This window comes from Pygocentrus nattereri, chromosome 17 (genome assembly GCF_015220715.1).
Source record: "Pygocentrus nattereri isolate fPygNat1 chromosome 17, fPygNat1.pri, whole genome shotgun sequence".
NCBI lineage: Eukaryota > Metazoa > Chordata > Actinopteri > Characiformes > Serrasalmidae > Pygocentrus > Pygocentrus nattereri.
Window position 1 is genome coordinate 33,539,333 of NC_051227.1, and position 110,576 is coordinate 33,649,908.

General features: G+C 39.9%; 2 protein-coding genes across 4 annotated transcripts; both read left to right on the forward strand.

Moving 5' to 3' along the window:
- Window positions 1–25,513: 25,513 nt before the first annotated feature.
- plekhg2 (pleckstrin homology domain containing, family G (with RhoGef domain) member 2) lies at window positions 25,514–81,062 on the forward strand. Of its 2 annotated transcripts, XM_017694804.2 has the most exons (20): window positions 25,514–26,141; window positions 40,128–40,205; window positions 45,599–45,993; window positions 55,066–55,166; window positions 63,617–63,683; window positions 66,429–66,475; window positions 67,671–67,821; window positions 68,095–68,226; window positions 68,327–68,509; window positions 68,646–68,738; window positions 69,331–69,417; window positions 69,563–69,596; window positions 69,785–69,877; window positions 71,803–71,901; window positions 72,020–72,058; window positions 73,052–73,062; window positions 73,191–73,436; window positions 75,146–76,649; window positions 76,752–77,889; window positions 78,094–81,062. In XM_017694804.2, the coding sequence occupies exons 2-20, from the start codon at window positions 40,157–40,159 to the stop codon at window positions 79,970–79,972; spliced, it is 6,348 nt and encodes a 2,115-aa protein (XP_017550293.1). In that variant the 5' UTR covers window positions 25,514–26,141; window positions 40,128–40,156; the 3' UTR covers window positions 79,973–81,062. The 2 variants fall into 2 exon arrangements, with proteins under 2 accessions (XP_017550293.1, XP_017550294.1); XM_017694805.2 differs by lacking the exons at window positions 25,514–26,141; window positions 40,128–40,205 and adding an exon at window positions 43,166–43,414.
- An 11,723-nt stretch (window positions 81,063–92,785) lies between these two features.
- il15l (interleukin 15, like) lies at window positions 92,786–104,766 on the forward strand. Of its 2 annotated transcripts, none has more exons than XM_017694803.2 (5): window positions 92,786–93,021; window positions 93,285–93,598; window positions 95,943–95,990; window positions 96,614–96,727; window positions 103,298–104,766. In XM_017694803.2, exons 2-5 carry the CDS (start codon window positions 93,437–93,439, stop codon window positions 103,433–103,435), a joined length of 462 nt encoding a protein of 153 aa, XP_017550292.1. In that variant the 5' UTR covers window positions 92,786–93,021; window positions 93,285–93,436; the 3' UTR covers window positions 103,436–104,766. The 2 variants fall into 2 exon arrangements, with proteins under 2 accessions (XP_017550292.1, XP_017550291.1); XM_017694802.2 differs by having other exon boundaries at window positions 92,787–93,021; window positions 96,611–96,727; window positions 103,298–104,765.
- Window positions 104,767–110,576: the final 5,810 nt, after the last annotated feature.

Below are 110,576 nucleotides of genomic sequence, written 5' to 3' on the forward strand. Positions count from 1 at the left end.
CCTAACAAAGCTTCTCAGTTGTTTGCATTTTGTCCTGCTGTTTTAATGGTCAGTGGACAGTGTCACCAAACCATTAGTCCCCTTAAAGTGATTTTAGCTGCTCTCTCTCTCTTTTTAAGCAAAAACAGTCATGAGTGCAGACAAGACTATGATGCATAAACCACTAAATGGATGAAGCCCTTTAACACCTAGTAAAACTAGGCATGTTTAGGGACCGGCTAACCGGTCATCCACAGGCGGCCTTCAAAGTATCCCACAGTTATGGCGCAGTAACTGCACCAGTTTTAAAGCTGCCTGATTTATAATCATGTCTTTCGTCCTGGAGGTACTTTTCAAAGTAAAGATGTGTGTGAGCGAGCTTGACACGGTGAACTGCTCGGAGCGCTGCGTTTCTGCCTTTGTCTCTGCAAGCTGAGCCTGCTGAAATTAGGTCATAAAGACCAAACGATTAGCTCATTTCCCAGTCATGTCCAGCCAGCCCCTCCACTCACACAACGCCGAGAGGCTGAGGAAACCCCGAAACAAAGAGCCAGTGAGAACATTTGCACTGGGCATTGTGCTTTTGTAGCCTACACTCCTAAAAATGAAGGTGCCAAAAAAGGGCTTTTTGGAGTGATCAAGGAGACCAAGGAACAGCCTTTTGTTGGATGGTTCTTTAAAGAAGTGCGTTTGTAAATGAGATCCTTTTCAGAAATAACTTTTTTTTAAGTATAAAGAAGCTCCACTTGATGTAAAGATTCTATATGAAAGGTTTCCCCCACACCATTAAAGTCAGAGTAAATCAGATTTTTTCCTCCACACTGTGACTTATTTTGTTTTTGCTTAATGACAGGTGGGGGTGATGGGAGGGGTAGTGGAAACATGATATCATTGGTTAATATGTTAGTGCACAGTGATGTCATCACAACTCAGAAGAGGTTTTAGAGGTGGGTAAAAGATACTGAATTTTGAAAAAGATTATGTGAAAACAAGAATTTAGTCTTTTAAATGACATGAATTCCACTCAGTGACCAAGGACATGAACTAGCCTGATAAAAGAAAATATGAATCTTCATTGTCATGTTGACTTTAAAGGTGCCAAAAAGAATTTTTTGGAGAGATGCCATAGAAGAACTGTTTGGCCCTCTGAAGAAACTTTTGAGTGGTTTTAACTGAGTTTTAAATAACTATCCAGTGAAAGGTTCTTTAGGGAACCACACTTGGTCGCCCAGTGGCATGGGGGGCTCAATCCTGGTCCTGGACATCTAACATAATGGAGAGTTCCAATCCAGCACACCTGGCTCTAATGACCCTTTCTTACCTGGATCAGATGTGTTAGATTAGAGTTGGTGCTACACTCTACAGGGTGGTAGATCTCCAGGACCAGGACTGGGAACCCTTGATCTATAGATATATGAATTTGGCATCTACAATTGGAATCTGCCAAAATTGTAATTGGCAGTTTTTTTTTGCTCAAATCACAAAATCAGCAGTTGGCTGATGTGTTTTTATTTTGGCTGATCGGTGTTGCAAATGTATAAATAAGGTAAGTCAGGTAAATGCATTTAGACTGTATTTGGGCACTGATGTTACACCCTCCACTAAAACATTGCATGCACTCAGTAATCCAATCATAATCAGATTTCTGTAGTTAACTGATTACTGGAATGGTCATGTAAACATCATACTCCAGTTTCTTAGATTGAAATAAAGTCTAGAACTAGGATGAAGAAATCAGATGAAGAGAGCTGGATTTTAGCTCAGTAATCAGATTTCTCAGTGCATGCTCTTACTCAGATTTCTTTCAGATTTCTCAGTCTGTGCATGTGCGAGAACAGGACTAGAAGTAAGCAAGCAGAGTTGCCACGAGATGGCAACCAAACACTTTTGGAGCAACGCTAAAAATACATGCTTGACAATATGAAGGATTGAATTATTCTTCATCGTCTAGATGATGTATGTATATATTTTCAGGCAGAGTAATGCGATGTTTAAAAAAAGCTGCATGAAGTTTTAGTTTTACATTACGTTTATGTCACATTTCTTCTGTGAGCTTGTTGTTGGTTGTAAAGCTGAAGTCTGATTACTTGCCGCCTGACTCATGTAGACCCTGTTTCCTGTTGTCTGATCATTCAAGTGCGTGTAAACATGTTGAACGGATTACTGACAATATCTGATTTTCTGCAGTTATTAGATTATTAAGTGCATATAAACATGTAAAAAATCTGACATCTGCCAATGTATTAGAATCGGACATAAAGATTCATGATCAGTGATAAACACTTTTTGGCACCTTTACTTTTAAGTGTATAGTTTTAGTTTTCAGGCATTTGCTAAAAGTAGCTTTCACCGAGGTTATAGGGAGACGTCTAGTCACAGAAAGAGAAGTGGAGTTAATGTAGTTTAATGAAAGGCAGGCTTGATTATGGAGTGACTCTGAGCCCTCAAAAGCAAAAATCCTCCTGAAGCTGTTCCTGCTGTGTCAGATGAGAGATGTGACAGAAGTTTATCCAAGAGCGCACTGCTAGTGTTCAGACCATGAAAGCACAGCGTTAGAAACAGGCTCAGTGTTTACAGAGTGGTTAAAGTCCTCCTCTACAGACTCCCACAGACTGCTGGGACTTTTCCGTTTGTGTGTGGGTGTGTGGGTGTGTGTGTGTGTGCTGCGTTTACCCTGACCCTGCTAACCTTAGTGTGTTGTCAGTGCCCGTGGTCATCTGGTTTCTATCCTGCATAAGTGTAAGTGTGATTGTTTAGCATGACACCCGGCTCCTGTCCCACCCCTCTCACAGCTGCCTGCTTAAGCTGCACAGATACTCCGCATTCCAAATACATGAGTGTGCAATGCCCCCCTTCCACACACGCATATTTATGTGTGCAAGAGAACCTAAAATTGGCTTTTTGTGAATATCCAGAATTGATTAAATACTAGCATAAGAGTTTAATGTGTATGACAGAGAGTGCGTAGAACCAAAGTTCTAGAAATTACTTCCATTTCGACATATTTTTTTGTGTATATGACATATTTTTATTTAATATAAAGAAACATTGTTGGCTCATTGGGTCTATGTGGCTATGTGTTGAGCTGCTAGTGAGCAATGAGACCTGAAAGCGGCAGAGTGAGAACCCTCTGCTGTGAAAACAATTCCCACCTCTCCAAAGACAGCTCAGCTGAGATAAATCAGCTTTCTTGATATAAAAAACTACCACAATATAAACAGTATTTTAACACATACCAAGATTGCTTCCAGTTTTGTAAATCAAACACAGTTTAAAAACGCAGGGACCTTTTGCAAAAAAGGTGGAAATTGCATTTTACAGCTACTGTTAAAGGGGGTTAATGGGATACCCGAGCATTTTTCTTCTTGATACCTGTCCTTTGTTGGGAGTGTAGTGGTGAACACCTCTGCCTTCTACACTGTAGACTGGGGTTCAATCCCCACCTGGGCAAACACCCTACACTATACCAATAAGAGTCCTTGGGCAAGACTCCTAACACCACCTTGGCCTCCCTATGTAAAATGGTCAAATTGTAAGTCGCTCTAGATAAGAGCGTCAGCCAAATGCCATAAATGTAAATGTCCTACATCCAAACGTTCAGTCAGTCCTTCAATTCAAACACAAAGACGCAACTGCTCATTGCCTGTGTTTATGTGTATTTCAATGAGCACACAGGGTGCCAACATTAATAACCATGGTAATTGTTGTACAATATACATAATGTTATTGGGCTCCCCTGGTCAAATTACATTCTTTGTTAATTCTTTTAATGAAAATAAGTTAACACACCCTTTACAGAGAACACACTTCTTCACATTGTCATACACAATTACTGTTAATTTGCTAAATTTAATAGATTGGAGGCAAAAAAACCCAAAAAACATAAAAAAGTTATTGCACATTTCATGCTCTAGGTTTTCTTATTATTACAGCAAATATACACTCACTGAGTACTTTATAGAGAAACATCTGGTTTCTACACTCATTGTCTATTTTATCAGCTCCACTTACAATATGGGAACACTTTGTAGTTCTACAATTACAGACTGTAGTCCATCTGTTTCTCTGCATACTTTATCACAAATGTGTTATCCTGTTCAACATGGTTCAAAACAGCCACATAGAGGTACTATTTGGGTGGTCGATCATTCTCAGCATTGCAGCGACACTGATGTTTTGGTGGTGTGCTAGTGTGTGTTGTGCTGGTCTGAGTGGATCAGACACAGCAGTGCTGCTGGAGTTGTTAACACTGTGTTCACTCCCTGTGTTGGTCCACCTTGTGGAGGTAAAGTCAGACATGAAAGCACATCTATTGCTGCACAGTTTGTGTTGGTCATCCTCTAATCCTTCATCAGTGATCACAGGACGCTGTTGGCTGGATATTTTTGTTTGGTGGACTATTCTCAGTCCAGCAGTGACACTGAGGTGTTTAAAACCTCCAGCAGCACTGCTGTGTCGGATCCACTCAGACCAGCACAACACACACTAACACACCACCACCACCACATCAGTGTCACTGCAATGCTGAGAATAACTTTCGTGCATGATTGTGTAGAAGATTAGGCTGAAAAACTATTCATTTAACCGTCAAGTCAAGTCAATAAGAACTTTGTTATTTATTTATCTGGACAGCACATGTGACCAAAACATAGACTAGACATACTATAATTAATCAGTGCAGTAATATAGTTACAATACAATATTGACTAGTATAGTGCTGTGGTGTTCCAGCTCCAGCAAATGTATCCCCGTTTTTGTTATTTGAACACAGAATAATTAACATTATATGAAAATCTCATAATGAATGCACCAATAGAAATGCCTAAAATGATTTATGTAGAATAAAACCTCTTTACATTAACTTACATTAAAAGTTAAGGGTGCGTTTTTCCTTCTCCTGTTCCTATTTTGGAGAGGCATTTTTTTCCTTTGGACAGCAATGATATGTTGCTCCTCAGTAGATATCAGTCTTCCTTTCATAGATAATATCTGCGTTGTGTTGAGCAGTGCATGTTTGTCTTCCTCTGAGGTGTCGTTCGCCACAGAGGTCTCCTGTCAGCCCTCTTAGCCCTCTCCCCCTGCAGCCCTGCAAACCTCTCAGCCCCTTCAGCACCTCTTTAACACAACAGACAGCGTGCAGACCACAGATCCGGAGCAGACTCATGAACATTAACCCCTCAAACTCTGCAGAATTAAGTTATAGGTTAATCTTGTGGCTCATTTCCCAGTATGTGGTATGAATTATTCACTAACTACTACAAAATATGTGAAGTATATAGTTATGAGAGTGAAGAACAGAAGTCTGGAGTCACTGAAAGGTCCCTTGGGGTTTAAAGGCCCATACTGAAAACAAAGCTTCCTTGATTCTTGTAATATAATAATTTGATGTAGCATGTAAACATTGTTAAAGTGACACTCCAGCCAAAAAAAAAAAATTATCTATTGTTACGCCTGTTGTAAACAGGCCTACACACCTCTTATGGCTGTGCTGCAGTAATTTCTAAAGAGAGAATTCCTGTTTAAAGACTAGGACACACCTTTCTGTTGAGATGAAAGTGCAAGTAAATTTAGAAAGACTATAAGCACTTTGGGCTCACTTTTTGGGAGCAGGTTGCTTGAATTGTATTTCGGTGGCTCGCTTATTTTTCCACAGAGTTACTCTGTTTACACAGAATGACGCTTGACAACTAAATGATGTTAGTGTTGTATAATTAATGCTAGCTAACAGATGTATTTCTTAGCCTCTACAACAGTGGCTAGCAGTCAAGATTTGTAGAGTGCTGTAGGGATTCCCTATGGTTAGGTGATGTATTTATGTAATGCATGAAAAGAGCTGCACAGCACTAAGAATGTTACATAACCCAAGAACTAACATACTAATTGTTTATTTTTGACCAAATGCCCCTTCATGTTTCAAAGTGTACGACTCAATGCTAAGCAGATACAGTTCGTATATGTAAAACAGCCTGTTTTGAATGAACTGTTTTTGTGATATCACAAGCACGAATGCATTTTATATATAAACATCTATTAAGCCTACAGTAGTTTAGACCCTGTCCATTTACACTGAAGTTATAAGGAGTGTTTCAGCTTAAACAAAACATAGCAGTAGAGGTCATTTGCATATATCAGTCTTAAAAGCACAGACACTAAAACAGCCTGATTAATTCTAAGGAATAAAGGAGAATGATTAAATGAAATGGAACTATGTTTGGTAAATAAACTCACATCAACATTATAAGTGGACCTGAAGGAAATAAAATATGAGATATAACAAAGTATATAGACCCTTTAAAGGAGAGCTGAAAATGGAGAGTCTCACACGCAGAGGAGAAAAGTGATAAGGTGAAAAGATTAGGTGAAAGGTGATAAGAAATGAGGGGGATGTAAAAGAGGGGAAAGAGGAGAGAATGTGCAGGGGGTGAGGGGCAGATGGAGGCACGTTCCTCTCAGGCTGAGGATGATGTCATGGCTCTGTCTGTGTGGAGCGTGGGGTGGGCGTGGCCCAAGTGGTGCTGAGGGGGGTGATGGCGGAAGGGGGACTGTAATTCGAGTGACCTCTGTCTAAAATTGAAAGCAGTTGTGAATCCTCTGGAGGGCAAAGCTTTGCAATCCAGACTCCGCTCTCAGTTCCCACGACACCAACCGACCTCCTTCTTCCCTCTTTCCTGACTCGTAGCCCCTTCTTTTTCTTCTTCGTTCCGTTCTTACATCGTCAGTCTCTGTGCCTATAAATGGGAAGTCTGGTGGCATTTCTGAAGGACGATTTGTGCTGAAAAAGGCAAGAAAGGAGAGAGGACGATGACAGGGTCAGAGTGTCCATAATAAACAAGCAATCTCCAGCCCAAAAAAAAATGCTCTAAAATGGAAAAATAGCTCAGATAAAAGAAGATTGCTAAGGCGGTTAATCTCCATTCCCAGCTTCGTCACCCCCCATCCAACTGCCTAAGACTCTCCACCATCATTACATCAACTGACTACCTTCTCCATATCTCAGAGACAAAGGCTTTTCTTTTGGGCCTAATTGAAATAGATTCAGAAGCAATAATGTTTTAAAGGTTAGCAAGGGAAGTGATTTATACAGCTTAAATCTTATAAGGAAAATCTGAATCAGGGGGAGAACAATCAGACTGTTGTTTTCTGATCTATCTGGCCATTTGCCTAATTTGTAGTTCTGGCTTGGCTTGCCTAAGCCAGTGGTTCAAATCGGGCTTATGTTTGAAGGGCCCACAAGCTTAATTTTTCAGCCATTTTTTACACTGAGGTCCACTTGAGAGTTTAGTTTGGTTTTATGTACCAAAAACAGTCATAATTAATGTTTACAAGACCATTTTCCAACTTCTAGACTTGTAACAATTGTAATATAAATCCAGAATAAACACTGCGTACTAGTTGTTAGTTATTTAGTGTGGAGTGTTCATATATATTAATATATGTTTGTAACAATAGGCCAACACCTGGGCAAGATGACACATGTGCCAACAAGCCCCACCTGTTTGCATGAAATCTTCCCTACCTATGGCAACATATATTATAGTAACACCAGGTGCAATTTGCACAATAAGATTTTTACTTTTGTTTTTGCTGCATAGAACTTATTTTTTAGATGTCTGTATACATTTTTCCCTATTCATTTCATTTTTAAAACTTCTTTCATTTTCATGTTACTGTTCAGAAATACTTTTTGTACAAGGTACAAAGTCAAAAGATATTATGTGTGTAAATTTGAAGTGGGTATAATGTGCTGGACCTGTATTAAATAGCCAAAACAAAAAGTCTGAATATGTCTTTCCACTCACTGTAACAGTATGTCACATACAATGTCAAGCAAGTTTACCTAAAGGTGAATTAGACTATTTTTTTACATATTAATGCCTGAATCCATAATTTAGGCATTAATCGAACTCATTTGGAGTGGTTTGATGTAACATAGTTCATTGTTCAGACTCTTAATATATCTTAATATCTATATAATGCTGCACTTATATATTATATTTTATTGTATTGCACTGTGTTTTGTAGTTTACTTTATTGTTGAATGCACTGTGTATTGTAGTTTACTGTATTGTATTGTATTGTACAGCACAGAGTTCTGTGTTCAACTCTGTTCTTTTGTCTCTCGGTATCTACACTGACTTTTGTTTATAGCAGTATCTGAGCTCAGGACTGTCTTTTTCTCTAACCTATTGGTAACTAGCAAAGATACTTTCTCTAGAAAGCACTTCTTGTAAGAGCTTTGTCTTTCTAGGGTAAGAGCGTCTGCTAAATGCTGTAAATGTAAATGATATCTTTATTAATGATGTTAACCTGGAGCCTCAATGTCTACACAAATTTTATTTACTATCCAAAAGCTACATGAGTGTTCTGAGTTTTTTATATGGAATGTTAATAAGTGTAAAAGAACGATAAATCGGAGAAAAAAAACCAAAAGTTTTCTTTGGGTACTATTTTGCCTCATAACACCCTGCATGCACCTGTCCACCAAAATGATCTCAAGCATAAAGCAACTTTTTTTGTAATAACTTTCTGTTTGGGAACTTGAAGCATTTAACTTTTCAGACATCTGGTTCCTATCACTGCCACTGTGAGCAATTCTGACTCAGTAAGTTTCTATAGAACTGAGTCACATGAGACTACTCTGAATAACCAATTACATCTTAATGATGTATGCAGAAATGAAAAAAAGGTAGAATTCACATTTAACAACTTATGGTTGGAGGCAGCTGTATGGTGATTTAAACATGCAGTTGAATTAGCTTCCATTAAGTTAACTACATTAGTCTTGTAGCTCCAGTGGAAAACTAAAGAAGAAATCTTTGCTCACCAAACTTGCTTGGCTGGTCGACTACATTTGCAGTAAGGGGGAAAATCTGTTATTACTTTATCACTTTAACTGGAGAATTTTGGTATGAGAACCAATGTGCACGCACATATGCAAACAAAGAGTTGGTGAAGTCCCTGTTGCTGTCTTGGATGACATTTGGATGTTGGTGTAAAATGGACTGTGTTCTGAACACTTGCAGAACAGCTGTGATGTGCTCAGGCCTGGGATGTTTTAATGTGCCTATTGTAAAATTTGGAGCCCAGGACTTCAGCCAGGTGAAATGTGGGTGGTAACCTTTAGGACAGCCAAGCATGTGTGTGGCAGACTTTATGAGTTATTAATTGCATTTATGGTACACTAAGCATTATGGGATGGTGCCCATTCTCAAATGCCTCTTCATTGAAGGGAGAGGCTGCTCTGTGATGTCAGATAGAAAGGAAGCTGTTTAAGGTCATCACTCCCTTTCTCTCTCTCTCTCTCTCTCTCTCTCTCTCTCTCTCTCTCTCTGCTTCCCTCCTCCTGCGTCTTTGTCACCCTTGAAACAAATAACACCCATTGTATTTTTGCAAGATAGAATCAGAAGGAAAGAATGTTTGGTGCCGATTCAAAAATGTAAATAGCATTTGGAAATGGACAAAAAAGAACTTCGACGTCAACTGAGCGAAAGAATGGAGTCATGTTTTTCCATTTCTCATTCTTAAGTGGACTGTGAATTGATTTGTTACATAACAGCAAACTGAGCTCAGATAAGGGCCATTAGCCCTGATCTGTAGTTGGGATATGGTGACGGGCGGTTCGCGCCACTCTTTCATGCTGAGCTGAAGGGCGCTCTGTAATTTCCCAGCACTGATTATAAGCTCTGCTGTGCATTTCTCCCTCAAGCGTTCCCCATGGTCACCTTTGACTGAGGGCCTCTTCGCTTTTCTGTGCTTTCAGGCTGTACTTCTTCAACAGGTTGTTTTTGGTATAGTACAGTGAAAAAGTCAGAAACTGCCCTTTGTTAAAACTGTCAGTACAAGTTCTGCATTTTTCCAGTGACAAACCGTCACTGTGAATATTAGAGTTAGGCCTTCAATTCAAGCCATGAATAAAAATAATTAAATAATAACAATACATTCTATTTTTATAGTGCTTTTTCAAAGCTCAATGTCGTTTTACAGAGCATCAAAAATCTGGCCGTTCAAAATGCCAACTATGAAATAGAAGAATATCATAAAGGAAAACAAACAAGAGGGTGGATGGAAAAGAAAATACAGTGCAACAGAGATGTACAGTATTGTTAATGATGGCAAATAGGACAAAGCAAGAAAAACATGGTTATGTTCACAGGAGATCATGAAGAAAAGCAAAATAAGACAGTTAAGGGCAAGGACAGTAAAAATATCAAAGGAAGTAAAAGTCTTGGTCAAAACATGAGGGACTGGTATGAACATTTTTGGCTGTTCTGGATTAAGCACATATGCTTGAAGCTTCTAAAAGACATTGCATGTTTTACTTGAAGCTTGTGACAGACATATTAGCATATATTTTAGCTTGTAGCAGTTTCGCAGTGACTCAGCAGAGAGGCTTGGTGTAGAACCGCTACTGCTGTTTTCTGGCAACCCATTTATTAGGCTGCTATTCGCATTCACTGTCAATGAAGTCTGTGACTTCCAGAAGGCCAAGAGTGACATCACAAAATTGGCCTTCTGGAAATCAAAACAAGATCGGTTGATTCCTCTGTTTCCTTCTCTTTAGCTCCTGATGTCCTAAGTAATAGGAGAATTCGCTTAGGTATATCTACTTAGATACCGCAGAGTAAACCTGATTGGTCAATTCTCAGCTGGACGGTTCAGTAATTTAACTTTTCTAGACTTACAAATGAAACATGTGTAGTACTGTAATACTTGCAGAGTTGGTTGCTTTTTCACCTTTTCACAATCCAGTTAAACCCAAACTGATTCAATGATTTTGAGGTCTGGATTCTAGGGTGACCAGTCCATTGTTCTGAGTACACAAGCAGCTTCTTTGTTTCTTTGCTTCTTTGTTTTTTAACAAGTATACATCCTTTCAGACCCATAGCATTGAGCAGTCTTCCCAGAGTGGAAGGATGGACAAAACACCTGTGGATTTTTTTTAGATCTGAAGCAAGAGTGGAGCTTGATTTTCTCAAAGGTCGAAAGCTTTCAGTACTGTTTATCTGATGGTGACGTTTTTGTATGATTGTTAGGAGTCTCATTTTATCTTTATCTTTTAATCATTTTTTTAACTTCAGGTTTGGAAACTCCAGCTTTGACTGTCCCTCTCTGTTACGCAAGAGGATTATCTTAGATCTTCTCAGAGGTATCTACTGAGAAATGAATAACTTGTAATTAATGGCTAATTTGATTGTAAATCTGGTCTCAGACTTTTGCACAGTACTGTTGATTGTGTGAGTAGCAGACTGATGGTTTATGGTGAACAGCTGTGGTGTGAATCAATTACATCCCTACAGACCCTACGCCCTAAAGACGCACTAATCATCTAGACAGTCATTTGTACTATTATTTTGTTTGGAAGTCTTGCACAAGCGAGTGTGACATAGAGAACACAGCACATGTCCCAGCAGGAATGCTTTTGGTTGGAGTTTAATCGTTCCTGCACTTATTACCATGTTTGGTGATTGCATCCCTATTGGGGCATATCAGTGAGATTTGCCATTGGTCAGGATCCAGCAAGTAAATACAAATTTCTGCTGAATAGGTCTGATGCTTTATACAGTTTAACATCATAGTGACCCATGACATGTACTGTATTGACATAATTCAGTTCACTTCAGTGTAAGAACAGTTCAGCAATTCCACTTCCCCCAGATGTGGTTGATCAGCAGAGGCGTGTTTGGTGTACAAATTCTGCTTCTGTAGTTTAACACTAGACCTGTGAGGTGAGCATTGCTTACAAACAGTAGAAGTTAACAGACACCCAAATCTTGATGTGGCTTAGTCACATCATGACTTACTGTCAGCCATAAAAATTAACAAAACTTCAATTTGTAGATGAAGTTTAAGGGCAGCTGTTTTAGATAACAAGTAATGTGGTGAATTCTCACTTTGCTTCAGTTGCCCACATGTCAAACAGGCCTACAAACACTTGAATAAGTTCACAAGTTTCCACTGATTCTATTGATAAACAAATATATATACAATTTAAGATTAACGGTTATTTATCTATGCAAGTCTTGTTCAATTTCATAGTTCAAAGTAAGTTATGCTTCATGCTAAAATTGTCTACAAAACCTCATTGGAGACCTGGATGCAGTTAAGAAGACTTTTTGAGGATGTATTTATGGAAAAGATTTGGGTGACTATTGACTTCTATTGTTTGTTAGCAACATTAGCCTCATAGCTTCAACGTCAAACTAAAGAAGCAAAATCTGGGCACTAAACACGCCTTGCCTGATTGACTACATCTGTGTTAAGTGCGAAACTGTAAATTTAATCCTTTGCTGGACCATTCCTTGAAATCTAGTGGAATGAACGTACTGTTAATCAAGCCCTTAATGATTAATGGAACTTGAAATAATGTTGTGCACCACACTAAATATTTACTCTCAGAAATAGACTTGCATGACATACCAGGGATTATTTTTAGCGAGAAAAGAAGCAATAGGCCTGTGTACTTTCTCACTTACTCATTATGCCTGCCAGGAAGTGGGGTGATGAAGCCTCTGAGAATGTCTGAATTTTTAACATGCCCGTGGACCACACTGAGCCGGGCCTACTGTGTTTGATTAGTGGCTAGAATTAACTTTATAATTCTCCTATACTCCGAGTGCGAATTGTCAAATGCGTGCATGAGAGAGATAGAGAGAAAGTTTAGAAGCAACATGTTATTCATTATGATGTTTGCCCTTTTTCGCAGTAATGATTTGGAGCCAAGTGAAGAGAAAGAAGATCTGCGTGTTGGAGAAAAGTGATCTTAGGGTTTAAGAAAACTTCACATTCCTACTGGATTATGCCAACTTGACCCAATAAACAAAGACTTCTCCAAACAAACAACTTAAAACAGTCGTCTGCTCTTTTAACTCCATCTTCACTGCTCTTAACATCGTTCCTCCTCTCTTCCTGTGTCCTTTTCCCCTTTTTCCACTGCCAGTCTGAGAATCTGACATCATACTCTGAGCATCCTTGCCACAGCATATTCCAGACATGGAGTCATGCAATAACTTACTTCTTATACAGGACCTGTCTTTTCACTCCATCATGGAAACATTTCCACTGGGGGCATATCTACTGCCTTTGGCATGAATGAGTTGTGTTGCTGAAACTAACAATTATTTTTAGAATCAAATTATCTGTTGACTCTGATTAATGGACTAATCAAACCATCATGCTCATCACACTGAGATCATTCAATTTTCCATCTCTTTGACAAGCAATGTCTCCTTTTATGGTGCAAAGACAATAGAAGCCATTGTGCTGCCAACTACATGCTGGGGTGTGTTGCAATCTGTGTGCATAATATGATCATTACAAAACATTATGGAGCCTTTTTTGTTTTTATGTAAATAACTTTCCTTTTTCCCCAAATCGTCATAGTCAAGGACTAATCTACTTTCACATGTTGGTTACACTTTATTTTGAGTTGTCCTTTTTAGATGTAATAAACACTGAATGGACTCCCAGTAATATGTCAAAAACATATTTTAGGATTAGGTTTTGGTTTGAGGTTACGGTTAAAGTTAGGATCAGGGCCAGGGTTAAGTTTAGGTTTTGGCTAAACTAGGGTAAAGTTGGGTTTGCGTAATGGAAGTAACGTATTACCAATGCATCTACTTAATGTAAGTAATGCATCAACAGTACATCTACAAGACATTTACTTCAGTGTTGCTCAGATGCTTCACTACTGCTATTTCAATGATATGTTGTTCATGTGTCATTATAGGAACCTGTTAAGAGTTTATTAATCATCTACAAAGCACCACACAAGTGTTGCTGAGATGTTATAATAAGAGGAGCAGACAGTTGCCTGGTTGAAATATGAATGGGATAGCCCATAACACTCAGCATAGTAGCAGTATTACTGAAATTCCTGCCCTTCAATTTTGTCAGATTTTACCAGCAATTTCAAATCTGTTTTTGAAATGTTAATTTGGGTCTCAGAATCAGGTTTATAGGTCTCTCCCATGTCTTGTATGGCTGGAAATAACTACCAAATGGCCGTTGATTGAGAAACTTTACATAACATGGACAAAAATCCCAATCCAGGTAATGAGAAATTGTAGAGCAATTTTTTTTCTCAAAATACCTAAATTTACATATTTCTTTAGTGGTGAACTGTGACTATCAGAGCTTGGCCTTCAGTTTGGGCCATAAATGACAGAACTAACCTCTATGATTATGCTAATTTCTGGTAGTGGCCATATGGGTTTCTAGTATGATTTTCACACTAAATTAAAGTTAACTAACATTAACATTTTTGGGCCATTCTAGATTGAACATAGACATTTGAAGCTTATTATACTATCTGTGTTTTATTTGAAGCTTGTAGCAGACATATGTCTTAATAAATATTTACTTTGTAGCAGCTCCTTCAGTAGAGCCCTGGCATAGAGCTACTGCTGTTTTAGATGTATGTCTGACTGAAGCATTGTTCAGGTTCCCTCTTGTACTCACACTCAGTGATATACAGGACTTCAAGAAGACCTAGAGTGATGTATTGGTCCTAACTATTGGAATTCAAAACCGGATTGGTTGATTCTACTGCCAGTTCTTAATTATGTTAGTGGTTAATCTGACAGATTAGGCCTTCAGTTCAGCTCCTGAAGTCCTAATCAATGGAAGAGCTAGCTTGGTTGTATCTACTCAGATAACACAGAGGAAAAAATATCCTGATTGGGCAATTTTACATTGGGTGGTTCAAGAATTTAAAACTTTTGCTCCCAACTCAAATTAAGTAATGAAATGAGTGTAACAACAATGCTTGCAGGGTTTAAATACAGCAAGCATGATGACTGTATAAAATATAAATTAACTAAATATATTTAATTACTTCATAGAAATTATTATTCCTTCTTGGAAGGCGTAGTAGGCTCCCACTGTATTTATTTTGTTTGCCTGTGGATAGTTTGTTTTTTGCTGTATAATTGAGTTATGTTTAGTATTGTAGCAAACTCATTGTTGTTTCAAAAAGCTAAACTCAGAGCTTTGGCCTTGAATGAACCCAGTTTGACACTCTTGGCTCTGAACAAAGATCAGTGCAACTTCTCTTTAGGTATTATTATCAATGTTTTATAGAGATTGTCCAGCCTAGTGACAGTTACCAGAAAAACTGTTTTTTTTGTGGTTGAAGCATGCTTAGGTCAATTTTTCCCTTAATGACTTGGTGAACAGTCTAAGAGAAGTCTCTCTGAGAGGTTTGGATGGATTAGAGCACCAGAAGGCAAATGGACCTTAAAAATGTCCCCATTTTCATATAGAAATCAGTGATCCCACACTTGTCCACAACTGTCCTTACAAAGCAGCCGCTTAAAATTGTTTTGGTGCTGATTAGAAGTAATCAGCAAAACTCTGTTCTCTGTTGAATATACATTCCATCTTTTCCTGGAAATCAGGATGCTCCTTTTCAACAACTAGTGTTCAAAGTGAACCACTGTAACACTGCATGACCACTGCCGTGCTTAAATGGTGCGCATTTGTCAGCCCTTTTCTTCTCCATAACGACTCAAATATTCCAAGCATCCGTTTACAAGGAAAGAAATTGAGTGCACTCAAACAAAGTTACTGCCACCAGCTGTGGCAACACATCCCAAGCTGCACAGCACCACCCTAATTCTCAGCTACCACAGCAACAGGTGGAGGGCTAGGCACTGGATTTCATGGAGCCTTTGGGCTCCACTGGGATCGCTGGCAAAACCACAGACAGCAATACTCTCACATCCAATCGCATCCAACCCACGGATGCACAGAGACAGGAAGCAAACTTTCTGTTTACTTTCTCAAAGGCTCCAGTCGTTTCCTGCTGGTCATTTGGTCACTGAACGCAAAAGCTCAGGGTTCAATGCATTGCTGTACGCCTTCCCGTCACGTATCTCTCACTTTGAGCAGTCCTTTACACTGCTCGAAAATAAACCAGCTCTTCCTTTTTTCTGAAGATTACAGGACGATAACATTAAACACATGGATTTCCATCTAAAAATGTAGAGATTATTATTTTCAGAGAAATGTTCAGAGCTGCGGTTTGAAAGTCAAGGGCCACATCCTCCATGTCCTGTTCAACTGAACAGATAATGATCAAGGGTGTCAGGGTCAAATGAGGTGTGAAAGGGCATGGAAACACTGAATTATACTTTGTCTGGTTTCGAGATCGAACAGTAATGTGCGAGTTGTGTATTAGGGTATTTACATTTTACTTAGAAGCAAGATAAAATCATACAAGAAAATTTCCACTCACATATGCACTTAATGTTTTAGCATGTGTTGCAATTTTTAGCTTATATTGTATTGAACTACAGCTATCGTTCAAAAGTTTGGAATTACTTTTCATACTTATTTTTTTATGTTTATATACAATAACAACTTACACAATGCAGATTTAAACATGATCTAAACAAGAAAACAAAAGGTACTTTTAGACTTTTAAAGGTACTTTTATCATTTTCAATATTTCAAGTATTTTGGCAACAGCAAGAAATTATTAAGGACAATAATATATTGTAATGATCTATCTATAGGATTTTTGGTCATCATCTTCAGGATTTGATTTTTAGGCATTATAGATAGTGATTTTATTATAACTTTTTACAGTCATTTTGGAATCTTCTACAGCTCTGTATCATTGATCATTCTGGAAGTTACACAGGACTTATTGATTGGCATACATTTACAGTAGAGTACTGTTCAAAAATCTTAGTCATTAAGTCAACCATGTATCTGGGCAGTAATTGTGTTTTTGCCTATAAAATATGATAGAACATGAGAATATATGCAAACAAATATTAATAGAGTGGAAAGTAACAAGCAGTGGAAAGTAATTGATTTCCTAAGATCTAGTTTGATAAGATTTGGTCCTTAACTTTTCCTTGACGCCCCCAGCTATCACGACTTTACTAAACCAGGTATTGGATGATAACTATAAATAAGAATGCGCTGCCTTGAAGAGAAGCTTGGAAATGGGCACACAAACCCACAAACATAACATTATAATTTCATGTCAGACATAAAATGACTACTCGTTGTATTAATATCATTTTTGAAAAAATATTAATGTATTCTGAGCAAATAAACACTTACTGCCCAGATAAAAAAACTTTCTTTAATATAATTTTCTGTGCCTAAAACCTTTGTACAGAGCTATATGTGCCACCATACTGGTTTTATATTATCGAAAATATCTATTCCCAACTTTTGAACAGTAGAATATGTATGTGACCATAATTTAATGCCTGCTGTTAATTTTAATAGATTGATCTAACTTCCTTCAACATTAGACCAAGTGGGCAATTTTGTAGGAATTTTATTGTCCCCACAAATAATATATCCAGAATGGTGTTGGACTCTTTTGATGTTTTTAATGGCATGGAATGTGGTTTTGAAATGCATTAGTTATGTCTCCAAAAGGCCATGCGAGCGGCCACCATGGAGACTTGTGGAACGTATGCGCTCTCCTAAAAAGGGACTTGTTATTAATGTTGCAGTTTGTTAGTTTAAAGCTATATGAATGTGCTTACTGTGTTATTCTGTGTCAGGGGTCTGGGTGTTTTATGTTGGGGTTGGTTACCATGAGAGTGAATCCTGTGGCTAGTGGAGACCTCTCACATGGGTTCAGTGCCTTTCTGCCCTGGTGTTTAATAAAGAGCACTTTTTGTGGTGGAAATCATGGCCTCCCCTGTGTCCTACAGTATACTGTTGCTACAGTATCACCCTATCTAATTTCTTTGCTCTCACATCGATCTTAACGACAGACTCAAATCCTGACATTACTTTATTTAATTGGAAGGATCTTAAAATTATTGTGATGCATTTGGGTACCTTGCAATGGCTTTGGCAAAGGAAATGTTTGGACTAATCAATGGGGAACCCTCAGGGTTTTCTAGGCCTTCAGAGAAGCCCAAGGATTTCGGTGAACTGAAGGCCTACTTCTAATAGCCACAGTTTGCCACTGGTTTTAACCCTTCATACTATTGCCTGTTCTTGCAAGAGAATAAACATCTACCAGAACACCTCCATTATCCCGGTTAGTAGTCTTGTGTCTGAATCTCTGTATACAATCTCTGTATGTTGGCATGACAAAATTGCAAAATACTGTGATTATAATGACGATAATTATGGGTGCAATGGATCTGCTGTTACTTAACATCAGTTGCCTTTGAGAATGTAATTAGGAAGCAGACATAACATTTACAGAATAATGACAAAAAAATGATTGTTCTCATGTAAAAGTGCTCGCTGCTGTATTCAGATCATTTCTGGCCCTTGTTCAGTGTCGACTAATGTGTGCTTGCACAGCTGCATTATTGCATCACCTCTCATCCACCAACAAACATGAGAGAGCCAAATTATATAGGTGCAAGGTCTGACACTGTGGTTCTCAAGCTTCAAAATATGCGCTTGACAACAAGGTCCCAACCTCCTGCAGAGGCTTGTAATTGGTCTCTACCAACGGGGGCCCCTCTACAGCTCTGCGTGTGTATTACCTCCCTCCCACTGTGTATATGAATCATAGGCCATTCCAGCAAGCATTCAGCTTCACACGGACAGTCCCATTATTCTCACAGTGACTCATATTTAAAGGTGATTTAAGCTTTTAACTCATCCAATGTTGCTGCTTTGACTGCATCACTGTTGGCCACATTCAGTCTGGTTCACATTTTGGACAGAAGCAACCGACTGATTAGTCATGTCTTCACCCATTTGTTCAAACTACAGCAAAGAGCCAGGGGTTGGGTGGGCCGGTAACGGTAACTTTCTGGAAGCAAACATGAGGTAACTGGTGCCAGTTCCTGCTGATCTGATGGAGTTTTAAGCTGTTTAACAGCTCCAGGTTGGAGCCAGTAACCAGGCTGCTGTAATTAGAGTAAATAAAAGTTCCTAGACGGTTCTGGTGCGGATGTTTGGTTGTAGGAAAACCCTTAATTGGTATAGAACCATTACCCCTATGTAAAGGTTCTTAAAACATTAACCCCTTTTTAACAGTAGCCATAAAATGCTATTCCTGCCTGTTTTGGAGGAGGTCCATCAGTTGACCTATGCATGATGCACTAACATTGATGGAACATATTTCATTGGAAATATGAAGTAGAAGTTACAAAACCATAAACTGTTTTCAGAGCAAGAGGTTCCCATCCCTCCCATTACACCCCTCAGTGCTCACTAGCAGCTCACCACAGGGTCTCAATATGTCCTTGTTTAAAAAAAAATTTTTTTTTAAAGAGCCAACTCCTGTTGGTTGAGGCATGATTGAGCTTTCAGTATTGGTTCTTCTATGGCGTTGCTTCAAAGAACCTTTTAGCACCTCCTTTTTTAAGAGTAAAGCCTTGTGCCTGCTCCTTATGCTCTCCACACCGGCCTCTTCATGTGCTCATGGAACTGGGACCAAACTCCTCTTGGTATATCTAGGTCACCGGGATGTGTGTGGCTTGGGTTGAGAGCACAGCTTAATCTATGGGCTTTCTCCAGCAGAGTTCTTTCAGCTGTGGTGCACGCCAAGCGTTTTTCTCCCCTCTATGATGGGTGTAGTGGTTTTGCAGCAGTGCAGCTTGAGCACAGAACAGGCTACGCTGAAAGCAACAGTTCACTCCTCCAATGTACATTTGGGTCTTTTTGTATTTCGGTGATGATTGGTTCTGGGAGAGCAAGAATTGAATGCCTGTCCAAGAATGCAGAAGGGAGGCATGGAAAAACCTTCAGGAAGCCCCCCCAGCTCTCTATCTCTCCTCTCCTCCAAAATCTATTCACCAGCCACCCTAAGCACTGTTTAGGCCATCATCTGAGTGGAGGAAGCCATCATACAACTACTGTTTGGCTTTCATCCTTTGACTTGTGCTGAAATGCAGAATTTCTTTAAAATGAATGCAGTTTGGAGCGGCTCTTTTGGAAAGGCTCCTGAGTGCACACTTTACAAATCACTGTAAAGTTCAGGTTCCCGTTTTAGAGTTCTCTGGCACATAACATGCATAGGAGTTTCCTTCAGAGTTACCTTCAGATACAACATAACATCGAATGCCTACAGGGACTTGTAACCTTTATGGGTCCCAATATATAACACTGGTAGAGGACGTGTGCTCAAGCTATGAACTCAAAATAATGGAAATTAATAAAAATAAGCATGATACTTGTCGGCCAGGCTAATAAAATAAAAGTATTGAAAAATATAATAACAATGTTGATGTGGAGCCACAGACTGGGGCAGATCATTTTTGGACTAAAAGCACACTTTAGCAGTGGGAATTTTTAGGAAGCTCTTTAGAAACAGTGGTCTCTTCACACTATATGAGATTCCCTGACCCTGGAGATCATGAAGAGCTGTGTTTTTGTGCAAAAACTGTTGACCTAAAGCTGGAAGTGAGCATTCTTCACATTGTACCCCCACCCCCACACCCTGTGGAAGAGCATAACCTTCCTGACTGCAGAGCTCCTAAAGGCCGCCTATTTGTTTGCTTAGAAGTTAAATGTGTGCTTGGAATGTCTCTTGTCCCTTCTCCATTTACTCTTCATTCTCCTAAATATTCCTGTCTGCAGATCTTTCTAGACTACTGGTGAGTATAAATAATTTTACCAGATATTTTGCTCTGTTTGGCCTGATTCTCCTTTAAAGGTTGTATAGATAGAGTCTACTGACATAAACATTATCTGAACAGTGGAAATTTGATGTGAACAATCTGCACTATGTCCCTGCTTGTCATGTGCTTCTTCTGAAATGAAAGTATGAATTGGGAGATGCACTAACAGCCTCTTCTGAGAAGGCTTTACACAAGATGTTGGAATGTTGCTGTGAGGATTTTATTGCATTCAGCCATGAGTGCGTTAGTAATGCCAGGTACTGACATTGGATGGTTAGTTCTGAATTAATGAATTAACACCACACCAACTTATCCTAAAGGTGTTGGATGAAGCTCCCTCACTCCAGAGAATGCAATTCCATTGCTCCACAGATCAATGCTGAGGGCTTTCTAATCCCTCTAGCTGACACTTGGCATTGAGCATGGTGAATTAGATGCACATGAGATTGCTCCAGAGGATACCATTCTGTTGGCATTGCTTTTTTAATAATAATTTCACAAGCTGAACATGCACCTTTGATTTCCTGTGCTATCAATAAGTACACCTAAAAGTAGCCAAGTTCACTAATTACAATTTAATGGGATCATGAATTGGGGTAATCTAATTACCTTGATTTCTCAGGTGTGTCTGATCAGTCCTGACTCAGACAGGAAATGTATGGACCAATTATGGGAATAACCAAATAGCAATTGATAGAGACATGATGCATAAGTAAGTCATCATACATAGATCATGGTTTATGTGTAATTGGTTTCTCACTGCTGTCAATTCATTTTTATGAAAGTAAAAACCAGTCCTCTTAGGTAAAAGGCCTCATGGAGATGTTCACCACACTACAGCTTTTGACTTGTTTTCATTAGTCATAGTAATAGCCATGAAGTTCCTCCCAGAGTTGTCTTATTCCCAAAAGCACACAACCAGCAGCAGAAAAGGAGTTAACTTGTGCAGGAAGTTCAAGGAGTCTGAGGGTACATGGGACACATAAATATTTCCCTTTCTCCAACTCGGATCACATCACAAAATTGCTGGCTATTGATGTGACTGTGATTCTGAGAATTCCAGATGATCCCGGAAGTGGTGCCAATCAACCAGCTCCTACTGCATCAGATCTTATTCCAAAGAAGTCATGCAGTGACATGCCACGTGACGCTGACAGTTATGCTGCTCATACGGAAGTTGTCTAGGGTTTTTTTCTTGATTCTAAGTAACTGATAAGTCACCTGCGATTCATAAAACCATGGAGGCCTTCTTAATTAGAGCTTTATTTAATTCTGCCTGACCGCTACAGGCAACGTGATGCACAGTGTGTGAGGAATTCCAAATGCATTGTAACAGACTCACTGAGAGTGAAACCGGGGTAAAACCTGATCGTACTACATGAACTGGGAGAACACACAGGGTGACCAAGTAGATGCTGTGAAACACTTTTTAGCCAGGACATAAATATATTTTGGGTAGAGCAACAAAACATTGATCCTTGCTGGTTGCTACATGGGCTTGTGAGCCCTAGAGATGTGTCAATAGAGGGTGGCGTTCTTGTCACTGAAGCAAATTAGTGATAACTAATTAAGAAAATACACTGATCAGGCAAAACATTATGACCACCTCTTTGTTTCTACACTCATTGTCCATTTTATCAGCTCCACTTACTATATAGGTGCACTTTGTAGTTCTACAATTACAGACTGTAGTCCATACTTTATTAGTCCCCTTTTACCCTGTTCTTCATTGGTCAAGACCCCCATGGACCCTCACAGAGCAGGTACTATTTGGTTGGTGGATCATTCTCAGCACTGCAGTAACGCTGACAGGGTCGTAGAGTGTTAGTGTGTGTTGTGCTGGTACGAATGGATCAGACACGGCAGTGCTGCTGGAGTTTTTAAACATTGTGTCCACTCACTGTCCACTCTATTAGACACTCCTACCTTGTCAGCCCACCTCATAGATGTAAAGTCAGAGACGATAGCTCATCTGCTGCTGCACACTGTTGGCTGGATATTTTTGGTAGGTGAACTATTCTCAGTCCAGCAGTGACAATGAAGTGTTTAAAAACTCAGAGTGGTACTGCACAGCAACACACACTAACACATCACCACCATGTCAGTGTTAATGCAGTGCTGAGAATGATCCACCAGCCAAATAGCACCTGCTCTGTGAGGGTCCATGGGGGTCTTGACCAATGAAGAACAGGGAAAAAGGGGGCTAAAAAAAGTATGCAGAGAAACAGACGGACTACAGTCTGTAATTCTAAAACTACAAAGTGCACCTATAGAGTAAGTGAAGCTGATAAAATGGGCAATGAGGGTAAAAACAGGGAGGTGGTCATAATATTATGCCAGATAGGTGTAAAATGGGATTGGTGGTCAGACTCTCTAACATGTTCAAATGACTACTTGTCTGCAGCATCAATTGCCTCACCGCCAAGGATAGACATTTCAGGATAATCCTACAGGTCTCAAAGAGAAAGGCCTAGATCTATCTGATTTGATGATGGTTATACACCAGAAAAGCTAAATGTTTGCCACCGTCTTTGGCAAAGTATACCATTGCATGAAAGAGTTGCCAGGGTAACTCTTGTAGTTTATAGCAAAAAGCACAGTTCCTGAAGCAAATGAGAAAGCGGACACCCCAGTGTAAGTCACCAGAGTGAAGGGACTCATCTGTGCATACTACTAGTCTCTCCAGGCTACAAGAACTTTGTTCCAGGCCAAAATGGAACACTACACTCTCAGAAATAAAGGTATGAACCTATCACTGAGGCAGTACCCCTCTTGTCACTGGGGTGGTACCCTCAAGGGTATATTTCAGTACCTTTAGTCAGGGAACATAATTGCACCGTAATCCACTGAAATGATGTTGTATTAACTTCACTCACCCCATCTTGTCTCCAGACTTTTTATTTTATTGTTCTGTTTTAAAACATTAGGCTATGAAAAGTTACAAATATGTACTTTTCACCTGGAAAAAACGCATGTAAGGTAAACAATTGGAGCTTAAAACCACTGTTGTACCTTTGAGGGAAGATTTACACTGTTTGTACCTTGATGAACGAAAAATGTACCTGTACAGAAACTTTTATTTCTAACAGTGTATGGTGACTAACGTTCATGCTATTGTGTCTCTGTATACAAAAAGGAGGGCTTGTTTCTTCACATAAACTTTGTAGACGGGAATAGCAAACTCAGAGACCACTGAAGTCTGGCTGAATAATGGCTAGACATAGAGACTACAGGGCAGGGTTATATGATTTGTGGAAAATAGTTACTTGTGCTTTTTCTGACAAGTATTTTGATTGTGACTTAATTTCTATAAATTAATATCCAGGCCTGTTGTTTTGGCCAAGAAGACCAGCACATCCTTTTTGTAGCATGCCAGACAGGTCAGGTAATTGTAGCTGTGTTGTACACTTACACTTATAGGTGTAGATGCTTCGGATTCGTCTATCTCACCTACAGGCAGTTCACAGGCTCCATGTATTCAGGTAATTTCCCCACTTAAAACGTGTAGACTACACATTAAAGGCAGCTGTTGCAATCTAGAAATGACCCGTTTTCAAATTGTAATATCAATATAAAAACAATAGATCTTTCAGTCCTACTATAGGGTGGTGAGCCCTGGTCATTTAAGGGGTTAACAGTGCCTATAATGTAGCCATAACAGAAGGTAAATCAGAGACAGCATTGTCTGAATACATGGAGCTATGCAGCAAAATACAGATCAGAGGCAGACAGCTTACAGAAAACTCAGATAAAAAGCCATCTTGCTGAGTAAGTATTCTTGGAGATCTTTCATCAAGTGTATTATCCACAGGAGAGTTGGAGCACAACTCAATTTAGTGCACATGCGATAATAAATTATCCACCTTACATGCCAAGAAGAAGGAGGAGGACTTCGTAGCCTGCTTAATAGGCTCTATTCCAGCATGAGTTGTTATGGCATGCCATAAGTGATTTCTACAAAGGCAGAAAGGTCATATTTAGGTTCTAAAAGCATCAGGACACTGTGCATTGACCTGAATTGAACTTGGTGTGTGGGAATCAAACAAGTAGTAGGTAGGAAAGTAGGCTCTGTATAGAAGTAGTCAGAAAACAATGTGTGGCTCGACATGACAGCTACTGAAGAGATATGGCTAGAACTGACCTGACCTGGTTGTTTTTCACATGCCTTTTCTGCTAGTGTATATAAAAGAGCACATCTTATGGCAGACATAATGGGCTCTCCTGCGTCCCCTTCTACACTGATGATGCCACATAATTCACTGAAGTGACTCTTTCTGACTTGTTCATCAGTGTTCCAGGAGTATGTGAACCATAGCAGCGTCAAACTAACTTATTCTGCACAATACAGCTTAAAATCATACGCCACCACTGATTACCCTGGTAGAAAAACACCATAGACCAGCATAGATGGTCACCAGCAAAACTGGCGTACACTCTCAGAAAATAAGGTACGATACTGTCACTGGGGCAGTACCCTTCCTGTCACTGTGGTGGTACCCTCAGGGGTACATCTCAGTACCTTTAGTCATGGAACATAACCGTACCATAACCCACTGAAATGATATTTTCTAAGATGTATTGACTCAACACACCCCGTCTCATCGCCAGGCTTTTTATTAAATGGTTCTGTTTTTAAAAATAAGTTTATAAAAAGATAGAAATGTCAACTTTTCCACTGGGAAATACTTATTTAAGGTACACAAATGGACCTTAAAACCACTGTTGTGCCTTTGAGGGAACGTTTACACTGTTTGTGCCTTGATGAACGAATCATGTAGCTTTATTTCTAACAGTGTATGTTGTGTTTTAGATGCTGGCACGCTGGTCACTCAGCGTAGTCGACCGGTATCAGACCTTCATAACTTATTATGCAAGCCATCAGAGAAGATCGAATCCGCGAAGCTGAATCGGTTCAGTCCGGTTGACTCAAAAGATTCGTTTGAAAAGAAAGACTCGTTCGTGAACGGCACGCCGCTCGAGCATCCACGGTGCTGCTCACCGCCTGAGGAGGAATGAAACAGAGCTGCTCCAAAGTCTGTCCAGAAGTGGTCAGTTAGTAGTTCTCTCGGACTCGTTTCGGACGTTGTATGTGGAAAAACTCTGACTTGACTTGTTACTCAGAGACAAACTGGGCGCCCAAATGAGAAAAAAGAGTGTTTTATTGATTAAACCGGGTCTTTTATTGAGCAATACTCTGTGTTTACTCACACGAAGGACGTCTGGAGAGTTTGGCGTTTGTTTCCTTGTCCTGAGCAGCTGAGAGTCTGTCAGCGAGCCTGTGAGTGACGTGTGGCCGTTAGTCGTGTGAGTGTGTCTGTGGCTCTGAGTCACTGCGGAGCGGAGCGGTGATGTTCGTGTGGAGACCGGCAGCCCTCACTGCGGGACCCTGAGCGCCAGGACCAGCGGCTGAACTCCGAGCAGCATCGCATGTACGTGGGGCTAGACGCCCCCAACGCTTCACTCTCTTCGGCGCAGATGTGACAGACTAATGCGAAGCTGGGAAAATTACTCGGTCGACAGACGAAGCAGACTTCTTCGAGCACGGTTGGAAACGGAGTGACTTCAGCACCTTTGATGACTCCAGTTCGCACACCTGTGAAGGTAAGTCTGGACTTTGGAACCAGGACAGATTATGGCCCTCTAAATAAAGCTGATGAAACCTTTTATACAGTCATATCAATGGGCTGTATACGCTCATTGTTGCAGTTGCCCAAGTCAGAGTCCTTTTTGTCTTAGAAATGTCACAGTTAAAGCTGCTGAATAGCGATGGCAGTACCGGAGAACCGTTTCAGCGACGGTAAGAACTTACGCGTTTTCTCCATTCATAGCACACAAGCAGCGAACCAGCAGCGTGTAGAGGTGAAAGTCTCTTTGTGTGCACAGTAAGTGAAGTACATCTTGGCATTGCGTGTCCTGTCAGCAAGCAGACTGTTCAGTTTACTCACTTGACTGAGTATTTCATGGTCTCACAAACTATAAAGCTCTATTTAATAAGATATATTGACCTGCATGTTATTGGTTTCTGTTCTGGCACACAAAAGTCTCCAAATTTGAAAGGGATTACTGTGGATTCAGGTATTATGGGACACCAGATGATATAGGATATGCATGTCAACACACTCTGAATGCCATTTTTTTATTCGCCTTCCCACCATAAGTGACTTTTTTAACTGAATTCGGCAGTTTGCAGTGTCTCCATTTGCTCCGTTAGGAAGAACACTAATGAGCATCAGCTGAAATTCGAGCAAACCAGAGTTTCTTAAAGTGTCCCCCATCACCTGATGGCCCCTAATAACTGAATCCCCTCTATATGCGTGCATTCTCCAGTCTGTGGACCGGCACATTCTTCTCGGTGTGATTTATTACCCTGCTCTTAGCTCAGAGAGCTGTAAGACATTTCATTTGTGGAGTTGGGGAGGGTTGGGGAAAGCTCTCAGCATCAGATGTTCTGTTAGATAAACGGAAAGCGTGTGCTTAGTACTGGTTTTCTCTACAGCCTTTCAGAGCCGCCACCCCCCCTCCCTCCCGTTTTCTTGCTCAACCAACATTATTTTCTTTAGCAACTGGAATGCCGAGTATTCAGGGTGGACAAATAAAACATGGCAATGGGTCCCGTCTGGTCTCCATTCAATCGCTCGTTACTCCAGCCTGGAGTGCGTAGTGTTATTAGCTGTCATGTTAGGGATGTCAATCATTAAAACCTGAGCAAGAGTCTGCATCTGTAAACACAATAGGCCTGTGATTTAAACCATGCCCCATACCACTGAGATGAGAGGTTCTGAGTGATTATGGAGCAGTTAAGCTGAATGGGCCATTTGTCAAAAGACTTTATCCATGTTCCTCTTATAATTTAGCTAACAGTTGGTGTTTTACGCACTTGCACTATAGCTTAGCTACACATGGTGAGTGTTGATGCATGTGGCAGGCCTGCCTAGTGCTATTTGCTGGAAGAGCAGCCAGCTCCTGTTTATTTTCTGTGTAAACATGCTGTGGACCTGCTGGACACATGCATGTAGACCTTGGCTAAAACATGACAGTGCCGGATTCTGGCCCAGCGTTCACGCAAATATCTCTGTCGTAGCAAAACAATGCGCCTGATCTCTGCAAACCTGGAATTATTCCTACCTAAAAGAGCTTTCTGTCTTTTTCCTAGCTACATGATTATTTTGAACATTGTTGCATATCACAGAGAAAACATATGTCTTGAATATCAGCCTCGGGGGTTTTTCTGGGGAAAGGGCATTGTTTAGGCACTCAGAGACTATCACAGAGAAGAATGGGGCTCGGAATTGGTCATGCAATCTGAACTGAGAGACAGGAAGTTGGACCAACCCTCCCTCTGAGTGTTTGGAGTGTTGAATGTGAAGCTTACATGCTAAGCTCTGTTTCCTTTGAAAACCAGCTTCCCTCTCACCACTGCAGTAGGGAAAGTGATGCTCTGCTTCTTACTTTTCCTTCATTTTCAGAGAGCGATCCCATCTCCTGAGCATGCATAGGGAATAACCCCAATCCCCATTTCCTTTGCTGAACCCCAGCTAAAGGAATGCGGCCTGATGAGCTTCCCAGTTGCCTGCATAGGCTCTGTCAGCATGAACCCAGACTGTAGTGCGTCTACAGAGCATCCTATATTACTTTTATCTGGGGGGTAATGATCTGTTCCACAATGTAGAATAATATGTGGTTCAGAGGAGACTCTTTACAGCCCGGGAGTATGTACACTGTATACAGTGACTTGTATTTGCTCTATTTAAGGGTTTGGTAAACAACAATGTTTTGTTTCCAAAATAATGTCTCTTATGTGACAAGCAATACTAGCAAGCTCTGACAACAATTGACCCATCTGTGCTTTATCTACAGCTACATTCTTTCATAGTAACTGTTGTAAAGTTGGACAAACTTAACACAGCATTGACAAAAATCCCATTCAGCCCATAAATTCAGATTTTAAATAAGGCGCCGTTTAAAATTCTAGACTAACAGTCTGGGCTGTGTTGCTGTATCTAATCGATGCTACACAGACTGAAAATGACAATGAATTTGCCACCATGCTAACACTTGATTACATGATATACAAATGCACCTGAGATGTCCTAAACATGTGATCCTTCACACACACACACACACACACACACACACACACACACACACACACACACACACACACACACACACACACACACACAATATAAGTATGTAGCTACTTTAGAGAAAGTAAAATAAGCAGTTACAAATGTTGCCACATTACAGTAATTTAACAGTTGCAGCCCATTTATTAAGCTTGTTGCAATTTAAGCATAAAAACTCAACATGTACCTTAGAGAAAGGCTTAATTTTGTGAATGCTTTCACAATACCTTCATTCATGCTTCATCTCTGTACATATAGTTTTGTAATGCCCCATAAACTAGAGTAACACAATATTCCCCTAGTAGAGCTCTAGATGATATCAAATAGATCAATGATGTGTGGATCTGGCCGATGTCCAGGTCAGTATATAAATGAAGACAGTTTAGTGCAGCCTCAGCCTGTTCCCTCCTGACTTTGACCTCTGTGAGGCCTCTTGTTTCAACCTCAGCACAGACCTCTAGCAATTAGAACCTGCCTTTTATGCCCGTCTCCTTTGTGCAGCGGCATTTCTGACCCCATAATACACAGTCAGCCTGTGGAAGAGAGAGAAGTTGGTTTCAGAAGTTGGAAGGGGGGGTGAGAGAGAGAGAGAGAGAGAGAGAGAGAGCTTTCATTTACTCAGTGTTCAAGTTTTTCTTTCTTATTTGCATTAGGAATTAGTTTACAGATACATCAGCCTTGAGAAGGAAAGAAGAAGCAATCACATACAATCCCAAAAGGCCATCAATCTACACTGCTCAAAAAAATAAAGGGAACACTCAAATAACACATCCTAGATCTGAATTAATGAAATGTTCTCATTGAATATTTTGTTCTGTACAAAGTTGAATGTGCTGACAACAAAATCACACAAAAATCATCAATGGAAATCAAATTTATTAACCAATGGAGGCCTGGATTTGGAGTCACACACAAAATTAAAGTGGAAAAACACGACAGGCTGATCCAACTTTGATGTAATGTCCTTAAAACAAGTCAAAATGAGGCTCAGTATTGTGTGTGGCCTCCACATGCCTGTATGACCTCCCTACACCTGGGCATGCTCCTGATGAGGTGGCGGATGGTCTCCTGAGGGGTCTCCTCCCAGACCTGGACTAAAGCATCCGCCAACTCCTGGACAGTCTGTGGTGCAACCCCCATCTGTGGACGTCGGGCCCTCATACCATCCTCATGGAGTCGGTTTCTATCCGTTTGTGCAGACACATGCACATTTGTGGCCTGCTGGAGGTCATTTTGCAGGGCTCTGGCAGTGCTCCTCCTGTTCCTCCTTGCACAAAGGCGGAGGTAGCGGTCCTGCTGCTGGGTTGTTGCCCTCCTACGGCCTCATCCACGTCTCCTGGTGTACTGGCCTGTCTCCTGGTAGCGCCTCCAGCCTCTGGACACTACGCTGACAGACACAGCAAACCTTCTTGCCACAGCTCGCATTGATGTGCCATCCTGGATGAGCTGCACTACCTGAGCCACTTGTGTGGGTTATAGAGTCCGTCTCATGCTACCACGAGTGTGAAAACACCACCAACATTCAAAAGTGACCAAAACATCAGCCAGAAAGCAGAAAGGTACTGAGAAGTGGTCTGTGGTCCCCACCTGCAGAACCACTCCTGTATTGAGTGTGTCTTGCTAATCACCAATAATTTCCACCTGTTGTCTGTTCCATTTGCACAACAGCTGTGAAATTGATTGTCAATCAGTGTTGCTTCCTAAGTGGACAGTTTGATTTCACAGATGTTTGATTTACTTGGAGTTATATTGTGTTGTTTAAGTGTTCCCTTTATTTTTTTGAGCAGTGTACATTGCGTTATGTATTTATTTTCTACATACCAAAGGGTCATATGTCAGTTTAATACGACCATTATATGACCATTTCCTAACCTATTTTTATGCCTTACATTTAGAATATATGTAAATGAGCTCTGTTCTGATTGGCTGCCCTGTATTTTGTCTTTTTAAAAACGTAGCCTGGGCTGGAAAACTAATTCCATGAGCTACACAGCTGTAGGCTGTAGAGGCAGGTATATGTAAAATAAATGGTTTTTGTGGCATCACGAAAAAGGGAATTCAAAATGTATTTGTAGTTTAGCTTCCATATATGGACTCTAAGGACTGGCCCTGAGCAGTTTTACTGACATACCACACCAAACTCTCCTATCTTAAAAAGTGAGGGAAATTAAGTTTAATGATACATGCCTTTTAAAAATGAAAATGAAAGTTCTTTTCACACACTGTACTACGCTTAATCCAGTTAAACAGGACTTATTATGCTCTCTTTTTAATCATACATGCCGTTGGGAAGTTCTGTAAGTACTGACGATGTCCATGATATACTCAGAAATGGTTTTGCAACATAATTTAAACAAGAAAATTATAAATATTGTCATATTGACAAGCCCTAATCCTAATGCTATGTGGAAGTTCTTTAAACACTAAAAAGGTTCCATACACTCAAACATCTCATTCACAAAAATGGTGCTCTGAGGAATAATCTATTGAAAAGTTCCTTAGGAAACCCTTTCTGGCACCTTTAGTTTTAAGAGTGCAACACTGGAATTTAGCATAGAAATAGAGATAGCAAGTTTATGAATGCATTTGCAGATTAAAAAAAAGCTGCCCATGATCCAGTAACAGCGTAAATGAATAAACTAAAACTGTGGCAGTCAACAGAATTAATGGATATTAGTGCAATAATCTAGTTTTGAGTCTCTGAAGATTTTCTTGTGCTGGTCATCTGAATGTGCAGCAGTTACACCGCTACTGAGTTTGTATCTCTGAGTGCAGGTGTGCGTGTCTGCTGACTCAAAAACAACACTGTCTCACAAATCGGGAGCATCTTCCGTGAGTCATCTGTCCCGTCGCCTGCCCCATTCATTTTGAGGCACGCACACTAGAACTTGTCAGATCACTGACTACACGCTGTCATGCTCTGATGTGTCACTATAAAAGTCCCAGACATCTTATCCTTCCAGCAACTCTAGTTTTGTCTGGTTTTCACTTCTCTCTGAATCATTCTTAATTTAGCCACTTCCTACTCCCTACCTTAATTTCCTTTTATCTTCTGTCTGTGGCCTTCATTCATAGGCTGTACTGACCATAGGTTTTTTTTGTATTTACTCATTTTTTTCATCCATTCTCAGTCATCAATGACCACTGTGCCTTTTCGTTATTTTTTTATTTCACATGTTTTTTCAAGCTACATTCACCTTGGCGCTTTTCAGGGCCAGTGGTATAATGTCTATATGTGGTCATGCCTTTTTTTACTGCATTTTCAATGCATAAAGTTAGTCAAGTCTGTCTGTTCAGGTGCTTTCTTGGCAACGCCTCCCTGCATGGTTTTTCCAGTCATGCAATGCCAGGCACTTATCTTTCTGAATGGAGGGAAAGTTATAAACCTGAAACTGAAAACCACATTAACATGTCAACAACATATTTAAACTCACTGGTAAAATATGATAAAAATCGCATAAACATTTTGTAGTGTTTGGCTCAAATGACACACAAAAATGTTTTTTTTTCAGCCGGTTCTTGCTACTCCATGCTCAGATCTTCACTATGAGTTGCTTTTCCCGATTATGACTCTATCACCAAGCTGATCGGCTCTTTTATTCAAGGGTGGGATATTCAATGTAAACAGACACCATTTGGCGGGTTAAGCATGTTACAAGGTTTACAATCCATTTTTTTAAGCGACAAACTGTCTCCTCCTCCTTTGTAATGTCTCTGATGATCATAAACTGTAGATTCAATGCTACGTTCTTATGTTAGTGACAGTGCTGGTAACAATTTTATTCTTGCATATAAACTTATTGTGGTGAGTGAAGTCCACCAAGTAGGATGTTGCATAGGGGCCTCAAGTGTTCAGAAACGGTCCTGTGTGTGTTTTTTATCTGGCACTGAGCAGCCAAGCAATCTCCACCACTGCTATGATGAAGTGCTAAATGTGCGTATGTCGTCCTGCACTTTAGATACAGATTAAGGTTTTATTCTCCATGTTCATGCTCAGCTCACTAGCTATATATAATTAGTTACACACAGAGAAACAAAGGGAATTTCCCTGGCATTGGGAGTCTCAAGCTGATACTCTTACACCCCCGCCCCGTCTTCTTTTTTTACAGTCCCATTCTTCATTACAGCTGATGACACTTTTACAGCACTTCAGGAAAGTTTGGATGCTGTAGCTTTTCCCGGTCAAACCCTTTTCCCCTCACTGTGCGCTCTCTGGGGTAACGAATGCTTTCGTGTGAAATTACGACACGTCACAAATAAACGGAACACGGCAAAGAGCAAACATCACCGGACGTTGCCCCGAGCTGCTTATCATTATGTCATGAGGACGCTGTTCTCCCTGTTTTGTCGCAGGCTGTCTGGGAATGCCCTGCTCTTTTCAGGACAACAGCCAATTCCGTTATTCCCTCAGTAGGTGCTCTTATTCCTGTTCTTGCATCAGTTAACAAATTACTGATGCACACAGCTGCTGTTCTCACTCAGGGGATTTCACTGTAATGTGCCACAAGTGTGGTCCAAACCTTCACAGCTTCAGAATGTCCAGTTTAAGATCTGCTGAGCGCTTGAAATATGTAAACGGCATCAGTTCATAGACTGTTCAGCAGATGTTCACTCCAATGCACTCAAATTTGCTTGGAGACGGGTATGTTTTCATGCACAGGGCTTAATAGGCCTATCTGTCATACTCATAAAAAGATAACATTTTTGCTGGAGAGGATTACACAAAGAAGCTAATTGAGCCACAGATTTTCGATGCGATAGATGTGATTTCCGCTAATATATAAAGAAGGGATACAGCCCACATCTGTTGTAAGTTAGGTGTAGTATTTGCAAGACAAAATAATACCAATTTTGGATATCAGTGCTGAAAAGCTGACTTTGCCTGTTTGACCCAGTACCTCTTTTCACCCACAATAAGAGTATGAATGATATACATATTTTATGGTATTTTAGGGGTATATAAGGGGAGACTCCCAAAGGAGCTCTGTGGAGCGATGCTATAGATTAAACACTGTTGGTTTCAGTGGATGATTCTTTAAGAAACTTAATTGAAAGGTTCTCTTGGAAGACAAAAGTGGCACTTCTGTGGCACTGCTTGAAAGATCCCTTCCCTTTTGGCACCTTTATTTTTAAGAGTATGTGCTGCATATGTTAGTGTTTTTGTCTGCTCTAACATAGCAGCTTCAACTGAGGTCTTCTTCAATAGCTGATTAGTTGTATCAGGTGTGCTAGCGAGGAGAAAACACCAAACAATGCAGGTCAGAGGACCAGTGTTGGAGCATACTGACGTACCTGAATATAGAACGCAACCAAGGAAATGTACAATATTTCTTCAGCTGGTCCTTGAGGACCACATACAGAGTGGCCTACTTTGCTTGTCTGCTTGTTCCCCTCCCCTGCACTTTTCAAACTAAGGCCCATCTTGCTCCTGCCCTGTTTTGCTGTGCATAAGTACGGGCATCTACTCCAGCTGAGTGTTTTCCATTGTTGTTGCCCACGCCACAATAGAAGGCCTTTGTTGTTGGAGGGAATAAGGAGGAGGCTGAAGAGTCTGTTGCTGTGGGCCAATGAATTGGAGCCGAGCCCACTGGAAAACGTGAAGGTCAGCTAGAAGAGAAACAATGATGTGGTGGTCCCTCTGTGTGCGGCCGAACAATGGGCAGGCAAGCAGGCTGGTACAGACCCCTCCCGCTCTATCCTTTATTGCAGTTCAACTGTTTATTTTTGTGTGTTTGGGTGCATCAGTTGCGGCTTTCCTCAGAGAGTGGGTCAACTGACGAACATCAAAGTACAACCTTCTCTCACACACACACACACACACACACACACACACACATACACACGCACACACACACACACACACGCACGCACACACACACACAGGTCTGTTTTTATACAGTGTCAGGATGTGTGATATTAAATAGGCTAGATATGTATATATATATTTAATAATTTTCTCAGCCCAGTCCTAAACCTGACCATAACTATAAATATTAGTAACTGAAAAGCAATAATTTAACCTACGAACATGCAGGTTGTGCACTTAAATACAGGCCTTGAGTTTTTGGGGAACCATGAATCACATCTTATGTTCCTTAGTTGCATCTGCTTCTTATCAGTGGGTAATCGACCAGTTCCAAGCCCTGTCTCATTTTCTGTCATATCACTGCTATTAGCTTGGTCAAGATTTCAGTTTTCCCCATAACAGTATAGGCTATATAGCAGGAGTGGCAAACTGTGGTCCTGGAAGCCCATTGTCCGGCAGAGTTTGGTGATTTACCTGCTTTTAAGAAAATGTCTAAACCCAGCAATTAAATACTGACTTGAATCAAGTGTGTAACTCACCAAAGTACACTGGACTCTGGCCTTCCAGGACTGAAGATCTGTGCTGTACAGGCTGTACAGGCTTCACACATATAATAACAACATTTGAAACCTCTACTAATACTGTATGTAATACAAATACAGTCATTAACATTTTTATACATCGTTTATGATTTCTACCATTATATGCTAATAACATAGGGATATTGGGTTGTATTGCAGTTGTTTTCCAGGAAGACAGTCCCAGAGCTTTGCATACTGGCCTGTTTTTTTCTTTATTTTTGACTTTGCAAGTCAGGAGCATTTTGATTTATATGTTAGTCCTATTTTATTTACATGTACAAAATGTACAAAAACTCATACATACACGCACACACACATACGCAAAGGGACAATGCCTACAGTGTGACTCTGGAGTGTGTGTGAGTGTGAGAGTATTGGGGGAAGCCTGCACTCGATGTAATTAATGCACATCGCTGTTTACAGTAGCTCCACAGCAGCACTGCTCACTGTGTAGAATTATATGCAGCTAATGGCTCACAGATTTCCACTGTATGCATTATGTTTTATTGTTCTTTTCTCCTATATTAAAACCACAAGCTAACATGCAGTTCATTTGTTTCATTCTGCTGGTTCAAGCATAATGACATCACTGTTAGATTGCTGTATGTCTGCTGTCTGCGCTGGCGTTCTGTATGACATTGTCAAGAGCCAGCTGGATTATATTAGGCTGTAATGCATGTGATCAGTCATTCTTAACTTATACAACTCAGATCCCCCTCACACGACGCATTTTTAACCTGGAATTGTCCTGCGCCTCCTCCACAATCAGTCACACGAAGGGAAAAACTCCCTCCTTACCCCTCCAAACACTCACGCACACATTCTCACACACGCTCATACACAAACACACACTTGTTTTTCATACAAAGTCAAGACGTGGTCTAAGGCTTGTGACGATCAGGACGTTTTAGTGATTAAGTGTGATTAACAATGTAATTATCTTTTCAATTAATTGTTTATACAAGCCTAAAGTGGTCATTGACTGATCAGCTGTCTTCCTTGCTATCGATACTTAATAGCTCCCAACTGAGGTCAGACACAGTTCAAGCTCAAATAAACAAACAGTGCTCGCTGCAGCCGTCTAAAGGTGTTGTACCACCAGCCAGAAGTTCACATTCTTTTCACGTTTGTCGCCACATAAACATCTGACTGTGAAAGCTACCAACTGTGGAAAAGAACTGTTGTCAATAATCAGATAATTGTGAAAGGCCAGTATGGGATCATCATCAGGTTAGTCCTATTTTACTCTGATTTATGTATTGAAAATGTACAAAAACAAACACTTTCACACACACACACAGCTGTCCAGCTGTGTAGCAGGGCTCTGTCAGCAGGAGTGTTTGTCAGGGTGAAGCTGGGCTGGAAGAAGCACGCGGATGCACCTGGAAGCATGCCACGCGAGATACGACTTACATGTGAAATTACAGGGCGGAACAAGTCCTCCCTCTGTGCATTTTTCATGATGACATCGTTTTTGCTTGAGGAGCATGTTAGGCTGTACTTTGACACTGAGGTCGGCGCTCTGCATTAGGAGCTAGAGTGGTGTTAGCCTCAAGCTAACCTCTGGGTTGGCTAACCAGATGTTGGCCCATAGCCACTTGGCCTGAAAATACCCCCCCCGCCCCCTTCCCCCCTCAACTCACCCCCTAACCCCCTTTTACACAGCCGCTTACCCGCTATTAGAACCTCTGCGGCTGGGGGGGAGGGTAGAGTTAATTCTTACCGCAATTCCATTTGTGGAATTCAGCAAACAAGCTCTGGAGCCAAAAAAGTATACACGAGGACTAACCGCGGAGTCGCGTAGCGTTCTGAAGCCTTTTCGGTCACAGTTACAGGAAGTGAGATGCCTTTTAATGAGGCAACACTGGAAATGGGGCTCTGAAAGGCCTGGGGGCATGTGGTGAAAAACACGCTGAAAGACAGTGCATGGCGTCGAGCCACACTCATTTTTAATTTCGCTCTGGTTGCAGAGAAGTCCAAAACAGATTATTACGCTTGGCTCACAAGTATTAAGTGCAACAAAAAAGTATGAAGGCTCACATAAGTGCCTCTATAGTTGGAGTATTTGACCCAGACTGTCTTGAGTGTACTAGGCTGTGAGATAACAGACACCTTCTTATTACCACACGTAAATCAAAACTCCCCTGTTAATGTTAATCCTTTGAATCCTAGGCTTTTCATTCAGCTATCAATCTTAAAGGAGCAGTGTGTAATTTAGGGGGTCTGTTAGCTGAACTGGAATATAGTATAGAAAAAAAAGTGTTCAATAGTCTATAAGCATCTGTAAGTCTGAATCATTGTGTTTTCGATAGATTAGAATGAGCCCTTCATATCTACACATACATCTTTTAACAACATGTTGGACTGCCATGTGTCTACAGTAGGCCAGAAACCAAACTAAAAAGCTTTAGAGAGTGCCTTTCATGGTTTTAGCTGCTGGTGCTGGCTAACTATTTTAGCTGTGAGAAGTTTGAAAACCCTAATTTTGAAAAATGGAGGATTACACTTATTATTTAGCACAAGAAAAATGAAAGGATGAATTCCTGTCTTCAAAGAAGTAAAAACACAAAGAAGTAAAAATGAAATCTGGACAGGCGATGGCAGAAAATCTGGCAACATTTTCTAATGTTAAAACGCTTCAGCCAATAAGAGACAGACTGGGGCGGAGCTTCGGTCAGTCATGTTGATGTTGAGCAAGATGGAGGAGAAACTGTTTACTGCTGTCAGCTCACATCCACAGCTGTCCAGTCCAACTGTTAAGATAAACTGCTAGAAGATTTTTGGTCATGACCATTCATGTTTTAAGGAGTGTCCATGATTCCTGATCACACCAAAACTTAAAATCTGCTCACAAACTTATGAAAAATAAGAAAAACAAGAGCTGATTAACAGAAATAAACAAATCCACTTAGAATTGTTGGAAGCTCTGCCCTCGCACTATGATATTTACATTATTTAAAACTTGACAATCATGACCACTGAGAACTGACAGCCATACTTGGCAATTCACAGTTGGCAACTGACCACTATATCAGTTGGTGAAGCTCTGTTTAACTGGAGCCTGTTTAACTTGTGACCATATAAATTATATTGGCGCTGCAACTTAGCATTAGCATCTCTCACAAATTTTCAGTATCAGTCAGGCTCTAGTAACTACTATTAAACCTATATGTAAATTATGTACTTGTGAGGTTGAGGAACTCAGGTGGGCCCTCAGGTGGGTCCTGCATATGGTTTCTTAGAGTTGGAAATGTTAACTTTTTGGTGAAACAGCAGAAGTCAGAGGAAAAAGCAAATCTCTAGCCTTTCCAGCCTTGTCTGAGTTATGGAAAGCTGCTGGAAAGCTTTGAGCAGGTCTTTGCGAAGCTGAACCCCCTGCTGGTGGTGTTGTCTGACGGAAGGGCGAGACGAGAGTGTGTGGAGTGAAGGCCAAGGGCAGGTGTCACTGTGGGACAGGTTCTATCCCAACACCATAAACAAACACTAGTGCTTCGTAGCCTAGCCCTGTCAGCCCTAATGATTTCCTTTCACTGGAGCGCCAGTCCCCATTGTGCCGACAGGACACATGCTCAACACACTGCTCGGGCAAGAGAGGAGCACATTCTTGTGTCCAAGCCAACCATTACATATGTTCAGCTTTCTCCTCTTTTAAAGGAGAGAGAGGGAGAGAAAGGCAGGAGAAGGCTTCTATGAGGCTGTAGCACCCCCTCCCCCTCTTTCCCAAACAACGTCTATTAGGTTTCAGCTCTATAATTGCTTTGGCTCAGAATGTATTTTTTTTCCCCCGGTGCTTTTTTCCCCAAAGCCTTCCTCTTTCAGTGAAAGAAACGGAAGGCACTGCAGCACTGATAAAGAAGGACCATTTGCCTTTAGCTTTTGTCACTCTGAACTGTTAGAAGAAAACAATAGATTAAGAGTCATGTTCTAAAACTACTATTCATGCTTCTGTTTTGTCCACTGGTGAATCCTGTAGGTTTTCTCTGTCCTATTGCTCTAAAATGGCAAAACTTTATACGAAAAAGAAAACAATTACAATGGAATTCCACTGATCTGCCACAATTTCTGAGTCAGAATTCTTCACAGTGGTGGTGAATGGAACCACACAACCAAAGCATTTGATGCCTTTAAATGCTACACCACAGAAAGCTATCATATGAAATGCTTACAATACACTGTTTGATGCCTGAGGCATTGTTTTACAATATTGTTTAGAGGTTTTGGCTTGAAATGTATTTTCTTAGTCCATCCATGGCAAAAAAGCACGTGTATAGTGAAATAGTTCCCAAGGAAAACGTTTTCAGATTGTACCATTGTTAACTTGCACATAAAAACTCAACATTGGTTACAGAATCTCAAAAACACCTGTGGGTATACCAGGAGTTTTGAGTAGAAAATAAAATGGCTATGTTTGCACATTGTGTAGACATTGTGACCCCTGGTTACTGTCACCATTATCAAGAAACTCAGAGAATCTGCGCAATGCATCATTTCGCATCAAATCACTCTGAACGTTTACATTTCAATTATTTAAATTGTTCCAAATTGTGTTCCAAATAATTTTGGACCATTTCTATTCATCCATCATAAAAATATTTAGATAATGCAAAGGAGAGCCGGCATTGTCCAACTGAAAAAAGATTACAAGCTTTTCATTTAACAGTCACGACATGCACAAAGAACACTGCACATAACATTGTCCAATGGAACATACCTTTCCTTTCTTGACCTTTGTGGTCAGTTCTGCTCCACTTCCAAACTCATATTTTCTGCTATGAGTGTGGATGTGTTATACAGTGCACCTGGGGGTTGACAGCTCCAGCGCTGAGAGATTTTTCATTGAGTGATTGGGAACATTTCTTTCTACACAGAATGCTTCATACAAACAGAAACTCTAAACTCATTCAAAGCCTCACACTCATTCAGATTAATGCTCAGTTGGTTGAATAAGATAAAGCGTTGTACTTTCAGCACAGACTGAACTGGAATGTGTTCAGAAACCCTTGGTTATTTATAAAAAGGTATTTTTACTGTGTTAAATTTAAACTGCCGTATTCTAATGTAAGGTCTTTTGCAGGTTTCTACTTCCTGTGCCATAGTCACACCATGCCTGAGGGAGCGGGCCGTGATAACCAGAAGAAGTCCAGCAACCAAGGTCAGCATGTGGCCTCCAAAACACTGCCAGCTGAAAATGAAAGCAAACTAACACAACATCCCTAATCAGTGAGGAATCAGGCAAAGGAGCCATTTAATTCTAATGTTGAGGGATGAAAAAAACATTTTAATGATGTTTACATTGCTTTGCTCTGCAGAGGATGCCCATCAAAGCTCCAACACCAATATGAATCCAACTCAAAGAAGAGAAAATCTGCTGTCTCTCGCCAGATACAGCATGGTTCCCTCTGAAACTAAGACACAACGCACGATTATGATAAATTTGTCCCTTACAAATGAAATGAAAAGGTTCATGACATTAGAGACCCTGATTACCAAGAGCCTTGGCCTGCAAATGAGTGCTGTTGATATTTTTATATCATAGCCTCCACCCACAAAGAATCCTTGCTTACATTATTAAGGAAAGGGAACTGAAGCATGTCATGGAAATATCTTGACAATTGCAATTGTTTAGGGCTGGTCGCTTCTTTTTGGAATGGGTTCTGTAAACAATAAGGATAGAAAAGCCTCTGATCAGTGTCGTAATGCAAGGCCCAAATAGCACACTTAAATCCTTCAGCCAAGAGTTTGCAACATCTGTTTATTGAAATAAAACCTAGTTTGCTGAATTTGCTTGTATGGGACTGTGCAAAAGTCAGAGACCACCCTTCATTTATGTAATTTCCAGTCAGTGCATCCAATAAGTAAAAGTTATTAATTGTTCATGATATGAGGAGATTAGATGAAAGAAAATACACTTTCATGAGGTAGGGAAATGTCAATGGAAAATATGTGAAAAAAAAACACAAGTTCAAAAAATGATTAAAAGATACAGAGAAAATGGGACTCATAACAGTCATGCAAGACCTGGTAGACCACCAAAACCATCACCATCAGATAAACAGAAGCTTCCATCAAGTTCCACTCTTACTTAAGATCTAAAAAACTCCACAGGTGTTTCTGTCCATCCTTCCACTGGGAGAAGACAACTCAGTGCTTTAGGTCTTAAAGGATGTTTAGCTGTCAAGAAGAAGAGAAGAAGATGAAAAGGCATAAAAGGTGCAAACCGAACAAAGAAGCTGATGCAGTTCTCAGAACAACAAACTGAAATGGAATGGAACGGACCAGACTCCAGAGTCCAGACCTTAACATTGTTCATGGAGTTTGGGATTACTTGATCGTGAGAAGCAGAAAATACAAAAAAAAATTCTGGGACTGAACTTTGGAGGGGAGGCAAAACATCCCTGCAGGTTTCTTGGAAAATCAGTTTCTCTAGAATGGAAGCTGAAATAGAGGCAAAGGGTGGAAACACTAAGCACTTAACAATAGAATATTGTATACAGTTCTAAATCTGCATTTAGTTCTTCTCATCTAGTTTTAGGTAGTTTTCTATTAAATACATGTTTCTTGCTTTGTCTTGATGCTGAAAAATGAATAACCTGTACTTAATAGCAGTTTTGATTTCTTACCTTTGCATAGTACTGTATTTGAGAATTGTAGCACTCTCAGAGTTCCTGTTTTGCAGGTCAGCTTGCTTCTCACTTATTGCTTTTTTTAAAGTGCCTTTAACTTCCATTTACTGAAACCAATTCAGAACCCACACATAATTTCTTTAATTTGCTTACTGGAAAGTCACTATCCATGGTTTCATTTCTGCAGTGGTGGTTTAGAAGACACAGCCACAGCGTGAAACACAGCGGCTGGGACCCAGTAGAGAGCAACATGATACATTACTCTAGCAGCATTGCATGTTTCCAACACTGTAATATTGTTAATGGACTCTGAAATCGCATGTACTGGAATAGATAGGTTGTTTGATAGAGAAAATAAACCTCAGAGAAAAGAACGTCACACATATTGATCATATCTTAATGTTCAAGGAGGCATCCTCTTTGTTAGAGCTGGTGATGTGCACTGAACTCTTTTAGAAGAAAACATACCAGGCCTAGTTTGACCACATCCTCGCAGTCAGGTGCAGAGTGCCACATCTCTACATCTGTGCAACGTGCAAAAAGCGGAAGTAGCACCTTACGAGTCTGAGCGCACAGATATTAGTTGAAAATATTAGTAGATGTTCACTGTATTGTGCAACAGTCTGAGACCCTCATGATTTATTTCGTTTCCAGTCAAAACGAACACAAGTACAGGCAATGTCAGACAAAATAGTAGAAAACAGACGTTTACACAGAAGACCCTGAGCCTGAAAGTAATAAAAAATTGTACAGTATGTAGTGTGTCCACCCTTTGCCTTCATTACAGTTTCCATTCTTTTCGGAAGACTTTTTTTTCCAAAGTTCATTCTTAGTAGTTGGTTGCATTTTTTGCTTCCTAAGTAATCCCAGACATATTCAGTGATGTTGATGTCTGGGCTCTGGGGTAGGTAGTCCGTTGTACTAAGAACTTCGGCAGCTTTGTTGTTTGATTTTCAAATATAATTTTTTTTACACCTGTTTCTTTTTCTCAGTAATGGCTTCTTACCAACTCCACATTCTTTCAGACCCACTGAGTTATCTTCTCACAGTGACAGGATGCATACAAACAAACTGGATTTATTCCAATTTTCTTCCAAAGCAAGAGTGGAGCTTTCTTTCTGCTGTTTATTTGATGGTGTCAGTTTTGGTGTTAGGAGATCCATTTTTTAAAAATATCTTTTAGTCATTTTTGAACCTTAGTTTTGGAAACTACTGTTTTTTTTTCACTTATTTTGCTTTGACTTTTCTTATGCAAGTTCAATCTTATTTGTTTTATCTGATCTCCTCAGAAGCATTTCCTGCAAAATGAAGGGCCGCTTCGACTTAAAATTAAAAGTGACTTTTGCTCAGTAATGTAGTATCTTGTGCTGTTTATCAAAGTTTAGGGACTTTCATATAGTCTTTCTGGTTTTGCAAGGCTGCACACCGATATGTGTTTAGACAGGAAGAAAGGGGTGTGGGTGTGACATATACATCTCTTTCTGTTTCGCTCATTCAACTGAACCGCTTGTCAGGCGAGACAGCATGTGTAGCAAGTGATGTGGAGTGATGTGCTTCAATCGGAAAAAGGAAAATAATCCATTTTAATTTGGGAGTTTGGCCATGGTACCCTTGTTCATTGGGAGTGCTCACTGGCTTTTTGAAAATGTTTTTGGAGTAAGAGGACTGTGGCTAACTATGGGCCAGTGTTGATGGTGATCTCTGAGTCTTCACAGTGAATTTGCCAACAGGAAATCAGGTAGGTGCTGTTGGCTTTGCTTGCTTTTCTAGGACGTGGCTATATGATGTTTGCATCAGGACAAATAGTTTATTGCTGCTCATCACTTAGACAGCTACATTTGGATTGGCTGATATTAATGTGAAAGACACTGCAAGCATTCCAGCCTTTATTTAATGAGGCTTTATACTATCCTGACTACATTTTTTTCTTAAATGCTCTCATACCATGTTTAAAAACAGGTCTCTGGTTAGATGTAGAACAGTAAGTAATCCTGTGCTATGAAGTTGTAATTTAAAGAGAGCATTACAAACACTGGTTGGTTCAAATTATATATATATATATATATATATATATATATATATATATATATATATATATATATATATATATATGGTATTAGTGGCACCGGAAATTCTCTGACTGCACTGAATAGTGATTTACAGCAGTGTTTGTTTGTCTTGGTTCCAGAGGACGCATCAGGTTTACATTGTCACACTTGCATTAGGATTTATTTCGGGATTTGAAACAGCTTTGGGCCTGAGTGCATTTTTTCACTCAGTACAACCGAAAAACTTGTCAGAGAACTGGCAGCTTAGTGATCTGATCTTGAACTGAGCCGAGGCAAACCATACCAGTCTAGCCATCTATGCTTAGCCGTGGAGGGCATTACTCGCTTCTCCTATTTTTTTTTTTGTTCCCTTTTCACATTTTTTCAAGTGAGACTGCCGCCATATCACTGTTGATCTTGGGAAACAGCCAGCCAAAGATAAACACTTGCTTTCAAGCAGTTTATGAGGCATTTTAAATCAAATTTAGACAATCGATATTGCCAAAGTGCTTTCAAAGCTTTGGAGCAAGGGGAAGGTGTTTTTTTCAGAGCAGTTCCAGCTAATGGTTAGATGGAGTGTTTGATGGATGATAGGCAGACTTGGCCGGCCGGTGAGCGAGAGAGAGCGTGCAACAGTTGACTGCATTGCCCTGCTAGGTCACAGGAAGTGGAGGATTGTTGCTCTCTGTTGGCCTCTGCTCAGTAAATGGACCACCATTGTAGGAGCCACAGCTCTACATTCAGCCTCCAAACAATGGCCAGTCTTTCTCTCTACAATGACCTGTTTCTGCTAGCCGTGATGGCTAGACTGTTTAGTTCATGCCCACGTACAGTACTTTTCAGTTCCAGCACTGTGGTGCTGTCTTACATGCACTGGGTGTAACGAGCACTGTTCTGTCCGAATGATTCGTGTGTTTGCATGTTTGGTCATCCAAGAAATTGAGGGCAGGAAGTTGCAATTCCTGTTTCCTGTGTTTTCTCTGTGTCCTTTTTGGTGTTTCTGTGCTGTACTACTTGATTGACAGGCTGACTCTATGGGTTTTCGCTATGAATTAGTGCAGTGTATTTTTGCTCAGTCACACCTTTCCAGGCGACATGGTTTCCTGACCGGCTGTCAGAGGATGTACAAGCAAAGCCGCACAGTGAGCATGTTTGCTGCTGCTGAACATAAACCTCTAAGAAAGTCTATGAAGGCAACAGAGAAACAATAATAGCAAGTAGTTTTACATGTTTAGAGCAAGGGTTTGCATGTAAAAAGCACATCTACTTCTGCACATGGGCCTACGTTACTGTTTAAAAGAATCACTATGCAAAATAGTACAAAACAGGTTGTCTGCAGATACGTATAGGATTCCATTCTAAAACGCTAGTCATGTGCAATGTCAGATAATTAGTACAAAGCCAGGTAGCTGTTAAAAAAGCTCAATTTTAGATTTATCCATAATGAGGAACTGAGCTTAACGTTTCATAATAATGGAGAATGATGTAGGTTTAGCATCAGGAATGAATTGAAATGAATGAATGATAATGATGATGAATAATGAAGTGAATATTCAGGATACATCTTCCTCATGTACGCTAGTGTGTGTAAAATAACCAAAAATATTAATATGACAAATAATTCCAAAGGTTAACAGTAGTGTATACTTGTGGAAAAAGTATGAAGGTGACAGTGGAAGTAATGATAGTTTGTAATTTACATATTGAAAGTAACTTTCTGTCTCTCACTTTCTCTCACTCTCAAAACAATCTCTCTCTCTCTCTCTCTCTCTCTCTCTCTCTCTCTCTCTCTCTCGCTCTCTGTATTTGTCTAACTTTCTGTGATTCTGTCACTCTCTCTGTCTTTCTTTCTCTCTTCCTGTCTCTCTCTCCAGCTGCTAAGCGGCCCTCCTCTGTCTCCTCTCTGAGCGGGATCGTGAGCCGGATGGCCTCATCAGGGGGCGCGTCCCGCGGGAGCTGCACTTCCGTCAACACTGTGTGCTCGGACAGCGACCGGGCGGCCAGCCTCAGCTCCTCAGCCTCCTCCGCCTCGCTACAAGATGCTCACTCCTCCTCCTCCTCTTCCTCACTGCCCTATGGAGCCGTGCCAACCTACTCCTGCCCCAAGCGTCAGGGCTCCGACATCAGTCTGGACCTCACCCCACTCTCCCTGCTACCCGGAGCCACGCCCTCCACACCATTGCCCAAACTGTCTCGTCTGCAGAGGGTGGTGCTGGAGATCGTTGAGACAGAGCAGGCCTATGTGAGGGACCTGAAGAGTATAGTGGAGGTAATGCTGCTACGTCACACTTTTATCTTAAAGGTGTAAAAATTGAGATGCGTCGTTTGCACCTGAAGATGGCAACTGCAGCTGCATCAGTTTTTCAATGTTGGAATGATTGTAATCAGTCGTAGTAATATCCAGTAAAGTATGCGCTTTGTTTTACATATGCATTTTACTTTATCTAGGAGAGTAGGCACGTTTTTGGCCTGAGCAAAATTATCAGGCTATTTTTAAACAAGCAAACCCAAACAAGGTGGATGCCATTTTTGGCTTATTTTCCGCTGCTTGTGTATTTTCTTCCAGTCACGTTTGTGATTTTAGACTATTTTTAAAAGCAATGCTGATTCATGCCAAAGTAATCAAATGAAATTGAGTCGAATCTTGGTGAAATTTGAATCATTACCTACTGAATCATTTCATAAAGAATCTTTATCAAATCAATGTTTTAAGGTCAGAGATTTACACCTGTATATTATCACATACACTGTCCTTTAAAAGTCTGTGGACAACTCTCTTTCATAACATTTCTCTTGTCTTTGGAAATGGATTCTATATAGCTAAGAATCTCTACTTTTGTCTGTTTTTATAGACAGTGTTATACAGTATGTCACATAATTGCAGAAATTACATAAGCAAGTTTATTTGGGAGTACATAAAGGGGAACTCCAGCTCTGGCCCAAAATTAGCTTTTAGTATCTCATTAATCATGTTAAGCTGTATTAGCTGTAGCACAGTTGCATCCCTCAGCCTCACTAATTTGACAGAATACATGATTTTGTCTCTTTTTCTGTGTTTTCTCAATGTTCTCTTACTACAATACCCAGCACACATTATGCAAATACATCATATGTGATGTGATGTTGGACTTCCTAGCAGTCTAGTCGGAAAAAATAACACAGCCCTCAAGTTCAAAAGGTAGAGTTTTAAAAGTTCCTCCGACCTTCAAGGTACATTATCGGAAGGATGTTTTTTTATTCTAGCAAGCACGTTTACAACTGATGTAGCAATGATAATGTTTTTCATTTTGGCTGGAGTGCCACTTTAATAACTCCACATAGTTTGAAGCAAGTTTGATGTTTTAGCCATACAGTTCACACCATGCTACCCTGGCAGTGTTACTTGTCAGTTCCACTAGCCTCCAATGTAAAATTAAAGAAGTAAACTTAAGACACCAAATTTGTCTTAGCTGATCGACTACATTCAGGGTAAAAAGAAAGTTATGTCTGAATCATAGCTTTAAAAAATGTTTGATAAATTAGGTGCCCTCAAAGGCATTCAACATGAGAGGTGCACCCCGTCTGTCCAAAGTTTAAGTAATTAATTAATCAAACTTTGGATAGAGTGCACCTCTCATGTTGAATGCTTTGAAGTGTAATGTATTTGACTCACACCGAACAACTTGGACGAGAATCGGCAACTTCAGTAGACTTTTACATACACCCTGTCTCTTCCCAAGCCGTACGTGCCTGAGGCATTCCTACTGAGCTCTAGGAATCTGAACTGACACAAAGGCCTTTATTTCTGCGTTAATGGTATCATATTTACTTCAGATGTAATATATGAGCCATGCAGCTGATTGCAGGGAATAGCTGGATATTCAGCCCTGCCAGTTTTCTCCTGATCATTCTGAGATGTGGTGGTGCCATTCATCAGGCTCTCAGGTGGAGTGGAGGAGGCCGTGGCAGCGGATGAAAGCAACAGTAAATTTAATCTGTCACTTCAAAAGCATGTTTGCACTGTTTCTCACTGGGGTCAGCCGATCTGAGACAATGAGGAGGCTGTTGTTCTTATCTCACACACACACACACACACACAGACACACACACACACACACACACACAAATACATAAATCAGATGGTGCTGAATAGTATAAGAGACTCTTTGTAGAGACTCTCAACACGTTTGTCATATCCATGTGGAGTCTGGCGGCATAAGGGCCGTCTAAAAAGCTGACCTCTGGAGAAGGTCATTAAGCTTCTGTCAAGACAGGTAGAAGGTGAGTGGCTCTGCAGTTTTAAGAATTTCACTTTCACAGTGTTGAGCGCTAAACTGGGGTGCAACACTTAAATCTGTAAGCCGCTCGACTGTGATATTTAATGCTATATGTAATGATTGTACATAACTGATTTTAGTGTAGCATTAACTATGATACTTAAAGCTACATGTAAGAAAATTTTGTCAGGTCAGCTTGAGACCCCTTCCCCGAGCGGATGAATCTGAAGTTTGTGAGTGTGTTGAAAGAGTGTTCAAACAGAACTCAGTCAAAACTTGCTGAAGGACGTGTCTTCCGAGGATGTGAGTGAATGATCTACTATTGTCATCATATCTTCATCAGTCTAATGTTGATTTTGCACTTGAGACCTGAACCTTCTTTTTGAGGCTGCACATGTAATATTAATACATAAAGACATATTATGTGATCTGGAAAACTCCTGTGAAGTCCAACCAGGCATTCTTGTAATATAAATTTACATAATGCCATATTTGTCTATACATAAACTGTTTCAGAAATGCGGCTGTTGAGCCACATTTGTTGAATGTGCTCAGGGGGAGTGTCAGGGGTAAACTATTGCTATAGGTAGAAATCATGCCTTTACAAAAGTCTACCTATGTTATGGTGTATCTTCTGAGATGTCCTAAGGTTTCAGGCATCAGACAAAATGGCTTAGGGTTTCAGTAAAAACACTGTTGTGTCTCAGCTCTTACACAACTAGCAAAACAACCTCAAGTGAAATGGCCTTTGACAAAAGGCATCAGGTTAAGCAGCCACAGACAACACAGTGACCCAAATAGGCTGATTCTGTTACTGGCACTGGCCTAATTAATATTGAATTAAATTAATGTGTGTGGTCATATTTGTGTATTTTGAGTATTTACTAACAGCTTTTAATGTGGCTCAGCCACTCATATTTTAGAATTAGAAGGAGTTTTATAATTGCATTTTTTCCAATGTTACTAACAGACTCCTTTTTTTTTCCACTAGCACTTCTTATTTTTAGTGAAACTCACTAAGTGTTCAACGTGTCCTAGATTTAGCAGTTGCATTGTCACAGATGTTGGTAGTAAATCCATCACACCCATAATGGCAACAGAAAACGAGTTTGCACCACATGCTGAATGCATTTTTACTGTGCATGCAAAACATGCAATGCAAAAGCATTGTCCATATCTAGCATATTTATTGCCTAAAGTTGGTGTACCCGTACTCATCAAACTTAAGCTCGTAGTTGTTTATAACTGTTCGCAAAGTTTGACAGCATTCAGAAATTAAGAGTAGACTAGCTGGTTAGACTTTTTTGACAGACATCCAAAAGCCAAATCATTTTTATGGCTTATCAGACAAGCTGAAGTTTAGATAATTTTTATGGCAACACAGCGTCTCTCCCAGGAGCGTGGATGAGACCCGCGGTAAATGATGGGGTCAGTTTGACCGGAGCCCTTGCCGAAGACTGAGATTTTTAGTCTTTTTGAAATTGCTGTCATGTTGGCTGTGCTGACCATTAACAGGTGTCAGTTGGTTGCACGGTATTGAGAGCGATATGTGTCAGTGTGCGTGCATCTGTGATTGGAGTGGAGGGAATTGAGTATCTTATGAAAACATAGACCAAAATGCCTGAAATGTATTACTTTTCCTTATTGTTCATGGGACTTTTGAAGTTGACCGCTTTAAGATCTAATAAAAAGAGAAGGCATGCGATTGAGGCCTGCCCAGTGAAGAGATGCCTTTAGATATGATGGCCAGAAATTGGTTGCTGAAAGAGAAGGCTTGAGCAGAAGAATACTGCTGTTTTATCAGTCTGCATCTTCAAAACAGGACATATTTGTTGGGTGGGGGTTTGTGTGACACACTGCTGACTCGGGGATTTACACATATGATTGGTCTGGAGCCCTCGTTGAGCTGCTGTTAGTAATAGCCGTCTGGTTTTGATAGAAAGCCCAGCGAACTATGATGTCAGAACTGCTTGATAGTGCTTAAAAGAACTTTTCTTTGTAAGCATTTGTGTGCATTGTGCTCTGTATTTTTGGGAGTGCTTTAGAATTTGTCTGCATGTGCATTTGTGTGTATGACAAAGAGCATTGGGGAACATTTGGGGGAACAGACGGACTGAAGCCCCTTTTCCTTTACACTGTATCTCAGCCAAATAGGACAGGAAATTGGTGGGGGGGGGCTTTGGCTGTAACCCCCATTCTGGGGCACAAGCAGAGGGGCTCACTCACGAGAGAGAGGGACACACTCCTTCTCCAAACTCTGACCTAGTTTCTCAGACAAAGGCTCAGAGAGAGTGTGCAACTCTCAGTTACTCTCTCCTTTTTTCTCCTCCCTCCCTTTCTCTTTCCTTTCTCCTTCCTTTGTCCACCTTCCTCTCCAAAATTCCCCTCTGCACTTTTTTTTCTTTCTATTCCTCACGCTTTTCTTTCTTTCTTTCTTTCTTTCTTATAAAGTTGATTTTGTTCTGCCTCTCTTGTGGTTGACTCTCTCCAAGTTGTTTGTCCATTTCCATTAACATACATTCACATTCACAGACCGACTGACAGGTTCAGACTATTATACTCACTCTTATAACTTAATACTAACTCAATCATTCTGTTTTGTTTTCCATGTAAAACCTCAATTTAAAACATTTGAGATGGTATGTGAAAGGCAAATCAAATCAAAAAGCAATGTTTTGTAAAGCCAGCTTGACCTGTAGAACACAAAAACAAGTTATTTAAGGTTTAACAAGATTGTTTCTGGAATGAATGAACATCGTGTTCCCCTAAACAAATGAACAAAAACATCCATGCCAACTGTTGCAAGGATAAAGTTCAAAAGATGGTGTGTCGTGGCATGGGGGTGTATTAGTGTCCATGGCATGGGTAACATGCACGTCTGTAAGGACACTGTTAACCCTGAAAGATATATGTATATATTTAGGAGAACAATGCACTGTCTTCTAGACAACATTTTAGGGCCATTTATGCTTATTTCAACATGACATTGACAAGCCACATTCAGCACATGTTACAACAGCTTGGCTACAGCCTAGACCTGTGTCCCTTTAAAACTGTGTGCCACATTATGAAGTGCATTGTGTAACATTGTATTCAACATGATCCTGTCCCAACTTTCTTAGAACTTGTTGCAGTCATCAGTTTTGGACAGCATTTTCTCTAAAATACCAGGCTGACAAACTACACAGATCCCAGTGCAACTACCTGAGATGTTCTAGGGTTATGGAAGTTTGTAATTAAATGTTGGGCCCACTGTTTGGTCCTGGCCCTTTTAATGGTTAAAAAGATAACCCCAAATGGACCTATCCATGCTCTGCCCATAAAGGAAATAAAGGGCCTATCCTCACTTTCAGCTGTATCATTTAGTCACAAATCTTGCTTTGTGAAATATGTCCTGGTCTGATTCTCGTATTTCTTTCTGTCTCCTGTTTTTCAATTTTCTATGCCTCGCTTTGACATCCCTCACTCATCCCCTCATCTCCCTCTTTCCTTCAGCTCCCAGGCAGCACCAGCATCAGGGGAATTCTTTCTTGCCTATGGCGGACTGTAAATCAGTGTAATTACAGTGGCCCTGTTCCTTCTTTGCCTTTAAAAGGTGATGAATGCATCAGGCCCCTCATTTTCCACCTCATTTTGCCCCACCTCAGGCCTGTTTGCCCTCACCGACACCCCGGTGGCTCTGGAAACAAACACGGGGCAAGAAAAAGCGCCCATTACGCTCTGCAGGAATGCAGCTGAGAGCCATGGGGAGCGAGGGAGGGGGGGCACAGACTGCCATATCATCTCGCATGCCTCAAAATGCTTGTTTGTTTATAGCTATTTATTGTAGCAGTCGAGCCTGGAGCCTTTTTCAGTCCGTTTGTTTTTCGTTTGGTGGCCCCTTGTTCTATTAGCTATGGGCCTCTGTTTTCTCAGGACAGATTGCATCAGTAGTTAATGCCAGCCATGGCACTTCCAATTTTTCCAGTCTGTCACAGTTCAGAAGACCCATCTTATAGGTGTAGAATTATCAGATGATGTTTGTTTGTGCTAAAAAGCTGCCCAATTAGAGGTTAATGTGGCCAGACAGACACTGATAAGCTGCTGATGGATACTTTTGATTAGCAGTGCCAGTTGAAGTTTAGACTGGGACCAGACAGACTGTTGCCAAAAATGCAGAATTCTACTGAGACTGGTGTTGGCTGCTGGCCTCCGCTGCACAGAAATAGCTGTATTGTAGACCGATTAGTATTTATAGATGGCAATAAGTGCTTAGATCGCAAAGTCTGTTTTCCACGTTAAGTCGATAAAGTAACTGGATCACGGCAACACTATTAAGTTTAAAGGTTTATAGCAACACTTCGAGGAGTGATATTCACCCGCTCTGAATCGTTCAAATTCAAGTGTTAGCTCACAACAGTGCATTGCAAGAGTTATAGATTTGGCCTTTTCGACCAGAGGAGACATGGTGTAGTTACATACCCCTGTGTTATATGCTCTGACTGCCAAAATTTGGCACAAAATATTTTAAACAGAGTTCTCCTTGCTGGTTTGCAATAACTTAAAGGGCCCATGTCCTAAAGTTTTTGGTTTTTGTATTTTATATTTTTTGCTATTTTATATTTTTTGTTTTAGGTCAACTTATGAACTTACGTAGTTTTAAGATCAGCCAAAAACAGCCAGAATAAATTTTTATATGACCCTTTTTCAACCTTTGTTTATCCTTTGGAATTTAGCAGGCTGTTTTTGTTACTGTGCCTTTAAGAAAAATAAATGTAAATGACCACTGTTCTGATTGGCTGTTTGATATTGTGCCTTGTTCAAAAAGCAGTCTAGCCTGAAACACTCCTTTATTCCTAACTTTAGCAGGGCTAAACTGCTGTAGGCTGAATAGGCAGATATATGTAAGTGCATTGGCTTTTATGATGTCACAAAAACGATGAATTAAAAATAGGCTTTTTTTGCAGCTTAGTTTCCATGTATGGGCTGTACACACTAGAGAATGAGTAGTAGATATTGAATCTTTAACAGTGCTTACATATAGCATCAAACTCTTTTAAGAAATATCACTTTTCCTGTATTTGTGCCATTTAAACAGAAATCAACTCTTTTTTGTGTTTGCAAAACATGATATAAAATAATATGTGGTTTTATCACTCATTTGGAAAAGTTTCAAATGAAATTTAAAAAAAATTATTTAAGTAAAACCAAGTCTTCAAACCAAGGAAGACACTGTGATGAACCTGAAGCTGAGTGTGGCACAATATACCCAATGTATATTAGAAAAACTTTATTATGAATAACATTTAAAATGAATAAAATTAAAATCTGTGCTACAATTTCTCATTAGGTTGAGCAGAATTTTCAACAACATTCTATAACACTTGAAACACTGTTGAGGGTTGGTGTGATATCACCAACCCTCATCAATCAGGGTAAAATTATTGATATTATTTTATATTATTATTTTATATTATTATATTATATTATTACATTACAGTTACATATTTATTATATAGCTAGGTCAGTTTTAAAAGCACTAATACTGCTGCCATCTTTCACATGTGATCTTGTGGTTATTTCTGTTTTGTCTCTCCTTTTGGTGCTCAGTGGTCTGAACTGAAACAGAATGTGTTATTTGGTGGAACTACTTGTGGTTTTTTAGCAGAATAGGTACTTAACCTGTGACTGCATCTCTGAGCCATATTGACTACATGAAAAATGATGTTACTATCTAAAGGATTCATTCTTCCAACATCAGAGTATTTGTGTAATAACAAAAGCATATTGGACTTGATGTGAAGGTTTCTGTGCATTAAAAGTCTTTTCATCTGAAAAAAAAACTGTATGAAAAGAACTCGACTGAGCATTAGACTAAAATTAGTAGTTAAAAATACTATAAATAAAAAATAATGATTGATGAAAATAATGCTTTTGATCAGTGATATGTCCTCTTGCTGTGGCTCACAAAGCAACTCACTGCTGTGTGTGGAAATGAAGTAAAACGAGCACCTGAACTTCAGATCTTAGATTCAAACAAACAAAAACAACATAAATTCTACCTGTTGATGGATATTGGATAGATGTTGTCCATAATTATTGTCATAATTATTATCCCAGTCCTGTCCATGTGTTCATGTTTTGGTTTAGCCCATGTGCATTTTGTTTTGGTTTAGCCCCCTTGTTTCATGATTCCCCCCCTGATTGTCTCCACCTGTTTTCCACCTGTCCCTCGTTTTCCCTGGGTATTTAAGTCCTGTGTTTGCCCCTTGTGTTTGCTGGTCTTTGTGCTGATCTTTGTCTCCGTTGTTGGTGTTATCTGCTGTGGTGTATTGGTCTTTATTGTTGTTAGAACTGTTTGGTTGTTTGTGTTTCTCGTCATTTTCGGTACCTGAATCTCTCCATGTTGGCTACATGAACCTGGACCGTTATGACCCTGATTTTGGATTTGCCCTCAATAAAATTTGCTTACCTCCGCACGTGCGTCCACTACCTTGCTCCTTGTTACAGTATGTGTGCAGCAGCCACCCACCAGCAAGCCAGCGGAGAAAGCTGTGTGTGTCACAGCACTGACGAATTAAGAGACAATATCCATTTTCTCATGAGACCAGCTTGTGGCTTTATTTCCCAGGTCAGAGGTACAAGAGCGCAGAGAGAGAAGATAAATATTGTAAGAGGGAGGGCCTTTTACCACTATATTAATTGCATGTTTTGCTTTCTTGGGCCGCTTGGTTTGTTTACATGGAAGATCTTAGCGACTCAAGTCTGACCTTTTCTCTCATGTAGAAAGCCTCTGTGGAAATTAAATTGCAACAATGTTTAGCGTTGTCAGATAGCTTAGAGGTGAGAGGAACAATCTGCTGTCGAGGGATTAGCCGCAACCATCTTTTAGTCTTTTTAGGCAGTAGACTGTGCATGTGCAACTGATTTATGTGTATAATGGAAATATAATACTAAAATAAAGTAGCTGTAGGTAAGTGAGATGTCATAGAGCTCATGAGGTTTTGAACAATTACCAACAAAGCACTGGAAACTTATTTTACAGCTGAGCTAATGTATGCCTCTAATTTTCAGTGCATGCTTCCTCTCTCCTTTGTCTCTCTCAGGACTATCTGGGGTGCATCATTGACTGTGGAGACCTGCCACTCAAACCGGAAGAGGTCAGCACCCTCTTCTGCAACATAGAGGACATATATGAGTTCAACAGGTGAGTGTTCTGCTGTTCTTTGTATTTGGTTGAGGGCCTGGCTCATTCGGTGCCCAAGGAGAGCGCACACTAGGACGCTCTCTGAGAAAGGCCACAGAAACTCAAAGTCATGGTGTAATCACTAATAACTCACACACCCTCATGAGAGCTCTCAGTTAGAGTAAAGGCACTAGGTTAAATCATTGTAGCTACAAAACTAACTCCATGTCACTGTGTATCTTGATGCACTAGCTAGTTAATGCAAGTACTCCAGATTATTCCATTTTTGTGATGGCAGGATATATTTATCTTTAAATCAGTTCCCCTCTTTTTCCATTCTTTTCTATTAAACTAAGGGCTTTGACCTTTTCATCAACAATAGTTGTCCAGGTCACAATCACTGCAGCACTTTTGCTGAAGTAGCAAATCTGTTCATTTGATTACATTTCCCACACTGAAAAAATAATTCACAGACTTTACTTGATTTAATTGTGTTCATCAGTTCCACATGAATAAAATATATCACATTGACCCAATTCTTGCAAAAAGTGAGTGATCTAAAAGAAAGAAATATGTTCATGTTATTTATTTTATTCATGTGGAACAAATGCATGACCTTTTTTCAGTGCAGTAGCAAAGTTCTAGCATTGCTATTTTCAAGTTTAAGTAACTTTTCAGTAATGAAGCTGTATTATCGATCGAGTAGCAGGGTGGAGTTGTTAAACTATCATTTATTCAAATTGTATTTTGTGCCTTTGGGATATTAGTTGTAAATTTGCTAAGCCCTGCCGCACCAGTTACTGTTGCTATGTCTGACAAGCTTTCAGGTCTGACTTGTCAACTATGAAGTTCTTTGGCATTAGCCAAGGTAGAGGATTTACCCCATGAAATCCTTAATGTTTCCTGGGTATCACTTTATTTGGATAGCCCCCCCAGTAGATTATCTACAGACATTAAAATTGTTAATGAGCTATCTGAAGAAACTTGATTCTCAGCAACTTCAGGGTTAGTACCAAAGTTAGGCTTAGGACCAAGTTAAAGTTTAAGTTTAGGTTTTTGGATTGAAGTCAAGGTTAGGGTTAGGGCCAGGTTTGGTGTGAAGTAAATTGATATTTAGTTGAACATAAATTAATTTATAAATAGACATCTGCGAAACATTTACAGGGCGCTGTTCAAATCAAGTGCTACCAGAAATTTCAGAGCGTACACAAAAATGTCTCTCTCTCAAAAGCCTAAAAAGTAAATATATGAATATATGCCTTTTTCTACGATTCTAATTCTAAGTCAGCTTACTACATTTTTAATATATCAAAACTAAAATATGCTGGTTTTAAAACTGCTTTCCCACCACCTGTTGTGGTGCTGTTTCATATGCCATATGCTTAAGCACAGCCGATAGTATATTCTGTTGCTTGTTGTTCTATTACATGTCATTTCACTGGCCTGTAGAGTCAGAAAGGGACATACGCCTCTCCCAGTCCTATCATGTTCTCTTGGTTGGTGGGAGTAAATAGAAAGAGAACAGCGCAACAGAAGGGGTACACTGGTGAAAGAGTAGTGACTGTCAGCTCTTTTTACATGCTCCCCTACCCACCCACCATTTGCTGCCCCTGGGCAGTTGCTACTGACTGTGCCAGGAACTCTCATTGCCTCTTTGTGTAGAATCCATGGCTGAGTCAGAGTTAGTTTGTGGAGAGACTGCTGTCTGGGTGGCAGTAGTATCTGCGTAATGTGCATCAGATACAATGACTGGCCCAGACCCTAGACAATCTCTGTGAAGAGGACAATATCCAGACTGCAGCCAAGAGGGAGAGTTTGTTTTTGATCCTCTCCAGCAGACTGTCCTCATTACTATCCTGCACTGCTTTTACAAGCTCCAGTCATAACCATTTTTTTTCTTCACAAACCGAGAGGGAGCATATGGTTTATCACACCCTGAGTTCATACAGGGAGCACTGGAGTGATTTTAATGAGCCTTTTTTTATATAAAAGCCTTTGTGTATATGCTTCTCTGTCTCCTTTATGATGCTTGATGGCTGAACAGTACTGAGTGTTTATGTGTTATTTTCATTTGGCTAGCCTATTTTCCACATCGTTTTCAGCACTAATTCTAGTCATCATCACTGCTGGGTATTGGAGCCTTTGGCTGCAGGGCTGTTTGTCAGCTGTTTTCTGACACCAGTTATGAGTAAATGGCATGAATCGGGCTGTAGTTTGATGGATGAGTTAGCGGTTAGCGGGGGTGTGACTGTATTGGTGGTACTGAGCTCTTAGGAAGAACCCTCCTCATACCTGCCATTTCCCTCCCATTTTTCTCCTCAGACTTCTCCTGCCGAGGGTCATGTTTTCACACTTTTTCTCTCTGCATCTACACCAGGTCAGCCCCTCACATTACAGGCCCTCTGGCGATCTAGCTAAGTTCTAGAAATCATACATGGCGCCTTTCGCCAGCCCTTATGGGAAATCTACTTTGTTATGTTGAAACAAAAATTCATACAAAAGTCCTTGGGTGTCCTCGAGGCATCTTGCGTTGTAATGTCTGTAGAATGCTGAGGATTCGGAGCCAAGTTTTTGTTCTCTCCTCAGGCACTTGGAGGATTTCCCTGAAATTCGATTTGCTTGTAATGAAGAGAATGGGAGTTAATCAGGCAGTTCCGGTGTTGAAATCTGCCCCCTCCACCAGTGCCTCATTCTCAATCTTCATTCTTTTCCCTAATTGTAAAGCACATCGTTTAGAAGGGGCCGACCTCAGTTTTCTCACACTTTAGCTGCTTTTCCTCTTGCTCTTCTTTGCCTTAAAAGCCTATCCTCTCATACGTATGGAATGCAGTCCCTGTTTTCATGCTCAACAGTGTTGTGTCTGTTTTCTTGGCACAGGCCAGCACATTAGCCTGCATATGGATGTCACTTTACCCGGAGCTTAAAGCGGCCAGGCTCTGAGGTAGAGCTCCAGCCCCTGTGGTGAACAAGCCACACATGACCTGTCAGAGAGAGTAAGGGCGCAGTCAGGAGAGCAGTGCATGCTGGGCCAGCAGACAGGCCGTCTTCTGTTCCCACACTCATCAGTCCAGTTATAGCGCAGCGTTTTGTGTCGTACTCCAGCGCTGGAATGCTACAGTACTCTTTTAGTTTTTATTGTGCAGCAACTGTGGTGGAGCAGAGTGTATTTACTGGCTTCAGATTCCCCATCGAGCTGCAGGGTGATGAAAAGTGATTCCTCTCTTGACTCATTTCTGTTATTTTGCAATATCTCTGCAATGACTACGGAGAATATTTATCAGGTCATGTTGTCTGTACTGCCCTAATTCTTCACAAGCCTTGCAGTTCACAGTAAGCATTGAACCTCAGCTGGGGTTTCACATGATTTACTCTCATGCATTGTGGAGCTGTTTGACTGCAGGCAGGATCTTCAGTAGCCTCTTGCTTTTAGGATCTAAAGCACTGACTACATGGACAAGCCATGTTTACTGTATTGTAGCAGTTTTTAATCTTTATTGCATACACTTTTTTTTTCTTTTCAGTGTTTATATCACACTTAGATAGGTATATTAAATAGCCTGGAATGTTTATTACACACTTATATAACTGTGTAACTACACCATCATTCAGCCAAGAGTGCCATGTAGCCTGATCTAAAATCGAAGGCCTGATGTAAAATCAAGCTTGCAATATTGATTTTTACATAAATTGCTTACATACATCAGTCTTACACACATTTACCAGGTTCAGTAACAAAACAAATGGCCTGTTTAATTATAAGGGATGAACAGAGATTAGAAAATTGTCGTGTAAAAATGCTTTTGGTGCGTAAATCCATACAAACATTATAAGAGGATTGCTGGGGAAAAATTAAATACAAGAAAAATGCAGGATATGGGCCCTTTAATGGAACCAGTTGTGAGGCATTTTGGACAATGACAATTTTTATTGGTTCATTCGTCATAAGTGTTCAAACATCAAGTTGTTGAGAAAAAAGTTATAACTTAAAGGTTTGTTTTATATGACAGTAATAATGTGTTAATTCCATCTCACACCCTTCCTTGTGTCCCAATCTCAATTCCAGACATCAGTGGTGGACAGTAACTAAGTAAATGGAATTCATTACTGTACTTAAGTACTTTTTTCGTCTATCTGTACTTTACTTAAGTATTTCCAAGACTTTTAAGACTTTTTACTTTCACTCCACTACATTTCAAAGTCAAATATCTGACTTTTTGAGAAATGTCGCTCCTTTTGTTTTTGTGTGTTTAAAAAAGTAACATGTCAAAACAAAAGAAGCACAAAGCAAGAGCACCAATCAGGGAACAGCGGTCACTTTGTTCTGAGCTTGTTTTGACCTGTTGGTCATACCGACCCAGTGCAGCACACGGTTCAACGTCAGCGCAGCAGCGTAAAAATTTGGGAGCACATACGTCCCTAAATGATGAACTAACCTAACCTAACCTAACTAACACTTTCATTTTATAGTAAATTAGTTTGGGCTGGTTTATGTTTATGAACAGAGGCCTACAGATCAACACAGTAAAGGAAAACTTATTTGTGATCCTGAGTTTAAAGCCAGTTTTTATTCAACTTGTAACTAATTTACAAAGTAATCTTAATCTGAAACTTTGCTTGTGTGTAAAAGTGATTTCAGAGCCACTCGGTTCTCCCTGATGGAAACTGTTTACCTTCAGTTTTGTGCTTATGATAATTTTATGTCAGTGTCACTAATTAATGACGTTCTATTAAAAAAACAGTTTACCAAGAGAGACACTGGAGTATTTTCACCTAAAATGAGTTCATGAAGTCTTGTTATGAAAATGATAACAGGACATCAGAGCCATAATTACTCTTTTAGTACTTTTACTTTCGATACTTAAGTCCATTTGAAGCCAAATACTTTTGTACTTTTATTCAAGTTGAGGTCTAGAGTAAGGACTTCTACTTTTACTGGAGTGATATTTTACCTTGGTATCTCTACTTTAACTCAAGTACATGATTTGTGTACTTCGTCCACCTTTGATAGATATACACTGATGGAGCTGTTCATAAAGCTAGTCACTGCAATGACTGCAGACAATGAATCATCCATGAACAGTAGGATAGTTAGACGCACTAGGCTTTATGTGACTACAGATCTATGGCCCACCAGGGCAGGAGATCTGACCCAAGCATATGGAATGTGGCACCTTCAAAAGGATATGCTTCACCCTACAGGTCACCAAAGGTAGTTAGTGGAACCACCCAGACAGATTCCTCTGCTAAGTGAGATCTAGCCCCCTGCCTCATTTCTATCCTCTCCATGACTCCTCTGTGTCTCGGTGGGCTTATGACCTGTCACTGAGCCATGCTGTGACATAACCCCTGCCATGACCTCTTTGAGTGGAGCTGGCTGCCTGCTTCTCCAAATGCACTGCATGATACCCAGTGTTAAGTAACAATATCAATATCAATTCATCAAAAAAACATTGAATTTTAACACTGTATCACTCAAGGGTCTTTCATAGAAATCACCATCAGTAATCAAAACTAGTCATCCCAGTATCACATCAGAGTAGAGCGAGTGGAAAGAGTGCAGGGGCTTATACTACACACACTCCCACAGTCAAATAACCGTCCCTTTTTCTGATGTTGCCTAAAACACGAATGAAATTGCGATTTGTAGGGCTAATTTCTTAAAAGGCTGAATGGTGGGCTTTGAAAATGATCTATTTGAGGACTTTTATTTATCTGAGCCAATTAGCATTCGACCATATAGTGAAAATATATGCATTGTTTCACTTTTAATGATAAGGTGTACCCTTTTTTTAAAGACAGACATAGAGGGACTTTTCCAAATATTCATACATCATTCTGCTTTTATCTGATTTGGGGGCAATTAAGATGTGACGATTTTGCAGTCATGTAAAAGGAATTCTCATTAAAAGCAAAGGAATGGAGTAGATGTGCGAGGATCCCCCTGAGCGGAATCCTGCCTGGAGTGCAACTGAAGGTTTGGCAGCTTAGCAAAATATAAGAGCACAATGAAAGAGGCTTAAATAATGTAGTATTTTTATTGTCCTGGACATACGACGCGAACCACATTAGTAGACAAATAGTAGGAGTGGGTAAAAATAGCAAGACAACAGTAGGACATGGAGGGGGGATAGAATGAAGGAGCAAGCAAGTCTTTGAAACAATATAGGGAGAGGTTGAGGTGGAGATGGAAGGAATGAAGGCCAGTAAGGGAGGTTCTGCATTTAAGGCAACTTGCAGGTGACTCCCTTTCCTGATCCTGATCATAACTTCTGCAATATGTGGCACTAGGGAGGAGTCATCGTCAGGACACTTCCTTTCACTTCCTTTGCCGGTGTTAAATTCAGCAGGTCACTTCCCAGTTCCACCACATAAAGGGTTCCAATTCAGCACTTTTTTGGAACATGTGGCTTCTGTGACCATGATTCATGGCACTGTAGCTGTTATTAAACAATTCTGACACAATTAAAGAACTGATCGGCACTGGCCCTAGTGGTTTCGTTTATTAATTTTTCATTTGACCTCAAATATGTATCGCCTAACTGTGCTAAGAGCCTGTATAAGTGTTTTGTGATTGAGAGCCTGGGAAAGTAATAGCACAGATATAACAAGCATAACTCAAGCCTTTGGCTCAGACGGCCCAACACTTTCCTGGGGCTTTGACTTTTAGTGCCAAAACCTCATAAGATGTGCCAAGTCCTAATTGAATCCAACTTGGCTACCAAAGTGAAGACATGCAAGTAGATGCATGGCCTGTAATCACAATACTGTCCCTTACCCACTGCCTTGTAGCATATGGTAACATCTTTGTTCAGGCGGAATTCCGCACTGCCAAACTGTGTTTACAGTAACTTTCCTTTATACTTCTTAATTCCAAATGAGCCGTGGAAATCATAAACCTCGAATGGCACCCAGCGAAGGCCAGTTCTTTAGTGTGTTTTGAAGCATAGAGTGTGCATGAATTCCCCTCCACTTTTGGTAAAACCAGACTGAAGCCCCCTCACCGCAAAGGGCAGCCACAAAACGAGCTCCGTCTCCAGAGGAGGAGGGGGGGGGTGAATTCTGACGGCTGGAGTGCTGTGGTTTTCTCCCGAACTTTTTTGCTGGGCCACATAAAGGCGCGACCAGAATGTTTACAGAGCACCACGCTGTGTTCCGTCGGAACATCAGGAAGAGATCCCCGTGACTGACCAGTCTAGTGGCTTGAGGGCCTCTTGGTGATGACGGTTCAAAGTTTGCCAGTGAACTGAGTGAAGTCCTCTGTGGTCACCTAAATCATCCTGACCTCACTGATCATCAAGGGATAAGTGAGCTGAATATTGCAGGGAATATGCAGTGAATAAAACTGTGTTGAATTTACTTGATTTCTATATCATCATACCCACAATAGTAAAATGTATTACATCAAGGCAATTGTGTCTTTCAGATTTCTTCCATTTGAGAAAAACTTTGCTAATGTAATACATTTTATTCATGTGGTACCAATTTGATTAAAGCACATTCAAGTCATTTTTGCTTGTAAAGTCGCACCAACCCCCCTTGAGATCAAATCTGCTCCACAACGCTCTGAGAAAGCCCAGTTTCTTCTATTTCACATGTGACTCACAATAGTGATTGTTTTACACAAGCTAGCCTCAACTCCCTCTCCTGATCTCCTGTCCCGCCACTGATGTCAGCCAAGATAATCCAAGCCTGCTGTTTTTCATTCATTCAGAGGCTGAAAGGAGAGCTCCTCTGCTTTCCCCCTGTTCACTGCCATTTAGAAGATGTAAATCATGTGCTCCAGGTTCTCAGAGAGAGAGCATTCTCCTGTGTGTTGTGATGAAGCTGTGACATCTTTGTTGAGGGGAGGAAAAAAAAGTGAGTTTACAGCATGCAGTCTTTCAAGTCCAGTAAAGGCACGTTAATGACAATGATGACACATGATTATTTAGTTTTCGGGTCCAGGAGCTTGGCTTGTAATGATAAAGCCAGAGAAAGGGGGCTTCAAGGTCTGTTGTGGGGATCTGGGGAAAGTGGGATTGGGGTGGTCTTGCTGAGCCAAAATAAGATGTATTCCATCTGTGCACATTTAAACACTAGTTTGAGTTGAATCAATGGAGAAGAAACAAATGAACACTATGTGGAAATGCAGACAGGAGTCGGGAGTCAGCTAAAGCCAGGAGCATCCTCTTGAAACACCAGTCCCAGATGTCTCCATAGAAAGAAAATAACAGTGCTTAAACAAAGACACATCCCAAATCTCAACTCAGGGACACTAGACTTCTGAGTTGTATGATGCTACATTGCAGATTTCAAACATTTGTCATTCACGTGTAAGTCAGTTCCATTGGATGGAATGATAGATGTTTCCATATGAGAGCCAGACACAGTAGATTGATCTTTTGTGAGAATATGAAAGAAAGACATAGCAGATTGATTTCTCACTGTGCATACCTCATTAACATCTGTTGCAAACCTTTTCTCTTCAACAGTGAGCTTTTGGAAGACCTGGAACGCAGTCCTCATGCAGCAGCTATAGCGGAGTGCTTTGTAGAGAGGGTAAGTAAAGAAGAGTGAAGTCATGGACATGTTACATTATTGGCACAAAATTCGGGCAAAACTGAACTGCTTAAGTCTGAGAAGTGAAAAGAGTTTTCTGTGCTCATTTGTTTTTTCTGCTAACGGATGCGTGTCTTTATTCCATCTACTACTTGCATAAACTTTATGCAGACAACATTTGAGCAAAGCTCAAAGTGTTTCAAAAAGCTTCACTGATTCCTCATTTATTGTGCACTGTTGATGTTCATACAACTTATGAATTATTATCTGTTTAAATTAAGGGCCTAAATGGCACAATATAGCAAGAAATCTCAATTTTGTACTGTTTGCGCCTAGCAAACCTCTAGCACACCACAAGCAGCAAAAACAGAGTGAATTATTGAGCTTCATGTGTGTGTTACCAGTGTTAAAGGCTACATTGATGAACATAGAAGCATTTTGTGTGTGGCAAGCAGTGCAGTTACCACATCTGGTGTAAAATTAAAATGCTTAAAAGGCTTAAAAATGCTTGTAAGATTATGCCCATATGACTAAGCTTAATGCTTGTCACTGAAAACAAAATATTGTTTGTATTGAGAATTTGCTGTCCACTAATGTGGTCACTCAACCAGGATATGGTTGGTGTCTGAAGTTTAAGTACCGTGTGAACTGTCTGATTTAATCATCACACAAACTGTGCTAAGTAGTCTCACATATACTTGCTCGTATGATTAATTAGAATGTATGACTTACTGTTAATTATAAACTATATTATACATTTGGACAGAAGTACAGTAGCACTTCAAGATGGCTGCTGTTACTGTTTTACTGTAGCTTAATTTGTCCATTTTAACGGTTTGCAAAATATTATGACAAGCAGAATCTACATAAACAAGTGTATTTGAGATTACCATCTCAATGTGGTTTGAGGTGAATGTGTGATGATTTAGGCATTTAGTTTCCACATTGCTGTTTGGTGGTTAAAGGCTTCTGTTGCTTGCTACAGTAACCCCTTAGCTCCACTGCAAATCTAAAGAGGGAAACTTTGGAGACAAAACATGTCCTGGCTGGTTGTCTATAAGTGGGGTGAGGAAATATAGTTTAAAGTTGTAAACTGTCCCTAATATGTTTTTTTCTCTCCCTTGACGATGCTGTTGGACTGGTCAAACTGTCTGTTAAACTATTTTAGAAACCCACAGCTGTTGGAATGAGCCATATGCTTGGCAGTGTGGCAGAGGCACAGTCGTAGTTGTAGCGTGTTGCCTGGGTGGTGTTTGGGTCAAAGACAGATGGGCTTTGTGAATGAATCCCAAACAAATCAGCAAACTATGGCGACCTTTATACGCTTGTGTCAGCTGAGGGGATTTGCAGACACTTTCACTGACATACTCCATGCCATAGTGGCATGACAATGACCAGACCCAGGCAACATGGGAGCACAGACAATACCATCTTTATTTTTTGTGGGAGAGGAGTTATGTCAGTTCTCTACTCTGCTATGATTTAGGAAATGGAATTGGAGGAAAGGGTGTATGTCATATGGGTTATCCAAAGTCACTGTAGCATTTGTTTGATTTTCACTTATTTGAGACCTTACTTTGGAGGAAGGTATCAAATAAGTGAATGCTTAACCTTCCAATTTTAGATATGAAGCATCTCATGAACTTGGCTAAAGTAAAGATTTAGGCTGTGGAAAGGGAAAAGGAGTGATGCTTTGCATCAATGACACTGTGTGACCTTGTTTACTGATAACAGTATAAACATATCTTTACACTTTACATTATGCAGAGGTTCTTTAAACTTTACACGGGCACATCTCATGTACAAAAATGGAAAAGTTCTTTTGAGAACCAAAAGTGGTTATTTTGCAGCATCAGTTTCTTAAGAGTGTAGAATAGGAAATGAAACATCTGCGTCTTTTTCTACAGGATATCCACCACTCCACTTTTTATCCACTTTTTCTTCTGGCTGAATGGGCCTCTGTTCAGATCAATTAGTATCGGTAAAGGAAATGGAGAGTACATTTGATTAAGCCATTACCGGTGGGTTATTTTGGGTTTTTAGCTTGACTAAACAGGCCAAAGGCATTCTGAGGACCTGTCTTTTTTGGCATTTTCTCAGGATCCTCAGCAATAAAAGATTAGGTTCTCAGTGACCCATAAAAAAAGCATCATTCTTTTCTTTTTTTCCAAAACAAAGAAGTACTTTCTGGAATGAACACCAGGTTCTAAATAAAGCACAAATCAGATGTGTTTACATGCTTGTGCAGATGCACTCCAGTGAGTGGAACAATTTCTGCCAAGCAGCCCATATCTGGGCAGATCTGCCCAGTTTGTGGAACAGGAGCAGATGAAGGATATCACTTGATTATGTTGTTGTGGCGCAGCTCCCGTGGCAGGCATTGAAAATACTTTGTGGAAGCATGCTAACATTGATGTATTTGGGCAGCAGTGGTGCAATGATTTATGACTCCTCTCCAGCAACTCAGAAGTTTCTTGTTTGAATATTGGGTGGGTCATAAAGCTGCCACTGCAGGTCCCCACACTGACACTGATCACTGCACTCAAGATAAGCTGTTCCAAAAGAGCTGCAAATGATTACCCTGCCTCATAAATGGGCATTGTACCTGTTTGAAAAGGAACCTGTGTGAAAGTATTTATTTCTGTTAGTTTTATGGAAGTAAGACTTATTGTTAGTTTCAATATATTTGTATAATTTTTCTAATGAGTTTTTTTCTGTTATTTTATTTCTCTTTCTCTTGTCTAGAGTGAAGCCTTTGATATTTACACTATTTACTGCATGAATTATCCCAAGTAAGTGAAAGTCTTCCTTGTGTGTTTTCTGTGCATTGTTTTTAACAGTGGCAAACTGTGACTATTGGGCTCATATGAGTCATAAATGTCATACCAATAAAAATGAGGAAAAAACACCTCTAACACCAGTAATTTCTGCTTGCGTCCCTGTGAGATATAAATATGGGATTTTGTTGATGATGTTTCACAAAAACATTAAACATTATATTAAAATAATACTACAGCTATGTACTTTTTTATTTCATTGAAATAATTAAGCCTTTTCTGAAGGCCTAGTGGGCCCTGAGGTTTCCCCACTGTTGTTTTTGTTTTTTTTTATCTATGATGTCAGTATCATTTGCATTTTGTATTTCAGCCACCTATGTTCAATGACATGTGCACAATAGACAACTACACTCACTATAACCATTGTTATGACTTTGAAAAGCCAGTATTATGGCTTTTAAATGAGAGTTGCCTCACATTTCAGCCTCTCTTTGTGTGCTTACAGCACAAAGGTTCCTGATCAAACAGCATGCATTTTCGTTTAAGTGTTCATTATCTAATGCATTCAAAAGCTGTTTGTTTAGGCATGTGATTGATTGACTGTCATCACCTCACAATCAAGCAGGTCAATGGCAATGAAAGACACGTGGGATTATTGTAGCAATGGTTCTCATTAGACAGTTTTAGTTGCAGGTCTAGTGGAAAAATCAGGCATATGACTGGATTGCATGCTTCGGTGATGACTGCTTAGGCTTACGTTTCAAACCCGTCTGCTTTATTCCCATGGGCCACCAGTGCTGCAGCAGCAGATGTTCAGCTAAAGCTGATTCCTGACCCAACTTTCACGGCCACAGTCATATTTACTCACACGTATAAGACACACAACCAAATAGCATTGGCTCATCTGCGCGGTTCTCAGTGGCTAGCATGTGAGCGTGAACCTGAACCGCATAACCCTGCCATTCCTCCAGGACCAGCACTTTTTCTCTGATGCAGTTAGCAGACAGCTTAGCGGGCGCGTTTGGAGACACCGAGTGTTTTTGTAAATAGTTTAGGCTTGGCTTAAGGGCTTTTACAGGGCCATCGGCTGAATGCATTACTACAGGGCTCACCGTTAGATGAAGTGCCTGCTAGGCAGAGCTGCTTAACTAATGAATCTCCCAGTGGACCACCCCCTGGATGACTGTCTACCTCTTTCTTTCAACACCAGCTCAGTGGCTGTCCTCAGGGACTGCATGAAGAACGAATGCCTGGTACGTTTCTTCCAGGAGAGGCAGGCCACCCTCTGTCACTCATTGCCCGTGGAGACCTACCTGCTGAAGCCTGTGCAGAGGATCCTGAAATACCACCTCCTGCTGCAGGTCTGTCTGGAGAATACATAGCTCTACATCATATAGGCATCTTGCAAAATACTCAAATCATGAAGTTTCACATTAATTCTGCCTCCTATTTCATTGTCTATGTTTCATTTATTTACCCACATATAAGCACTGACTCAGTCATAAAGCAGCAAACACAATGAAAAAGTAATATGATTTAGTCAAGAGCATAAACAGCCAGAATAGTGCAACATGCCTCCAGTGTCTACAGTGCTCTCTTTCCAGAGAGTAATCAATGTCTCCCCCTTGTGGCAGGAGTTGTCCAAGCACTTTGATAAAAGTGATCCAGGATATGAGGTGGTGGAGGATGCCATCATCACCATGACAGCAGTGGCCTGGTACATTAATGACATGAAGAGGAAACAGGAACATGCAGTTAGACTCCAGGTACACTCAGCACTACTTTTGTTTTTACATTTTATTCTTTTGTTTGAATTTCTGTCTAAATATAGGAGTGGAGTCTAAAATAATTCTCACTGTCTGCCAGGAGATTGAGAGCTTGTTGCAAAACTGGACTGGTCCTGATCTCAGTGGATTTGGAGAGCTTGTTCTGGAAGGTTCATTCCGGGTCCAGCGAGTTAAAAAGGAGAGGGCCTTCTTCCTCTTTGACAAAATGCTGCTTATTGCCAAAAAGAGGCTGGATCATTTCATCTACAGTACACACATTTTTGTGAGTCGTCCGAATTGCGTATCAAAGTACAGATGTTTAAAAACTCTTGTTGCAGTATATGGATCAGTTGTGCACTTGTGTAAGTACTAATGTGTCACAAACCATTGATTTTTTATTCTCTTTCCTATTTCTGAAGTGCTGTAACTTGCTCCTGGTGGAAAACATGAAGGATCCTCTCTGTTTCAAGGTGTCAGATCAGACAATCCCTAAACAACAGCACATTGTTCAGGTAAATGTTTGAATTGTCTAGGAACAGTTAAGAATCTCGGGGGAATCTCAGTGATCACCTCTAATGTGTTACTTAAAATTAATGTAATTTTGTTTCTTTTAAATTATGATTATTGGCATATAATTTTTTAGGAATGCAGTCTCATTTCAGTGGAGGAACTGCACACACATTTGTATAGTTATTAAATGACGGGAAGATATTCAGTGGCATTGCATGTGCTGAATAATGACACATTTAGAAGTCAAGTTGAAATACAAATTGACCTTTTTTCCATTATTAGTTCTTATCACTGACCATATTAAGCATGATTCATGATAGCATGAAATTTAAAACATGTTTTTGTAACTTCCATCAAAATACAAAGCATTTAGTTTACCTCTAAAACATCACCAGTGAGCAGGGGAAAATTATATTAACCTATAATATCATGTAGGGGTGGGCAATATAAATGTACTTACAATACACTGACCATTTCCTCACCCCCATCAACAGTACTGCTGAGTGAAAATGCTCAGCTGGCTCAGAGACCCTCCCTGACACCATGTTTCGCTTATGATGACTTTAATGTTTCTGCAAACTGTGTGTTCACTAGACTAAAAACCAGGAGGAGAAGCGGTTGTGGCTGCACTACCTCAAGAGGCTAATAGTGGAAAACCATCCTGCGTCTCTACCCCAGAAGGTAAGCCTTGTGTTATATGTACTAATACAGTAAGCCATGTTAAGACAACTGTACTGCCACCTATGGCAACTTAAAAGTGCAACATACATCATCATTTCAAAACCTGATAGTGAATGAAGATTAAATTAATGATTTTTTTTTACAGGCCAGGCAGGTTCTTGGTGATACTTTTTGTCAATGTAAGTAATGCTTATATGTTTATTGATGTTTTTTAATTTGTTTATGGTATGCGTTTTAGGCCTTTAGAACTGTTGTGCAAAAGTTGAATTTTCATTCAGGTGTGCCAAAATCTTTTACAGTATATACCCTATTGCCTTGCCTTATTTAACTGTCAGTGATGTTTATATCCATGTCGTTTCACATTCAGCCCCTCAGTTTGATCAAGAACCAAACCGAAAACCTGCTCCTTCTCCACGGTTGGATGATGCTCATGGATATCACAGAGGAAGAAGGCAATCAGGTGTGTGGGTTATTGATGAATAAAGTGAACACTAATTATTGCACTTTTACTAAAAACATTAGGTTTATGACCAGAATGAGTCAGAAACACTTTATTGCCTATATGGCAAGCCTACCACGATATTCTGCTTGCAAAGTGGGGTGTGCCAATGTGCCTGAAAATTGTGAGAACTTGTGCAGACAAGCAGCACCTTGTACAAAAATATTAGACTTTCAATCATTCATATTCACCCATACTATACAGGGAAACTATACAGTATCTCACAAAAGTGAGTACACCCCTCACATTTCTGCAAATATTTTATTATATCTTTTCATGGGACAACACTATAGATATGAAACCTGGATATAACTTAAAGTAGTCCGTGTACAGCTTGTGTAGCAGTATTTACTGTCCTCTGAAAAGAACTCAACACACAGCCATTAATGTCTAAATAGCTGGCAACACAAGTGAATCTACCTCACAGTGAGCATGTCCAAATTGTATTGTTGTCCCTCCCTGGTGTCATGTGACTTGTTAAAGTTACAAGGTTTCAGTTGTGAATGGGGAGCAGGGCTGTTAAATGAGGTGTTTTGGGTACAATTCACTCATGCCACTGGATATTCAACATGGCACCTCATGGCAAAGAACTCTCTGAGGATGTGAGAAACAGAATCGTTGCTCTCCACAAAGATGGCATAGGCTATAAGAAGATTGCTAACACCCTGAAACTGAGCTATAGCATGGTGGCCAAGGTCATACAGCAGTTTTCCAGGACAGGTTCCACTCAGAACTCGTGTTCAGCATCATATCCAGAGGTTGGCTTGAAAAATAGATGAGTGCTGCCAACCTTGCTGCAGAGGTTGAAGAAGAGGGAGGTCAGCCTGTCAGTGCTCAGACCATACATCAACTCGGTCTGCATCCCAGAAAGAAGCCTCTTCTGAAGCTGATGCACAAGAAAGCCCACAAACAGTTTGCTGACAACAAGCAGTCCAAGAACATGGATTAATGGAACCATGTCCTGTGGTCTGACTAGACCAAGATAAACTTGTTTGGCTCAGATGGTGTCCAGCATGTGTGGTGGTGCCCTGGTGAGGAGTACAAAGACAACTATCTCTTGCCTACAGTTAAGCATGGTGGTGGTAGCATCATGGTCTGAAGCTGCACGAGTGCTGCCAGCACTAGAGAGCTGCGGTTCATTGTAAGAAACATGAATTCCACCATGTACTGTGACATTCTGAAGCACAGCATAATCCCCTCCCTTTGGAAACTGCGCTGCATGACAGTTTTACAATAATGACCCCAAACACACCTCCATACCACCCAAGGGAACATCTGTGGGGCATCCTCAAGCGGAAGGAGGAGGAGCGCAAGGTGTCTAACATCCACTAGCATGATGTCATCATGGAGGAGTGGAAGAGGATTCCAGTAGCAACCTGTGCAGCGTCTGGTGAATTTCATGCCCAAGAGGGTTAAGGCAGTGCTAGATAATAATGGTGGTCACACAAAATATTGACACTTTGAGCACAATTTGGGCATGTTCACTGTGAGGTGGACTCACTTGTGTTGCCAGCTGTTTAGACATTAATGGGTTGAGTTATTTTCAGAGGACAGTAAATCTATACTGCTACACAAGCTGTACACTGACTACGTTAAGTTATATCCAAGTTTCATTTCTATAGTGTTGTCCCATGAAAAGATATAATAAAATATTTGCAGAAATGTGAGGGGTGTACTCACTTTTGTGAGATACTGTATGGCCAGTAGTTCAAACAGGAAAACATGTAATGCAGGAGCTTGGCATGAATGTCAAGATTTGAATAAGCACTAATTTCAGCAAGACAAAATTCCTGCAGAGTGATTCTGGTTGGTATTGGTATTCTTCTTTATTACCAAAACTGTAGCCAGTAACTACAAGCTACCTTGTTTACAATGCTATTTCCCAGAACCTCCAGAGTTCATCTATACTCCTGAGAAGGCCAAGAAAAGCCTTCCACTGCTTCTGGAAGGGAACATGACGTACCGCCGTGGCCGCAGACTGTCAGGTGAGTCTTAAATGCACCTATAAAGCCTTACATCAAAGAATATTTAAACAGTTATTTGCAATCACTCTCGTGAGAAGAGACATTGTTTAAAATCTAACTTATGTGTATATGCCCCTAGCCCCTGCCAAAGACATAGAAGCAGCATTTCAACAAAGTGGTGAGTGAGCTTGATTTGTGAACCTTGTTATACACCGACGATCAGGCATGATATCACCACCTGCTTGTTTCTACACTCATTGTCCATTTTATCAGCTCCACTTACTATATAGGTGCACTCTGTATTTCTACAATTACAGACTGTAGTCTACCTGTTTCTCTGCATACTGGTAGCGGCCAAGACATCAGCATATTGCTCGCGATTTTTATGCGTGTTATGAAGGAAATGACCATAAAACGCTATTACAATGATTCTTACAATACAGCAGCTTTTTAACAGAGAAATATGTACATTTATGTGTCTCTTTGGTCGCTTGTGCAGCCATCTTGCCGATGATTCGCAGGGCATTCTGGGAATTTTCTCAACACATTCAACTTTCAACACTCTGTTTGTAGTGCGCCTCTGAAAAATCTCTGTTTGAAGGGCCGTGTAGCCATGACACTTCACCCTACCTCTCCATCTCAACAATAATCGGGACAACTCTACCCTTACACGTGAACGTGCAAAACGGAAGGGTAGGGCTAAGTGTTAGGGGTAAGGGGTGAAATGGGATTGGGCCTTTGTTAGCCCCCTTTTACCCCGTTCTTCAGTGGTCAGGACCCCCATGGACCCTCATAGAGCAGGTACTATTTGAGTGGTGGATCAATCTCAGCACTGCAGTAACACTGATGTACTGGTGGTGCATTAGTGTGTGTTGCGCTGGCACGAGTGGATCAGCCACAGCAGTGCTGTGAACTACAAAGTACTCCTATATAGTAAGTGGGGCTGATAAAATGGACAATGAGTGTAGAAACAAGGAGGTGGTCATAAGTTTATGCCCAATCTGTGTATGTGTGCTGTTAATACATGCATTGAAATGCAAAGTTTTAAAATTAATTTTAAAGAAACAAATAACTTCTTTAACGTATAATTAAATCTAAAAAAATTTGGACTGAAGATATTTTTTTCCTTTTCCTTTTTATTGCTATGTCATACACAATTTCTGGACACCAGTCTCGTTAAAGGTAAGAGTGATGTTTCATTTTAACTGAGAAAAAGATCAATTTTTTATGTACAACCCAGTTCTTTTTAAATGTACAGATTACATTTCTTGATATCAGTTCTAAAGGTATTTGTTTTTTTGGGCTCTTAGGCTGGCAGTGAGGGTGAGCTGTGCCCACAGCTCGACAGCTTGGGCTCGTCTGGTAGTACTAGTACACTCGCATCATCAGTTATTGAGGTTGATTCAGGCCGAGATAACCTGAGTCTTGTTCAGGATGATTATGAGGATTTGGCCCCTCTCCCTTCACCACCAACAATGTCTATCACTGAGGAAATCATGCAGTTCATCAACCAGAATTGTGTACGAGAGGGCATGGCAGAGCTATCAGCTGATGTGGTAAGGAGTGTACAAATACAGCAAATGACCACCTATTTATCTTTTGTTTGTTCTAGAAACTAATTTAAAAAATACTTCTTGCCAAGATTCAGGACACCCTAGGCTGAAAACCAAAACTGAAAGCCATAAAAAAGCTGACAATAAATTGTTGTTTACATAAAATAAACAACATAAAATATTACGGTATGTAGGCTATTGTATGTGCCATGAAACCACAGCAGAGAATAATTTGGTCTTCCAACTAATTCCACTTTTTCATACTTTGGACATTTGAGATTTTCATTTCAAGAACAGTGACTATAGATCTGTTGTCGCATTAACTGAATGCACATGCGCTGAAAAGTACAGGAACAAATAATATTTTCAGTTCCTGTTTCTTGTTATCATTGTCATTACAGTTTTGCTCTTTTTCTAAAACGCATTTAATGAATTTTGGGTTGACTTAGTCTTCAGTCGTCACTTCCTTACCAAAGCAGAAGTGTCCTTTTGCTAATTTTCATTGATTTCTGTAAGGGGGAGCAAGGAGGCGGACACATACGCTGAGATAAGCGAATCCAGGGTCATGGTCAAAACAGTCCAGTTTCATGTAGCCGATACGGACAGATCGAGGGACAGACATGACAAAAACCAGAATGAACACATCAAACAAAGACCAATACATTCATACAAAGACTGGCAAACACAAGGGGCAAACACAGGGCTTAAATACACGGAACAATGAGGGACAGGTGAACACAATCAGGGGCGGAGTAACCAAACAGGGGGCAGGACTTAAACCACAATAAAGGAGCACATGGACAGGATTGGGAGGGGCCAATCGTGACAATTTCCATCTTTTTTTTATATAATTTTACAGAACAGTCAACACAGATCTCACAGGAAAAAGCAAAACTTCATTGGGTAACTGTAAAAACAATGAAAACATGTGGTGACAGATTATAGAAAATAGTATCATTGTTATATCTGCCTTCAGCAGCCATGTGAACTCTGATTCATGTAACAACAGACTGACCTATTGAGATTGTAAAAAAAAATAAAAAATAAAATTAGCCAAGTGGATTCTTTCATAGGTACCACAGTGATACATTTCAAGACAGTTTACTGCACAGCACTGTAAGATATGGGTCAAATTTGTGCAGAAATTGAGTGGTGGTACAGTCAGCAATGTCTTTGCCAGATTTTTTGGAAGAATTTTTCAAACAAAAAGAGTTTTTTGATGAAGAAAAGTGATCATTAAATAATGCTTGATTGATTAAGTGTTTAAATTGGTTAAAATAAAAAACAATGACAAATGTAAAATTAGAAACAAGCAGGGAAATTGTGTTTCTGAATATTCTGTGAAATCGTATTTTTGATTGGTTGTGTGGTGTGCAGTACATTGCACACAGAGATGTATCTCTGGTAAAATATTTCATTCCATGATATTCTTATACTTTGGCATGTTTTTGCAAAGAAAGTGTGTTATTTTGGACAGCAAGCCTCTGTTTAGTCTTGTGTGTTAACTGTTTTGAAAATATGACTTGTTATGACAATGTTGTCCAAGCAAGTAAAAAATATTGTAAATTTATTTGTGTTTATTTGATATAGGCCTATTTTTCTCTTACTAACTTTTCAGTGTCTGAAATTTTGGTGCATCCCAAATTCTGTTAGTTATGCAAATTCTACTTAATTGTATGCTAACTGTTAACTGTACTATTCATAATTCACAGTTTGAGCCCAAGTCAGAGACCTTAGATGTCCAATCTGCTGAACCACAGGACCTAGATGAACATCAACAACCACAGTTTGTAAAAGAGGAAGATGCTCAACGAAAGAGTCCAGAGACCAAGCAAGCACCATTAGATGTTATATTAGACAAAGAAGATGACAATGGACACTCTCTACTTAATTTAGCAGCTGATTTACCCTCAGAGTTATCATCCTCAGCCTCTCACCTGTCTGAACATAAGAATCAAATGGAAGAGTCAACACCCTCAGAGCACAACCAGAATGACTCATCTGAGCCAGAGGAAGTCATAGAGACAGCCGCACCAGAGGAAGCAGAGGGTCAAGTAGCTGAGGACATTACTGCCAAAGATGAAATATCTAATGCAACATATAGCAAGGAAGAAGCCATCCAAGACACTCTAGCTGAGCCACAGACTGTCTGCGATCACCCCTCCACAACTAATTCTGCAGAGAATCTTCAGACGTCTAAAGCAGAGGCTGAACAAAAGTTGACCAAAAGTGACAGGCAGATCATTGAAAAGATTCGCAGCTACTACGAGGCAGCAGAGTCAGAAGCTGTGGTGGAGGACGGGCAGATGACACGAAGAAACAGCTTCTCTCATATCCCTGAAGGCTTGGTAAAAGATTCTGTGTCGCGCTTCAATGTCTTTGTTCACCAGGACAGCCTGTGTGATTCTGAGAGTGGACGCTCAGATTGCAATGAGAGTGACATCATGTCCCCACCGTCCAGCTTGCCTGATCAAAATGAAAAGACTTCCAGTCAACCTGACTCTACCAGTGCTGTCCATGCTGTTTCTCAAATTAGTCAAGGACAAAGTCACAGTGAGTCAAAATTTGATGATGATGAGCAAATTTGTGACTTCAAACCATGCATGGAACTCTGGAAGGAGAAGGAGAGGATGGCTGAGCGTCTGAAAGCCTCTACTTGTAAGGAGGGTAGATTTGCTGAGCGCAAAGAAGCAAGTGAAATAGAACTGTCGTCCATAAATGATAAGAGGACTCCCATACTCAATAAGCAGCCTTTACCTGAACAAGACCTTAAAACAGGCAGAGAGCCAAAAAGTCCTCAGGAAACAAAGAAGGTTGGCAAATTACTTCAGTCTCCTACTGGGGCGAGAGATAAGGTTTCCTCTAATGGTAATCTGGATGGCCTACCCAGTCAGATCAAATTGGGCCGGTTCTCTCGCCATGGTAAGGTGGTCACCTGCAGTAGGACACTTTACGAAGGGATGGCAGATGTACCTGGCCTAGAATTCTTTGAAGGTGGGCCAGTGGGCCAGTGCGTAGTAGAGAACTCTGAAAAAATCCTAAACAAGGTGCAGATGCTAGCACGAATGTATACAGCCAAGGCAAGCAGTATGAAGGTACCATTACATCAGAAAAGGACAAGGGGGCCATGGGTAGGGCCCAATAAAGCAAATACCCCTCCTAAGTCTCAGCTACTGCTGCACCAAGCAGAGGTGAAGACAGAAAATCAACTCTCAGGTGAGACCCTACTTCTGTGCTTTCTGATAAGTAAACTCGTATTAAGAGATGAATAAAAAAGTCTTTGATGATTTAATATAATATTTTTTATTTTTCCCACAGATGTTCACATGGAGTCTGCTGTTGCCTCCTCACTCGAGCCGTTTGGACATGTCATTGTTAGAGAGCAGCTGTCCACAACTTATCACCAAGAAAATGATTGTAACCTTTCTGGGCTAAAAGAGCAAGTCATACATCTTGAATCTGTTGCAATAGAAGCAATGTCTTCATCAGAAGCAACAGAAGAAAAGCTGGCCAGAGATTTGGGAGCTGTGATATCACAAAGTTTCTCAGAGAATCCCTTACAAAAACATGAATTGAGCTGCACAGAACAAGCAACAGTTTCTAAAGCAGACAAAGCCCAATCACCTACATCGAGCTCTGATTCACAAGCACAAATTGTTCCAGAACCGTCATTTGATCAGTGTGACTTTCTGCCCGAACAGAAGGCTAACCATACTTTATATTCAATCACTGAAGACCATTCGGTAGCAACAGAAAAACCCATGTGTGTGAAAGAAGACAGACTTCAAAGACAATTACCACCTTACAAACCAGCGATGCCTTGCTATTCTGACTCTATGGATGAATGTTTTACTGATCCAATAGCAGCTCAGTGCCTCACAGAAGAAACCGATAGTGCCAAAGATAAAAACAACTCAAGTTTAAAGCCATGTAAAACTATACTCTCCAGTGATGAGAAAGTGAGTGAAATGCAGCTGCAGGCATCGGTAGATCCCATCGATTACCCAGCTTCTTGCACAGAGGACTGCACGCCTAATGTGTCTCAGTCATCTGTTGATGTTAATGAGGCATCTCTCGCCATAGTGCCATCACCATACTTGAACAACTGGGCCTCAGAACCAACAAGCAACAGTGAACCCCAAATATCACTGGATGTATTTGAGAAGTCATTTTCCTCACAACTCCAGTCTCAGCCCTCACCTACACCAAGCTTTACAAATGTGCCATCTCCACTTGAACCAGGAGACATGCAAAATCCACAGCCTTTGAAAGGCATGGAGGCATTAAACAATGGTTTATCTGTTTTGAGCCCTCCTCCTACACCTCCTCTTTGTGGATCTACCACAGAGAATCTTCCAAAGTTCACCAGCCAAAGACCTGACAATCTGCCAACTGCCATGGGAAGAAGAAACGTTCCTGCTAATTGGAACACATTAAATGTTGCGTCCTCCCAAAGGTACTTCATTGTGCATGAATTTATTCTTGCATTTGGCAGTAGATCATTATAAATACCAGGCTTTGCCATGCTTAGTTGTTCTTTCAGATGGAGATACATGTAACAGTAGTGCTTACTAGCTGCCCCCTGTTTTTTTCTGTTTAATATTCAGATGTACTGTTGCCAAAACAGTTTAATTTAATCTTGGTTTTGTTATGATTTCAGACCACAGAGTCAGCCGTGGTCCAAGGAGCAGGATCAGGACACATCATCCGCTTCTCTGCTCTCTTCTAATATACCATCTTTCAGCAATACATCTTCAGGCATACCTTCAGGTTGTTCTTCAGAAGCTGAACGACCCTCTGCCTTTAGTACAAGCCTTCGGATACGCTCGCCATCCCCTATTAGAAGCTCTCAACATCTCAGCCCCTCTTCAGCTGCTTCTGCCCTTGCGAAGTCACTTGCTGCCTCTTGTATTAGTCAGACAATCTCTCAAAGCATGGCCAAAAGGAATGCTCGCATTCAAGCTACCTCTCCTTCTTGCAGTTCCAGTTCCCCTCCTTCTCTTGCGTCTGCTTTGAGACTGAGGTCGCCCTCCCCCAAAGCAGTTACTGTGGACTCATGTGTACCATCTGATACTGGCAGCATAGGGATAGGCCTGGCTGGGATGGGAAGCGAAATTCCAAAGTGTCCCCCTTCCCCATTCTGCTCAAACAGTCTGCAATCTAGCCCAGCAACTGTACAGTCCCCACCTCCTTTTCGGAGCCATCAATCCATGTCACCAGCTCTCCCTGCCAACTTCCACTCAGGACCCTCTGCTGCACAGACAAGGTCAGATAGCTTTGAACAGTCTCATAATTCTAGTTTGAATGGCAATAACAATAACAATAACAGTCTATGCAGTAATGGCAATCACAAAAAGCCATCATTATCAAATATAGGAGGCACTCCTCATCTCCCTGATAACCAGAGAGGAGCCTCTCACAACAGAATTGCTCGACCATTCTTGTCCTCCGAGCCTAACTCTCGTGTGCAGTCACCCTCACCTTCCCCTTCACCATCTCCTTTTACCCGAATTTGCTCCCCACCTCTTGTCCAAAGCAGTACAGGTCCATTGACAACCAAACCTCCGAATCCACGGACCCCCAGGCAAGGTGTGGCCAGCCACTTTACACCTCTTTGTTTAGAGTTTTCAAGAACAAATTCAGCTTGCTCTTTGTCTCCATGCCCAAGTCCAAGGGTCACGTCCCCACCTCCAATAGGAATTCCTACAAATATTTACTGCATTGCAAGCCCTCAGCCAAGGAACCCATCAACAGTGACACCTTCCTCCCCAACAAGAACAGAAGCAAGTTCTTCTTCAAGAGGCTCCAGAGTCATTTCTCCATGTTCAGCGTCCTCTTTGTCCTCCTCTCAGAACCAGCGGAGATCAAGAGGCAGCAGTTTACCATTTGTGAGCCTGGCAAGCAGATCACCCAGTCCCTCCAGGAATGAATACAGGTCTTGGGCAGAGAATGGACGATGGTCAGTGGACATAGAGTCAAACATAACTAGCCCTCGTGGACGCTCCTACAATGGCACTCCTACATGTGTGAGTCCAGGGCCTCAGTCTCCTATCAGGCTGACAGTTGGGAAGAATAACCATGGAGGAAAGCACTTGACGAGCATTGCTTGGCCAGATGTGCATGAACTGCTGACCAAGTATAATCCAGAGGACAGTTCTGAATGTGACATGTTAACCTCTTCACTGTGCCCCGAATCTGGACAGGAGGACTCCGAATTAGGAAAAGCTACTTGCCGAAGTAGCCTTATTTGTGCCTATGTAGCTCGGACCCCTCCTGTACCTGAAAGAGACACTCTTAGTCAGTGCTTAGAAGAAGGAAAAAGAGAGGACAGCGCACCATTACAGAGGAATAAGACTTTAAAAACCAGCTATGCAACCACTGTCAACCTGCAGATTGCTGGGAGTGGGAGAATTACATCTTTTAGTAATGCACAGGTTAGCCTTACTCAGACCCTGGCACCAGTGACAGACAGCCAGGGCATAAGAAGGGTTAGCGTAAATGGCTGCAGCCTCTCACTGCCGAACTGCAAGAGGCTCTAAGAGGAACTCCTCTAAAGGTCTATTTACAGAGCCTCTTGCTTTAATGACACTTTACCAGGCACTTTAGCATGTAGCAAAGGAGTCAGATAAAGATCCAGGTCCAACTCACTGAGCTGTAATGAAAATGTACGGGTTTCGGAACAATTATGCTAATGATCAGTGATCATTTCAACTCCTTACTTGCAAACGGTGCTTTAAATACAACTTGTGTGTGGATTACTTCTTAACCAGGATTTCTGAAAATTCCCACCAGTGAAAGGACTGTGTTTTTGTATTTAGCAGTGTTATTTTATTGCTTGTTTTTCATATAAGTGTACAATATTCTAATCCCTTATTTGTAATTGAACCAAAGTCCCTGTCACTAAAAGCTTTTTCATCGGTTGTGATAGACAATACTCTTATTTATAAAGTTGTCTTTTTATGGCACTTAACGTTTTTCTCTCTGTTTTGCACATTTTCTCATATGTGGACCAGACGTGTCTGTAAAATGATTGGATTTCAGACAAAATACTTTCATGTATGTGAAGAAAGGTTCATTTACATGCATTTTTTAAGGTGTATATGTGTCAAAATACCATTGTTTTTGGAAACAAGGGAAGGTAGAGAGAAGCTGCTTTTATCAATATTAATAAAAAAAGATACATTCCATTCATTCATACTGCAAAGTCATTATGAATGTATTCATGCTGGCTACGGAATGAGTCCATACAGCACAAATCAATCCATCATACCCTTACAGAGCACTTTAGTTGGCTAATACATGTTATGTTAATGGTAAAGTGGACTCATCATAATCAACTCCAGTGAGTTTTGTGGGCACAGCATCCCAAATGGCTGCATGATAATCTAAACTTTAGCCACACTAGGCATCTGCTCACATACACAAGAAAGCAAGAAACATGGTGCAGTCAACGTTACTGCAACCAACACAGACCAATCCACCACAGCCTTAAAGCAGTAAGGATAACCAAATCAATGTACAGCATTAAATAATGTATTGTTCTTTACAGTGTGCCATGATTGTCAAACCATGTGAATACACCTTATTTCCACCATGGCTATTTTTATCTTAATAAAAAAAAAATTTTAATCTGTGTAATGTGAAATTATTTTAGAATTGTAATTGTAATTTTATAAACCTCAAAAAATTGGGGAAGTGTGTGATTTACGAAAAAAGCAATGACTGGTAAATCCACTTTGATCTGTATTTAAACATAAGTCTCACGCCTGCTACCAGTTTGCATAATGACTAATGCCTTACATCATGAAACTCTGTCCTTTCTAATGCTCAAGCAATCTGAATTTGAACTCATATTAGGACTTCCTAATATGAAAAAACACAACCCCCATATTTCCTGGTCAGAACACACCATCACAAGATAGTCAGATTCCTGTTTAACGTCCTGTATTACACCTCCAGAAGTGGTGGTTAGATCCACCACAATCGAAAGCCCTCAAGAATAAGCTATTAGTAACATTCCTAAGGAATATTCTGTCCTTAGTGAAGTTTGTAAGAAAGAAAACGCCACCAAGTTACCCCCACATCAATCTTGAGACTGTGCCATAGATCTAATAGAGAATCCCACCTTTCTGAAGGCCTGAGTATATCCATTGACTCAAGAAGAACAAAAGGCACTACATATATATATACATACATATATATATATATATGTGTGTGTGTGTGTGTGTGTGTGTGTGTATATGTATATATATGTATATGTGTGTGTATATATATATATATATATATATATATATATATATATATATATATATTACACAAGCAGCTTTAGATCAAGGTTTTATTCGTCTGTCTACATCTCCTATTTCCTCTAGTTTTTTTTTTTAAATCAAGAAAAAAGATGGTGGACTTCGCCCTTGTATAGATTAAAGAGCTTTGAATCAGGTTCCAAAACCTTATCCCTATCCTCTTCCTCTAGTACTGGTGGCTTTATAGCAATTGAAAGGGGCTAAAATGTTCACCAAACTTTCACGAAAATATGGATATGACAACATGATAACAAAGGCCCAATACAGAAGACTATAAAATCTATTTTCAAATCTTGATGAGTTGGTGTCTTCAGTCCTCAAACAGTAATCTAAATTAAAAGGACAGATGATGTAACAGTGGTAAACGAGTTTTGTTGGACGATGTCTGTGTGTTCACATTCATGGCCAGGGAATGTGAAATGAACTGATGCTGCTGACCAACTTCTTGGCATTTAAGCTGCCCTTCTGATGGCACTTGGCACACTTGTTTTGATCTGGAGAAGTTATAGCTTCCATCCTTTGTCTTTTGGTCTGGGAATAGTGTGTTCGTACTCAAAGTAACACTGATCTCATATGCTGGCAAAGTGTTTTGGCTTGCTGTTTTTAGTCTCAACAAGTGGGCTAAAGGACCAGGTACTCTTGCAAAAATCTAAGCTTGAGAGTTCATTGCTGAAGTTCTACCAGCGCAGACTTACTTTGAAATTTATTCTGTTTTATTCATTTTATTTTTATGCTTCTTTTTGTTTGCTCATGTTCCTGAAGTTGTTGGAAATCGGACTGGCATCATACACACACCAGTGCCGTAGGATAATGTAATCATCTGCTATTTATGACATGTATAAACACATTTAATGATATTTATTATCACATCGGTGGTTAAGCATAGATGGCTATGAAAGCAAAACAAGGACACATTGCCACACATTTGAAGCCCTGACAGACATCTAGCATATCTAGCATAGGTAATGCCTGTACTTACAATGAATTATCTCATTTTACAGGTTATTTACATTTGTGAATTATTGACAGAAAAACAGTGCATTCTACTTATAAGGTGCAATACGTTACAATTTAAATGGAATTTATTATGAAATATAAATGTTTAAGTAATGTCATCAGCAAACCAAAAGGTTTGGAAAAACTGAATTCAGCGATAGATGTAGCTCTGGTATGTTATGTTAGGGTCACTGCTCAGTATTTCTTCAATACACCTGATCTTAATCGTCAGGAACGCAAACAAATGAGGTAGAATGTGGTGATAACATCCAGCACCACAAGATCCTTCTGGTCTGGGCAAAGAAACATGCCTAAAACATGCCTAAAATATAATGATGCAAGAAAACAAGATATAATCTTCAATGCGCCTGAACACGATAGAAAACCCTGATGTTGGTTTGTCCTTAAATGTTTTGTAGATTTCCAGGATAGTATTAAAATGTGAATGAGAGCTGGAGTTAAATTGCTGGTAGAACTGATCTATGCTCTAAATGTAGCTGGTTTGTGAATACAGCATTGTATTTAATGTCTAACATTTCATTGTAGATTACATTATTAGCAAATCTGCACTTTCTGTGATCTATAAAATTAAATAAAACAATCACAAATGATAGGAAAAAAGTGCCCCCACACACTAAGCATATACCAACCTAAATAAATGGTTTTAAACTGAATTTAAAAAATACCATTTCCTAATATTCTCTAGAATGCTGTTCCAGAAGTGTGCAGTAAATCTCCTTCAGCTGGGGAAGTGGTCTGGACAACTTAAATATGTCAACAGATCAGCAACATATGCTGAAGCTAGGCCATTAAAGGTTTTAAAGGTCATGTAGTCAACTTGAAACCTACCAGGAACCCAGTGTAAACTGAATAATACCCAACCAATATGCTCAGGCTTTCTTTTCCCAGTGAACACACAGGCTGCTGCACTCTGACTTAGTTGGATGCTACACTGCTCAAAAAAATAAAGGGAACACTTAAACAACACAATATAACTCCAAGTAAATCAAACTTCTGTGAAATCAAACTGTCCACTTAGGAAGCAACACTGATTGACAATCAATTTCACAGCTGTTGTGCAAATGGAACAGACAATAGGTGGAAATTATTGGCAATTAGCAAGACACACTCAATAAAGAAGTGGTTCTGCAGGTGGGGACCACAGACCACTTCTCAGTACCTTTCTGCTTTCTGGCTGATGTTTTGGTCACTTTTGAATGTTGGTGGTGCTTTCACACTCGTGGTAGCATGAGACGGACTCTACAACCCACACAAGTGGCTCAGGTAGTGCAGCTCATCCAGGATGGCATTTCAATGCGAGCTGTGGCAAGAAGGTTTGCTGTGTCTGTCAGCGTAGTGTCCAGAGGCTGGAGGCGCTACCAGGAGACAGGCCAGTACACCAGGAGACGTGGAAGAGGCCGTAGGAGGGCAACAACCCAACAGCAGGACCGCTACCTCCGCCTTTGTGCAAGGAGGAACAGGAGGAGCACTGCCAGAGCCCTGCAAAATGACCTCCAGCAGGCCACAAATGTGCATGTGTCTGCACAAACGGTTAGAAACCGACTCCATGAGGATGGTATGAGGGCCTGATGTCCACAGATGTGCTCACAGCCCAACACCGTGCAGGACCCTTGGCATTTGCCAGAGAACACCAGGATTGGCAAATTCGCCACTGGAGCCCTGTGCTCTTCACAGATGAAAGCAGGTTCACATGTGACAGATGTGACAGAGTCTGGAGATGCTGTGGAGAGCGATCTGCTGCCTGCAACATCCTTCAGCATGACTGGTTTGGCAGTGGGTCAGTAATGGTGTGGGGTGGCATTTCTTTGGAGGGCCGCACAGCCCTCCATGAGCTCGCCAGAGGTAGCCTGACTGCCATTAGGTACCGAGATGAGATCCTCAGACCCCTTGTGAGACCATATGCTGGTGCAGTTGTCCCTGGGTTCCTCCTAATGCAGGACAATGCTAGTCCTCATGTGGCTGGAGTGTGTCAGCAGTTCCTGCAAGATGAAGGCATTGAAGCTATGGACTGGCCCACCTGTTCCCCAGACCTGAATCCGATTGAGCACATCTGGGACATCATGTCTTGCTCCATCCACCAACGCCACATTGCACCACAGACTGTCCAGGAGTTGGCAGATGCTTTAGTCCAGGTCTGGGAGGAGATCCCTCAGGAGACCATCCGCCACCTCATCAGGAGCTGCCCAGGCATTGTAGGGAGGTCATACAGGCAGGTGGAGGCCACACACAATACTGAGCCTCATTTTGACTTGTTTTAAGGACATCACATCAAAGTTGGATCAGCCTGTCGTGTGTTTTTCCACTTTAATTTTGTGTGTGACTCCAAATCCAGGCCTCCATTGGTTAATAAATTTGATTTCCATTGATGATTTTTGTGTGAAGAAAAGTATTCAATGAGAATATTTCATTCATTCAGATCTAGGATGTGTTATTTGAGTGTTCCCTTTATTTTTTTGAGCAGTGTATTTAGAGAGATACTGTAACTGGGCAACCACTCAGTAACACTGCAATAGTGTAGTCTAGATGTTATGAGAGCATGAAGTAATTTCTCAGCTTTTCATAGGGTTAGGGTCATGTGACTCAAACGATACACTATTTTCCAGTGTCACACAGGAAAAAAAACATCAAGATCAAGGATCAATCAACAACCTGCAAGTTCCTGATCAGTTAACCATTCATGTCTTCCATTATGTATCTTATGTATCTGTATCACTGAATCTACTGAATGGCCATAGTTAACACAGTTCTTGCAAATTATGTGTACTAAGAGCTGTAAATAAAGGGAGAAGCCCTAAAACAGAGCCTTGTGGAACACCGTGTTTAACTTTTCTATGTTCTGAACACCCCCCACATAAGCTAACAAATTGATAATGGGTTACCTGGTGCAGTACAGTTTACTCAGGTCAGGAACTCTCTGTACAAGTGCTTTAGTTGTAGATGGTAATTAGACAATTCCTGTGAATATAAAATTTGACTGATCTATCAAGCAGCATCAATATACTGTAGCATAATGATAGCTATTTAATTTGCTATTTACTTAACTATACAGATCATAATGTGGTAATATGATAACAATTTGGGGAACAATCTTTTTACCTAGTCACTGACTCACATTGCCAAAATGAAAACTTGCATCTTATTGGTTTTGCTTATGCAGCAGATGAAAACTGGGGCCAGATTCTGCTGGGAGTCCACACAGCAGAGACAAGAGGTGGTGCTGTTATTCCATCTGAGGCCTCCTCACATTCATAATGGACAAGCCTCCTTTTCCAAGCGTGCACAGTAACTGATTTTGACATGATGAAACTGACATCATAGTAATCCCAACGAACAACTGGCAAATACTGTGCACTACAGTTTGCAGGCAAATTCCATATTTAAGTTTGAGGATGCGTTAATATCACTTAAACAAAATCAACCAACCAATCATGTAATTTGACTTTGAATGTTAAAACGTTTGCATACAACTGTATGCATCTCTGTTTTGTTTAAAATATGAACTGTAATTATATGTTATATAAGGTTCAAGGCTAGTAATAGAAATAAAACACTTGTAGGAACAAAAAGAGAGTCTGGACTGGAGACCTTGGACAACCAAAGTCTACAGTTGCTCCAAGGAATTTGTTAGACACAATCATTTCTTGCTTGAGGACATCCTAATTTAATTGCATTAAACTGAGAATCTCTGTACGTTTGTCTCGTCACCCTGTCCCTGTGTCTCTTTTTGTGCTATGTCCCAGCTATAAATCTTCTACTCTCATATGAAATGACTTCTCACCTGTCGCTCCGTGGCCTGCAAATGAAAGCAGTGGTATGAATTCAATATTTTACATTCTGTTTTACATTTAATAAAAGCTAAGGTGGATTAGTTCACTTCACAAGTTCACTTGTTTACAGTGATCTACAGATGAAGTTTACAATGGTCATTAACTCAACAGCAACAGTGGGACAGTTCAATTTTTAAAGGACTGTAAAAATGCAAATTATACAGTAAACTTTTAGAGATGTCAGCTTCATAGCAAAATACACCCACACCTTCTAAGCCGCTTCTTCTTCTGGGTCATGGGGGGTGCTGGAGCCTATCCCGCATGTCACTGGGCAAAAGGCAGGATATACCCTGGACATGTCACCAGACCATCGCAGGGCAGACTCACTCACACCAAGAGGCAATTTAGCATGTCCAAATGGCCTGACTGCACATCTTTGGACTGTGGAAGGAAACCCACACAGACATGGGGAGAACAGAGAGGACCGCGGTTGCCTGGCTGGGGACTTGAACTCAGGCCCTCCTTGCTGTGAAGCAACAGCACTACCCACCACGTCTCCGTGCCGCCCTAACAAAATGCAATAAAACTAAATTTAACAAAACACACACACACACATATACACACACACAGACACACATACACACACACACACACAGACGCACACACACACACACACACACACACAAACACACACTTCTGGGTCATGGAGTATGCTGGAGCCTATCCCAGCAGTCATTGGGCAGGAGACAGAAGGCAGGAAACGCCCTGGACAGGTCACTAGTTAATCTCAGGGCAGAAACACAGAGATACACACTCACACGCAATTTAGTGTATCTAATCAGTCTGACTGCACGTCTTTGAATTGTGTGAGGACAGCCAGAAGAAACCCACACAGATTTGGCGAGAACCCTGGTCACTCGGCCAGGGAATCAGACCCAAGCCCTTCTTGCTGTGAGGCAGTGGTGCTACCCACTGCACTGCTCAAAAAACTGAATATTAATATAAATAATTTTATGCATGTGATTCCACATGACATGCCATAACAAGTTTGACCTGTTGTATTTTAAATGTTAACTGTATTCTAAGTACTTGAATGTCGAGCAGCAGATATGTAAAACTGTCATATACCGGGTTAGCTCCACCCACTTACAGTGAAGCTAAAGGGAATTTTGGCCTGGACTGCTTTTTGAATGGGAGCAGGAGATCAGAACAGAGGCCATTTACTCAATCTTAAAGGGACAGTAAGAAGAGGAGTCTTAATTAACAGAGTTAATTCGCTTACGATTTGCATAAAACCTCTCAATCACAATCTGTTCTATGCACTGCTCCCTCCGTAAAGGAAAAACTCCTCAGAACAAAACTGCAGTGAGAACAGTGCTGTAAGATTGTCTGTATTATTAAAAGAGTCAATAGGTGTTGCTTGGAAATGTATAATTTAGACACATACTATGCGTCCAGTGGATGGTGCTGTTTTAGTTTGATTTCCAAAGCTGAAAAGTGTGTTCTATAGAGTTAAAGTCTGTGGAAGACCATGTTCACAGCTCAATATCCAAACTGCAAAAACTTAGCTCTAAGGTAAGGTTACTGTATTTGATAACATTGATTTTGATATGATGTCTGTGATGTTACAGAGCAATTTAAAAAAACGGCTAATTTTGTTTTTCTTTACTTTCTTTACCAACTGCTGACATTTAGCTTGACAAAAAACATGTAAACAAGCAGTCTGTGCACTATTTGCAATTGCATTTAAATTCTTGTAAAGATAAATATTAACAACAGGCTTTTTGCTTTACTCTGGAAAAAAAGACCATTGGGATTGAAACCTGATGGTTTAGCTTTGTAATGGGAATTGGCTTAATTGGCACCACTGGTTTCCTGTAGAGCAACTTTAGATCCCATTAGGAAAGCATCTCAGTATCAGAACATCCATTAAACCATGACAGTCCTTTACACTGTGATATCAACTCATCAAGAAAACACAAAATATTATCACTGAATAGTCACTGAGGTTGTCTGGTGTTTTCCTGATGGCTTGGCAGCTTAATGGATGATGCAGGTTTAACACATGTTCTGGGACTGATTCCAGATATATCCCGCTCCTAATCTTCTAAGCGTCTATTTTCAACAAACAGAAACTTTTGATGGTTGCTGTTTTTTTATATATATATAAAATGTTTCAAATACACAGAGCACCAGAAGGTAAAAAATGAAAATGAGGGAAGGGATGTTTGTAATTTGTGCGCATGTTTTCTTTTATACTTGGCAGCGACTTCTTAATCCGCTCCCATGATTAACAATCAGTTTCCTTGTTTTATTTTAATTATGCACATTTTACTTTTTAATTGTATCCACATTTTCTTCTATTTATACACAAAGAATAAATGTTGTAGCGTCAGGCTGTTTTATAAAACAGGCTTGATTTGTGAAAAATTTCACATGCAGAGTTGTCTGGATTTGATTGATTTGTACAGTTCTATTCACATTTTCATTTGTAATAATATTTCAGGTATTTGGCCAAATATTGATAATGTCAGGCTGATCATGCAAAGAGATGAAACCAGGCTCAACATTAACTTAATTTGTAAAATGTTTAACAACAATGTTTTTTTTTTCTGTCAGTCCTTTATTGAACTAAAATGCTAAAATTTGAAAAAATATAAAACTTTGACTTGGGGACACTATTTCAGATAAATACACTACCAGGAATCATTTTCAGTCAAATAAAACTTTCTGCTTTCTAAAATTAAAGGAAAGTTCTGGGCAAATGATTAGAAACTATTTTAACCTTTCATTTTAAGTAGTTTAGCTCCATTCACCCTCCATTTATTGAGGCCTCGCTCATGGGCACCATCTGCTGTTTTGCATCCTGTTTTTAACATAACTGGGGAAATAGAAAGCGGCCAGCCTCCTCATAAACCAGCCGTGAGAAGGATCCCTCAGTGTGTTCTCAGAGTTCAGCGAAGAAGGCAGTGTTTCTTGGCCGTATTTCAAGGATCCTCCGTGTTCTTCTGAAATGGGACGGTGCTCATGACATGCATAGCTGAGGAATGGAACCTTTGACGCTCCCGCACTGCGAATGAGACACAGCGTTAGAAGCAACACACACTTCACCTGGCAGCAGCCACTTTAAAAATGGTTACATTTGAGGCACATCTAAGATCTTTGGGCAGTTCATTGCAGTTATATGCTGCATAACAGTGAAATTCTACTTCACCATGTTTAGTTCAGACTCCGGGCTCCACGGGTTGACCTGAGTCCATGGATCTAATAGACTAACTCAGTTTCTATTCATATCAGAAATGTATTCTGGGCCAATACCAATCAGTGATTTATAAACTAGTATCAACACTTTAAATTCTACTCTGTAAAAGAATTGGAGTAATGTGCTCTGCTCTCCTGGTCCTGGGTAAAACTCCAGTGGCAGCATCCTGAATGAGCTGTAGCTGTTAATGGTGTCTTCGGGAAGTGCAATTAAGAGACTGTTGCAGCAGTCCACCCTACTGGAGCTAAAAGCTTGAGTGAGCTTCTCTAGAGCTATGAGGGATGCCAAACTCTTGATTCTGGCCGTATCTTTAAGATAATATAAGCCTGTTTTGGTCTGTAACATGGCTGCTGTAAGGGAGATCCGAGTCTATTAGAAGGCCAAGATTTCAGACTCTTTCTTTTTTTTAATTGTAAAAATATTTGGCTCATCTGGTTGTTTATATGCTACGAACATGGTGAGAGAGCCAGATACATCTGTGTGTCATCAGCAGATCTATGGTAATCAGTGTTGTTTTTCTGCTGAAAAGGTAGCCTATAGAGATTGAGCAAAAGAGATCTGCGTGTTGTTGCCATCTTATTAGATTCAGTGACAGCATAACTCCAATAAAGTCATTTACTTCTTCTATACTAGCATATTGTCGTCAACAGAGACCACTGACCCCGAGAATGCTCTTCAGCTGCCTTTTACTGGTTGTGATGTCCAGCTGCACATGCTACGATATCCTCATAACACATAACCAAATCAAAATAATCACATTTGCCATTATTGCATTAAGCTAAGTGCATCAAAACCCGTCAGAAAGTTTCAGGAACCTACTTGTGCAAAGAACAAAGAAACAGCCTATATCTCTTACACTTATTTTGTTTGTGTGCAAATAAAAGTAAACATTTGCATAATTAAAAGAAAACAGGAGAATGATTCTTTAACTGTGGGAATGAATTCGCGCGTTTTTTAAAAATGTGTACTATTAAAAGAAAACAGGAGCCCGAACTGTTACTCTGGGTAAATAAAGAAAGTGTGCACACAAATTGCAAACAGTTCCCTTAAAATAACTTATTTTACTCCCTCTGTGTGTTTACAGTTTTCTTGTGCTGAACATTTAATCTGCTTCCAAAACCCCACAAAATATGTGGCTTTGGACACAGCATTAGTCTCTTAGGTGCTATGGATACCACTAGAGTCCTTGTAGGGAAGTCGTTCCACATGATCAGCATCTTGGCAACCCTGCCAGGCAGTTCTTTCCAGTTGTGTAAGACCAGACCCCTACCCCTCTGAGTGAAGAGAGAGCCAAAAACCCAAAACCAAAAGCCAAATTAAGGCTTAAAATACATATTTGAAATCACTGATAAAGTCAGACATAAGCAGCATAAATAGTGTGTAGTGGTGGTTAAAATAACATAAAAAGGCATTTTTTCAGCTTTTTGGGCAATCTTTTCCATTTAAACAGCAAGTTGATTTTTTTAAAGGGTGAAGTTTTCCCCATAAACAGACACCATGTTGAGTGAAATGAGCTTTATATTTCAACAAGTGAACAGGTCTCCTCCTTTATAATGTCCCTGATAACACCAGGAGCCCCGAGCCCTGAGCGCTTAACAGACTTTTTTTAATTCAGTCAGTTTAAAAAGGCTTTAAAAATACATTTTGTGCAGCAACTTTGATAAACAGAGCAGCAACAACCTGTTTATTGAGCATGAACGTGACCATAAAACCAATCACAGGCTAAACCAGAAAATAAATATATATTTTATGTAAAAATACAAGGCATTAATGTTTGAAATACAAATGTAATAATGAGCACAGTTTAATGGTGTTTTTATTACTCATGAATTTTAAGAGTTTGTAAAACAAAACCAAATCTGTTTTGAATGCTAACCAATTGGGAGGGTTTCTAAAGATTCTTTAGAACCATTAGAAAGTAAAGAATGATAAAATTGATAAAATTACTAGCTAAAAATTCTGGCTTACAATTATGAATAAAGATACCATATTCTATGAATTTATATTCCAAGACAGGCCATTCAGATTTTGTTTTTAGCCAAGCATAAAGATCTTTCCTAAACCTTTTAAGAAGCTTGCATGAGAAGAATAGATGCTCTAACTGTTCTACATCTTCCCAGAACGTGCAAGCATTACAATCCATAATAAATCTGTGTGTTAGGAATTCTTTGCATGGATAAATGTTATATAAAGATGTTTTTCCTTGGGTAAGATGGAAATGAAAGATGTTTTGTTCGAATTGTAATGATTTTCACTTATGCACAGTCTAATTTCAGGTCTCTCTGAGTGGGGATGGAAACACCAATTCTGTGGTCAACGTCTGTGAGACCCTTCGCCATCCAATCAGCACTTCTGGCCAGCGTTGTGCTGCCCAAAGCCCGTTTGCTGTGGAAAAACTGAAACATACGGGTCCGTTTTCTTAGCTTTTCAGTAGAGTACAGCCTTCAACTTAAACTTGAAGAAAAAAATTCTGGGCATCTTTTCGCTTTTAGCCTTTTAGCTCCATTCACCTCAGTCACTGAGGGCTCGCTAGAGGGCGCTCTCTGTAGTCACGTTTAACATACAAAGCAACAGTAACTAAGGGAGGCGGGACATGTGCGTAATCCCGTCGTCAAAATAAACACAGAACGCAGGAGGGGACCTTCATGCCGCCATGAAAACGTGAAATAAATCAGTAGCAATGACGGAGAAACAGTCTTAAGAGGAAACGGACAAAGTTGACCCCGTCCACACACGCGCGCGCGCACAGAAATCCCCCAATCCCCTCACTTAGTGACCTGCGAGTGTCGGCATTTCTCCAGCGCAGGGGTGGCATCACCAACGCGCAGCGGCTAGACTATTATCTCTGACCTCTGGCGGGCATGTTTACTTTTCATAATCGTTACACTTCGTAATGAGGACTAATGTCTGCGCAGCCGTGTGCGTGCTGGCTTCAAAGCGCCGTTAAGCCTCGGCTGAGGGGCGTTTACATTCCCGACCGCCCCACCCTTCCACTCTCTCTCTCTCTCTCTCTCCCTCCCTCAGACTTACCGCGACAGTGCGTTTTAACACTCTATACAAGCAGAATGAAAGATGCGCTTTGTCCTTCTCTCTCGTTGCGGAGGAAACCAAGAGGACTTTGCTGATTGTGCGCTCTTAATTATAAAAGGCTGTTTTAGAACGACTGTCACTCAGACGCGTTTGGACTCTGAGCAGAGGCCGTTGTACGTTGTAGGCTCTTTGCCAGAGTCATGCAGGTAGGTCACCTTAGCGCTATGACACTTATACCTTTTTAACAGCTTTAAAGCTGGAGATGCAGGAGTATTGGAGATGTGTGCTCAGCTTTAGGTGCGCCATCAGTGGGCGCACTTCAGCTTTAAAATTACGCAGATTATAAAGTTTAATCTGTGAACAGTTCAAGCTTTGGCACTATTCAAACCTATGTTATCGTAATATAAGCCTAAAAGTTTCATGATTGCCCGGCCATTACAGCGTTTGTATGACTTTACTCCCTCTTCAGATAAACCCTGGGAGGACAAGTGTGGATTAAACGCCAGTTTTAGGAGATGGTGCGTCGTGAGTGAGGACCTCAAGTGTGGGGAGGGAGATGTAGCCCCTGTGCTTTAACACACTGCCTCCTCCCAGTGCGCGTGGTGGGCCAGGACTGGGATTATGTCTGGGAAAAGGACGGAGCAGCACCAATGTTACATGGATTTGGCGCCTTTGTTTCTGTACTTCGTCGTCGTGATTATGCGACAGGCCAAGTGTCATGCATTGTGCTCTTCTGAGACGGTAACTGAGGTGAAGGATTTAATGTCACAGATCGCCAAAAAGGTGTGTTTTTTACCTTCTGAGTTGCAGTCGGTTGGCTGTTGGAATTTGTGCCCGGACGATATGAAAGTGAAACTGGTTCACGTGCGTTACGGAATGTTGCCGGTCATCTATATGGGTGATATCCCAAACTCCACCAAAGCTCTTCATTTGATTTGATTTGAATTAAAGTTCGTGATGTGGACTTGGATTAGTTTCATCTGCGCTCAGAGAAAAACGCACAGCGCACGAGCGCTCCGAAAGCGTTAAACACGGATTTAGATCTTGAACTCTGGCGGTTTTCTCTGAGCCTCAGGTGCGAATCAGGGGCCGTATTACTTACACACCCACACACACACACACACACCCACACACGCATATATATATATATATATACAAACACTCAGGTGCAATGTACCATGTCCAGTTGGCCTAACTGCACGTCTTTGGACTGTGGGGGTAAACCGGAGAACCCGGAGGAACATGCAACATGCACGTGGAGAACATGCAAACTCCACCCGTTCACCCGGCTGGGGAATCGAACCCAGGCCCACCGCGCCATCCGCCATATTACACAAACTTCCTATCTTAAATTCATCTCACTACATGAAAAGATAGAAACAGATTATTAAAACAGAAGTTAAGACATCTTTGGGGTTTTCTTAAATTTAGGACAGAATTTATGGGACAGAAATGTTTATATAGGATGTTTCTGTAATGCTGTTTTCCTGTCTGGGGTTAGGATAAGATTATGAACTTAAGAACTGTTTTTCTGTAATAGCTTCTGGCCTAAATTCAGTCCTAGCTAAAGTTGTAATGGTGACTAAGCAGATACTTAAGAAGTTTCTGTAATATGGATCCAGGCCTATTACATAACCTGACGCACATCATTTGAACTGTGTCCTGCCATAGATAGATAGATAGATAGATAGATAGATAGATAGATAGATAGATAGATAGATACTTTATTGATCCTGAAGGAAATGTAGCAGCTAGATCTATCTACAATCTTTAATCTAGAACCATGACCAGAACAACACATGGATCAAAGTGAATGCTTTTATTTAATGATATAATTATTGAATTATTTAAATCAGACATGTTCAAAACCAGTGTCATCCTCAGACTCTGGCTGTTAATTGAACAGTTATTTGAACTGTTTGGCCAACAGGCCTGTGAGATAGGGCAATGTAATTTGATATCATTGATGACTGACAAGTAAGCAAATGGTGATGCTTTAAAGACAGTGAGCTGTGCTGTGAAAGAAAACTGATGGAGAAGACTCATTTAATGTTTAACTTCATGAAACTATTGCGTTTCATGTACATATAATGTTTTATTCTTTATTCATTAAAATTATGGCTTATTTCAGAGCATTAATGAGCTGTTAGCCTATGGTATGGAGTTTTCAGCTGTTTCTGCTGGGGCTTTCTCAGGGTGTGACATACCATTTGAGGATCAGCAGTTTACAAACTTTTTTGTTACAATTGAAAAAGTAGCATCGTGAGAAATCAGGAGAAAAAAAAAACACAATACCGTGTGCGTACCCCGTAAAGCCTAAAAGTCAAAGGCATCGGGTCAAATTTTGTGGGAGTTCATTGAACCCTGTCATATGTCCTTAAGTATTAACGTCTTTTTCACAAGTTGCATGCAGTAAACATTCCCAAATCCTCAAAATGTAGCTTTACGCCTGTAATATTCATAGTCTGTTTCAGACATGTGCAGCTGAATTCCTTCTACTCTAACAGTGGAAAACAGCTTCTTTTTCTAAGTATCTCAAAGATGTGGCTTTGAAAGTTATTTATTTAGAGCATGTGTGACAGTACCTCCAAGGTCACGCAAGTCGCTTCTGTGTATGTCATTTGAAGATAAGAAACATAAATGCCCGTGTTTGCAGTCACAGCTTTTAAAAGGAGGGTGAAATAGTTCTTAAAATTGGTGAGTTACTTAGTATTACTTTATTTAATATGTCATTTTCATGAGGGTTTTTTTTTTTTTAAATAAAATCAACTAATGCTAAACAGCTATAATCTACAAGTAGCATAGGTCAAAGCTGCAGCAGATCATATGTGAAAAATATAAACAGGGGCAACTATATGTTGCTGTTGGAAAAGAGCCATTTTTCAGGTTTTGACATAAATGAAAATGTCTGTTGCCCTTTACATTGTGTGTAAATTTCATAAAACATGGACCAAAAGAAACAGCCCAAAATGACATGGGAAGCAGTAGATTGGCTACAGTCAGTCAACTGGATAACTACAAATTCATACTCATGCAGCCCCTGTTCAAAACATGTTCATATAACATTAATGATAGCATAACGGAGTCTTTTTGGGACTGATGATAATATGTTCTTCTCTCTCTACAGGAGTTGTATGATTGCAGGCTGTACACGCCAACTCCAACTGATTACGAGGTATATGATTTTGCACGTGGTTCAGGTATTTGATGATGAAGTTTCAGGTTTTGAATTTGTTGGGAGTTGACTTATATACAGCATGTGTTTAACCAGTTGGTGTAGTGGGTAATGCGTAGCCCTCTACGCAACAGACTGAGGTTCGAGTCCCTGTCTGGACAACACACTATACCAATTAGAGTCCTTAGGCAAGACTCTTAATGCTACATTTGTCTGCCTCTGTAACATGAATAAATTGTCAGTCTGGGTAAGAGCATCTGCCAGATATTCTCAATATGATGCATATAGAGCTGTCATTATCCCTGCATTGGAATTCTTAATTTCATAAATAATAAGTGTTACGAAAAGTAATATCCCGATCAGTGAAATAGAAATGTGTTTGTAATTTAAAGAATTTTTACGCATGAGCTTACAATGTCCTAAAGAAAGTTTTCTGGAATATTTCAGAGTAACAGAGCTGTTTATTCCCTTCAGTAATGGTAATTCAGCAGTTTCCTTGCTTAAGCAGAAACTGAATGCACAGCAAAACCAACTACGAACATATCTGTTTACATTAGGAATTCCAGAGTTCTTCTCTACGCTCACTAAAGTTATCTTAAACTTATGTCTTCTGTCTCCAGCAGAACTGCTCCAGGTCCATGCTGACATGCTTTGAAAAGGAGGCCACTGTTCTTATAAGAGAGTCTAAAGAACTTAGTTTTAAATTAATTAAGATGCTCAATCAGCTTGCAAAACAAGTGAGTATGATAGTTTTATATGGTTATAAATACTTTAATATGCTCTACTTCTGCACAGTGAAAAAGATTTTTTGTATGTATAGTTGAATCTTTCAAATCTTCAACACTGTGCATATATATATATATATATATGATCTTGTCATGAAATAAATATTTATCAAGTCTATGTTTATATATGCCACAATTATTGACACCCATAGAAATTCTTAGTTAAATCTAACTAAAATATATTCCCATTTATGTTTTATGTTTTTAAGTTTACCTCAGCGATTAGGAACACTTATAAGGTCGACCATGACTTGCTGCTTCACTGGGGAATATATATATATATATATATATATATATAAGATGAAACAGGACTAATTCCCACAGTCAACCATCTCTATGAGAAACACCAGCGAAAACAGCAATGCTGTGCAACAAAAGGCTGTTGAGCTGCACAAATCAGAAAATAGCTGCAAGAAAGTAGCAAAATAGTTTAAAATATCCATTTTCACTATCAGTGTAATGAATTAGAAGCTTCAAACAACTAGAGATGTCAAGAATTGGCTGGGAAAAGGACATATGTGTATATTGACTCCTCACACAGAGATGAGGATAGAGTGGACAAAGAATCTTTAAGGATCACAGATGGAGATTTGCAGACATTAGTCAGGTCTTGGGGTCACAATATCTCGCAAAATACAATAAAACACTACCCATACAACCACATATTGTGTGGGACTCCCCAGAAGAATGCAACTGCTGTCAAGCCTCAGCAAAGTTTGCCAAAGATTATTGAATTTCCAGTAAGACTGTCCTGTCAGATGAGACCACTATAGAGGTTTTTGGCAGCAAACACCAGATGTGAGTTTGGACACAAATATAGACATGAAGAAAAGAACCCATCCCCGCTGTGAAGTACATTTGTGATACTGTGGGGCTGTTTTTTCTGGACAGCTTACCATATAAACACTATATCCTTTGCCATGTGTTCGCATGTCTCATTAAACATTGTAGAAGTTTGCTTAGCTCTGAGCTGGTATCTTTGCAAAGGGAGGCTGCACAACACATTAAATGAAGGGTTGTCAATAACTGTGGCACACACAGATTTAAGAAAAATATTTCATGGTAAGATTTAGGTTTTTTTTTTCTTCAAATAATTGAACTTTAAAGGGTTAGAGTTTTTAAAAGATTATTTTTAAATTAGAATTTTAAATTTTAAATTAAATTATTTTTAAAATATTATATTAATATTTTGTGTTCACACACACACACCCACACACTATATGCATTTTATATATATATATATGTGTGTGTATGTGTGTGTGTGTGTGTGTGTGTAAACCAAGTGCTTTAAAAAACTAACTAGAACTAGAGGAAACAGCCAACAGAAGAAAATTCCTCCATGTAAAAAATACAATAAGTGTGGGGTGATGGTGGAAAGTCTGAGGTGAGAATGTGCAGGAATAGATAGGTTGATAAATTTAGATGCTTACCTTATCAACTCTTACAGCATAAGACCATGTGAGTCTGTTGTAAGATTAAGTACAAATGTAAGAGAATGATATTTTCAAGAATACCTCTTGTTCTTAGAATTATTCTTAAGAAAATAGTTATAAAATAAAATGTAATTTCAAATGTAACTTTTTATTTTAAGAATGAAGTTAAGAAAAACACACATTTAGGAAGATTTTTTTTTCTTAAGACACTTCCACGAATCCAGCTCCTGGTTCCTATCACCAATGTTAGGAACAGTTCTGTGAACAGATCAGGTACTTTACAATGGGATATTTTGAATTCTGAAGCTAAGCTGGATGATGATTTATTTATGGACAAGTGTGGAAAAAATGATGAGATTCATCCTTGAATATGTGTAATTCTTTGTCAAAAAAGAATCTTTGTCTTGTATTTAATTATCCATTATGTTAGAAGGCGTTACACATGCAGTTATACTTTTCCAATGGCCACTGTTCTGACTGAACAAAACTTAAGGAGTTGAAAGTCAAAGACCTAGTTAAGACAGTAGGAGCTTATGACGCACGTTACAAAAATTGATTTAATGCGGAAAATTTCTCCACATCTGTTCTAAAGATAAAGTGGGCCTAGTGTAATTTCTTCATTAATGTCACTGTGTTTGCATTTTTATGCTGCTCTTGCATTGCCTCGTCTCCCTTTCAGACTGAAGCTGGCAATCACAAACTTCAAAACTAAAACAGCTGTGCAGCTCTGCCATCAAATATCAAGCATTTCTGAGCTCTAAGCTTGTTATGCTTTGCTCTGTTTTATAGTCCTGCAGAGAACAAACTGACCAAAAGAGCTACTGGTGGCTGGAGATTTCTCATGTAAATGCAGCCATTTGTTTCGAATAATGGCGGTCCTGATTTATTTCCTGTCCTTGTGCACAGTCATTGTTGAGGTATATGGGCTTGAGTGAAAAAAGGACAATCAGAACATGAATAAATTCAGTGTAACGGACAGCATACAGTAAACATGCTCATCCAGAGAAGTAGTCTAATCATATTTGGAAAAAAAGCACACGCATTGTTGCTCTTTAATGTCATATTAGCATCATGAGGAGAATTTTGAGCAAAACCATTTTAAAATGTTACTATGGTTTATGTTTCTCACCACTGTGGATCAAGGTGTCAAACTCACTAGACCTCTCATGTCTTTCTTTTATTTCCCTGAGTTGGAGTTTACTTACGAGTGATAAATACCAAAAATTAAAACCATGTTAAAGCAGCACTATGTAAGATTTTTTTTGGTGCAATTGAAAGACAGATATGGTATGCGTACACCTCCAAGTCACCGTGTAAACCCTAAAATGACCATTTAAAAGTCAGAGCTATTTTCAATTTTTTTTGGCGCTACTGTGGTTTTAGGGGCTAATTCACAAATATTTTGTATCACAATATTTTTTGAATGACATACAGTTAAGGTCACAATTATTAGCCACCAAGATGATATGGAACATTTTCCTAAAGTTCTGTCTACTGTTAGCATAACTCATAAAACTTTACAGAGCAAATGTTGATCATTGTAAAGGCCCCCATTTAGTACATTTTCATAAAAAAAAAAATCAAGATTCCTGTATAACAAATTATATTGGCCCCAAAGTGAATTCTTCAAGCAACTGTAGCAAATTGAAATGTTTTGCTTTCAAATCACAGCTGAACTCCATCTGACTTGGTGCAATTAATTAGCACTGAACTCTACTAAGTGGACTCCGTTGAACAGGCCGAGTGGCACTTGAAGGCTAGATTGAGAGGCACCACTCTTACATTCTTTGTATAAATATATTTATCATGCCAATATCAAAGAAATAAGTCTGGACCTCAGAAAAAGAGGTACTGGATGCTCATCTTAAGGAGGACAGCTGCTATAATGCTTTGGGACTGTTTTGCTGCTTCAGACATGGAAAACCTTGTTTTGGTGAATTGGATCATAAGGGAAGAAGATTATATTGACATTTCAAAGGAAAATGTGAAGAAATCTGACTTTAGGTCTCCACTGGGTCTTCTAGCAAGGACAGCAAAATGGTCCTTGAGTGGCTCTCTCAAAGCCTAGATCTGTGTACTATTAAAAATCTATGGTAGGGACCATGTTCGAAAACCATATAATTCGGATGAGCTGGAACAATTTGCCATGGAGTTATGAAGGTTCTTCAGGAGATATGTGCCAACCTAGTTAGAACCTACAGTAAAAGGCTGCTGTCAGTTGTGAGTAAGAAAGGCTACACTACTGACTATTAATCGTCAAAGCACTTATAATTTTGGCCTTGTCATTTTTGCTTGTTCTTAGTGTGGCAGTAACATAGCTTCAAAATTAGTGAAATTTCATGGGTTCGATTTCATAAAGGGGGTTTATAATGTTGACCTTATAATGTTGACCTTTTGCTGATGTTGTGCTGAATCTGGGCGTGAAGAACACTTTAAGGTTCTGTCAAAAAAAAAAAAGAAAGAAAGAGGAAGACAAAAAAGTATGCAGTGTTAATATATCTGTAACTAGAACAAGCCCACATAATGAATATGGTAAAGCAGGCTATTGTATGCCTGTTTAAGGCAGTGGGGGAAAAGTGATTACATTCCTGCCTGCTTAAGCCTTGTGTCATCCTTTTCGCTATACAGCGTCTCCCAAGGCAACAGCAGTAAACTGTGAAAAGGACCCAGCAGCCAGCTAAACAGGTCCTCACCAGAAAGTGTGTGTTTAGTTTCAAAATAGTCCCTGGCAATGAAGAAATGGCAAAACGTTTGCTGTTCTCAGGGAATGGGGAAAATATGAGTTAAAGTGAATGGGCTTTGAGTGTCTGTTTTCTGCATAAAGAGGGAAATGAGCCTCCCCTTACTCCTGCCAAAACCAAACATATTTTACCAATGCTGCCAATATATATTTTACATGGCCATTCTTCCTTTATTAATAACAACAAGATTACACAAATGCATGTGTTTATCCAAAAGAACTACATTGTTCAGAGTTATTTACATTATTAAACAAAGGATAGGCGAAAGATGGCAAAGAAAGCAGGTCTAAGCTGCAGTGGATAGGGTGTGAGTTCATTGCAATCAGTGTGAAAACAATGCTTTCAAAGGGTTTTATGCATAGATTCATCAAAAACGGACCAGGGATGCTGTTTTATTGTGCAGATTTTTATTCCTCTATTTTGTGGTCAAAAAATTGCCACGTTTTCACTTTGCACTCTTCACTAATCATATTATTTTAAATGCATATATTTTATGCATATATGTTGGAAATCACATCTAATTCAAACAACATAGGACTGTTTCAAGTTAATGTGTTTTGGATCAAATTTTAGTGACTGCTATACACTTAACCCTGCCTGTGGGGTAAACATTTGCCCTCAGCTTACCTCTGGCTGAATCATTCTCAGACATTAGGTGTTGGAAACATTTTCATTTGTAGCAGATGTGTGATATATTTTGCTCAAATAAAATTAAAAACAATAGTGGTCTGTCTGAGAAAAACACTTCTTTGTGTACTATTTTGCCATAAAATGTTCTAAATGAACCGATTTCTAAAATATTTTAAAATAAACCTTAAAACTATTGTAAGACAATGTGTAAGGCATTAGGCCGTACTGTTCCTAATTATTTCTTGTAATAACATTCTGTGATGTAGCTTTTAGAACCAGTAAACGCTTTGGTTGTTTGGCTCCTATCACCACCACTGTGAACAATTCTGACTCATTTCAAACCAGCCTGAATGACCTTAAATCTTAACAGGTTATCTCAGTGTAATTTCCCATTGACAACAAATAAATTATTTCAGTAGTCAGGAACAGTATGTTTAATGGAAAATCTCTCTGGTCAACCTTTGTTACCTTGTAATTAGTCCAAAGGCTTTCAAAAACATTCCAATACACAATAAAAACGGAAGGTGTCCATCAGGATCTGACTGCCAGAAATGACTTATTATGATAAGGTATATTAACTTAGCTTCAAGTTCACTGGTTGTTGCCAGTTGATGTGTGTTTGTGTGTGTGTGCTTGTATGAGTGATTTTGTAATTGTGTGTGGGCCCAATTAAAACCAGGCAAATGCTCTCTAGCACAAAGGGTCATTTCCTGATGGATACCCTCAGTTTTTTACTGTGTATTATACACACATACTAATTACGCATGTTTCCTTGGAATATTCTTGAGAGCCTTCTGACTAATTGTTATAGTGTTAACAAAGCTTGACCAAGCAGAATTAGTTCCATAAAACTTCGTGTTCCTGTTTATTGAAATGATTTATTTGCGGTTAATGGGGAATTCCTCTGATTGTCCAAAAATGTTGCATAAACAAACGGTTAAGATGTAAGTCAAATGAGTCAGAGTGCTTTAACTTGAAATATTCAATTCTAGAAAACTTAATGCCCAGAATGTTCACAGTGGTGGTGATAGGAACCAGACAACTAAAGCATTTGATGTCTCTAAAAGATCACAGAGTGTTATTACATGAAAAGCTTATGAATGTGCAGCCTAATGCCCAAGACACTGTTTTATAATAGTTCTAAGAAAGTTTTGGCCTAAACTGTATTTTTAAAATCCATTCATGACAATGTGGGTCATACAGAAAGGCAAAATAATACCAAAAGAATTTTTTTTTTAAAAACCATTATCGTACCATGATTAATATTATGTAAAAAAATTTCAGTTGGTTCAATGGTCATTTTGGACAGTAAATATAATGGCTGTATATGTGACCACTGGTTCCTATCACCACCACTGTAAGGAAATTTGAGATCATAAGTTTGATTAAATTGAAAATTTAATGTTAAAAAATCAGTGAAATTCCTCTTTAACAGCAACAGTCGCAATGTTGCTGAAAGTAACTGCAGTTAGGATTTTTATTTTTACGACAAAATGTACATCACTTGTCAGACTGGATCACTCATTCATTGGCACAACTGAATCAGTTCATCAGCTAATGCTAAGCCCTTCGTTAGCTGAATAAGTTGTAAATAAATATGGAGAACACTAAAGCCAGCACAGTCATGACCCACCAGGAATGCCTTTTGACCCCATTGACCTAACCAGCATCTTTGACATAATACTGTGCTGATCGTAATATTCAGTGTCTATGTTAAGTTGCAGGACAAGAGGCTGACCTGTCCAGCCTGTGAGGTCTACAAAGAAGAACAAGCAAATAAATTCCTTGACGCTTTACTTAAAACTTTGCAAAAGATGAATGCAAACGACTGCCCGTTTAGTCAAAGCCGAACATAATCTGAGCTCCTTATTAAAATAAATGTATTTATAAGCATGTAAACTGTGTTCTCACAAAAATATATTTGATTTTGGATTTGTCTATGCAAAGTGATATCTTATATTTTATTAGATTAATACAATTTAAATGTGTCTGTTTTGTTTTTATTAACCTGCTTTGACAGCAAACTACCTCTCATATGGCTACTTGTTAATTATTTTTCATTTTAATGGATTTTAAGAGGGATAGCATATTGAAAGGTTTTAAAAGCAACAAGCAAGACTGAAATCTGTGTGTCTTATAGATTTTTGACCTCTGTCACCTCCATCAGCTTTTAAGACCCAGGGAACCTAAATCTATATATTTTTTCCCCCTACTTAGGTTAATCTTCTTTTTGTGGCGAACCGTGCACTAAGTATACCCTTTGAATAATGTTCCAGTGACCTATAAATGAGCGGTATATTTCACCATATTCCTCTCCTCTCAATGTAAAGGGGGCGGTTCCAATCTTGGGTAATGCTTCTCTAAGCATTCCCCTTACCAGTCAGAAGACTGTCGTCTCTTGCCCCGCTCACATGAACAGTTTTAGTCAGAATCACTTTAGCGAGCGTTGGGCAGAGAGCTGTCAATCACGCTGCTCTTTAGCTATTCCCATACAGTTCTCAGAAAGGTCTATTTTTTTAAGTCTGTTATATCATATTTGTATCTTATTTTTTATTCATGCTTTGCTGGATATTTAATGTAACACTAAAGTTTAGTATCATGCAAACATTTTTAATATTACCCAACCAGTATACAACATGCAGTTATTGCTTTCAGTAATTCTATAACATTATTTTCATTGTTTGAACGGTCCTATGAACCTGAATGTGAAAATCATATGATTTTCACAGGATCACAGTTTCTACTACTGCACTATTACTGGTTCGAAAGGGTCAAACAAGGAAAATGCATTAATGAAACCTTTAAAAGATTAAGCCATTAATCATTCATTACAAGCTTATCAAGCAATAAAGTCAAGCTGCTGTTTTGCTTTTTTGTGTCTATTGCTTTCTTTCTGCATTCCTTCAGTTCATTTACAGCTTATTAACCCCTACTACTTGTTGAGATACTGTGTTTGTTGTGTGAACTATTCTAAAAAAGCTAACGTGGGCGAAAAAAAAAGCTGATTTTTTTTCCTAGCCATATTTTGCTCATCTGTACTATGGGTAATGGTGTTTCTTAAGAGCTCTGTATGCACTTCTAGGCCATGCACATTAGAAAAAGTGTTATAACTGTATTGATTAACATTGTGATTTTATTGATTATGATGTTTTGTTGTTTTTATGTTGTTTGTATATAAAATAAAACTCTTGCAGTATTTTCAGTTTTTTTTTCCACTGTGTACTTGTTTACTTTTTATAGGCCTGCAGGTCCTGACCTTCTGTTCAATTTGTTAGATTTAGAAACATAAAAGGTGATATTCTTCTAAAGAAAACAAAAAACGAAAGCCAGGGCTTCCAGGGTTCACGTACTAACAGCCACCGAATCCATTAGTCTTAATAAATGTAATATCTAGACATAACTAACTAGTAATTTTGTGAGAATTTCAAGTTCATTGCTTGGTTTTAACTCTTGGTTTTGTTTGGTATTTGTTGAGAATGTGAAAAAAGCTCAGCAAAACTGAACACGTAGTAAAAGAAAGGATATACTCAATTAGTCATATTCTATACTACATTATACAGTGTGGTATGATTTTTAAATGCTATTTAGTATGGTAGTATGTTTCCCAAAAAGTTGGGATGCTGTCCAAACTAAATAAAAACAGAATACAATGGCATACAAATCGTTAAATCTTACATTGAAATGAAAATAGTACAAAGACAACAAGAAGCTTCATTTGTTGAAAATGACCATTCTGAATAAGATCCCAGTGTTGCGTCACCTCTTCTTTTACAGCACAAGTGTTTGGGAACTGAGAAGGCCAACTGCTGTGGTTTTGAAAGTGAAATGCTTTGATGCTGTTTAGCAGTGCAACAGTTCAGGGTCTCCTTTGTCTTATATTTTGTTTCATAGTTGGCAAATGTTCTCAGTGGATAACAGGTCTGGACTGCAGGCAGGCCAGTTTGGCATCTGTACTTTTTTACTATGGTTTCAAGCTGTGTAATACATGCAGAGTGTAGTTTGTCATTGTCTTGCTAAACTAAGAAAGGCCTACATCTGGATGGCAGATGGCACACATTAATGGTGTTTTCACAGATGGGCAAGTCACCCTTGCCATGCATAATAATGTACCTCAATAATATCACAGATGCTGGCTTCTGAGCTGTGTGCTGATAACAAGCGGGATGGTACCTTTCTTCACTGGGGCAGTACCCCTCATGACACTGGAGTGGTAACCTCAAGGGTACATTTCATTACCTTTAGTCGAGGAACATAATTGTACCATAATCATGGAAATTAGATTTTCTATGCTATATTAATTCCACACACGCCGTCTCATCTCCAGATTCTATAACATCAGGTTATGGCTTTTCACCATGGGAAAACTTTTTTAATGCATACAAATGGACCGTAAAACCACTGTTGTACCTTTGAAGGTATATTACTTGATGAACGGAATATGTACAGTACCTTTATTTCTTTCATTGCTAGATCCTGTTTATATATGGTTTCTTCTTTGCATGGAAGAGTTTTAACTCTGAGGCATTTGTGGAGGCAGCGACAAACTGTTCAGACAGTGGTTTTTGGAAGTGTTCCTGAGTCCATTCAGTGATTTCCACAACAGAATTGTGTCTGTTTTTAATTCAGCGCTGCTTGAGGTCCCAAAGATCATGGCCAGCTAATAATGTTTTTTGGCCTTGTCCCTTACATACAGAGATTTCTTAAGATTATTATTTATTGTAGATGATGAAAAGCAAAGTTTATTTGCTATTTTATGTTGAAAAACATTATTCTTGAGTTGTTGCACTATTTGCTTACATAGTCAGAGTGATGAACCCCTCCTCATCTTTACTTTTAAAAGACTCAGCCTCTATGAGATGCTTTGTTTATACCCAATCATGTTAGGGACCTGTTGCCAATTAACATAGTTATTTCCAAGATGTTCCACCAGGTGTTTTTTCAAGCTTTACACAACTTTACCAGTGTTTTGTTGCCCCTATCCAAACTTTTTTGAGACATGTTGCTTGTAAAAATTTTAAATAGGTATATATTTTTCAAAAAACAATAAAATATCTCAGTTGCAACATGTTATATATTGTCTTTATAATACTTTTAATTAAACATAGGGTTTAAATGATTTGCACATCATTGCATTCTCATTTTTTTTACATTTTGCACAGCGTCCCGAATGTTTTGAAAACAGGGTTGTATACTGTACTATACTGTACATACGCTTATATACTATGAAATGAGCTATGCTACAAATGGTGGTGTGCTGTTTTGATATTTTTTTTCAGTATGGTAGTCTTCAAAACAAAACAGTAATTGTAGCACGTACAAACGTTTAGACAGCTTCCAGTTGCAAAGTCTCAGAACTTAATGAACTTACATATTAGGACTAGTTAGACTTAGCATAAAAAATTCTCTGACTCTTCAAACCTTGTGCTTACATTCAACAACCATGGGCTCCTCTAAGCAGCCAGCTGAGGATCTAAAAATGAAGCTAAGTTATGTGTACACAGCAGGGGAAAGCTGTAGAAAAGTGTGTCCAGCTTGCAATTCCCATCGTCTGAAAAGTCATGGCAGCTCAACAATGGCAGTTAAGGGGAACTGAGGAAGTCAAAGTGAGATCTGTAAGAACAAGAACACTCTTAGATAGAACTGCAGAGGTGTCAACTTAATCCTATTAAAAACATTGAGGTCAGTGAACCCACCACTTGATCCTGTGCCCTGAAGTCTTGACACTGATATTCATCCTTGAGCTTAACAATAATCTCAAACTGAAATCTTTGCATGTATATTAATTTGTCCCAAATGCTGTGCTGTGTTGTATAAGGTGCAGCTTGCTTTAAAGCATTTTTAACATCAAACCCCCATGAGTCCTGCAACACTGCATTTGGGGGAATTTTCCATTGTGTGTATACACTATTTAGATGCTGGCTGATTTTGCTCAGCATCCGTTTTTGGTTGGCTGTTTTAAACATCAACATGAAAATCAGGTGTTTCATCTTGTGATTACGGTAAGGTAATTAGGCCGTATTAGTCAACATCTAGCAAGAAACATTTTAGAAATGAGCTGTGGATAGATGAAGTGAAAGTGTTTGCCCACCATCAACAAAGCTGCCTTTGTTGAAGGAACATCTGTTGCTAGCTGTTAAGGATGTGGCTGGGTCTTATGCATTAGGATTTTGTTGCAGCCAGTAGTGCAGGAAATATTATATGGGTAGATTAAGATTGGATACCATAAAGTCAAACAGCTGGGGGAAGCAAATGTGAAACAGTCAGGAAACTAAAGCTCACAAAAGTCTGGCTTCTACAAGAGAACAATGATCTATATCTCAACTAAATCCACCATGCCCTACTTAAAAAATGTCACCTGACCATCACAGAAAATGTGCGGGCGCAGATCTTGAAGACAGCTGAGGAATTTCGCAGGACTGGAGTGAAGGAAATTCCTAAAACAAAAAGTGAAAGACAGCTTATCAGCTTGATATTTGCCAGATCAATCCAAATGTTTTGTTCCTGCTAGTCTGTAAAGCACTTTGCAGGCCATCTTGTCTGCTGACTGTGTATTCTGTTTGTTTCTAGCTAATTTCAGTTTGTTTAGTTTGCTAAAGTTTTGCTTAGTTTCCTAAAACTTTTATGGGCAACAGCTTCAGAATTTGATGTAGACCTGCTGTCACGCTCTTCTTCAGAGTTGGGCAGCAGGCCAAGAAAGAAAGAAAGTGATCCAGTGCACCATTGTATCTGTCTTTGCTTGTGCTAAAGTAGAAACCTAGGCTCCTTCCAAACCCACCGTATAGTGCTATGTTATACATAGGGTTGGGATAGCTACTGAAAAATGAGTAGTTAGCTACTTTATAGCTACTTTCCCAAAATGTGAAGCTTGCTACAATTTAGCTACTTTTCCAGAAGGAGTACCAGCTACTATTTAGCTACTTTTTGAAAAGTAGTGCACTACTTTTTAGCTACTTTCAAAGCACGATTGTCAGAATGTTGAATCTCCACCTGACACACCAAACAGGCCCAACTGATAGTGTGAACAATACACTGCATTTAATCATGTGCCAGAAAGAAACATAGAATTAAAAAGCGGCAAATATTCACCAAAAAGTATATCCAACAATCAAACTTACACACCCAATGGTGTGATATCCAACAAAAATGAACACTAAATGCAAAGTCAGTCATTACAGGTCTTTCTTAATAAAAATGAACAAAAATAACTGAATATGAAAACCAGAGAATTTTGTGCATAATATTATCAACTGTTGAAATAAAACTGCTCGAATTTAAACATTTCAGCAAGCTACACCTGCCAGGAATAACATTATGACCACCTCCTTGTTTCTATGCTCATTGTCCATTTCATCAGCTCCACATGCTACATAGGTGCACTTTGTAGTTCTACAGTTACAGACTGTAGTCCATCTGTTTCTCCGTATACTTTGTTAGCCCCCTTTTACCCTGATCTTCAGTGGTCAGGACCCCCATAGAGAGCAGGTACTATTTGGGTGGTGGATCTTCTCAGCACTGCAGTAACACTGGTGTGGTGGTGATGTATTTGTGTGTGTTGCGCTGGTCTGAGTGGATCAGACACAGCAGTGCTGCTGGAGTTTTTAAATACCTCGGTGTCACTGCTGGACTGAGAATAGTCCACCAACCAAAAATATCCAGCCAACAGTGTCCTGTGGGCAGCGTCCTGTGACCACTAATGTAGGACTACATGATGATTAGCTCATTTTGTCCAGCAAGACATGAGCTATCGTATCTGGCTTTACATCTACAGGGTGAACTGACAACGCAGGTGTGTCTAATAGAGTGGACAGTGAGTGGACACAGTGTTTAAAACTCCAGCAGCTCTGCTGTGTTGGATCCATTCATACCAGCACAACACCCACTATCACACCACCACCATGTCAGTGTTACTGGAGTGCTGAGAATGATCCACCATCCAAATAGAACCTGCTCTGTGAGGTTGCATGGGGGTCCTGATTATGCTAATCCTCCTTTACTGTAAAATCATTATAACACACAGTTCTAACACAGTTTTCACAATAAATGGTCTTAAATGCTGGAGTTAATGCATAACTGCTAATTCACCAACCTTTAACGCTGAAGACTGACGTGCAGACTGTTGGTCACCATAGCAATGCAGATGAAGAAACGGCAAAGAAAAAAAAAGACGAACATCGATAATTTGGAGATGAATGGACTTATTTACAATTCTAACTCACTCTGGTTTGCTGATACGTTTAATCTGCAGCAACTCGCGAAACTTAAGTCAGCTTCTCTTTCTCCTGCTTCTCGTTTGAATTGTCCCGTTCCATCTTAAATGGCGCAGCAGGACAATCTGGCGACTCAGGCACCATTTAAGGTGGAATGGGAGAATTTGAATGAGAAGCTGGAGAATAAGAAGCGACTCTTACCTCATAAAAAGTCAAACATTGAGAGACATTTTACTAGAAACTCACAGAGAGGTTTCCTGAGACGTGAGGAAAGCGGCTACAGCCGAGCTAAAGGTTAAAGCAGAGCAAAGTAGGTCTGAGTTTGGGTTTATATTTTCAGCCTGTATTAGCACATCAGATCATACTGAAACATACTTACAGCCAAGAGGGTAAAACTTATATAAAACTTTGTGCCTTGAAAAGACAAAAAGGCTCTTCTTGACATTTCGGTTACGGCCCCTGAGCTAAGCCTAGTAGTAAGGGGTGAACAGTGCGAGGGGCGAGCGCGTGCATGTCTGCTCGATCTGTCCACGGCTCAGTCATTACTGCGCAGTTGCCACCAGCCCGGTTACCAACTGTGTTCTGTGGTTCATTTTTCCCAGATTAACTGCAGCCTGTAGTGAAATGCACAAAAATTTATAGTCGCTACAGGTACTAGCTACATTTCATAAAACTGTAGCGGCTACAGCTACTAGCTACTGATATTTGTAGCTAACTACAAAAAAGTAGCGTGCTACTGAGCTACTCCCCCATCCCTGCCTATACATACCAACACAGTAAATGCATTATT

What these genes read in the sequence shown, in the direction of transcription:
- il15l (XM_017694802.2), top strand. Translation starts at nt 93,437, where the DNA reads ATGTCTGGGAAAAGGACGGAGCAGCACCAATGTTACATGGATTTGGCG. An exon ending in TGTCACAGATCGCCAAAAAG is followed by an intron (nt 93,599 to 95,942) that starts GTGTGTTTTTTA and finishes CTCTCTCTACAG; the next exon opens with GAGTTGTATGATTGCAGGCT. An exon ending in CAACTCCAACTGATTACGAG is followed by an intron (nt 95,991 to 96,610) that starts GTATATGATTTT and finishes TTCTGTCTCCAG; the next exon opens with CAGAACTGCTCCAGGTCCAT.
- plekhg2 (XM_017694804.2), top strand. Translation starts at nt 40,157, where the DNA reads ATGCCTGAGGGAGCGGGCCGTGATAACCAGAAGAAGTCCAGCAACCAA. An exon ending in AATACCACCTCCTGCTGCAG is followed by an intron (nt 67,822 to 68,094) that starts GTCTGTCTGGAG and finishes CCCTTGTGGCAG; the next exon opens with GAGTTGTCCAAGCACTTTGA. An exon ending in CCGTGGCCGCAGACTGTCAG is followed by an intron (nt 71,902 to 72,019) that starts GTGAGTCTTAAA and finishes ATATGCCCCTAG; the next exon opens with CCCCTGCCAAAGACATAGAA.